The sequence below is a fragment of the Schistocerca nitens genome, chromosome 2 (genome assembly GCF_023898315.1).
Source record: "Schistocerca nitens isolate TAMUIC-IGC-003100 chromosome 2, iqSchNite1.1, whole genome shotgun sequence".
In the NCBI taxonomy this organism is placed as follows: Eukaryota; Metazoa; Arthropoda; class Insecta; order Orthoptera; family Acrididae; genus Schistocerca; species Schistocerca nitens.
This window is the reverse complement of record NC_064615.1, coordinates 583,866,143-584,010,321: the sequence shown is the minus strand read 5'-3', so window position 1 is coordinate 584,010,321 and position 144,179 is coordinate 583,866,143.

Sequence of the window (144,179 nt, the reverse complement as noted above, 5' to 3'; positions counted from 1 at the left end):
ACACATTGCACATTACTTCAGCCTTTTAATAAATGGTTTTCAGTCCTACCTTTTTATTCCATTTGTTGTTAAACTTTATCTGCATTAGAGATCAGAAACCTGTCCTCTCCGCTGCTACCTTACGATTAGTATGAAGTTATTTCGTGAAATATAAAATAATCGTATGCTTCGTTGTATAGGGTGTTTCACAGTTCGTGGTGCAGGCTATTAGGGGTTGTGAGAGGATTCAGTAGATAAAACGGAGACAGTTAAAAATAGTTCAAATGGCTCTGAGCACTATGGAACTAAACATCTGAGGTCACCAGTCCCCTAGAAGTTAGAACTACTTAAACCTAGCTAACCTAAGGACATCACGCACATCCATGCCCGAGACAGAATTCGAGCCTGCGACCGTAGTGGTCGCGCGGTTCCAGACAAGCGCCTAGAACCGCGCGGCCTCACCGACCGGCGGAGACACTTAGCTCTGAGGTGTGTGCTCTACAGGAACCCATTGCATGTACAGTGTTTCCAGTACCAGTCGTCAGGTTCTCTTCTATGTGACGAAGGTGTCCTCTTCAAAGTCGACCGCGTGGCGCCTCTGTGGAACAGCACAGCCAGCCGTCGTAACTTCAAACTTACCAGCATCTCGCAGCCGTTACCGTAGTCGGAAGAAATTGGTATCCGATGTAATGATTAGAGTAGAGATAGACGCCAGCGCCTTCTTTTCTGTTTGTGTGCGTATCGTGGAGCGGCTTGAAAGTGATCCGACCTTCAAACTTGTTTCACATCCAAATGGCACATTTCCGGACACGGGCCCTACTTAATCACTTTACCTATAAGTACACGCTACAATTCCCAGAAGTCTGTAATACGAATTGGAAAACATCCTGTATACAAGTAAGGAGCGGCAGTCCTACCCGGGAGTGCAAGGGGTGCAAGTGCAAGGGGTGCACCGCGGTAGGAGGCCGGCTCTAGGGAAGAAGGGGCGGGAGTAGGCCGCTGGTTGGAAATTCGGAAATTTGTAGTACGTTCCTACGGGACCAAACAACTGATGTCATCGGTCCCTAGGTTTACACGCTACTTAATCCAACTTAAACTAACTTACGCTAAGGACAACACACACACCCATGCCGGAGGGAGGACTCAAATGTGCGACTGGGGGAGCGCGTGACCGTGGCAAGGCGCCCTTTGACCAAGCTGCTACCCCGCGCTGTGGGCGATGGTTGAGCTCGCGACTTACCACCGAGCTTATTATTAAAGTTTACTCAAAGTTACTGCTTTACTGATTTAATTTTACGGATAAACGCAGACAACACATCCATTTTATATGAGCGACAGGCATATACACTGTGCCGTCCATTAAGTGGAATTCAAATTATTGTAAGTGCCAAGAATTTCACGAAAATTAAATCTCGGAGAGTTTTTATTGTTTTTCCAATTGAATTTTTTTGTGTTCTGTATGTGTTAATAAATGAAGATTGCATAATATGTTTCGTATAAATTCTAAATTAAGATTAATATTCCAGTAAATTTTTTAATACTGCTGACGGATTAGGAAGTCAGCCTGTCTTCTAGATCAGCTGTGAGCTCCGACATGTAAACAGACAGAATACGGCGGTGTGATCGGCAACGCCAATACAAGACAACAAGTGTCTGACGCAGTTGTTAGATCGGTTATTGCAGCTACAATGGCAGGTCTTCAAGATTTAAGGAGAATTTGAACGTGATGCTATAATCGGCGAACGAGCGATGGGATACATCATCTCCGAGGTAGCGAAGAATTGGGGATTTTCCCGTACGACCATTTAACAAGTGTACCATGAATATCAGGAATACGGTAAGACATCAAATCTCCGACATCGCCGCGGCCGGAAAAAGATCTTGCAAGAACGGGACAAACGACGACTGAAGTGAATCGTTCAACGTGACGGAAGTGCAACCCTTCCCCAAGCTGCTGCAAATTTCAATGGCGGGCCATCAACAAGTGTCAGCGTCGAACCATTCAACGGAACATCATGGACATGGGCTTTCGGAGCTGAAGGCCCACTGGTGTACCCTTGATGACTGCAGGACACAAAGCTTTACGCGTCGCCTGGGCTCGTCAACACCGACACTGGACTGTTGATGACTGGAAACACGTTGCCTGGCCGAACTAGTCTCGTTTCAAATTGTATCGAGCCGATAGACGTATGGGTATGCAAACAGCCTCATGAATGCATGGACCCCGCATGCCAGCAGGGGACTGTCGAAGGTGGTGGGTCGTGTGCAGTTGGAGTGATATGGGACCCATGAGATGTCTAGATACGACTCTGACAGGTGACACGTACGTAACCATCTTGTCTGATCACCTGCATCCATTCATGTCGATTGTGCATTCCCACGGACTTGGGCAATTCCAGCAGGACAATGCGACACCCCACACGTCCACAATTGCTACAGACTGGCTCTAGGAACACTCTTCTGAGTTTAAACACTTCCACTGCCCACCAAACACTGCAGACATGAATATTATTGAGCCTATGTGGGATGCCTTTTAACGTGCTTTTCAGAAGAGATCTCCACCCCCTCGTACTCTTACGGATTTATGGTGTCAGTTCTCTCCAGCATTACTTCAGACATTAGTTGAGTCAATGCCACGTCGCGTTGCGACACTTCTGCGTGCTCGCGGAGGCCCTACACGAAAACAGGGAGGTGTAGCAGTTTCTATATCCTCTTCAATGTATGATAGTCTACGATATCCTACATAGTTTTACAAGTCTATGTATTGTACTGCCATATCAGTTCTGTTTACAACTCACATTGCGAAAAGGTAATCAAAGATCACACCACAAATTAGCATGCGATGTTTACACAGAATCACTTCAGGTATTACTGGTAACCACAAAGTCGCAATTATCTCGCTTCTGGAATCGTGTACTTGCAACTGTATGCGTTTACGCCATTATTTATGATACGCCCTGTGTTAAAACTAATTCTTAGTGTCGAATATGAGGGCACGCTGTACTGAACTGCTGGAAAGGAAACAAATTCTTGGCGTGCATGTACGCTACTTGCGGAAGGCCGCTTATCCCAGGAAGAGCGCCAGGCTCCACAAAAATGCCACTCTACAGAAATTGTCATTCCGCAATATCGTTCCAACCCCGAAAACAGTATGTTTTGTTTCCTTCCACTACCGTTCAGTGTATCGACAGCAGCATACGGCGAGTAGGGGGCGGTGCGGCCGGGTGGAATGAGCAGCTGGCAGCGCACCAAGGCGTGGGCGCCGCCGTCGCCTCGCTAACGACCGCTCCAACTCGACGTGGCGACTGCCCGCACCGCGCGTCTCGGTAATACAGGATCTCCCTGAACATTTCCTTCGCACTTACTTCCCGGAGAAGGGGACTGTGCTGTCGTCGCAGTCATTCTGAATGGCGCCGTCCCATTGTAACCTTTGGGTGTTGGTGGATGTAACTGTAGCAGATTAGCGAAGGAACTACGACTATCATTGTTCCCTAGCAGATCACTCACCTGGTGATATTCTGTCCCCATGTGTGGGAATCCGTTGCTTACATCAGGTGTTTCATCCCCTAGTAAGGAGCTGATTAACAAAAGGGACAGTAGGGGAGCTGCAGAGAGTGAAAGACGTGGTAATCTGGAGAAACGTATGTTCAAAAGTGAACACATACACTGTGGAGCCAAATAAACTGGTACACCTGCCTAATATCGTGTAGGGCCCCCGCGAAGATGTAGAAGTGGCACAACACGACGTGGCACGAACTCGGCTAATGTCTGAAGTAGTGCGGGAGGGTATTGCCACCATGAATCCTGCAGGTCTGTCTATAAATCCGTAAGAGTACGAGGAGCTGGAGATGTCTTCTGAACAGCACGTCGCAAGGCATCCCAGATATCCTCAATTATGTTCTTGTCTGGAGAGTTTGGTAGCCAGTGAAAGTGTTTAAACTCAGAATCCTGAAGCTACTCTGTAGCGATTGTGGACGAGTGGGGAGTCGCATTGTATTGCTGAAATTGTCCGTCGGAATTCACAATGGACGTGAATGGATGCAGATGATCAGATAGGATGCTTACGTACGTGTCACCTGTCAGATTCGTATCTAGACACACCAGGGGTCCCGTATCACTCCAGCTGCACAAACCCCTCAAGTTGGGTGACCTGAACTATCACAAATTCTCAGAACGTCGGAAAACTGTACGTGCCTTCGCCACCGCGAGGCTTCAACGACGTTTCGAAATAACGACCAAACAACGGAGCTAGATTTCGCCATCTTGGGTGTTTTATATACTAATTAAACGGGGAATGTTAAATATGTACTGCGCCTTCAAATCGATGGTTGTCTATGTACACAACACCTCGGTAGTTTCTGTGTACTTGGGAAAATATATTTATTAGTATCGATTTAGTAATTTATTTTGATGAATTGTTAATTAATTAATCGGCTGGTCCGAGTTAGGCATCACTTTACTCGGAATTTTATTTGGAGTTTGTATCTGTGATCAGCCGGCCCCTGTGGTCGAGCGATTCTAGGCGCTTCAGTCCGGAACCACGCGGTTGCTACGCTCGCAGGTTCGAATCCTGCCTCGGGCATGGATGTGTGTGATGTCCTTAGGTTAGTTAGGTTTACGTAATTCTAGTTCTAGGGGACTGATGACCTCAGATGTTAAGTCCCATAGTGCTTAGAACCATTTGAACCATTTTGAATCTGTGATCAGAATTACTTTATTTCTCTTCCTTTGTGGTGAGGACTGGTTTGGAGGATGCTGTCACCGTACGTCCTTTTCTTGCTTGACAAAGTCATTGCGTTACACCTATAACTCAAGAATTTCTACGCCATTCTACCACATTCAAGTCTCTTGTATGCTCCTTGTACCATGTCCCGTAAGCACCAGCCAAAAAGGCGTGAATTGCGTACCAGCTGACATAAACACCTCACAGCAGTAAGAAGAGTGCCAGCGAGCTGCAGCAAGTAACTGCTTTGGTCGTCCATTCCGTATCGTCTCTTCTAAGCTTATGTGCAATGGCATCTAGCAGCCTGAAGTGCAGCGCCACCGGACACTGAAAAACGCATCTTAACGATGGCTACTCTCTCTCTTTTATTGTAAGGGCCTACTCTGTTCTAAATAGATATTACTATTTTAACGACCTGTATTTACTTTCGTATTTGATGAATAACTGAAATATTATGGTAATAATTGTCATATTTTATGCTTCTTACGATTAAAGATTTTCATATAGACGACATGCGCATCCACTTCTGATTTTGTGTTTAGTTAACAATGCATGAATACTTGTTCATCATATGCCGTCCATAGGTGTGAACCATATCCATGTTAATAAATGGCTCTGAGCACTATGGGACTTAACTGCTGTGGTCATCAGTCCCCTAGAACTTAGAACTACTTAAACCTAACTAACCTAAGGACATCACACATATCCATGCCCGAGGCAGGATTCAAACCTGCGACCGTAGCGGTCGCGTGGTTCCAGACTGTAGCGCCTAGAACCGCTCGGTATCCATGTTAATAGCACTTTACTAATCTCACAAGTAGATCTGGTGAAACTAATTGCACTTTTTTCAAGCCTTAATTTAAACTTTTTTGTTCTCTGTTGTAGGGTCTGAAGACGGCCTTTGAAGGCCGAAAGAGGTTATTTTTGTGTCATTAAAAAATGATCAAGTCAGAAATAAAAAAATATATTACCCTAAAATAATTGCAGGCCATCAAACTTGCAATACCAGGTAGGATAGCAAATAACGAAATTTTACTAATTGTGCGAATATAGTATACAGGGAACAAGTATTACTGAATTAGTAGGTGTTATGGGAGTAAAGTTTACATAAAGTCAAGGAGACCTCGGAGATGAGGCGCAGCCAGCGGCGTTAACACTTTAGAAATGTGATGACTGCTGTCCAAATTAATCGACTATGCGAACCAATGGTGATCTTGTTTCCAGAATGAGATTTTCACTCTGCAGCGGAGTGTGCGCTGACATGATCTTGTTGTTTACTCAATGATACCCCATACCGTCACTCCAGACACTTACCGAACGAAGACGATGAATGCAATATGGCAATATTAGTATAAAAACTTGTTACGTCACGATTTCCTAGTTACTGCAATATTCATATTACCGGTTCTGGCAATTTATTGCTATCTTCAGATGTGGTAATTAATGCACAAACTGTTTCATCATGATATACACGCTGTAAAAAAACGACGAATACAGAATTTTGAACTGCTTAGAGGAGATAAAAAGAAAAACGTTTTTCCGTGACAAAAATTTCACAGGTGCGTCGTTTCCTTGTTGGCAAGCGATGAAGGTTTCAACTCAAGAGTTGTTCAGAGACGGTGTCACAGACTGCCGTGTCATGAATATTCTTTCCGAGATACTGCTGACCTCCTATGGTTGAGTTTCTGTGGGAGAGAGATGAAGCGTTTGGTGTACGAGACACAGATGGACACTTCACGACAGTTTGCTGCCCGTTTGGCTGAAGCCATAGCCATTATTCCTGAAATGCCCGGTTGTTTGAGAGTGTTAAGCAGTCATTAACGCGGAGATGTCAGTTGTGCGTTGATGTGAACGGACGACATTTTCAGTCACATTTCTAAAACAGTATTCATCCCAAGACAATTTGAACACCGTCTCTGAACACCACTGGCATCAAACGATTCATGGACCTCTAGTGGGCAATCGGTACACCTCGACATTTTTGTCGCACCAAAAATCTTTATCTCCTGTACACACCATAAAATTCAGTACATCAAGATTTTTTATGCTCTTTATATCACGGGTGGGCAACTGGCGCGCGGCCCGCAGTTGGTTTAAGTGGGAACCTCGAGAGAAATTTGTGGGAGGGAGAGTGTACACGTACTAGAACTCTGCTTGTTGCCACAGCAGGTAATTTATAATGAATTAGCTGCAAACAGTTACTTTTGTATGCGTTTGTTTCTCCATTACGAGATTTCAAAACGTCTGGCATCCAATCTTCTGTTATTTACAATTATTTGCTTGTTGTGAACACTATTTTCTTCGCTAACGGCGTGGCAGAATACTGCAATAGAAGTTTTTAAAAATTTGGAAATTTATGGTTAGGTCTTATGGGACCAAACTGCTGAGGTCATCGGTCCCTAAGCTTACACACTACTTAATCTAGCTTACACTAACTTACGCTAAGGGCGACACACACACCCATGCCCGAGGCAGGACTCGAACCTCCGACGAGGGGAGCCGCGTGAACCGCGGCAAGGCGCCGGAAATCGCGTGGCTACCCCGCGCGGTGGAAGTTTTTAAGACAATTATTGTAAAACGTCGCAGATGATGAAACAATGCCCACGACACATACACTATGTGATCAAAAGTACCCCCCCCCCCAAAAAAAAAAACATACATTCTTTATATCAGGTTCATTGTGCTGCCACCTACTCTCAGGTACTCCATACCAGCGACCTTAATAATCTTCAGACATCGTGAGAGTGCAGAATGGGGCGCTCCGCGGAACTCACGGACTTCGAATGTCGTCAGATGACTGGATGTCGCTTGTGTCATACGTCTGTACACGAGATATCCACACTCCTAAATATCTCTAGGTCCACTGTTTCCGACGTGATAGTGAAGTGGGACATATGCAGCACAAAAGTGTACAGGCCGACCTCGTCTGTTGACTGACTGAGACCGCCGACAGTTGAAGAGGGTCGTAATGTGTAATAGGCAGACATCTATCCAGATCATCACACAGGAATTTCAAATCGCATCAGGATCCACTGCAAGTACGATGACAGCTAGGCGGGAGGTGAGAAAACTTGGATTTCATGGTCGAGCGGCTGCTCATAAGCCAGACATCACGCTGGTAAATGCCAAACGACGCCTCGCTTGGTGTAAGGAGCAGAAACATTGGACGATTGAACAGTGGAAAAACGTTGTCTGGAATGAAGAATCACGGTACACAATGTGGCGATCCGATGGCAGGGTGTGGGTATGGTGAATGCCCGGTGAATGTCGTCTGCCAGCGTGTGTAGTGCAAACAGTAAAATTCGGAGTTGGTGATGTTATGGCGCGGTCATGTTTTCTTGTTTTGCGTGGCACTATCACAGTACAAGCTACATTGGCGTTTTAAGCACCTTCTTGCTTCCCACTGTTGAAGAGAAATTCGGAGATGGCGATTGCGTGTTTCAACACGATCGAGCACCTGTTCATAATGCACGACCTGTGGCGGGGGTGGTTACACGACAATAACATCCCTGTAATGAACTGGCCTGCACAGAGTCCTGACATGAATTCTATGGAACAGTTTTGGGATGTTTTGGGACGCCGATTTCGTGCCAGGCCTCACGGACCGACATCGATACCTGTCCTCAGTGCGCACTGACGTTCCCCAAGAAACCTTCCAGCACCTGACTGAAAGTATGCCTGCGAGAATGGAAGCTGTCATCAATGCTAAGAATGGGCCAACACCATACTGAATTCGAGCATTACCGATGGAGGGCACCACGCGCATGTAAGTCATTTTCAGCCACGTGTCCGGATACTTTTGATCACATAGTGTATTTAAAAGTAAACATCTGAAGATGGGATGAACATAAAACGAATTTACTGTCAAAAACGTATGTATTGAGGCGTAAATTGCTGGCGTTTTGTGTCGGGAAAAAGATGCCATATACAGGGTGTTACAAAAAGGTACGGCCAAACTTTCAGGAAACATTCCTCACACACAAAGAAAGAAAATACGTTATGTGGACATGTGTCCGGAAACGCTTACTTTCCATGTTACAGCTCATTTTATTACTTCTCTTCAAATCACATTAATCATGGAATGTAAGCACACAGCAACAGAACGTACCAGCGTGACTTCAAACACTTTGTTACAGGAAATGTTCAAAATGTCCTCCTTTAGCGAGGATACATGCATCCACCCTCCGTCGCATGGAATCCCTGATGGGCTGATGCAGCCCTGGAGAATGGCGTATTGTATCACAGCCGTCCACAATACGAGCACGAAGAGTCTCTACATTTGGAACCGGGGTTGCGTAGATAAGAGCTTTCAAATGCCCCCATAAATGAAAGTCAAGAGGGTTGAGGTAAGGAGAGCGTGGAGGCCATGGAATTGGTCCGCCTCTACCAATCCATCGGTCACCGAATCTGTTGTTGAGAAGCGTACGAACAAAAATGGTTCAAATGGCTCTAAGCACTATGGGGCTTAACATCTGTGGTCATCAGTCCCCTAGAACTTAGAACTACTTAAACCTAACTAACCTAAGGACATCACACACATCCATGCCCGAGGCAGGATTCGAACCTGCGACCGTAGCGGTCACGCGGTTCCAGACTGAAGCGCCTATAGCCGCACGGCCACACCGGCCGGCGCGTACGAACACTTCGACTGAAATGTACAGGAGCTCCATCGTGCATGAACCACATGTTGTGTCGTACTTGTAAAGGCACATGTTCTAGCAGCACAGGTAGAGTATCCCGTATGAAATCATGACAACATGCTCCATTGAGCGTAGGTGGAAGAACATGGGGCCCAATCAAGACATCACCAACAATGCCTGCCCAAACGTTCACAGAAAATCTATGACGTGATTGCACAACTGCGTGCGGATTCTCGTCAGCCCACACATGTTGCTTGTGAAAATTTACAATTTGATCACGTTGGAGTATATACTGACGAAACTAAAATGAGCTCTAACATGGAAATTAAGCGTTTCCGGACACATGTCCACATAACATCTTTTCTTTATTTGTGTGTGAGGAATGTTTCCTGAAAGTTTGGCCGTACCTTTTAGTAACACCCTGTATATATAGGTACGTTCTTGCGAAAACATTAACAACACCGGCGATATTGTTCTGAGTTTATTAGCTAGTAGCGGTAGGATCGTGTCACCTGATGTGGCGACCTGCGGGTTTTATTAACTGTGTGACTCAGGGCCACGGGTCACCAAAGGTTGCCCATGCATACTATATATCGTAACGAAACCTCCAGGTTTTCACAGCTAAGTTATTCTTTTAATACACCGCTTAATTGTTTCTCAGGATCAGCGCGTAATCACAGCCAGTGACGGATGATATGAAGCCCAGTACATATATATAGTACAAGTGGAGTGTAACATTCATAACTAAAATGTTACAAATTTTGCCATATGGGAAAGAAAGATGATAGACATGAATAAAGTTCATATTTGATACAATATTTCAACGCAAAGGTATATATGGAACTGTCAGTAAGGAATATTCACTCCTCGGGCACTAACACTCCTCTCTCAAGTCCGTTTGCAGTTCTTACACGGTTCGGGGAGTGAGTGTTCATTGAGAAACACGTTCGCCAAGAGCATCCCAGGCATGCTCCATAGAGTTTAGGTCCGTAGAATACGCAGGCCACTCCATGCGTTCAGTGTCTTCACTTTCCCGTGTTCCCGACAGCACAATGGTCTGTGTGGGAGGGAATTGTCGTCCATAATCAGAGAATCTGGACTTGCTGCGCTCCTAATCAGACGGACGTGGTCCAGAATGATCTGCCGGTACCGTAACAGTACGCCGCGCAAAGATATCCATCGGCCATTGTGCATAGCGCTTAGACCATACCGATCAACATTCTGTGGTGTGTCACGTGTTCCTCTCTCTCTGTGCTCTCTAACTGGTGGCCAGAATCACTTGCCACAGTGAAGTGGGATGCATCAGAAAATATCACTCTGGAACACTGTTGGTAACCCCAGCCAACATGCTCCCAACACCAAAAAACTCTTTCTCGATGATGGCGTGTTTGAAGTGGAAGGCATTTAACCATCTTCCGAGCATACAAACCAGCCTCATTTAATCACCATGAAATTGTGTTACCAGAGACGCGTGTACCGATAGCAGTTGCCAGATCTGCAGTAATCTGCCTAAGAGTGAGATGTTTGTTCCTTTTCACCAGTAAAGTTACGCATCGATCCGCTTGCACTGTGGTGGTCCGTCTGTGACCGAAAGCATGCTTTCGCGTAGCATTTCCACCTTCAGTGCCTTTTTTTAATCGTGAGGTGACACTTTTGGATACATCAAGTACTGTGCTCGCAGTAGTGACAATTTTACTGGCTTCGAACCGTCCAGCCGCTCGCCCACGATCGTAAACACCCAAATGATGTCTTGCTGGCACGTTTCAGTACCACGCGGAATGTTGCATTAATCCGTTCCACGACAACCTTCGTCAAACACCGTACTGCATGAATGAAATTTTTCACTCTACAGCGGAGTGTGTGCTGATATGAAACTTCCTGGCAGATTAAAACTGTGTGTCGGACCGAGACTCGAATTCGGGACCTTTGCCTTTCGCGGGCAAGTGCTCTACCAACTGAGCTACCCGCATGACTCACGCCCCGTCCTGACAGCTTCAATTCCGCCAGTACCTCGTCTCCTACCTTCCACACTTCACAGAAGCTCTCCTCTAGAAACATCCCCCAGGCTGTGGCTAAGCCATGTCTCCGCAATATCCTTTCTTCCAGGAGTGCTAATTCTGCAAGGTTCGCAGGAGAGCTTGAAAGATTGTAACTCTAATTTGCTTTGCTGAATAGCGTAAGATTGTGACTTGAATTTGGTATGCTGAAATCGAGTGCTAATTAGACCATGAAAGCGGTTACAAGCCGTTGAGCTGTCTGGGGAGAAGTTAACCGTGCGTTTACTGGGCCACTGTTTCACGACTGGGTAACTAGTCTAGGTTTACCACCTTACCAATCAGACTAACATTGATTATAATCTTTTACAGTCATACAACAACCGGTAATATATCTATATAAAAGGAGAATTTAAATAAAAAGAAAGAAATCAGTTTATATTTGCAAATTTATTTTAAAGATTGTTCATTGAAATTTCAGCATATTATACGTGAGTTATAACTGAGCTGGTGCCTTATTTACGATTGTGAGACTATGAGATTGGAATATTACGGAACACATAAAATATGGAGTCAAGATTGGGAGACTGGATACAACACTGCATTCATAAAACAACACACAAAGAACATTGAAACGCATGCAAGAGAAAGTTAATCACTACAAACAGATTCAAATTTTCACTTAAAGAAATTACTTTCGTAGCACAATCCTGCCCGTCTTGTAATTACCCTTCACGTGGTCAACTTGGTTTACAGAAAGCGTATAACTCCGCAATAATTAAGATAATAAAAATAAATTAGATCAAAAAGCAAATTACAAAACAAAAACCTCGAACTGGTTACTAACGTCTTACTATTAACCTGATGGGTCAAACAGTTATATTGAAAGGTCTCTGTTGGATTCCTTTCATGTTTAATTTCTCAAATTTGTTGTCTTTTAAGGAATAAATTCCTCTTCTAAATTTACTGTGGCGTTTCTGACTATCTGGGAGGAGACTGAGTAGTGGAACGTGTTACTTTTACACGTAAACATGAACGATCTCTCACACTACTACACTTTAAAGCACAGTTTATATGTAATTCTTATATGTAATTCATGTCACACAGTCTCATACGGAACCTACATCCGCTTTCTTTTATATACTGTGTATGATAAGATACTGTCATCCCCCTTCCCTTCTGTGTGAGAGGATGAATGATCAAATGTGTTTGTAGCTGCATGCTTGAGGGTAGCAGACAAGGCTGTCTGCTAGAGAACAGTAGGACCAACGTTGAAACAGGTAGCTACGGTTCCTAAAAGCAGAGAGGTTTCCATTCTTAGTATGGTCCGGTCCGTCCCCTGTCATGTTGGTATAGGAAGCTGCCCCTCTGGCTCCTTCCGTTGGTCTTTGTGAGCGACTCTCAGGAGCACGCTGGGTAGTTCAGTAGGAGTCTGGCAGCTGGAGAGTCGGCAGTTGGAGTCCAGTAGTAGCGCAGGGCAGTCCAGCAGTTGCAGTCTGGCGGTGCGAGCGTCTGAAGTGGTAAGATCTCCGGCCAAGCGCGTGTCTGTTAAGTCCATAGGACAATGGATTTGTTAAGTTCAGGTTAACTGAGAATTTAATCATTTTATTTCGGGTTAGCTTTAAAATAGCTGCGGTTATCTTTAATTGCAGCGGAGTGTAATTCTCGTGTCCAGTTCAGATTAATTGGCGGTAGTTGCTTTGTTATTACTTTGTGAGTAAAGTGGAACCACGTGTTGGTCAGTAACTCTAAGTAAGATCAGTCTTAAAGGCAAATGCTTGTGTGATTATAACGTATCGTCTTGAAAAGATTTTGAATATACCAACTTTTCTTTATGTTCAACCCACGTGGCGTGTACTTTGTGAGACCAGTACCACGTGCTTATATAACTGTTTGACCCATCAGGTTAGTAGTAAGACGTTAGTAACCAGTTCGAGGTTTTTCTTTTGTAATTTGCTTTTCGATCGAATGTATTTTTATTATCTAAATTATTGTGGAGTTATACGCTTTCTGTAAATCAAGTTGACCACGTGGAGCATGTGGTGTAATCACCAAAGTAGCCATCAGCTATTCTTCTTGGGAAGATTTCACAAAGATTTAATGTGAATTTAGTATACCAGTGTGTGGTAATTACATGACGGACAGGATTGTGCTTCGAACGGAAATTCTTTGGGTAAAAATTTGAATCTGTTTGTAGTGATTAACTTTCTCTTGCATGCGTTTCAATGTTCTTTGTGTGTTGTTTTATGAATGCAGTGTTGTATCCAGTCTCCCAATCTTGACTCCATATTTTATGTGTTCCGTAATATTCCAATCTCACAGTCTCACAATCGTAAATAAGGCACCAGCTCAGTTATAACTCACGTATAATATGCTGAAATTTCAATGAACAATCTTTAAAATAAATTTGCAAATATAAACTGATTTCTTTCTTTTTATTTAAATTCTCCTTTTTATATAGATATATTACCGGTTGTTGTATGACTGTAAAAGATTATAATCAATGATAGTCTGATTGGTAATGTGGTAAACCTAGACTAGTTACCCAGTCGTGAAACAGTGGCCCAGTAAACGCACGGTTAACCTCACAAGACAGCTCACAGTTTTAAACCGCTTTCATGGTCTAATTAGCACCCGATTTCAGCATACCAAATTCAAGTCACAATCTTACGCTATTCAGCAAAGCAAATTAGAGTTACAATCTTTCACATGGCGACCCTGTTCTGTGATTCCGCTAGACTCTGGAATCTCTGAGACGTTAGATTGCAAGCGTTGTATAATCTTAATTTTTTTTCCCTACAGCGCTCAAACAACTTTTGCGTTGTTTCTGAGCAGACGTTCAAAAGATTCACGGCGTTGTTGAGCGGCGTTGTGTTGTTTGTCTTGTTTTGTTTTCTATATTTGTTTGTTCTATATATGTGTGTTTTTTTTTCTTCTCTCGCTTGTAAATTCCACTGTTTCGATCAAACATAAAAATTTGTTTTGCGTGTGAAAAAGTGCGTACTAGGTTGGGTATCTTTCTTGTGACTGTCGTAATTTTTTGGGGGATACATTTACTGTGATTAGTGTGTTGCGTACTGGGTGTAAATTGCACTAATGCTGACACGTAACCAAGCTAAAAGTAAGCGGTCCGACGACTTAAGCAACATGGACCAAGGGGATAATTTGATTTCCAATATTAACGCGTCGGGCGGTTCCGAAAATGCAATGGGGAATACTTCAGACGAAATGCAAAACAGCACGAACGGACTCACATCAGAGCCAGAAATTAATTCGCCTCCAACTAACCAAATTGATTTGGCGGAACTCATGAAAGCCTTATTGCAACAAAATAAAGAATCATTTGAAAAATCGTTCCGAGAACAAAAAGAATCATCAGAAAAATTGTTCCGAGAACAAAAAGAATCATCCGAAAAATCGATCCGCGAGCTAAACGAACAAATAGACAAAAAACTAATCCAGCAGACAAATAAAGTTGACAAGTCGATGCAGAGAGTGTCCGATGATATCTCACAAAGAATAAACAATCTGGCAAGTGAAATAAAAAGTGACATTATGAAAGAATTAGGCCGTACATTTGAACAAATCGACGACCGTCTGCAAGCCCTAGAACAGAGCAAGCGGTGTGGCGAGGCCGAATCTAAAGAAAGCGAAGAACGGCTACTTAAGAATTTCCAAGAGCTGAGAGAACAATGCCAAAGAGATCGTCAGCAGGTACTCTCGAGGGTCCAAGATGCTGAAACGCATTGTCCCACGGCCGTTAGCAACACAATAGCGGACAACAGTTTAGCGATCCACGCGTTGGAACTGCAGGTCGAACAATTGAAGCAGACTGGGGCGGAGGACAAGAGACAAATAGATGAGAAGATCGCGGCATTAGTGGACATTGTAGGCAGGATAAAGCTGACGGAAAACGAGAACAATATCACACAGGTAGCGGCCGCAGAGACCGAAGAAGTGCGTTCGCTTCTTAAATTCCAGAAGGGACAGTTTGAAGTGAACAGACAGCACAAAGCTGTAACAGGCGATTTACAAGAACGCGTGGCGCATCTGGAAAACCGCATGGCGTGTGATTCCGAACTCGCCAATAGCAATAAAAATAGCCGTACGAACAGTGCAGAGAGGGACTCCGGCCACGAGGGAGATTTTGACGACAGGGAAGAATGTAATTTAAGGGGCAGACATGAGACAAATAGAAACATTCAAGGGCCTCGCCAGGAGGAAATGCGGGGATTTGATTTCAAACATTTCCTTATGGTAAGAAAATTTGAGATATTCCGAAATTCTCAAAAAGGCATACATCCACGAGCATGGCTCGAGCAATTTGAGTTCTGTCTTCCTCCCGACTGGGCAAGTTCACATAAAATAGAGTATATGTGTGGCTATTTGGAAGGCGAACCGGCGAGTCGTATGAGGTCGGCAGCGCGTCACTGCAACTCCACTCGGGAGTTTCGACAAGCCTTTCTCTCCGCCTATTGGTCGGAAGCGGCACAAGATAGGGTCAAACATGGCATAATTATGCTGCCAAATTTGAACCAGTCTGGTTTCGACAGCCCTGCACGCCTATTCGACCACATGCTGCAGGCAAATCAATTTTTATACGACCCATACGGACCTGCGGAACTAATTAGGATATGCATCACCAAATTGCCGATGCACTTGCGGCACGTCATTCTTGCGGGACGATGCAAAGAGGACGTGGAAACGTTTAAAACGCTTCTCCAAGAGTTGGAATACAATACACCAGAATGCCCGCCTAATCAGGCACAAAGTTATTACGGGGCTCAGCAGCGCGATCGCAGTCGTGGCCGTATTACTAATCAACGGCGTGACTGGTCGTCGCGACGCGAACGAAACAATAATCGAGACAGGCCGTATAGAAACTGGGGTAACAGTCGCGAACACAGATGGAGCAACAGAAATGATAGAGGATGGGGACAAGATCGTGAACGCAACAGGTACGGCAACCAGCATCGTTACTACGATGAACACGGTGGGAGTAGAATTGTAGGCGGAGCCCCACATGATGTCGAAATTCGGCCGGCCAACCCCAGACATAATCCAACAAATGGGAATGAACGAAACCGGCAATGACAAATGATCAGCCCAGAAGGCGCCAATCGGAACAAATGAGCGACATGGCAAATGAGTACATAGGATTTATAGAGAGGAGAATGAATTGATTAGTTTAAATTTGTGGCGTATGAATTTTGAATAATATGTTAGTAAAAATAATGATAAAGATATTTTTATGTGATTGATTGAAGTGATGTTGTTAATTTGTTTTCTTTCCTTGTGCAATTAGGATTTAGTTTGATTCAAACGTAAAGATAAAAGGTTTCCTTGTGAACAAGTGAAATGCTTTTTTTTGTGTCAATTGAAAAGAGTCGCTCCTGAGAGAAGCAAGATCGTTGCTGAAATTGCAAAAACTCAGGGGAATATCCGATCTGTGGGTATTATGGGTCTGGCAAACCCAGGTCCCCAGCTGTTAGTAGCCTTGTTTCCGATTTTCTGCTTTCAGTGCTACTATCTATCTATTACTATTCTATATCTGTCAGTATAAATGAGGATCTCTTACTATAGTATGCGTGCTGTATGAAAATTTTAAGTTACGAGAACTCTGAGAAAGGAATGAGTAAGTTTGGAATCTTGAAAACAGGATGTGATAATACGATTGTTTAACCATTGGCTTCCCAATATACGATGATTTGTTAATATTGGTGATATATGTCTTTTTTGTTCTTTATAGCTGAGTACGTAAAGTGATGTCTGTGGATTTCGTAAGTAGATTGATTCCCTTCAAGGTGAAAGAAGAATTGTGGTTTGTATAATTTACGTGGCTCTGAAATATTATTGTGGTAGTCAAATACGAGCAGTTTTCCAGCAAATGGATCCTTTTTGTAGTCTTGATTGATGTTGAGCCAAAGCCTGAAAAATTATTCTGCGTTAATACTTGTCCTAGAAAAGCGACGTTTATGTGTTTTGCTGATGCTGTGAGCATTACAGCCTACTGTTTTCGCTGGTGCGGGATGCACTGCAGCTTATATGATTTGTACTGAGGAAGTTTCCCTCTTGAAGGTAGAGGATGATTAAATAATTTTGATTATGGGAACGAAGGAAAGCTTGGTTTAAGGTAATAAGGATGAAGCAAAACATTTGTCACTTAAACCACAGGAGGATTCGGATCTTTTGTGTCTGTTGTAAGTTCAAATATGTAAAGATGAAACTGTTTTACAGAATACAGGTGACCACAATTTTGCCATTCATGAGAAATGAGTCCAGAATAACCACCACAGGCGAAATAAATGATTTGGAAGCGAAAGGTAACGTAAAGAAGGAACGAAATCGAAGCAAAATGGGTAAGAAAAGTAGTATAACCTGTATAATGCAAATAATTTAACCTTCTCAGAGCCATCTGTGTGATTAATTCTTGTGATAATGTAATTTTTAGATGAAATTTTCTTACTGTTTGATGTGTGAATATATGAGTATGATAAATGTATAATTGCGAGTCTCTTTTCAGGTGTGTGAACTGGTATAAATGTTTTTGCGTGTAAATAACCATTGTTCTTTTTACTGTGTATGTTTAAGGAAAGTTTCTACATATTTATCATGTGACAAGACGTATGCCGCGAGCGTCAAGAAGAGTACGAAGTATAAAAAATGTTGTAGTGGTATAAACACTTTGTTGAAGTAGCATTGAAGTGGCTTGTGGGATTAATTAGTAGTGGATAGAAGTAGAATTTTGAGTAATGCATGTTTATGGGTAGTTAGTTTGTAGAATAGACAACAGGTGTGCATGTGTGTGTGTAAATAACATGTGAACCCCATGCTCTCCTAACCTATACTTGCGCAAGGCATAACCCTATTCATTTTAGTGAATTAATAAGTGGCATTTGATTTATTAAAACACAAGTGAACCACATTAGTGATGTGGATTTAAATATTGTATTGTCAATTCATTTAATTTTTATTTTTACATTGTAAAGTCATTTGACTTTTATTTTTTTATATTGTCAAGTCATTTAACTTTTAATTTTATATTGTCGATTCATCTAACTTTGTTCTTAAAAATTGTGAAAGACAATACTAAGTGATATTATGTATGACATTGTGTAATCACATAAGGATGATGAAAAATTTCTGTGAATGCAGTTGAGAACGTGAAAGCGAACCGGCAAAACTCTTAAGAGACAGCGGGAGCAGCCAGCTAGTTGTAAACTGGCGGGTTTCCCAGCGGGACACGCTGTCAGCCAGGCCACTTCGGGAGCGCGGCCGACAACAAAAGACCCTACGCCGCAAACACTTTCCCGTATACCTGCAGCTAATGGAGGGCCGCCCGCGCGACCCTAGCTGAAGGGAATGACCTGACATGGGCGAGCGGTCCACCGCGCGGAAATCCATCTCCTGGCAACGCACCTCACGCACGCGACCGTGACGAGACGGCCGCGGTGTAACAACACAAAGGGCGTGGAGCCTTTTGACAGGTACTGTCCTAAGAAACTTGCAGACGTCAACGACGCCTATCGACATTTCCTGACGGATGCCTACTGTCAAGCGACAGTAATTCATGGTTCGATGTTCTCTGGTCGCTAAGGGTGACACAAAAGAAGAGCCATTGAAGTGTCATCCTTGCCCAAGAATATCAACCTGGCATGTCAATAGAGGATACCACACGAATTTGACAATACAAACATGGAACAAAATCGAGATGTACGTGACACAAGAGAAACTTCATGAGAGGGCAGAGACGGCGGGATCGCACGCAACAGATGGACAAAAATCCCTACTGACAGCTGCGGCGACGAACCCCCTCCCCCTCCACTTATATTGTGCCGCGGAACAGTGGAACTAGTGAGTGTATTAGTGAACAGTGATTATACGGTTCTTAGTTCAATGCATATACGTGTGTTTCTGTCACAGAAACTTTGACTCGTGTGTTTTGCAGGGACTCGATTTATTGGTCTTTATTAAACTTCGACTCATGTATTTTGCAGGTGTTCTATATTTTTTTTAAAAACTTTGACTATTGTATTTTGCAGGTGTTTTATTTATCGGTGTTTTGTTTTAGATGTTGACTATTGTACTGTTTTATTGATCAATGTTTGTTCTTGTGTTAGGTATTGGATCTGTGATATTTTGTTTCGAAAATTCATTGCTGTGGCACTGCTTCCTTTATGAGTCAGATAGCTATTCATTCTCATTGGACTGTGATCGATTAGCCTTTGCATGGGGCATATTTATTGTGAGGAACCCCTTAAGGGTAACAATCACACAATTATTGTAGTTTCAGTATAATGACACAGTGCTCATTGTTTGCTAACCAACTGAAATATTGTAGAGTGATTAAATTAGTGCCACATAGTTAGGTTAATTCTACATATTATTAGTTTTATAAGATATAGAATTTTTTTTGCGATAACCACTTTGTAAAACATGTTTTTTCTCTTATATTTTTTTTGCTTTTGCGAATTGTGCATTGTTAAGTTCTGCTTTATAAGACTGATGTTATTTCATGTTCTTTTTTTTAATTGCTGTGGCACCTTTGCTATTTTCATAAATTTTGCTTGTTAATAAACAGTCATAAATTTGCCTGTGATCAGTTGGCTCTTGCAAGGAGCAAATACTGGTGAACTCCATAAGGGTAACAACCAGAAATTGTTTTCATATCAATGACACAGGAACCATTGTTTTTACTTGCTGACCGATTTAGGTCTACATGATCTTTTAAATAGGTGTCACAGATTGTGTGTTTTTATTTTTCTCTCTTTGAAATTGGTAGATTGTAAAGATGTTTGAAATTATTGTGTTTTAGCAAGTAGCTGGTGACCTTTTGCCTTTTTCTTTACACTTTTGGTTTAAGTAGGGTGTGAGAAGCCTGCTTGGGAATGTCCTAGCATGGCCAGAAAATTCCCTGCACAGTCTTTTCCCGGAGCGTTGGGGTTATGAAAGGTCTCTGTTGGATTCCTTTCATGTTTAATTTCTCAAATTTGTTGTCTTTTAAGGAATAAATTCCTCTTCTAAATTTACTGTGGCGTTTCTGACTATCTGGGAGGAGACTGAGTAGTGGAACGTGTTACTTTTACACGTAAACATGAACGATCTCTCACACTACTACACTTTAAAGCACAGTTTATATGTAATTCTTATATGTAATTCATGTCACACAGTCTCATACGGAACCTACATCCGCTTTCTTTTATATACTGTGTATGATAAGATACTGTCATCCCCCTTCCCTTCTGTGTGAGAGGATGAATGATCAAATGTGTTTGTAGCTGCATGCTTGAGGGTAGCAGACAAGGCTGTCTGCTAGAGAACAGTAGGACCAACGTTGAAACAGGTAGCTACGGTTCCTAAAAGCAGAGAGGTTTCCATTCTTAGTATGGTCCGGTCCGTCCCCTGTCATGTTGGTATAGGAAGCTGCCCCTCTGGCTCCTTCCGTTGGTCTTTGTGAGCGACTCTCAGGAGCACGCTGGGTAGTTCAGTAGGAGTCTGGCAGCTGGAGAGTCGGCAGTTGGAGTCCAGTAGTAGCGCAGGGCAGTCCAGCAGTTGCAGTCTGGCGGTGCGAGCGTCTGAAGTGGTAAGATCTCCGGCCAAGCGCGTGTCTGTTAAGTCCATAGGACAATGGATTTGTTAAGTTCAGGTTAACTGAGAATTTAATCATTTTATTTCGGGTTAGCTTTAAAATAGCTAAGGTTATCTTTAATTGCAGCGGAGTGTAATTCTCGTGTCCAGTTCAGATTAATTGGCGGTAGTTGCTTTGTTATTACTTTGTGAGTAAAGTGGAACCACGTGTTGGTCAGTAACTCTAAGTAAGATCAGTCTTAAAGGCAAATGCTTGTGTGATTATAACGTATCGTCTTGAAAAGATTTTGAATATACCAACTTTTCTTTATGTTCAACCCACGTGGCGTGTACTTTGTGAGACCAGTACCACGTGCTTATATAACTGTTTGACCCATCAGGTTAGTAGTAAGACGTTAGTAACCAGTTCGAGGTTTTTCTTTTGTAATTTGCTTTTCGATCGAATGTATTTTTATTATCTAAATTATTGTGGAGTTATACGCTTTCTGTAAATCAAGTTGACCACGTGGAGCATGTGGTGTAATCACCAAAGTAGCCATCAGCTATTCTTCTTGGGAAGATTTCACAAAGATTTAATGTGAATTTAGTATACCAGTGTGTGGTAATTACATGACGGACAGGATTGTGCTTCGAACGGAAATTCTTTGGGTAAAAATTTGAATCTGTTTGTAGTGATTAACTTTCTCTTGCATGCGTTTCAATGTTCTTTGTGTGTTGTTTTATGAATGCAGTGTTGTATCCAGTCTCCCAATCTTGACTCCATATTTTATGTGTTCCGTAATATTCCAATCTCACAGTCTCACAATCGTAAATAAGGCACCAGCTCAGTTATAACTCACGTATAATATGCTGAAATTTCAATGAACAATCTTTAAAATAAATTTGCAAATATAAACTGATTTCTTTCTTTTTATTTAAATTCTCCTTTTTATATAGATATATTACCGGTTGTTGTATGACTGTAAAAGATTATAATCAATGATAGTCTGATTGGTAATGTGGTAAACCTAGACTAGTTACCCAGTCGTGAAACAGTGGCCCAGTAAACGCACGGTTAACCTCACAAGACAGCTCACAGTTTTAAACCGCTTTCATGGTCTAATTAGCACCCGATTTCAGCATACCAAATTCAAGTCACAATCTTACGCTATTCAGCAAAGCAAATTAGAGTTACAATCTTTCAATATAAGCACGTGGTACTGGTCTCACAAAGTACACGCCACGTGGGTTGAACATAAAGAAAAGTTGGTATATTCAAAATCTTTTCAAGACGACACGTTATAATCACACAAGCATTTGCATTTAAGATTGATCTTACTTAGAGTTACTGACCAACACGTGGTTCCACTTTACTCACAAAGTAGTAACAAAGCAACTACCGCAAATTAATCTGAACTGGACACGAGAATCACACTCCGCTGCAATTAAAGATAACCTTAGCTATTTTAAAGCTAACCCGAAATAAAATGATTAAATTCTCAGTTAAGCTGAACTTAACAAATCCATTGTCCTATGGACTTAACAGACACGCGCTTAGCCGGAGATCTTACCATTTCAGACGCTCGCTACCGCCAGACTGCTACTGCTGGACTGCCCTGCGCTACCACTGGACTCCAACTGCCGACTGCTCGGCTGCAACTCTCCAACTGCTGACTACTACTGAACTACCCAGCGTGCTCCTGAGAGTCGCTCACAAAGACAAACGGAAGGCGCCAGAGGGGCAGCTTCCTATACCAACATGACAGGGGACGGACCGGACCATACTAAGAACGGAAACCTCTCTGCTTTTAGGAACCGTAGCTACCTGTTTCAACGTTGGTCCTACTGTTCTCTAGCAGACAGCCTTGTCTGCTACCCTCAAGCATGCAGCTACAAACACATTTGATCATTCATCCTCTCACACAGAAGGGAAGGGGGATGACAGTATCTTATCATACACAGTATATAAAAGAAAGCGGATGTAGGTTCCGTATGAGACTGTGTGACATGAATTACATATAAGAATTACATATAAACTGTGCTTTAAAGTGTAGTAGTGTGAGAGATCGTTCTTGTTTACGTGTAAAAGTAACACGTTCCACTACTCAGTCTCCTCCCAGATAGTCAGAAACGCCACAGTAAATTTAGAAGAGGAATTTATTCCATAAAAGACAACAATTTTGAGAAATTAAACATGAAAGGAATCCAACAGAGACCTTTCATAACCCCAACGCTCCGGGAAAAGACTGTGCAGGGAATTTTCTGGCCATGCTAGGACATTCCCAAGCAGGCTTCTCACACCCTACTTAAACCAAAAGTGTAAAGAAAAAGGCAAAAGGTCACCAGCTACTTGCTAAAACACAATAATTTCAAACATCTTTACAATCTACCAATTTCAAAGAGAGAAAAAAAAAACACACAATCTGTGACACCTATTTAAAAGATCATGTAGACCTAAATCGGTCAGCAAGTAAAAACAATGGTTCCTGTGTCATTAATATGAAAACAATTTCTGGTTGTTACCCTTATGGAGTTCACCAGTATTTGCTCATTGCAAGAGCCAACTGATCACAGGCAAATTTATGACTGTTTATTAACAGGCAAAATTTATGAAAATAGCAAAGGTGCCACAGCAATTAAAAAAAGAACATCAAATAACATCAGTATCATAAAGTAGAACATTACAATGCACAATTCGCAAAAGCAAAAAATCGACAAAAAAAAACATGTTTTACTAAGTGGTTATCGCAAAAAAAATTCTATATCTTACAAAACTAATAATCTGTAGAATTAACCTAACTATGTGGCACTAATTTAATCACTCTACAATATTTCAGTTAGTTAGCAACAATGAGCACTGTGTCATTATACTGAAACTACAATAATTGTGTGATTGTTACCCTTAAGGGGTTCCTCACAATAAATATGCCCCATGCAAAGGCTAATCGATCACAGCCCAATGAGAATGAATAGCAATCTGACTGATAAAGGAAGCAGTGCCACAGTAATGAATTTATGAAACAAAATATCACAAATCTAATACCTAACACAAGAACAAACATTGATCAATAAAACAGTACAATAGTCAACATCTAAAACAAAACACCAATAAATAAAACACCTGCAAAATACAATAGTCAAAGTTTAAAAAAATATAGAACACCTGCAAAATACAAGAGTCAGGGTTTAATAAACACCAATAAATCGAGTCCCTGCAAAACACACGAGTCAAAGTTTCTGTGACAGAAACACACGTATATGCATTGAACTAAGAACCGTATAATCACTGTTCACTGATACACTCACTAGTTCCACTGTTCCGTGGCACAATATAAGGGGAGGGGGAGGGGGTTCGTCGCCGCAGCTGTCAGTAGGGATTTTTGTCCATCTGTTGCGTGCGATCCCGCCGTCTCTGCCCTCTCATGAAGTTTCTCTTGTGTCACGAACATCTCGATTTTGTTCCATGTTTGTATTGTCAAATTCGTGCAGTATCCTCGATTGACATGCCAGGTTGATATTCCTGGGCAAGGATGACACTTCAATGGCTCTTCTTCGTGTCACCCTTAGCGACCAGAGAACATCTAACCATGAATTACTGTCGCTTGACAGTAGGCATCCGTCAGGAAATGTCGATAGGCGTCGTTGACGTCTGCAAGTTTCTTTGGACAGTACCTGTCAAAAGGCTCCACGCCCCTTGTTTTGTTTCACCGCGGCCGTCTCGTCACGGTCGCGTGCGTGAGGTGCGTTGCCAGGAGATGGATTTCCGCGCGGTGGACCGCTCGCCCATCTCAGGTCATTCCCTTCAGGGGGGTCGCACGGGGCGGCCGCCCATTAGCTGCAGGTATGAGGGAAAGTGTTTGCGGCGTCCCATCCTTCTTTTGTTGTCGGCCGCGCTCCCGAAGTGGCCTGGCTGACAGCGTGTCCTGCTGGGAAACCCGCCAGTTTACAACTAGCTGGCTGCTCCCGCTGTCTCTTAAGAGTTTTGCCGGTTCGCTTTCACGTTCTCAACTGCATTCACAGAAATTTTTCATCATTCTTATGTGATTACACAATGTCATACATAATACCACTTAGTATTGTCTTTCACAATTTTTAACACAATTTTTAAGAACAAAGTTAGATGAATCGACAATATAAAATTAAAAGTTAAATGACTTGACAATATAAAAAATAAAAGTGAAATGACTTTACAATGTAAAAATAAAAATTAAATGAACTGACAATATAATATTTAAATCCACATCACTAATGTGGTTCACTTGTGTTTTAATAAATCAGATGCCACTTATTAATTCACTACAATGAATAGGGTTATGCCTTGCGCAAGTATAGGTCAGGACAGCATAGGGTTCGCATGTTATTTACACACACACACACACACATGCACACCTGTTGTCTATTCTACAAACTAACTACCCGTAAACATGCATTACTCTAAATTCTACTTCTATCCACTACTAATTAATCCCACAAGCCACTTCAATGCTACTTCAACGAAGTGTTTACACCACTACCACATTGTTCTATTTCGTCCTCTTCTTGACGCTCGCCGCATATGTCTTGTCATATAATGAATATGGAGACTTTCCTTAAACATACACATTAAAAAGAACAATGGTTATTTACACGCAAAAACATTTATACCAGTTCACACACCTGAAAAGAGACTCGCAATTATACATTTATCATACCCATATATTCACACATAAAACAGTAAGACAATTTCATCTAAAATTACGTTATCACTAGAATTAATCACACAGATGGCTCTGAGAAGGTTAAAATGTCTGCACTATACAGGTTATACTACATTTTCTTACCCATTTTGCTGCGATTTCGTTCCTTCTTTAAGTTACCTTTCGCTTTCAAATCAGTTATTTCGCCTGTGGTGGTTATTCTGGACTCATTTCTCATGAATGGCAAAATTGTGGTCACCTCTATTCTGTAAAACAGTATCATCTTAACATATTGAACTTACAACAGACACAAAAGATCCGAATCCTCCTGTAGTTTAAATGACAAATATTTTGCTTCATCCTTATTACCTTAAACCAAGCTTTCCTTCGTTCCCATAATCAAAATTATTTAATCATCCTCTACCTTCAAGAGGGAAACTTCCTTAGTACAAACCATATAAGCTGCAGTGCATCCCGCACCAGCGAAAACAGTAAGCTGCAATGCTCACAGCATCAGCAAAACACATAAACGTCGCTTTTCTAGGACAAGTATTAACGCAGAATAATTTTTCAGGCTTTGGCTCAACATCAATCAAGATTACAAAAAGGATCCATATTTCCGTTCCATTCTCCATTTGCTGAAAAAAAAAACTTCTCATATTTGACTACCACAATAATATTTTAGAACCACGTAAATTACACAAACCACAATTCTTCTTTCACGTTGAAGGGAATCAATATACTTACGAAATCCACAGACAGCACTTTACGTACTCAGCTATAAAGAACAAAAAAAACATATATCATCAATATTAACATATCATCGCATATTGGGAAGCCATTGGTTAAACAATCGTATTATCACATCCTGTTTTCAAGATTCCAAACTTACTCATTCCTTTCTCAGAGTTCTCCTATCTTAAAATATTCATACAGCACGCATACTATAGTAAGAGATCCTCATTTATACTGACAGATATAGGATAGTAATAGGTAGATAGTAGCACTGAAAACAGAAAATCGGAAACAAGGCTACTAACAGCTGGGGACCTGGGTTTGCCAGACCCATAATATCCACAGATCGGATATTCCCCTGAGTTTTTGCAATTTCAGCAACGATCTTGCTTCTCTCAGGAGCGACTCTTTTCAATTGACACAAAAAAAGCATTTCACTTGTTCACAAGGAAACCTTTTATCTTTACGTTTGAATCAAACTAAATCCTAATTGCACAAGGAAAGAAAACAAATTAACAACATCACTTCAATCAATCACATAAAAATATCTTTATCATTATTTTTACTAACATATTATTCAAAATTCATACGCCACAAATTGAAACTAATCAATTCATTCTCCTCTCTATAAATCCTATGTACTCATTTGCCATGTCGCTCATTTGTTCCGATTGGCGCCTTCTGGGCTGATCATTTGTCATTGCCGGTTTCGCTCATTCCCATTTGTTGGATTATGTCTGGGGTTGCCGGCCGAATTTCGACATCATGTGGGGCTCCGCCTACAATTCTACTCCCACCGTGTTCATCGTAGTAACGATGCTGGTTGCCGTACCTGTTGCGTTCACGATCTTGTCCCCATCCTCTATCATTTCTGTTGCTCCATCTGTGTTCGCGACTGTTACCCCAGTTTCTATACGGCCTGTCTCGATTATTGTTTCGTTCGCGTCGCGACGACCAGTCACGCCGTTGATTAGTAATACGGCCACGACTGCGATCGCGCTGCTGAGCCCCGTAATAACTTTGTGCCTGATTAGGCGGGCATTCTGGTGTATTGTATTCCAACTCTTGGAGAAGCGTTTTAAACGTTTCCACGTCCTCTTTGCATCGTCCCGCAAGAATGACGTGCCGCAAGTGCATCGGCAATTTGGTGATGCATATCCTAATTAGTTCCGCAGGTCCGTATGGGTCGTATAAAAATTGATTTGCCTGCAGCATGTGGTCGAATAGGCGTGCAGGGCTGCCGAAACCAGACTGGTTCAAATTTGGCAGCATAATTATGCCATGTTTGACCCTATCTTGTGCCGCTTCCGACCAATAGGCGGACAGAAAGGCTTGTCGAAACTCCCGAGTGGAGTTGCAGTGACGCGCTGCCGACCTCATACGACTCGCCGGTTCGCCTTCCAAATAGCCACACATATACTCTATTTTATGTGAACTTGCCCAGTCGGGAGGAAGACAGAACTCAAATTGCTCGAGCCATGCTCGTGGATGTATGCCTTTTTGAGAATTACGGAATATCTCAAATTTTCTTACCGTAAGGAAATGTTTGAAATCAAATCCCCGCATTTCCTCCTGGCGAGGCCCTTGAATGTTTCTATTTGTCTCATGTCTGCCCCTTAAATTACATTCTTCCCTGTCGTCACAATCTCCCTCGTGGCCGGAGTCCCTCTCTGCACTGTTCGTACGGCTATTTTTATTGCTATTGGCGAGTTCGGAATCACACGCCATGCGGTTTTCCAGATGCGCCACGCGTTCTTGTAAATCGCCTGTTACAGCTTTGTGCTGTCTGTTTACTTCAAACTGTCCCTTCTGGAATTTAAGAAGCGAACGCACTTCTTCGGTCTCTGCGGCCGCTACCTGTGTGATATTGTTCTCGCTTTCCGTCAGCTTCATCGTGCCTACAATGTCCGCTAATGCCGCGATCTTCTCATCTATTTGTCTCTTGTCCTCCGCCCCAGTCTGCTTCAGTTGTTCGACCTGCAGTTCCAACGCGTGGATCGCTAAACTGTTGTCCGCTATTGTGTTGCTAACGGCCGTGGGACAATGCGTTTCAGCCTCTTGGACCCTCGAGAGTACCTGCTGATGATCTCTTTGGCATTGTTCTCTCAGCTCTTGGAAATTCCTAAGTAGCCGTTCTTCGCTTTCTTTAGATTCGGCCGCGCCACACCGCTTGCTCTGTTCTAGGGCTTGCAGACGGTCGTCGATTTGTTCAAATGTACGGCCTAATTCTTTCATAATGTCACATTTTACTTCACTTGCCAGATTGTTTATTCTTTGTGAGATATCATCGGACACTCTCTGCATCGACTTGTCAACTTTATTTGTCTGCTGGATTAGTTTTTTGTCTATTTGTTCGTTTAGCTCGCGGATCGATTTTTCGGATGATTCTTTTTGTTCTCGGAACAATTTTTCTGATGATTCTTTTTGTTCTCGGAACGATTTTTCAAATGATTCTTTATTTTGTTGCAATAAGGCTTTCATGAGTTCCGCCAAATCAATTTGGTTAGTTGGAGGCGAATTAATTTCTGGCTCTGATGTGAGCCCGTTCGTGCTGTTTTGCATTTCGTCTGAAGTATTCCCCATTGCATTTTCGGAACCGCCCGACGCGTTAATATTGGAAATCAAATTATCCCCTTGGTCCATGTTGCTTAAGTTGTCGGACCGCTTACTTTTAGCTTGGTTACGTGTCAGCATTAGTGCAATTTACACCCAGTACGCAACACACTAATCACAGTAAATGTATCCCCCAAAAAATTACGACAGTCACAAGAAAGATACCCAACCTAGTACGCACTTTTTCACACGCAAAACAAATTTTTATGTTTGATCGAAACAGTGGAATTTACAAGCGAGAGAAGAAAAAAAAACACACATATATAGAACAAACAAATATAGAAAACAAAACGAGACAAACAACACAACGCCGCTCAACAACGCCGTGAATCTTTTGAACGTCTGCTCAGAAACAACGCAAAAGTTGTTTGAGCGCTGTAGGGAAAAAAAATTAAGATTATATAACGCTTGCAATCTAACGTCTCAGAGATTCCAGAGTCTAGCGGAATCACAGAACAGGGTCGCCATGTGAAAGATTGTAATATGAATTTTGGTATGCTGGAAGCGTTACTGCTAATCAATAAAAGTGAAAGCTGGTTACAAGCCGTTGAGCTGTCTGGGGAGAAGTTAACCGTGCGTTTACTGGGCCACTGTTTCACGACTGGGTAACTAGTCTAGGTTTACCACCTTACCAATCAGACTAACATTGATTATAATCTTTTACAGTCATACAACAACCGGTAATATATCTATATAAAAGGAGAATTTAAATAAAAAGAAAGAAATCAGTTTATATTTGCAAATTTATTTTAAAGATTGTTCATTGAAATTTCAGCATATTATACGTGAGTTATAACTGAGCTGGTGCCTTATTTACGATTGTGAGACTATGAGATTGGAATATTACGGAACACATAAAATATGGAGTCAAGATTGGGAGACTGGATACAACACTGCATTCATAAAACAACACACAAAGAACATTGAAACGCATGCAAGAGAAAGTTAATCACTACAAACAGATTCAAATTTTCACTTAAAGAAATTACTTTCGTAGCACAATCCTGTCCGTCTTGTAATTACCCTTCACGTGGTCAACTTGGTTTACAGAAAGCGTATAACTCCGCAATAATTAAGATAATAAAAATAAATTAGATCAAAAAGCAAATTACAAAACAAAAACCTCGAACTGGTTACTAACGTCTTACTATTAACCTGATGGGTCAAACAGTTATATAAGCACGTGGTACTGGTCTCACAAAGTACACGCCACGTGGGTTGAACATAAAGAAAAGTTGGTATATTCAAAATCTTTTCAAGACGACACGTTATAATCACACAAGCATTTGCATTTAAGATTGATCTTACTTAGAGTTACTGACCAACACGTGGTTCCACTTTACTCACAAAGTAGTAACAAAGCAACTACCGCAAATTAATCTGAACTGGACACGAGAATCACACTCCGCTGCAATTAAAGATAACCTTAGCTATTTTAAAGCTAACCCGAAATAAAATGATTAAATTCTCAGTTAAGCTGAACTTAACAAATCCATTGTCCTATGGACTTAACAGACACGCGCTTAGCCGGAGATCTTACCATTTCAGACGCTCGCTACCGCCAGACTGCTACTGCTGGACTGCCCTGCGCTACCACTGGACTCCAACTGCCGACTGCTCGGCTGCAACTCTCCAACTGCTGACTACTACTGAACTACCCAGCGTGCTCCTGAGAGTCGCTCACAAAGACAAACGGAAGGCGCCAGAGGGGCAGCTTCCTATACCAACATGACAGGGGACGGACCGGACCATACTAAGAACGGAAACCTCTCTGCTTTTAGGAACCGTAGCTACCTGTTTCAACGTTGGTCCTACTGTTCTCTAGCAGACAGCCTTGTCTGCTACCCTCAAGCATGCAGCTACAAACACATTTGATCATTCATCCTCTCACACAGAAGGGAAGGGGGATGACAGTATCTTATCATACACAGTATATAAAAGAAAGCGGATGTAGGTTCCGTATGAGACTGTGTGACATGAATTACATATAAGAATTACATATAAACTGTGCTTTAAAGTGTAGTAGTGTGAGAGATCGTTCTTGTTTACGTGTAAAAGTAACACGTTCCACTACTCAGTCTCCTCCCAGATAGTCAGAAACGCCACAGTAAATTTAGAAGAGGAATTTATTCCATAAAAGACAACAATTTTGAGAAATTAAACATGAAAGGAATCCAACAGAGACCTTTCAAGCTTCTGTGGAATTTGGAAGGTAGGAGACAAGGTACTGGCGGAATTAAAGCTGTGAGGACGGGGTGTGAGTCGTGCTTGGGTAGCTCAGTTGGTAGAGCACTTGCCCGCGAAAGGCAAAGGTCCCGAGTTCGAGTCTCGGTCCGGCACACAGTTTTAATCTGCCAGGAATTTTCACCGTACTGCATGAACTGTTGAATGCATACAGAGCGTTCCTGCACAGGCTTCGCTGCAGTTAACACGTCCCTCCCCTCTACATTTCCTTTTACTATCATTGGTCGGGTGTTGAGTAGCAGTTGTCAGTTATCGCTTAGCAGTTGTTTTGCAGTGTAATCTTTGAACTTATTATTGGAGCGTCTGCGTCAAAAGACTGATTCGAAGCGAACACAGAATGAAAGAATACGGCTTATGCAACTAAAAGAGTTACAACAAACAATCAGTCCAGATGGCAAGTGATGTTTATTTTTATGGTGTGGTAACCGGTTTAAGTCCAACATAGACCATCTTGGGACCAGTTGGTGGCGTGTGGAGTCGATGGGTGGAACCATTCAAAGTCCAAGAGGCACCTGTGATCACCTGAGCAGCTGACAACAGGTGCCTTTTGCTCTGACAGCGGGAAGTGCATCGACTCCACTCGTCACCAAATTCAAATTCAAATGGCTCTAAGCACTATGGGACTTAACATCTCAAGTCATCAGGGCAGACTTAGAACTACTTAAACCTAACTAACCTAAGGACATCACACACATCCATGCCTGAGGCAGGATTCGAACCTGCGACCGTAGCGGCAGTGCGGTTCCAGGCTGAAGCGCCCAGGGGCGCTCGGTCACAGCGGCCGGCCCACTCGTCACCAATGGGGATGTTACTGGTCTGAGGATGGACTACGTACGACTGCAACTGGTTATCATACCATAAAAATAAACACCATTTGCCATCTGGGCTGATTGTTTGTTGTAACTCTTTTAGTTGCGTCAGTCGTATTCTTTCATTCCGTGCTCGCTTTGAATCAATCAACAGACGTATGGAGATATGTAGCTGCTGGGGAATCCTTTTTTGAGCGCTTTACGTCGTTTCCAATCCAAGTTTTGATGAGTCAGGATCCGAGTTCCTGGTTCGTGGTGACGACACCAGCGAGGTGCTGGCCATCCATTCCCTGCCGCTGTCATGCGACGCCTCCTCGTCCACGCCACTGTGCGATGCCGGCTGCTGCCCTCGGCTCGCCGGCCCAGGGCGGGTTATTTACGGGCCTGACGCCGCGCTGGCCTAAGCGGCGGGAGGCGAAAACAGACGGCGTGGCGTAGGAAGGCCCGCCGCTCCGCTCCGGAAACCGCCGTTATTTACGTCTCTGCGCCCCATTTGCGAATTCTGCTCCGCGGCGGAACGCCTACCTCGCTAATCAAGATTCCACCTCAACTCTGCGTAATCAATTCATCACGCAGAAAGTTTGCAATAACCTTCTTTTTTTATTTCTCGTCTTCTAATAAAGGGCGTTAAAAAATGAAGTTCTCGCGACAGTGCGAACTGTCCTGAACGTGACAGTTTTTTATTTATTTATTTTTTTTTTTTAAATACGCAACACTCCAAGTGGAAATCACGCCTGCCTTCCCCTGAACCGAGAACTGTTCGGCCACCTCGTTATAGTGCGATTTCCTGCTTAATTATAAAACTTGATTTTTTCCACGAATGACATCTTGAAAGCCACCGTAAAATGCCGTTTCAGATGGTTTTATTTTAATGTTAATTTTCTGTAGGTGACCGCCATCTGGCAATATAAACAGCAGCAACAAAAAATGTTCAAATGTGTGTCAAATCTTATGGGACTTAACTGCTAAGGTTATCAATCCCTAAGCCTGCACACTACAACGACAAACAGATACACCCATGCCCGAGGGAGGACTCGAACCTCCGCTGGGACCTACCGCACAGGCCATGCCTGCAGCACCTTAGACAGCTCGGCTAATCCCTTGCGGCTAGACAGCAGCATGTCATTTAGCTTTTTCCCCAAGGCTGCATCTAGACAACTAGGACCGACCACCTGATAAGCTCTGCACAGGCCGTTGTGTTCCATTCAGTCCAGTTAGCCGGTACCCACGCCCCCCCCCCCCCCCCCACCTCACAACGAAGTATGACTACGCTGCCGAGGCCGCGGGCACGGTTATCCATGCAGCACCATGTGGAGGTCGGGATGTGTGGAGGTCTTTTGTCTTTTTTGTTTAAGACACCGCTGTGATTACTGTTGAAATTGCAATGCGCGAAATTTCGAAATGGAAAATTAGAAAACTTTAATTTCTAAGAAGAGAAAAAAAGAAGCTTAGTGCTGGGGATAGTTGTTCCTTCACCGGCGCTGCTCGAGGAGGTGGCCTAGGAACGTCTCATCGATCTCGACGTCCCTGAGCAGGGCATCCCATTATTAGTTAATTACGAGAGGTAATTAAAGTCTCGGTCGTCACGAGTCGATCCATCTCTCGCATAACTGTTCTAATATCTACGTTTCGTTAGCGCTTTTATACTGTATGTACTTTGATTAGCTTCATTACTTGTGTTACAGTCCTATATTAATGTAATTTAACTGCAAAGTTAACATGGTGCCTGATCTATCAACCGGCCACGATCTATCGTACTTATTCTACTAACAGTTTCCTATTGCACTTAATCTACTTATTACTATTCCTTTATTTAGTGTTTTTCGTTGTGTATGGTGCCTGTTATTTTTGTCTCGCCTTGTACGTGTCTTAATTAGCAGTTTTTCTATGTTAATGTAGTCAAAAAGAATGGCGTGGCAGCCTCAGAGAAGAAAGTAGAACGTTCCCGGAGGCAACCAGAACAACGCAGAGCCTAGACGTGGATATTCCTGACGCCACTGAACTCGAGGACCATACCTATGAGGTGAGGGAGATATGCAACTGTATCAGCGAGGATACCGCCACGTAAGAGGATCGCCACCCCACTACCAATTCGGGAAAGATGGCAGACTTGTGCCGTAAAGTCTCCTGAAGGAGGTAAAAGTCAACGTCCGCAGCATGCAGCATTTCACGGAGTAATGCCAGTTTATGTAATGAGAATGGTATTGACACTGACTGTTGCTATGCGATAAGTTTGAAAAGCTGGCAACAGCAGAAGGGCGGGCGATGCAAACACTGCGACCTCCCAATTAGGCCCCTGTAGTGGGTCACATCACTGTGACACGGAGGAAGCCGACCCCACCAAGGCGGTTCCATCACTCTGTACACCTCCAGAACTTCCAGCCTCAGCTTCGATGTCGTTCGCTCAGGGGACAGACGTCTCACTTGGCCGTTACAGTGGAATATATCAGAGGTGCGCCCACTGGTAGCGTCAGACACAGAAAGTGGGGGGGGGGGGGGGGGGGAACCGCCTCAGACGCAGGCGGGGGAAGGTCGACGGTGTTCATAACTGGATACTGACAGGACATAAGAGTTACCCAAGTACGACTCACGACCCGTCCTCAAAGCTTCAATTCTGCCAGTACCTCGTCTCCTACCTTCCAAACTTCACAGAAGCTCTTCCGCGAACCTTGCAGAACTAGCACTCCTGGAAGAAAGGATATTGCGGAGACATGGCTTAACCACAGCCTGAGGGATGTTTCCAGAATGAGATTTTCACTCTGCAGCGGAATGTGAGCTGACACTAAACTTCCTGGCAGATTAAAACTGTGTCCCGGACCGAGAATCGAACTCGAGACCTTTGCCTTTCGCAGGCAAGTGCTCTACCATATCCTTCCTTCCTAGAGTGCTGCAAGGTTCGCAGAAGACCTTCTGTGAAGTTTGGAAGGTAGGAGACGAGGTACTGGCAGAACTAAAGCTGTGTCGTGAATCGTGCTTGGGTAGCTCAGATGGTAAAGCACTTGCCCGCGAAAGGCAAAGGTCCCGAGCTCGATTCTCGGTCCGGCACACAGTTTTAATCTGCCAGGAAGTTTCGTATCAGCACACACTCCACTGCAGAGTGAAAATCTCATTCTGGATGACACAAGAGGTGTGGCGCTGTCTCTTCCGTCACCTCCTCCAAACATGTTGTTCCGTGTCGGATGGCGGTCAGCAGAAAAGCGAAGGTCGGTAGAGCTCCATAACCAACAACTACGGTAGAGAGAGACGGCTTGCGTCTGCTGACGGCCATCGTCCGTTGGTATTGCCTCTGGCGGCAGTATAGGAGAGACAGGCAAAACGTCTATCGCGTCGTGGAGTCGGCGCCGGTGCCGATTGATTCAGAGAGTTCGCAGAAGGCAGCTCCACTGCAGACGCGTAATGTAGAGGTGGCACAGCGGACGCCACTGCAAGAGCGACGTCTCCGATAGGCGTCTGAACTAGTCTACAACGGAGACATTGAGAATGGACATGGCCTTCCTGGCCACAGCCTGAACAATTGCTCGGCTGGCCATCGTACATGACGACAGTCCTGCAGCCAGCAGTTACCAAGTAAGAGGGCACGTGGTCCACGGGTCAGTTTTTATTTGACGAACACCATCGAGGACACGGTAGGTTTCGAATATCTTCCACGTTTCAGCAACGTGACAGACGACGTTTCCGTAAAGTTTAAAGGCGACCACCACAGCGTCCGACAGCACCTCAAACGGGAGTTAGAAAACGTTTAACGTTCGTAGGCCAGAAGCAGAGTGATCAACCACGACAGCACCTATATGGATGTCCGAGTATCGGAACTCGATATCTTTAGCATGGCACAGCGAAAGTTGGGCGCAGAGGCTTCATTTGCTAGCTTTCTGTACACAGTGGTACTAAGGATCGAAAAATGAATTCCGAGATTATCTTGTGGCAAGAGAATCATTTCGTCCCGTACAAACTGTTCTGCTTCATACGCCTTTGGTCGGTTATGGTCCAAAAGCAAAGTTAATTTAATCGTGGCTTGGTGATAGGAAAAGGTTGTGATGGTAGAAGAATTTGGACACGAAGACAAGGTGCTAGGCGAAAGTAAAGAAACGCGCGCTCGCTCGCAAGCAGTGCAACATGTGAGACGCAAACCAGGAGCGCTCGGCTCACCACTGCCGAAGGCAGACTGATCGACTATTCAGCTACGTACGAGTGAAATTGTTCGGTGTGTATGATGTACACAGGACTGAATAAATCTAAGTTTGACCCACTTTGACAGACCACAAATTAGAATTAAGTCAACTTAACACAGGACGTATGTCTTAATTCAATTACGAAATAGCTAATTAATCTAAGTAGCAATTATTCATGTTAAACAATTAAATATTCAGTCATACTGTTAAACATCACTGGTTACCGTTGTCCTTTAAAGGCGAATTATGAAACAAATAATTCTTGAATAAGAAATAAGGCTCGTCGGCACAGTGTTAGGTTCTTAGATTTACTTTTGGAGGAGGCAGAGTTGATATGGAACACGTTAGATCACTTTACTGTAACTTGAACAAGAGTAAATACTTAACTTTCCCCACAGGAATGCCGTGAGCATTGATTACAGTCACTGAACACTAGCGTATCACTTCATACAGTACAAGATAATAGTCTCTTCTCTGAAAGTGCAATTGGCTATAAACTTTGCTAGGTGGTTCTGCCTAATACAACTCTAGCAACGCTGGCTCTATGGTGGGACGACGCTGTCGTCTTCGGCGGTAATTGCAGTCCGGGCTGGGCGGCACTCCGCTCTGACGTCAGTCTTCAGCAGCGGCGGCGTGTGGAAACTCTTGAGGGCGTTTGTGCGCCGATGTCTCTCATCGTCGCTGCGTCTGGCAGCGACTGTGCTTACTTGTGGTTCAGTCGTGAGGGACCAACTTTGTCCTGGTATCCCGTTCTTCTGGTGAAACCATAATTTTAACGAAATCTTTTTACCCGTAATTATTGTCAATACTTGGTTTACAATAACATTGATAAGCGAGACGTAAAACTGTTAAAAGAAATATGCAGAAAACTCACGTAAAGTGAGTGATAGTGGAAAAAAATTCCGTGCGATACACGTAAATACCATGAAACTGTCACAAATAATTTAGAGCACAGTGAACTAGACAAGAATTCCCTTATCTCGAGTGGATTACGGTAACTGCTGCGGAGATGAAGGGAGACTTGCAGGAAACCGACGCTTGGTGCAGGGAGTAGCAGCTGATCCTCAGCGTAAACAAATGTGACGTATTGTTTATAAATAGACAGAAAGAGCCACTGTTGTATGATTGCCGGCCGGAGTGGCCGAGCGGTTCTAGGCGCTGCAGTCTGGAGCCACGCCACCGCTACGGTCGCAGGTTCGTATCCTGCCTCGGCCATGAATATGTGAGATGTCCTTAGGTTAGTTAGGTTTAAGTAGTTCTAACTTCTAGGGGACTGATGACCTCAGAAGTTAACGCCCATAGTTCTCAGAGCCATTTGATTTGTTGTATGATTATACGATTGCAGTACAATCACAAGAAGCGGTTCCACAAAATATCCAGGAGCATGCGTACAGAGCGATTTAAAGTGGAACAACCACATAAAACAAGTCACGGGAGGGGCAGACGCTAGACTGAGATTCATTGGAAGAATCCTGAGGCAATGTAGTTCACTAGTTCTACGAATAACTGAATATTGTTCGTCAATATGTGAGACGCATCAGATAGAATCGATAGAGGAAATAGAGACTATCCTAAGACAAGCATTACGTTTCATTGCAGGCTCATAGAGTAGGCACGAAAGCGTCACGTAAATCATCAAGCAACTCCAGTGGCAGGCGCTGCAAGAGAGGCTTTCTGCATCACAGTCTGTTTCAACGTATAAGTTCCGAGAGCGTACGTTCCTAGAACAGTCAACTAATACGAGTATATTGCTTCCTCCTACGTATATCTCGCGAAAATACCTTCAACATAAAATTAGAGAGACTAGAGCCTCCACGGCGGCTTACCTGCAGTCGTTCTTACTGAGAACCATACGCGACTGAAACAGGAAAAGGGGCAAGGGACAACGGTACACAAAGAACACTCCGCCACATACCGCAGGGGGCTTGCGCAGTATAGATGTGGGTGTAGAACGTTACGTCTCTAACGAATGTCTACACTGAAACCTCATTGCACATTATAAGTAAAGAAGGCCTAAAGCAGAACATTTCATTGTGTCATTCTACATGAATGATAGCATACTCTCGAGATATATCTCAAAAATATTTTATGCAAAATCATTTGAAAGGCAATATTTACATCTCGATTATGTTTTGAGTGTTATCAGCAGTGTTGGTCATTGCAAAGAAGTGGATAAGTCAAAGTACAAGTGCATCTTAGACACAACCTTTCATCTCGTATAGGCTAAAATTTTTAAACGTGTGAGCTGTTGGAAACAATACCAGTTATTTGTGTCATGGAAATTTTGAAGGAGATACAACTTTTCTATTGCAACGCAGATGCTCGTATGCCACACTTAATAACTACCAGCTGGAGCAGTAAGCATTTCGTCCTCTACAAGGAGTGTTAAAAAGACGAGAAATTTTGCCGAAAGTTTTCTGTAGTCAGAGAACACATGGATGAATTACACTGCCTATACATTCTTGCAACGAATTTCAGTCTCTTATTTTCTTTCTCCAAGGATGCAATTATGTAGCCCTTTCACTGTAGAACGCTCTACACAGAAACTACAGGAAAATTGACGATTGAGACAGATTCCAGGGACATACCGGCAAACACGCAAGCAAATGATATCAGGTCTTTTCGCCAAATTAAGCTCACTCAGTACACGTATTTACTTATATTATATGCCAACTAGCTCCGCAGATGACGAAGAGATTGAAGAAATGTATGATGAGACAAAAGAAATTATTCAGATAGTGAAGGGGGACGAAAATTTAGTCATGGTGGACTGGAATTCGGAAAAAGAAAAGAAAGAGAAGGAGAAGTAGTAGGTGAATATGGAATGGGGATAAGGAATGAAAGAGGAAGCCACCTGACAGAATTTTGCACAGAGAATAACTTAATCATGGCTAATACTTGGTTTAATAATCATAAAAGAAGGTTGTATAGGTGGAAGAGGCCTGGAAGCACTGGAGGTTTTTAAACAGATTATGTGATGGTAAGACAGAGATTTAGGAACTAGGTTTTAAATTGTAAGGCATTTCCGAGGGCAGATGTGGGTTCTCACCACAATCTATTGGTTATGAACTGTAGATTAAAACTGAAGAAACTGGGTGGGAATTTAAAGAGATGGAATTTAAAGAGATGGGACCTGGACAAATTGAAAGAACCAGAGGTTGTAGAGAGTTTCAGACAGAGAATTACGGAACGATTGACAAGAACGGGGGAAAGAAATACAGTAGAAGAAGAGTGGGTAGCTTTGAGAGATGAAATGATGAAGGCAGCAGAGGAACAAGTAGGTAAAAAGACGAGGGCTAGTAGAAGTCCTTCGGTAACAGAAGATATATGGAATTTAATTGATAAAAAAAGGAAAATATAGAAATGCAGTAAATGAAGTAGGCAAAAAGGAATACAAATGTCTCAAAAATGAGATCGACAGGAAGTGCAAAATGGCTAATCAGGGATGGCTACAGGACAAATGTAAAGCTGTAGAGGCATATAGCACTAGGGATAAGATAGATACTACCTACAGATAGATACTATCTACAGGAAAATTTAAGAGACCTTGGGAGAAAAGAGAACGACTTGTATGAATATCAATTGCCCAGATGGAGAACCGGTTCTAAGCAAAGAAGGGAAAGCAGAAATGTGGAAGGAGTATGTAGAGGGTCTATAGAAGGACGATGTACTTGAGGGCAATATTATGGAAATGGAAGAAGACTTAGATGAAGAGGAAGTGATAGATATGATACTGCGTGAAGAATTTAACAGAGCACTGAAAGATCTGAGGCGGAACAAGGCCCCGGGAGTAGACAACATTCCATTAGAGCTACTGAAAGCCTTGGGAGAGCCAGCCCTGACAAAACTCTGCCATCTGGTGAGCAAGATGTATGAGACAGGTGAAATACCCTCAGACTTCAAGAACGATATAATAATTCCAATCCCAAAGAAAGCAGGTGTTGACAGGTGTGAAAATTACCGAACTATCAGTTTAATAAGTCACTGCTGCAAAATACTAACACAAATTCTTTACAGACGAATGGAAAAACTGGTAGAAGCCGACCTCGGGGAAGATCAGTTTGGATTCTGTAGAAATGTTGGAACACGTGAGGCAATACTGAGGCTACAAATTACCTTAGAAGGTAGATGAAATGGAAATGAGCGTTTGGCGTCATTGGCCGGGAGGCCCCTTACGGGTGCAGGTCTTATTACATTCGACGCCACATTGGGTGACCTGTGCGGCGTATAGGGATGAAATGATGATGAAGGCAACACAACATCCAATCCCTTAGCGGAGAAAATTCCCGACCCAGCCTACGTTTCTAGCATGTGTCGACTTAGAGAATGGTTTTGACATTGGTGACTGGAATACTCTCTTTCAGATTTTGAACGTGGCAGGGGTAAAATACAGGGAGCGAAAGGCTACTTACAATTTGTACAGAAACCAGATGACACTTATAAGAGTCGAGGGTCATGAAATGGAAGCAGTGGTTGGGAAGGGAGTGAGGCAGGGTTGTAGCCAATCCCCGACGTTATTCAATCTGTTTATTGAGCAAGCAGTAAAGGAAACAAAAGAAAAATTTGGAGTAGTAATTAAAATCCATGGAGAAGAAATAATAACTTTGAGGTTGGCCGATGATATTGTAATTCTGTCGTAGACAGCAAAGGATCTGAAAGAGCAGTTGAACGGAATGGACAGTGTCTTGAAAGGACGATATAAGATGAACATCAACAAAAGCAAAACGCGGATAATGGAAAGTAGTCAAATTAAATCAGCTGATGCTGAGGGAATTAGATTAGGAAATGAGACACTTAAAGTAGTAGATGAGTTTTGCTATTTGGGAAGCAAATGGTCGAAGTAAAGACGATATACAATGCAGACTGGCAATGGAAAGGAAAGCGTTTTTGAAGAAGATAAGTTTGTTAACATCGAGTACAGATTTAAGTGCTAGGAAGTCTTTTCTGAAAGAATTTGTATGGAGTGTAGCTATGTATGGAAGTGAAACAAGGACGATAAATAGTTTAGACAAGAAGAGAATAGAAGCTTTCGAAATGTGGTGCTACAGAAGAACGCTGAAGATTAGACGGGTAGATCAAGTAACTAATTTGTGTCACAAGTTTACTAAAAGAAGAGATCGGTTGTTAGAACATGTTCTGAGGCATCAATGGATCACCAGTTCAGTGCCGGAGGCCAGCGTGAAGGGTAAAAATCTTAGGAGGAGACCAGGAGATGGATACACAAAGCACGTTCAGAAAGATGAAGGTTGCAGTAGTTACTTGGATATGAAGAAAATTGCTCAGGATAGAGCAGCATCGCGAGCTACATATTCTATAAATATAGAATAGGAAAAATAGTTAACACTCTCGATTTAGGTAGTCTATGTGTTAAACATATTAAAAAATAACAGAAATATACAGATTAAATTAATAAAAGATAGATGAAATTTCCCATGTTGTCGAATATACGTACACTAACATGTAGGGGTAAAGCTTCCTTTTCATTAGTAAACCTTCACTACCAGGTAATTACAGATTTTGTAGCTATCCTTGACGAAATGCATTGTCTTATTCTTTTTTCCGAATCATAGTTGGAGGAAGCATTATGTATGCCACTGCCCGAAGCCGCTGAATGTTTAATAAATAGAATTAAGCGCTTCCTTTTTCGTACTTGAAACAGTGGATGGGGTTTAGTGTTCTTCGTGGATTGTAAAAATGATTGTACTACCTGCAGTGCATATTTGACATTCACGTCTGCAGGATCAAGAGTAAATTACATGCGTCAAGATAGTGATTACACCGTGTCTTGAGCAGTGAAATTAACAGGAAAGGCGGAGCGATTAATATCGGCAGTAAATGCGCAACCCCGCGCAATAGAGACGTCCGTGAGGGAGGCAGGCAGAGATAAATTTGTCGGCTTCAGTTGGCGCCCATTAGGTGAGAACACTTCCGCGCCAATAGCCGAGGTCATCCGTTACGGCAGCGCCCACGACTGACGACACAGCAGGCAGACGCAAAACAAGTGACTCAGCAGCCAGGCAGGCGGGCGGCTTTATTGCCGGGCAACGGTTGCCGGCCTTGAGGAGAGCCGTCGAGATAAAGCAGACAGATGGCGCGAGAGCCCGCCGCGAGGCCTGCCGGCGAGCTCCAACGCGGAAACCCAGCCGATGACTCAGGAACTGCAGCTTGGAACAAGACGCTCGCCCAGATATCATCGTACTGCGCCGCAGCTGAGCGAACGGGAGAGGTGAAATAACTGCCAGCGGAAACTTGCCCGTTATCACCCCCACCTATCTAGCATAACAGTTTCGTTATTACTTTAAATGTAGCATGATTCTAGACAGATAAATTACTTAATTATTACACATTTTTGCCCTTAATACAGTCTTTGAACATCAATGTTACGTGTTTATTCAATTTTCTCTTGTTTTCATCTTCATTTTCTCTTCCCATAATCTGTTCAGCCTCTGATTGCGTTCCTGTTTCCTGTGTTCTGTCCATATTTTCCCTGTTTTCTTCCTTTCTTTTACTTCTAATTGCGTGTTCATAATCCTGTTTCTGAATCTGTGTCTTTCAGTTATCGACTCCCTGTTGACTCCTGCTTGTTATAGGTCTTCTGTTTCTTGAAGTCGTTTGGTTTCTTTATTGAACTGTTTACTACATTCAAAAATTCTCTTTGTGAGTCTGTTGTTGCTCGTTCAGTGTATATCTTCATAGACTGTTAATCGGTATTTACTGCTCATATCTGTGCGTGTGTATGTGTGTTCGTATACGAGGAAGATCTGGAAAGTAACGCCTCCGAATTTTTCATTCTGTTCTCAATACCGGGTTTAGTATTTCATGTCATGCATACTACTTGATCGATATTCCTGCTACGCTGACGCAAGTTGCAACCGTCTGCCGCTGGAGTGCTCCGAATTATGGTGTGTAACATGGCGGTAACACAACTATGTCGGTGCGTAAGAAACAGCGTGTTGTAATCGAATTTCTAATGAAACGTGATTCCGACTGAAATCTATAAATCTATAGAAGAATGAAAGCTTTGTATGGTGATGATTGTATCGACATCAGTAATGTGCGAAGTTGGGCTGTAAGTGCCCATAATGAAGGAAACTATGGTGCTAACCTCACCATGTTTGACCGAACTCGGTATGGACGCAAGTACGGCAACCGACGAGACTCATCGGAATCGGGTTGAAGATCTCGACAGAGAAAATCGTCAAATGACACATACAGGTAAGCGTGACGTATAACGAGAGCGTGGACAGTGCAGAAAACTGTGTGCATGGTTGGTGACTCGAATGGTCACTCCTGTCATGAAATAGAGAAGATAGACATTTGTCAATGATATTCTTCGCGTTTCCAGAGTTGACCCCGAAAAAAGGCGCAGCATCTATGGAGTCTCTTCGAGAACTGCTCTTTCGTAGTGATCAGGAAGTGCAAGCAGAAACGAAGTTGTGGCTCTTATCAACAAAGTCGAGCCGGCCGCGGTGGCCGTGCGGTTCTGGCGCTGCAGTCCGGAACCGCGGGACTGCTACGGTCGCAGGTTCGAATCCTGCCTCGGGCATGGGTGTGTGTGATGTCCTTAGGTTAGTTAGATTTAAGTAGTTCTAAGTTCTAGGGGACTTATGACCTAAGATGTTGAGTCCCATAGTGCTCAGAGCCATTTGAACCATTTTTTGAACAAAGTCGAACATGCTACAGTGACGATATCAACAAACTCGTCTCTCGTTGTGAGAAATGGGCTCGTCGCCAGGGTGATTATGTTGAGAAATAAATCTGTAGACGTGACGAATAAAGATGTCAATTTTGACATAAAAATTCGGAGGCATTAGTTTTCAGCACGCCCTCGTGATTCTTTGGTAAGCCTCTTAACCCATATACCACATCAACCTGGGGATATATATATATATATATATATATATATATATATATATATATATATATATATATATATGTTGAAAGAAATGATTTAAAATTTACAAGAATAATTCGTCGCCCGTACCACCATACGTAATTAGGAAGCTGACGGAGTGAGAGACTGGAGGGCAATATTGAAAAATAATAGGCACTAACATAATATTCATACAGACGCAGGTGTGCCAATTTGAAGCTCATAGTTTAAAGTTTACTGTTGCTGTACAGCCGTTGTCCTCTGCGTGAGAGTTGTCGCAGATATTCGCACGAAAGCTCGGTGAGTGAGTCACGAGGAAGCACGTTATCTGCGGCTCCGTATTTGCGGTTTCCTTCGCACTCGCGGAAGTCTGAAGTGCAGTTACTACAGTGTTAAAGCAAACGAATTCCCACAAATCTGAAGGCGACAAATAAGTGACGAAACAACACGACAGTGGTTTCCTGGTACTGCGGTTCTTTACATGGTTATCTGTCGTTTGCATTGAACACATAAACCAGCACCGTTTTAAATCCACCTCTGTACTTGTCAAGCCATTGTACTGTGTGTTGCGGAGGAGTCATAGAGTACTAGTCTCGTTGGTCCTCTTCCCTCGATCTCCTGCTCGGAACGAGTTACTATACACTTGAACCTATCTAATTTCACAGCTTTTGTTGTGCAAGATATTCTCAGAATTATTTCGATGCCATCCATTGGAACTTTGTGGAACTACTGTGACGCTCTCGAGTTGACAAAGTAAAGAGATACTGGGATGACGAAAGTCATGAGATAGTGATAAGCACATCTACGGATGGCGGTGGTATTAAGAACACGAAGTACGAAAGGGCAACGTACTGGCGGAGCTGTCGTGTTCAGGTGGGCGGAGCTGTCGTGTTCAGGTGGGCGGAGCTGTCGTGTTCAGGTGATTCGTGCGAAAAAGTTTCCGCTGTGATTATGGCCGCACGACGGGAATTAACAGACTTTGAACGCGCAGTGGTAGTTGGAACTAGACGCATGAGACATTGCACTTCGGAAATCGTTAGGGAATTCAGTATTCTGAGATCCAGTGTCAAGGTTATGGCTAGATTTCAGGCATTGCCTCTCACCGCGGACAGCGCTGTAGCCGACGGCTTTCACTTGATCAGCGAGTGCAGCTGCGTTTGCGTAGAGATGTCAGTGCTAACGAACAAGCAACACTGCGTGAACCGAGGAAATCAATGTGGGACGTACGACGAAAGTATCCGTTAGGACAGTGCGGCGAAATTTATCGTTAATCTGCTATAACAACAGACGATGGACGTGAATACCTTTGCCAACAGCACGACATCTCCTGCAACGCCTCTCCTGGAGTCATGCCCATATCGCCGGCCGCTGGTGGCCGAGCGGTTCTGGCGCTACAGTCTGGAACCGCGCGACCGCTACGGTCGCAGGTCCGAATCCTGCCTCGGGCATGGATGTTTGTGTTGTCCTTAGGTTAGTTAGGTTTAAGTAGTTATAAGTTCTAGGGGACTTATGACCTCAGCAGTTAAGTCCCATAGTGCTCAGAACCATTTGAACCATGGCCATATCGGTTGGACCCTAGACGACTAAAAAATCATGATCTGATCAGATGATTCCGGATTCCAATTGGTAAGAGCTAATGTTAGGGTTCGAGTGTCGCGCAGATCCCACGAATCCATGGGTTGTCAACAAGCCACTGCGCAAGCTGGCCGTGGCTTCAAAAGCTGTAGGCTGTGTTTTCATGGAATAGACTAGGTCCTCTGTTCCAACTCGACCGATCATTGACTGGAAATGGTTATATTCGGCCACTTGGAGCCTACTTTCAGTAATTTATGACGACAATGCGTCATGTCACTTCGCCGCGGATGTTCGCGGTTGCTTTGAAGAACATTCTGGGCAATTCGAGCGAATGATCTGCTCACCCAGATCGCCCGATATGAACCATATCAACCATCTATGGGACATAATCGAGAGCTCAGTTGGTGCGACCCTTTTACTGTTATGGAATGCTATAGAGGCAGCTTGGCTCAGTAGTTCTGCAAGAGACTTCCTACGACTTGTTCAGTACATGCCACGTCGAGCTGCTGCACTACGCCGGGCAAAAAGAAGGTGCGACGGGATATCAGAAGGTATGCTATGACTTTTGTCACCTCAGTGTATGTGGAAGGGTTAGGTGACGCTCTCGGGCTGACATGGCAAACTTATGAAGAAACGAGCAGCTATTCTGTTTATCCTCTGTATGTGTTCTGTTGATAGAATTGCGTAAAGATACTACTCCGTGGGTAGACAGCACTTCCTAAGGATCTCCCAAAGAATTCAAGTCAGACATTTGTTTTATCCACAACTTAATTCTTGTAGTCTTTTTTTCATTGATTAGTCTGGATGTAAACCATTACGTTTACGGTTTGCAGTGATTCTAGAGATTAATCAGTGACGGTGTAGTTAAACCTGCTCGTGTAACGTAAGGCGGAATGCGCCAGCTTACTGGCTTGCGAGGTCAGCTACGCCCGGACGGAATCTGCGTGGCGTTTAAGTCTGCGGATTGTGGTACATCAGCCAGCGTGAATGTAGTTTTTATGCCTTTTCCCATTCTGGTTGAGAAAAATACTGGGTTGTTCCCTAGATTCCTCCTCAGAGAATACGATACACAAACAATTACAATACTGTAAGATACGCGACGAAGCTGACACGATTTCACACCAGATTGCGCACATGGCCTCCTTCCAGTTGCTTAACTGGGACTGCGATGTGTGTGTTTGTGTATGGGGGGGAATGGGGTTTTGGTAGACGAGTAGGGAAAACAATCGCGTAATGTTCGATTACAACATTAGTAACGTGCTGCTTGACACAGCTACCTCGATTTATATCTAGGCGTAACGTTGCAAAGCGATATAAAAAGGAACGAGTATTTAAGGGTCGACTTTCGCTTATTGGGAAAATTTAAGGAAATTATGTTTCATCTGTAAGGCCGACCGTGTATAGAGTACTAGGGCGACCCACTCTCGAGTACCGCTCGAGTGTTTGGGATCCCCAACAGGGCGGATTAACCCTCGCAGTACAAAGGGAAGGGAGGAGGCAGAATACTTTATGCCTATCTCTTGCAAATATACCTTATTTTAAAATTTTAATATTTTCAGGTTCATGAGCCTGCTTACACATCTATATATTTTAAAAATATATGTTGTGAATAAGATTCAATGATAATTAAAAATCTGTATTCCATGAAATTTTGTGGTGGTCATAAAATGTTCTTCCTCTCTGGGTATGCTTTACGGATAATGCGTTGGTATTGCTAAGAGGTCGGTAAAAGATATTTTCAGGTTCTGGACCCTACTTATAGATACGTACCTACTTAAAACGGATGTTTATAATAAAAGATAACAACAATTAACGAATTTTTTAAATATCTATATTTTTGTGGTGGGGATAAAGTAGCACCCCGTGGTAGTTCGCGTTATGGAAAATGCGATGGTACTGTTAGGGTTGAAGGAAGCATCGAAGCAATTCAGAGGCCGACCGCTAGATTTGTTACCGGTAGCTTTGAATAACACGCAAATGGAGGCGTTTCGGGAACTTAAATGGGAATTGCTGGAGGGAACGCGGCGTTCTTTTCGACGAGCACTGTTGAGAAAATTTAGAGAATTGGCAATTGAGGCTGACTTCAGAACGATTCTGCTGCCGCAAAGATAAATTTCGCGCAAGGACCACGAAGATAAAATCAGAGAGATTAGGGCACTTTTGGAGGCATATAGATAGTGGTTTTCCTCTCGCTCTATTTGCGAGTGGCACAGGAAAAGAAATGATTAGTAGTGGTACAAAGTACTCTGTGCCACGCATCATACGGTGGGCTGCGGAGTACAAATATGGATGTAGATATAGATGTAAAAGGGCATTCGGCCAAGATGTTAAATAACGAAAATAAAATTTACCAAATCCTAAAAACGACGATCTGGTACTGTAGCGTATAAGTGATAGGGGGAACAAGATGGCATCATTAAACAGTATGCAAGCGGCTGAAACGTCACCGTTCGTCTTTTACTATGCGCCTAAATCCAAGCGTTGCCGCTATACGAATTGTGTAGTTGAACCTAACTGTCTGCACACTGATTCCCACACATACTATTCAACATCTGGGCGTTCAGCTTCACACACCTAGTAATGTTTCCAATGCACAGGCATTTGCTACGTTACATTTGTTTGCGTTGAGAGTTAGCTGTCCCTCTTTGCATTAAACTTCCCTCCCGCATTCACAACCATTTTTAAAGATGCGACTTCCGAAACATCGAACTAATTAGTGCTACACGTATACCGAGAAACGTATCGTAAAATCATCTGGTTATTCTCAGGTAATCAGAATTCGCTTGAGAATTTCTTGGTAAGGAGAATGCAGCTTGTTGTCTTGGATGGGGACTCATCGAGATAGACAGAAATAACATCAGGTCTGCCTGAGGGAAGTGTGTTGGGATCCTTGCTATTCAAGTTGTGTCCAAATGACCTGACAAACATTTTAAGATTATGCAGTGATATATAATTTAGTACGATCTAAAAAAAGTAGCACGAATGTCCAGTCAAATTTTGATACGATTTCGAAGTGGTGTAACGATAGGAAAATTGTTTTAAATGGACAGAAATGTAACTCTGTGAATTCACAAAACGCACAGAAGTAGTGTCCTATGATTACAGTATCAGTGAGTCACAACTGGAATCATTGAACTCATGCAAATATCTAGGTGTTACAGTTTGGAGCCCAGGTAGTAAAATGGTCACAGAAACTCAGTGGTCGGTCTAGCAGGTGGCACACTTCGGTTAATTGCTAGTACACTGGGAAAGTGCTCAGTCTCCTTAGCATATTGTTTAGAAAACACTTGTGCATGCTATCTTAGAATTTTGCCCAAATGTGTGAAGCCACATCAAAGAGGTTAGTTTCGCACAAGGGATAGCAAAACCAAACATTCAACACAAACCAAGAGAAATTTTACCAACAATAGATAACACACACATTAAAATAGACAATCCACCAAACATAACAGACATGGAACACTTCTGGAGCAACATATGGTCAAACCCGGTACAACATAACAGGCATGCACGGTGGATACATGCAGAAACAGACACATACGAGATGATACCACAAATGCCTGAAGTGATAATTTTGCAACATGAAGTCACCCAAGCAATTAATTCTACTCACAATTGGAAAGCCCCTGGAAAAGATTAAATAGCAAATTTCTGGCTAAAGAAGTTCACCTCAACACATTCACATCTAACTAAATTATTTAACAGTTACATTGCAGACCCATACACATTCCCTGATACGCTTACACATGGAATAACTTATCTGAAACCTAAAGATCAAGCAGACACAGCAAACCCAGCAAAATATCGCCCCATAACATGCCTACCAACAATATACAAAATATTAACTTCAGTCATTACACAGAAATTAATGACACATACAACACAGAACAAAATTATAAATGAAGAACAAAAAGGCTGTTGCAAAGGAGCACGAGGATGTAAAGAGGAACTGATAATAGATGCAGAGGTGACATATCAAGCTAAAACTAAACAAAGGTCGCTACACTACGCATATATTGATTACCAAAAAGCTTTTGATAGCGTACCCCACTCATGGTTACTACAAATATTGGAAATATACAAAGTAGATCCTAAATTGATACAGTTCCTAAACATAGTAATGAAAAATTGGAAAACCACACTCAATATCCAAACAAATTCAAATAATATCTCATCACAGCCAATACAAAGAGACCCATTAAGTCCGTTCTGGTTCTGCCTTGCTCTGAACCCACTATCCAACATGCTAAATAATACAAATTATGGATATAATATTATTGGAACATACCCACACAGATCACACATTTGCTATACATGGAAGATCTAAAACTACTGGCAGCAACAAATCAACAACTCAACCAATTACTAAAGGTAACAGAAGTATTCAGCAATGATATAAATATGGCTTTTGGGACAGACAAATGTAAGAAAAATAGCATAGTCAAGGGAAAACACACTAAACAAGAAGATTACATATTGGATAACCACAGCGACTGCATAGAAGCGATGGAAAAAACAGATGCCTATAAATATCTAGGATACATACAAAAAATAGGAATAGATAATACAAATATTAAAGAAGAACTAAAAGAAAAATATAGACAAAGACTAACAAAAATACTGAAAACAGAATTGACAGCAAGAAACAAGACAAAAGCTATAAATACTTATGCTATACCAATATTGACCTACTCATTTGGAGTAGTGAAATGGAGTAACACAGACCTAGAGGCACTCAATACACTTACACGATCATAATGCCACAAATATAGAATACATCACATACATTCAGCAACAGAAAGATTCACATTAAGCAGGAAGGAAGGAGGAAGGGGATTTATCGACATAAAAAACCTACATTATGGACAGGTAGACAATTTAAGAAAATTCTTTATAGAACGAGCAGAAACTAGCAAAATACACAAAGCAATCACTCATATAAATACATCGGCTACACCACTGAAATTTCATAACCACTTCTACAATCCTTTAGATCACACAACATCAACAGATACGAAGAAAGTAAATTGGAAAAAGAAAACACTACACGGCAAGCACCTGTATCATCTAACACATGGCTAAGAAAAGGCAATATATACAGTGAGACGGAAGGATTCATGATTGCAATACAGGATCAAACAATAAACACCGGATATTACAGCAAGCATATTATTAAAGATCCCAATGCCACAACAGATAAATGCAGAATTTGCAAACAACAAATAGAAATAGTAGATCACATCACAAGCAGATGTACAATACTAGCAAATACAGAATACCCCAGAAGACATGACAATGTAGCAAAAATAATACATCAACAACTTGCCATACAACATAAACTAATAAAACAACACGTTCCCACATACAAGTATGCACCATAAAATGTACTGGAGAATGATGAATACAAATTATACTGGAACAGAACCATTATAACAGATAAAACAACACCACATAACAAACCTGACATCATACTCACCAATAAAAAGAAGAAATTAACACAACTAATCGAAATATCCATACCCAATACAACAAATATACAGAAGAAAACAGGAGAAAAAATTGAAAAATACATCCAACTGGCTGAGGAAGTCAAGGACATGTGGCATCAGGATAAAGTTGACATTATACCAAAAGCCATATTTATATCATTGCTGAATACTTCTGTTATCTTGAGTAATTGGTTGAGTTGTTGATTTGTTGCTGCCAGTAGTTTTAGATCATCCATGTATAGTAAATGTGTGATTTTGTGTGGGTATGTTCCAGCAATATTGTATCCATAATTTGTATTATTTAGCATATTGGATAGTGGGTTCAGAGCAAGGCAGAACAAGAAAGGGCTTAATGAGTCTCCTTGGTATATTCCACACTTAATCTGTATTGGCTGTGATGTGATATTATTTGAATTTGTTTGGATATTAAGTGTGGTTTTCCAATTTTTCATTACTATGTTTAGGAACTGTATCAATTTAGGATCTACTTTGTATATTTCCAACATTTGTAGTAACCATGAGTGGGGTACACTATCAAAAGCTTTTTGGTAATCAATGTATGCGTAGTGTAGCGACCTTTGTTTAGTTTTAGCTTGATATGTCACCTCTGCATCTATTATCAGTTCCTCTTTACATCCTCGTGCTCCTTTGCAACAGCCTTTTTGTTCTTCATTTATAATTTTGTTCTGTGTTGTATGTGTCATTAATTTCTGTGTAATGACTGAAGTTAATATTTTGTATATTGTTGGTAGGCATGTTATGGGGCGATATTTTGCTGGGTTTGCTGTGTCTGCTTGATCTTTAGGTTTCAGATAAGTTATTCCATGTGTAAGCGTATCAGGGAATGTGTATGGGTCTGCAATGTAACTGTTAAATAATTTAGTTAGATGTGAATGTGTTGAGGTGAACTTCTTTAGCCAGAAATTTGCTATTTAATCTTTTCCAGGGGCTTTCCAATTGTGAGTAGAATTAATTGCTTGGGTGACTTCATGTTGCAAAATTATCACTTCAGGCATTTGTGGTATCATCTTGTATGTGTCTGTTTCTGCATGTATCCACCGTGCATGCCTGTTATGTTGTACCGGGTTTGACCATATGTTGCTCCAGAAGTATTCCATGTCTGTTATGTTTGGTGGATTGTCTATTTTAATGTGTGTGTTATCTATTGTTGGTAAAATTTCTCTTGGTTTGTGTTGAGTGTTTGGTTTTGTTTCCTTCCATTTCCACTTTTTTGTATCTTCTAAGTCGTTTGGCCAATGCTTGTAATTTCTGATTCTTTTCATCTAATTGCTCTATCGCTTCTTGTTGTGAGATTTTACCTAACCTTTTTCGTTTTTTTTCTGACATTTCGTTTCTTATAAATTGTGTTAGCTGTCCGATGTCCTTTCTCAGTTTTTCTATTCTGATCTGTAGCCTGTGTTGCCATGCTGGTTTTGTGGGTTTCTTCTGTGTGTTGGTTGGTTCTGATCTCTGCCTAGTGTGTATATTTAATGTAGTGAGTGCTCCTATATAAACCAGTAGTTCTAACTCTTCCATAGTTGTGTTTTCATTTATTTTGTTGTGTATGATTGTGTTGATAGTTTTTATTGTTGTTTCGACTTGTGGGTTATTTGGCGGTCTATGCAAGAATGGTCTAATGTCTGTATTTGTGTCTTTATATTCTATATATGTCAGCTGAAATTTTTCTTCTATATCTAACATGTGTGTCACTTCGTGTTCTATTTGTGCTTGTTCTGGTGGCTGTCTTAAGATTTAGTTTTCCTCTGATTGTGTAATTGATGTGTGCTGTTCTTTGTTTGTTTGCTCTGGGATGTTTGAGTCCACTACTGTATTTTCTTCTTCTTCTGATTGCACATTATTTTGTTCCAGTATTTGTTGTACTTGTTGTTTGATGTTTTCTAATTCTGACTGGGGTATCCTGTATTTTTGATTATTACTCGGATCTGATCAGCTAGTCGTTGTTCTGTTAAAAATTTTAATTCTGGGTATCCGGTAATAAATGTTGTGTATACTTGTGATCTGTATCCAGTTGTGTTGGTTCCTAGGTTTGTTGCTTGGTAATAACAGAACATGAGGTGTCGATTAACTTCATCTGACCATCTCATCCTCTGCCTGTTTTCCTTCTAGGGTGGTTGCAGGAAGCATATCCTGCAAAACACCTCTATTTGGATTTAAATAATTTTCCAGTTGGCCAGAAGTGTCGTTACCATTGTGGGCGGGCATAGGATTCAAGCGTCGTCCCCGACCATGACGGCGCTTGTCCGAGGCTTCTTTAGTTCTGTCCTGAACCAACTAATCACACTAAAAGGGGGGTTAGCCCTATAAGTGGTTTGTTCTTTTCGTCGCCTTTTACGACTGGCAGAACATACCGGAGGCCTATTCTTTTCCCGGGCCTCCACGGAGTTTATTAATATTATTATCATTATTATTATTAATTACCTGGCCGCACTACAATAAGACAGACATATCAAGGCAGTCCAAACCCAGGCACTACAACACAGTTGTACTACTAAAAGAACCCTCCGCTTAAGTAAAGGCCACAATCGAAGCATCAAATATCAAGATGCAGGAAATATGGTCAGTAAAACCCACAGTAAAATTTTTGAAGCTATATATAGAGTTGGAGGTAGCACTGTTGATATTTTTAAAAATATTGGGAATCCAATATATCGATATTTAAAAGATATCATTATCGTTCCTCGATATATAGAAGAAATGTATGCATATACCAGTGGATAAAATAGCGACATACTGGCCTATATAAATAATCGGCTGAACATTGAAAATATGCTGCCAGTTTTAGAACTGTTTATTTAAATATTGACTTAATATTAGATATTCTGTACATCAATAAGCTAGCAGCCCGCCTATCCCCCTCAGAGCAACGCACGTTTACGCTTGGCCGTAACCATTTTGCTAACAATGGTAGCTGCATTTAAATGTGTCTGGTGGCTCCATCGCTCAGTTTCGTCACCTATCGGATTTGTCCGGAACATTTCATGTCGACCTTGTCGAGTTGCTTGTTTTTTTTTTTTTTTTTTTTTTTTTTCCTGCCAACGCCAGCGACCTAGCAGTTTTAGTGTCAAAAGTGCATGGTGAAGCTAAAAACTACAGTTTCTGTGCCGATTACGTCAGTATTTCCTCTCAAACGTCTCCGCCCACCGCAAAGACTTGGATTTTTGTTCGTAATTTTCAGCAACTGTTTTGATGAATGCGATGTGAAGAAATAGCACACTAGTTGCGTTAAAATTGTTTTTTAACATTAATCATTTACATAAAATGCTTTCAACTCCATTTGTCTGGAACTCCATCATGCATACTGCTTATGATCTGTGTTAACATTAATGAATGTATTATTTTTTAGTAGTCCCACTCTTGGAACTATCCTTAGATATAGTTTTTGTTTTAGTTTTGTAACAAAAATTCATTTATGGAATAGGAAGAGTTATTCATGAGAAATGATTTAAGTTAAACTTAAAAGATACTTTGCTTTCTGCCAGGCATGTATGTTATCAGGCAAATAATGAAAAGTTTTTGCTTCTGCATGAAGAGTCCCTTTCTGAGCGAGTAAGACATTTGATAATGGGTGATAAAGGTCTTTTTTCCTTTAGTGTTGCAAGTATGCGCATCACTATTCTTCTCAAATTGTGACCGATTTTTGACGAATTCTTTAGCGAATACACGTATTGTAGAGGTGCAGTTGAAATGTGCAGACGCGCGGGATTAGCCGAGCGGTCTAAGGCGCTGCAGTCATGGACCTCTGCGGCTGGTCCCAGCGGAGGTTCGAGTCCTCCCTCGGACATGGGTGTGTGTGTTTGTCCTCAGGATAATTTAGGTTAAGTAGTGTGTAAGTTTAGGGACTGATGACCTTCACAGTTAAATCCCATAAGATTTCACACACATTTGAACATTTTTTGAAATACATAACGACCGTGGGTGGCCACATCTTATTCTTACTGCTTGGTTTTGGCTAATCAATACTGTCTTTCTAAATGGTGAGTCAACTCAGGCAATTGTTCCGCATTACTGAGCGGAAATATGGGAAGTATATCGGAAGGTTCATTCGTTGGTCTCAAGACCAGCAATTAGACGAAGTGCAAAAGCAGCTGAACTTAATTTCTTGATCAGTGCAGTAATATGCTTCTTCTATTTCAAGTTTACATCGATATGTATTCAAAAATCTGGAGCATTCTCCTCTGTTTATTGAGTCTGGTTCATATGCTACATCAGTCGTTCGTATGTCACCATTTGTTGTTCAGAACTGAGTATGCAGTAGCATGTTTCCTCAAAATTTAGGGAGAGTCCATTTTCAGAGAAAAACTTAATAATTCTTTGAAGAATGTTGTTAAAAATACCTTATGTTGCTTTCTCTGTAATGAGACTTAGTATAACACTAGTAACGTCTGCAGCAAAAAGTACCAGTTCTGTTTACTGAATGTCTAGTGGAAGGTCATTCACGTGTATAAGGAATAGGAGTGGACTCAAAATTGAACCCTGTGGGACGTCTTTCGTGATTTCTCTGCATTTACTACAATGTTCTACCCTTCCTACAGTGAGCAGAGTAAAAAGGATGACATTTCGGCGTGAGGTCAGTAACAACACTGTCCACTTTTTTACGGGGCCATTCCGTGAATACGGGGGGAAAAGGAGCGGAGAAGCCTCTCGAGTGCACACGGAGACAACGGCCGCGGTGCGCGGAGTTCTTCCGCCGTATTGTGCCGGGAGCTCGGAGTGTAACGACGTGCCGTCTGCCGGCTGCTGGCTGCTGGCCGCATCCGCGCCTTTCGTGCGAGAAGTGAGCGCGACGACTGCTCTCGCACTGCCGGCAGCGAATTACTGGCGGCGCCGGAAACCAGGCCTGGCCTGGTTTCCAGGCCACCAGATCCTCCCTCTGGGAGCGCTGCCTCGTCTGCTGGCCAAGCTGTTACATTGGCCGCCGCTACGAACGCCTCACCGCGTGCGTTTTACACTGATGAGCCAAGACATTATGACCGCTGCCCGCCGCGGAATTCAGTAGCGGCTGGAGGCGCTGCAAGCAGGTGACGGGGTAAGGAAAATATATAAGCGTGGCAGAGACGTTTAGCACACATCTCCGTTGTTACTGCTCTCTAAGAAAAGACAAAATTGTTGTCCCCTGTAGCAATGCTTAGTAGTCTGCCAGCCAGACATAGGGACGGATATTTAGGGTGTACTGCAGGCCAGGGCCCTGTCCGAAGACAGTCAGCCCACGTTTGCCGAGGCTAAGGCACAGAGTTTAGGGCCAGACCTAGAGAATGATTCGCAGGCTACTGAGTCATCCCATCTCCACCATGCAAAATCAATGATCTACACGGCAAAAGAAAAATCTGACAAGACGCAACAAATCTAACACACCTACACCGGGTGAATCTCAGAAGTTATCAGTCGATCCCCAACAACCTCGGCAACCTGAAAAATCTCAGTCTGACCCCCCTCCGGGTACTCATTATCAAACCAACAATTCATGAAACGGAATCTCTTGATATACACTACTGGCCATTAAAATTGCTACACTAATAAGAAATGCAGATGATAAACGAATATTCATTGGACAAGTACATTATACTGGAACTCACATGTGATTACATTTTCACGCAATTTGGGTGCATGGATCCTGAGAAATCAGTACCCAGAAGAACTACCTCTGGCCTTAATAAAGGCCTTGATACGCCTGGGCATTGAGTCAAACAGAGCTTGGATGGCGTGTAGAGGTACAGCTGCCCAAGCAGCTTCATCACGATACCACAGTTCATCAAGAGTAGTGACTGGCGTATTGTGACGAGCCAGTTGCTCGGCCATCATTGACCAGACGTTTTCAGTTGGTGAGAGATCTGGAGAATGTGCTAGCCACAGCACTCGAACATTTTCTGTATCCAGAAAGGCCCCTACAGGACCTGCAACATGCGGTCGTGCATTATCCTACTAAAATGTAGGGCTTCGTAGAGATCGGATGAAGGATACGATAAACCGCAATCGCGATAGGCGACAATCCGACCTGTATCAAAGTCGGAAACATGATGGTACGCATTTCTCCTCCTTACACGAGGCATTACAACAACATTTCACCAGGCAACGCCGGTCAACTGCTGTTTGTGTATGAGAAATCGGTTCGAAACTTTCCTCATGTCAACACGTTGTAGGTGTCGCCACCGGCGCCAACCGTGTCAATGCTCTGAAAAGCTAATCATTTGCATATCACAACATCTTCTTCCTGTCGGTTAAATTTCACGTTTGTAGCACGTCATTTTCGTGGTGTAGCAATTTTAGTGGCCAGTAGTGTATATAAGCGTGGCAGAGACATTTAGCACACATCTCCGTTGTTACTGCTCTCTAAGAAAAAACAAAATTGTCGTCCTCTCTATTAGGGCGAGTTGTAGCTATGCTTAATAGTCTGGCCAGTCAGACTTAGGGACGGATATTTAGGGTATACTGCAGGCCAGGGCCCTGTCCGAGGACAGTCAGCCCACGTCTGCCGAGGCTAAGGCACAGAGCTTAGGGCGAGACCTAGGAAACACGGCAAAAGAAAAACCTGACAACACGCAACAAATCTGACACAACTACACCGGGTGAATCTCAAAAGTTATCAGTCGATCCCCAACAACCTCAGGAACCTGAACGATCTCAGTCTGACCCACACCCTGACACTCATTGTCAAACCAACGATTCATGAAACGGAATCTGTTGACATACATGACGACGTAGGTTTTCGAAAGGTACGCTCCAGGCGCAACTTGAACTCCACTGCGTCCACAGAATCCGGTGAGAATCCAGTAAAGTTTGATCTTTACATTCAACCTAGAATTGCTACCATTGAAAATTTCGACCCCAAGGAAACCGCTAAGTTTTTTCATACAGCACTAAAACAACTCAATCTTGCGCAATTTGTGATTAACACGATTTTTAGAAGGAACAGTGTCGAACTCACCACCTACCAGACTGAAAGCAGACTAAAAAGAAATTGTCACCACTTACAAACCGGCAGCAACCATCTAAACAATAAACTCACACAATAAACCACAACCTTATTAGAAACTAAATGGACTCTTCCTAATTGTCGTCATCACTAATGTCGATCACTAAGTCACCAATGAGGAAATCGAAGACGAACTAAAAATACAGGGATAGCAATTCCAAAAACCATTGCGCATCTACTCGCGACTCACAAAACGACCCATCAGAAAAATACATGTCATCTCTGAGCAGAAGAAAACCGTACACAAACTTCTTGCACATCACTTCAGGACGCACTGCATACTATAAAAGGTTGAACCATCCAGCCTACGACCTCCGCAACCTACAAAACACAAAAAATGCAGTAGTTTTCAGCATACCTCAGAAAACTGTCGTAACGAACCTATATGCGGAAAATACAGCGAAGCTCATCTAATTTTCAACTGCAAATTAAGTTCTAAAAATGCGGCGAGTACAATGATGCTCACCTCGCTACCGACCCAAACTGCTCAGGAAGGCGGAAGCAACCCATCTCCGCCGACAGAACAAAGATCAAGTTCATTCATGAATCGACTTAGCCTGTACAGGACCGCTCACAATCTGAAAACTTTCTTCGTGCGTTCACGACTGCACTACTCAACATTCTTCCGGAATCTAAATCCCTCATTACTGACATGATAAAAACGGTTTCCAAAAAGTACCTTCGGCGGGATATGGAAGTGACGTACGCCTGGAACAACATACACTTCTACATCAGCAACCCGCCAGATTCATTTGTCCAAGTCTAACATATTGCTAGAGTGTACAAATTTGGTAATCTTTCCACATTCACGTCCAGAAAAGACATTGTAACTATATGCTTTGTCAACGCAAATGGTTTCTGTGCTAAAAACGAGCTCCTAGAAAAACTGGATCGAGAACAAAACATTACAGTTTCTGGAACTGCCGAAACCAACATACTTCGGCAAAGACACAAGCCTTCTCGATTATGTATGCCACTGGTTAGACAAAACCAAAACGGAAAGAGGAAGACGTTTACAAGGATGTGTAGCCATCTTTCATATAAAACGAATTGCCGCTATAAGACTTGATTTACCACAAAAACTGAGTACCCACCAAACTATTTTCCTCGAAATAATAGGAAAATATTGCAAACCGATCTTATTCGCAACTGTACTTATACCTTCCACCGAGGATCTTCTTATAGATTTCTTTGATTACATCTCCACACTTGGTCCGACAATCACGACAGGAGTCCACAATGTCAGATCTACTGTACCTGGCGACAAAACGAACAACAAAAATGGCGATATCTTCATTGTAGCTCTAAACGACAATCTGATCCACTTAAAAGATAATTCACCTGCTTTCATAAATAACACTGGAACCTCCATAGTTTATCACTTCATCTGCACACCACAAATTGCTAGTAACTGCAGTGAAGTGGAAATAGGTGATAGCATTTCCAGCGACCATCTCCCCATCATCATAAAAGCAATGGCTGTTACACGCGTCAAAAATGACTATCACAATAGGAAAGCTTTCATCGACTCCGCAAACTTTAATGTCGAAAACTATAGAACAAAATTTTTAAACAAAAAGCCCAACGACATCCACTACTACGGAAGACCTTGACAACTATAACCAGCAAATCGTCCAAACGATACAATCAGCTATCACTAACACCGTACCAGAGAAAACCGTCATTGAACGACAGAACAGGCTTTCTTCACATATTCTTAACCGAATCAAATAAAAAAGAAAATTATACAGACAAAATAAACAACAACCTAATGAAAGGGAAAAAAAACAGATCCGATTCGCCAACTCAGAGCAAATAGACGGGAACGTAAGTCACAAGGCTTGACCCAAGTAACCCGCACTCTCTTTTGAAATAAATTCAAGAGAGTCATGGGCAAAACCATCACCGGACAACCGGCCCTACTAACCGATGATCGCACACGGCGGATGGAAGGTAGTAGGCTGAAATGTTCCGCGATTCATTCGAAAAAAGACACGATCATCCACGTGACCCCAAATTCGACGACAACCACAAGGAAATTATTACTAGGGAACATCATTCACTTGTATACAAAAATACCACGCCAGCCGATGATCCACTATTGAAAGAAATAACGGAATATGAGACAGTCTCCGCCATAATAAGCGGGAAAAATGCAGCTTCTGGAAATGACGGCGTCGGTCGATTTCATCTCAGACTACTTCTACCACGGCGACTTGCCCAAAGACTAGAAGCTTTATTTAATGGTGCCTTAAATAAAAAAACCGCACCATCTCAATGGAAAAATGTGCATATTAGAATGATTCCGAAACCTTGGAAATCCAAAACCAATCCTAAATCATACAGACCTATGAAATTACTTCCAATAATTGGGAAAACCTTTGAAGCAACAATTAACAACACACTACAACAATTTGCAGAAGACAACAACACCGAGCGGGGTGGCGCAGTGGTTAGACACTGGACTCGCATTCGGGAGGACGACGGTTCAATCCCGCGTCCGGCCATCCTGATTTAGGTTTTCCGTGATTTCCCTAAATCACTCCAGGCAAATGCCGGGATGGTTCCTCTGAAAGGGCACGGCCGACTTCCTTCCCAATCCTTCCCTAATCCGATGAGACCGATGACCACGCTGTCTGGTCTCCTTCCCCAAACCAACCAACCAACCAGAAGACAACATCATTATACCATATGAACAACCTGGTTTCAGAAACAGTCACAGTACCTCTGATCCATTATTAAGACTAACTAGCAAAGTTATTCAGGCTATGGGTATCATCGTAGCTAAGTAATCAAAGTTTTGAATAAAAATCATTAGCAATGGCGGCCGAAGACTTCCGGCATGAAAAGTCACCCTCAGAAAGCCAACGGCTTTGTCAAAGACGGCGGAGAAGCGAATAGAGGTTCAGGGCACCCTCTTGCCCTTGGGGTGCGAAACTGCCCCTAAAGGCGGAAGAATCGGTAATGATCAACGGCATGAGGATGCAGAATGCAGTGTAAACAACCGCATTGAAGACATCAATTGTATTCACAGGATATGTGGCCAGTAACTGAAAAAGTATCATGGTGATTTCCCCATTGGCGAAAGATTCCGGAATAGTCCCCCATTCGCATCCCCGGGAGGAGACTGCCTAGGGAAGGTGACTATGAGAAAAAGAATGAGTAACCAACGAAAGGATAACGTTCTACGATTTGAGGCCTGGAGTGCCAGAAGTCTGAACGTTGTAGGGAAGCTAGAAAACCTGAAAATGCAAATGCTAAGCCTCAGTATAAATATAGTGGGGGTCAGTGAAGTGAAATGGAAGGTAGATAAGGATTATTCGTGAGATGAGTATAGGGTAATATCAACAACAGCAGAAAATGGTTTAGCGGGAGTGTTTAATATTATGAATTGGAAGATAGGGCAGAGAGTGATTTATTTTAAACAGTTCATTGGCAGATTTGTTCTCATCAGAATCGACATGAAACCAACACCAACAATGACAGTTCATGTACACTCCTGGAAATTGAAATAAGAACACCGTGAATTCATTGTCCCAGGAAGGGGAAACTTTATTGACACATTCCTGGGGTCAGATACATCACATGATCACACCGACAGAACCACAGGCACATAGACACAGGCAACAGAGCATGCACAATGTCGGCACTAGTACAGTGTATATCCACCTTTCGCAGCAATGCAGGCTGCTATTCTCCCATGGAGACGATCGTAGAGATGCTGGATGTAGTCCTGTGGAACGGCTTGCCATGCCATTTCCACCTGGCGCCTCAGTTGGACCAGCGTTCGTGCTGGACGTGCAGACCGCGTGAGACGACGCTTCATCCAGTCCCAAACATGCTCAATGGGGGACAGATCCGGAGATCTTGCTGGCCAGGGTAGTTGACTTACACCTTCTAGAGCACGTTGGGTGGCACGGGATACATGCGGACGTGCATTGTCCTGTTGGAACAGCAAGTTCCCTTGCCGGTCTAGGAATGGTAGAACGATGGGTTCGATGACGGTTTGGATGTACCGTGCACTATTCAGTGTCCCCTCGACGATCACCAGTGGTGTACGGCCAGTGCAGGAGATCGCTCCCCACACCATGATGCCGGGTGTTGGCCCTGTGTGCCTCGGTCGTATGCAGTCCTGATTGTGGCGCTCACCTGCACGGCGCCAAACACGCATACGACCATCATTGACACCAAGGCAGAAGCGACTCTCATCGCTGAAGACGACACGTCTCCATTCGTCCCTCCATTCACGCCTGTCGCGACACCACTGGAGGCGGGCTGCACGATGTTGGGGCGTGAGCGGAAGACGGCCTAACGGTGTGCGGGACCGTAGCCCAGCTTCATGGAGACGGTTGCGAATGGTCCTCGCCGATACCCCAGGAGCAACAGTGTCCCTAATTTGCTGGGAAGTGGCGGTGCGGTCCCCTACGGCACTGCGTGGGATCCTACGGTCTTGGCGTGCATCCGTGCGTCGCTGCGGTCCGGTCCCAGGTCGACGGGCACGTGCACCTTCCGCCGACCACTGGCGACAACATCGATGTACTGTGGAGACCTCACGCCCCACGTGTTGAGCAATTCGGCGGTACGTCCACCCGGCCTCCCGCATGCCCACTATACGCCCTCGCTCAAAGTCCGTCAACTGCACATACGGTTCACGTCCACGCTGTCGCGGCATGCTACCAGTGTTAAAGACTGCGATGGAGCTCCGTATGCCACGGCAAACTGGCTGACACTGACGGCGGCGGTGCACAAATGCTGCGCAGCTAGCGCCATTCGACGGCCAACACCGCGGTTCCTGGTGTGTCCGCTGTGCCGTGCGTGTGATCATTGCTTGTACAGCCCTCTCGCAGTGTCCGGAGCAAGTATGGTGGGTCTGACACACCGGTGTCAATGTGTTCTTTTTTCCATTTCCAGGAGTGTATAAATGCCAACGTCGCAAGCCGAAGTTGAAGAGATAGAAAATATATATGAGGATATAAAACGGGTAATTCAGTACATAAAGGGAGCTGAAAATCTAGTAGTCATGGAGGATTGGAATGCGATTATAGGAGAAGGAGTAGAAGAAAGGGTTACGAGACAATAAGGACTCGGTACTAGGAATGAGAGAGGAGAAAGACTAATTTAGTTCTGCAATAAATTTCAGCGAATATTCTTTTAAAGAATCACAAGAGGAGGAGGTACACTTTGAAAAGGCCGGAAGATACGGGAAGATTTCAGTTTTCATGGTCAGGAAGATATACCGAAATCGGATACCGGATTGTAAGGTGTACCCAGGAGCAGATATAGATACAGATCACCATTTATTAATAATGGAGAGAAGGCTAAAGTTTAACGGAGTAGTCAGGAAGAATCAGTGCTCAAAGAAGTGGGATACGAAAATACTAAGAAACGGAGTGATACGTTTGAGGTTCACTGAGGCTATAGATACTGCGATAATGAGTAGCTCACTAGGCAACACAGTTGAAGAGGGCCGGACATCTCGAAAGAGGGCAGTTACTGAAATTGGAAAGAAAACTGTAGGCACAAGGAAGACAGCTGCTAAGAAACTATGGATAACAGATTAAATACTTCAACTGATCGATGGTAGAAGGCAGTACAAAAATGTTCAGGGAAATTCAGGAATACAGAAATACAAGTCACTTAGGAACGACATAAATAGGAAGTGCTGGGAAGCTAAGGCAAAACGGCTGCATGAAAAATGTGAAGAAATCGCAAAAGAAATGATTATGGGAAGGACGGATTCAGCATGAAGGAAAGTCAAAACAACCGTCGCTAAAATTAAAAGCAGATGCGGTAACATTAAGAGTTCAATGGGAATTCCTCTGTTAAATGCAGAGGAGAGAGTGGATAGGTGGAAAGAGTACATTGAAGGCCTCTACGAGGGGAGGAGGGGGGGGGGGACTTGTCTGATGTGATAAAAGAAGAGACAGGAGTCGACAGAGAAAAGAGAAGGCATCCAGTATCAGAACCAGAACTTGAAAGTTCTTTGGAAAAGTTAAGAACAAATAATACAGAAGGGATGGACACAATTCCACCGGAATTTCTAAAATCATCACTGGGAGAAATGGCAACAAAACACTATTCACGTTCGTGTGTCGAATATATGCAACTGGCAATATACCATCAGACTTTCGGAAATACATCATCCACACAGTTCCAAAGATAGCAAGAGCCAAAAAGTGCGAGAATCATCGCACAACCAACTTAACAGCTCATGCATCCATGTTGCTGACAAGAATAATGCTGTATATAGAAGAAAGGAAAAGAAAATTGAAAATGTGTCAGATGACGAACAGTTGATAATGGAAGCAAGACAGAAGAGATATCAAGACACATTCATAGGATTTGTCGATCTGAAAATGTTTGACAACGGAAAACGGTGCAAGTTGTTTGAAATACTGAGAAAAAGAGGGGTAAGGTATAAGAAATGGCGGATAGTATACAAAATGTACAAGAACCAATAGTAAACAATAAGACTGGAAGACCAAGAAGGAAGTGTTCGGATTAAAAAGTAATACAGGGATGTAGTGTTGAGCCTCAACTGTTCAATCTGTACATCGAAGAAGCAATAAGGGAACTAAAAAATGGTTCAGGAGTGGAATTAAAATCCAAGGTGAAAGGATATCAGTGATAAGATTCGCTGATTAGATTAATATTCTGAGTGAAAGTGAAGGAGGATAGCACGATGTGCTGAATGGAATGAACTGTCAAATGAGTACCGAATATGGATCGAGGTTAGTGAACAGCAGCATAAATGAGAACAGCAAGAGGCCGGCCGCGGTGGTCTCGCGGTTCTAGGCGCGCAGTCCGGAACCGTGCGATTGCTACGGTCGCAGGTTCGAATCCTGCCTCGGGCATGGATGTTTGTGATGTCCTTAGGTTAGTTAGGTTTAAGTAGTTCTAAGTTCTAGGGGACTAATGACCACAGCAGTTGAGTCCCATAGTGCTCAGAGCCATTTTTGAGAACAGCAAGAAGCTTAACATTACAAATAGGAATAGCGAAGTAGACAAAGTTAAGGGATTCTGCCACCTAGGCAGCAGAATAACCTATCACGGACGGAGGAAGGGGGACGCCAAAAGCGGACTAGCACCTAAAATGTGATACGTGGCCAAGAGAAGTCTGCTATTATTAAACATAGGCCTTAACTTGAGCAAGGAATTTCTGAGAATATACGTTTGGAGCACAGTATTGTATGGTAGTGGTACATGGACTGTGGGAAAACCTAAACAGAAAATAATGGGTTTGAGATGTGGTGCTACAGTAGAATATTGAAAATTAGGTGCTCTGTGGGAAACACAGACAAGAAGAGGGGACAGAATGATACATCTGTTAAGGCATCATGGGATAACGTCCATGATACTAGAGAGAGGTGTAGAGGGTATAAACTGTAGAGGAAGACTGAGATTGAAATTCATCCAGAAAATAATAGAGGGCTGGATGCAATTGCTAATCTGAGAGGAAAAGGATGGCACAGGAGAGGAACTTGTGGCGGTCTGCATCAAACCAGTCAGATGACTGATGAGTAAAAAGAAATTATTTATACTTTGTGTACGCAGCATACGACATTTACGCAATGGAAGGGAAAATAGCTGGATTATTTAATTTTGAGTGCTGTCTGAAGGTGAATTTCGTATAATTCTTGATTTAGTGTATGTAGTGAATTATTTTCGTGTTTCAGCCAGGCATTTTTAGCGGTCGATCTGACAAGTTTTGCTGCTTTCCAAGTGTTTTTTATCTTTATAGTTATGTACTTTGGCATGAGATCATTACGTTTACAGTGGTTACTAAATCTGATAGTCAGCTGTTTTATACAGATTAAAATGAATCTTCTTAAACTGTAATAGAGGCCAACTGGAAATGCTTGACAGGGCGTCATGATATCCTTTTTTTGTGTGGCCATATTGTGCGTAGTTGCTTTACAATTATTGAGGGTCTTTTCGTTCTGTCGTTGCAACTACAATAAAGGCGTATTTTTTTCACCATAAGCGCCTCGCTTTATTGAGATAGATAAAGCGTCATCAGTGATGGTGATTTGCGCTTGATTTCTCGCCTACATCGGGAAATGCCGTCTACTAGCACATAGTTGACGTTTTCTTCTTTAGATGGTGATATTTTAGTCTAATTTTTAGTTGCTCTGTAGAACTATGCTTTTCTATGTTTTACACAGCACACTTCTTCGAACACCTTTGTTTTCTGTGTGCTTTTATACTTCTAAGTATGTATTGTGGTTTGTGTTTTGTAGTGTCGCCAGCATAGCATTGCCACTGGTTTGTCTTTGACCTATTCTTTTTTTTAGGTTGTTGTGTGTGTGTAAATCTATTTAATTATGGTGCTGTGTATTTATATACTGCGTAGAATTAGTGAAAGAACACTGATGGAATTTTTTTGGGGGAAGGGACAAGCCATGATGAGTGGACGTAAGTGTATGTAGTAGTGTGATGGAGTCTGTTTTGGAGAAGGTGAGGAGCAAGAAGTGAAATGAAATTGGGAGGGGTGAGGGTTGAGCGAGAGTGGTAAAGGGTGAAGGATGAAAAAAATCTCTTTTCTTTTTCATAGAATTTCATCAATTATTTTATATAGTCTGGTTTCCAACATCTATTCGGTCGTTGAGCAACTGATTTTTTTGTGTTAATGTTTTTTGAATGTCGAAATAGTCGCGGAAAGGGAGGAGGCGATTGTCTTTGCTGATTCGTATGATGTTCATACCTTTTTCAATATTGCTTGGTCTATGGTGTTTTTGTTTTAGATTATCTGTAAATACTGTATGGTTTGTACCATATTTAAATGCTCTGATCTGTTCTTCATATCTTGTGTCGAATGTTCTGCCAGTCATTCCAATGGATATCTTTCCACAACCTCCACAACTGAGCTGATGGATACCAGATTGTTGGTATCTATCTGGGTTTTATTTCAGTTTTGGAACGCGCTTTTGTGTTGAATTGTTTGTTTTATAAGCAATGTTTATGTCTTGTTATCTGATTATGTTACCTATTTAATGTGTGAATTTGTTTCAGCAGGTAATTACAGATTCCCAGATTCCGAATAAATTGTCACTATAGAAGAAAAAAATGACAACAGTAATGTAAACACAGAGCTAACTAGGGAGTTAATAAAAGAAAAAATCAAAAAGATAGCAACATAAATTAAAAAATTAAACAACAAATTCAAAAATAATTGCGATGAAACAAAACTTGAACGTCTAAATAAAAACCTGCAAGCAGAAAACATCATTTTAACAAAACCTGACAAATGTAGTAGTGCCGTCCTCATGAAAACAAAATAATACATAGGAAAAACAGAAGAATTCATCAGCAAAAATGACATAAAAAAGTTGAAATCAAACCCAACTAACAGATTCCAAACACATGTTAAAAATACTTAAAAACATGGAGTATACATTTACAGGGAGAGAGAAAAAGATACTTGTACAAAAATATCCTCAACCACCCCCCCCCCCCTCCAACATGAGATATCAAACAAACGTCCATAAAGAAAATTATATAGTCTGTCCAATAGTGAATATCATAACAGCTCCAACATATCTACTAGCAAAACAAACGCGGTAACTGCTCACCTAGTACTATAAACTAGAAAACGATTGAACAATAAAAAATACTTTTCAACTATTAGAACATATAAGAGACATTAAAATCCCTGGAACAGCAACACTACTCTCCTTTGATGTAGACAGTATGTATCCCTGTTAACGAAACCATAAAAGTAATTGAAGAAAACCTGAAAACACACAACCAGCTACCTCATGAACAGGCAGATGAGACAATAAAGTTATTACAATTAATAACCAACAAAATTATTTTCAATTCGATCAAGAATACTATATACAAGAACAAAGTTTACCTCTGGATTCACCTATTTCAGAACATTAACCAACATTTTCATGAATAATACAGAAAAATTAATATCTGAAGACGTAATAACCAAGTAATGCTACAGCTTCATCTACTGGTACAGTACATGGATGACATAATATGCATGGCAGATAAACCTAAAACTATACAAATACAGCAACTATACAAATACATAAATACTGTACACAAATACAAAGTTCACAATAGAAGAAGAACAAGAAAACTTACTCAATTTTCTAGACATAACATAAAAGGACAATAACAAACACGCATTTGACATATACAAAAAACCCACAACTGACACTACCTTAAATGCAACCTCAAACCACCTGCAGAAATACAAGCAGGCTGCAATCAGATACATGTTACACAGACTAAAAAGGATTCCCCTGAACATTTTTAATAACCAGAAAGAGCTATCCATATAAAACAATGAACACAAAGAAACGATGGTAGACAAACTAAACATAAAAATGAGGAAAAAGCTAACCAAACCACACCAACCCATACAGTCTGCAGTACTACAAAAAATGGTGAACAAAGACACATCAGAACAAATTCACACAAAAAATAGTTAACACATTCAGAAACCAAGGCATAAAGATTACTTGCAAAAAAACTCAATGCAAAGTCACAGCCCAAAACTGAAATCAAATCGATACAGATACCACCAATCTGGTATCTATCAGCTGTGTTACAGAGATTGAGAAAAGATATACACTGGAATGAGTGGCAGGACATTCGACAGAAAATATGAACAACACGTCATATCATTTAGATATGGTACAAACCATTTAACATTATAGACCCAGCAATATTGAAAAAGATATGATCATCATAAAAATCAATAAAGACAGTCACCTCTTCCCTTTCGAAGAAAATTTCCATGTACACAATGCATTAATATAAGATGAACAGTTGCCCAACGGCCAAATAAATATGTGAAACCAGACTCTATATAAAACGATTGATTAAATTACATGAAAAACAAAAGAGCCTTTCCCACCCTTCACCCTCTCCCACTCGCCAACCTGACCCCCTCCCCGCTCACTCCCGCTCCTCTCCCAATTTCATTTCACTTCTTGCTCCTCACCTTCTCCAACACACTCCATCACACTGCTATATACACCTACGTCTACTAATAATGGTTCTCCCTCTTCCACAAAAAAAAACCTCCATCACTGTTCCTTCACAACTCTTACACAGTATAGAAATACACAGCAACTTAATTAAATAGAATTACACACATAAGGAGAAAGGTTTTTGGGAGGAAATAAACACCATTCCAGTTGTTTACACTTTGTTGCCTAACAAAAAGCGAAAAACATATGGACATTTTTTTAAAAGCTATTAAAACTAACGTGCTTGAATGGAACGCTGCGCCTCCCCAAAATTCATCTCCCTTGTCTGATTTCGGACTGTTTGCCCTACTAAATTCACCGCCGATCGCGCTCTTCCGCTCCGACTTCGGGCTAAGCGGCTCGCTAGTATTTTCGGACCCACACAAACTGGCCGACTGCTTAATATTAGCGACGTCTGTTATTGTCGGTTTAACTACAGAATCATACATAATCTCGCTATCAGCGCAGGTACTTGGCTTTGTCACGCTGGATCCTTCTGCCATCGTATTGCTGCCGATGTTGCAGTTGAAGCCGACGCTGAAGATCTCGTAGCCTCTGTTGTGGTACTGCAACGGTGGCTGCGGATAAATCGCCCTTGAAGATGCCGCTGCTGGCTGGAACCCCGTGCTTTCGATGTCGCCTCTTCTTCCGCGTTACTTTTTTATCACTCCTAACCACTACTAAAACTCGGTGCTCACAACTGTTGCAAAATTCGTAGCTCAGAGCCCCCACGCAAACTACATAAACTGCCACAGACTTGAGACCTAGGTCAAAGAATGTCATTAACTGTGAGGATTACAGTTGTAATTTCACAACTATTAAAGAACCCTAATATTTAGTCCTGAACCGATCTCACATTTCACTTTTACGAGAGGTCCTGCCTAGCGCAGTTCAGCTAATACTTTTGGAAACACTTTGCAGAATTCAAATCCAATTCTAAACTTTCCAGAGTTCATATTCCGCAACTAACACTTGCCAAAACCCAACCCTGTTCCAACACTTTGCAAGATTCTTATCCCTCAACTAACACTTTCCAAATTCCTATCCCGGACGGGCCCCAATTGCGAACTAACATCTCAAAGGTGTTTGGGCTCAAATGCGGTTCCTCTTCGTCGAAATGTCTTGGCTCGAATTCGTCTACGGGTTGAACCGCCCTTGTCGCATTACACGCCCTAAAGTAGACACTTGTGACCCTTTGGTTAAATTGTCTCGCTGAAGGCAAGTTCGCGAAATACAAAATTAATATAACATACAATAACAGTAATAATAATATCAGCAAGTAATTAACGACCCATAAATGATGTAGGCCACAGAGTTTCTATTTGGTCTGAATAATGTTTATACAGAAAGTTAATTAATAGCGAAAGTGGTCATATTTACAGTTACTGTTACACTCGAGCATATATCCATTTGATATAGTTCGATCATTCAAAATCTTATCACTAAACACAAGTCCAATAATAATTTTTTCATAATGTGGGGCCATAGTCATAATATACTTCTTTAAAGACAGTACCGCCATTAGACTGTTTTTTATTTGCAGTGTTACATTACACGATCGTGATTTCTACTTTAAAGGGCCATTATCAAGTGTTTTAATGTTATATGGTGCCTAAGATGGTATTTAAAATACACTATTAGACACATTGTCTAAGGTTCAATATTTCTGGTAAAAGCCTACTGCTTTGTTTTATACTCCGCCTCCTTAACTACGCGAAAAGTTAAGAGTTCACACCAGACGCGCGGCTGCTCACAGCTCAGAGACAAAGTCCCGCGATACCACACAACGCGACGTTTTATAAGTCGTTTCACTTCCTAGCTGGCTAAAGACCGACTGTCCGCTTTCGCGTCTCAATCCGAACTGTACCCTTTGGTGTCTAGACCATAACCGTCCGTTTTCGCATCTGCTCCAGCACTGTCCCTCTGCCCGTCCCCGACCGGGTTTCCTGCGCGCCGAATATCACTCAACTGACTACCGCAGTCCCCTTTCCTGAAGCCGTCCATCTAATTGGCTACAGCTTATTCTATATTATTTTTACATTTTAACATATTTAAATAATCAAAGCTTCACCACTTTCGCGTTCTAAATTAACTATAATATCCATAACATAATAAACGGTATATTCTTTTACATAAAACTAATACAATTTCCTTCTTAACTTTGAATGTCACGGCCAGTAACCTTGCACCAATGCGCTTTCTTATAAATAAAGAACAAAAGTAAGTATTATGCACTAAACGTTACAACAAATATTCTATTACGTAATGATTCAATAAGGTGTCATGTTGTTATCGTTCAATGTGTTTTGTGTGGAGGAAATGATGATCTGATACTTAACTGAAAATACTGATAATTTAAATTTACTTTATCTTTTACACAAACGAAGTTACAGAGTTGATATTTACAACATTTGTCATTTTAATGATGCGCTTCTATACGAAATGTCGATCATTAAGATCGACCGAAGTGTTCAGCTTTTAGCTTTCAGGTCTTTGTTACAAAACTTGTTAATTTCACTTTAACAGTAAATCCTTAACTATTATAGATATGATCAATATTCAAGTTTTATTGGGATCACCATGAAGACTTATGGAGGATGGCAAATTAAAATTACAGTGGCTTGATTCCCTACATTACAACTACAGAATTAAATAGTTTTCATGGATGTTTCCTTTTATGGCCGATCTTAGGTTCGCCATATTTAACACTGCTACGTCTCCTTGGCCACACATGGCTTCTACTGGGGTTCCCTGTGACATAGGTTATTGTCTGTCTCAGTTGCACACAACAGCGCTTAGGCCTCAATAGACAATAGACGCCTGTGAGTTTCCCCATCTCGTGGTGAATCTGCGCCCTTTGTGGCATCCGGTCGTGGACGACAGGGCTCGTTTCACAATTGCTGAAGGCTGACTCTTTCGGCCATATACTTAAATGGGAGCGAAATGCTCTTTAACTCACATAAGATGGGTGGTTACGTAACCAAGGTAGCCGATGTATCTGGTGTTTCAAGAGGCCCTTTATCGAAGATTTATATGGCATACGGGGAAAGCGAAAACAAAGCATCATCCAGTAAGTCACAACGCAGACGAAACTGTGCACTGAGTGACAGTGACGGATAGTTGTTGAAGGGGATTGTTGAAACTTCCTGACAAATTAAAACCGTGTGCTGGACCGAGACTCGAACTCGGGACCTTTGCATTTTGCGGGCAGGTGCTCTACCATCTGAGCTATCCAAGCACGACTCACGACCCGTCCTCACAGCTTCAGTTCTGCCAGTACCTAATCTCCTACTTTCTCAACTTCACAGAACCTCTTCTCGAACCTTGCGGAACTAGCACTCTTGGAAGAAAGGATACTGCGGAGACATGGCTTAGCCATAGCCTAGGGATTGCTTCCAGAATGAGATTTTCACTCTGCCGCGGAGTGTGCGCTGACAAGAAACTTCCTGTCAGATTAAAACTGTGTGCCGGACCGAGACTCAAACTCGGGACCTTTGCCTTTCGCGGGCAAGTGCTCTACCAACTCCGCTGCAGAGTGAAAATCTCATTCTGGAAACATTTCCTAGGCTGTGGCTAAGCCATATCTCCGCAATATTCTTTCTTACAGGAGTGCTAGTTCTGCAAGGTTCGCAGAAGAGCTTCTGTGAATTTTGAAAGGTAGGAGACGAGGTACTAGCAGAATTTAAGCTGTGAGGACCGGTCCTGAGAAGTGCTTGGGTAGCTCAGTTGGTAGAGCACTTGCCCGCGAAAGGCAAAGGTCCCGAGTTCGAGTCTCGGTCCGGCACACAGTTTTAATCTGCCAGGAAGTTTCACATCAGCGCACACTCCGCTGCAGAATGAAAATCTCATTCTGGAAGGGGATTGTTGCTAAAAATGTGAGGACAACAGCTGCACAAGTCACTGCAGAACTGACTGTCCAACTCGCGAACACCGTCAGCACCAAAGCAACACAAAGCAAGCTCCATAAGCAGGGAATTGTTGTGCGGCCTGGGATTCCAAACCCACTTATCAGTGATACAAATGCCAGCAGTAGGAAAACATGGTGCCGAAGCCATAAACCCTAACTGTGAAGCAATGGAAGAATGTAGTTTCGTAGGATGAGTCTTATTTCACTCTGTTTACAACTTCTGGCCCGAGTTTACGTCTGGCGTACGTCGTCCCGAACCTACGATGCAGACTGCCTACTGCAAATTCATCGACACTGATCGCAGTACAGCCTCGTATTCCACGACGCATCATGTCTTTAGCAGTCGTGGATGTTCATTTTTAAAATCATATTTCATTTTGTTCACACACAGAAGCCCAGAGGAGTGAATTCAGTGAGCGTGTAGAACATATTGTTTCCCAAACAATCTATCAAACTAAATCCAAATCCAATGATAGTAAGATCTGTAACTATGCATGCAGAATGGGCCACACATTCCTCATGTTGGGGTCACATGGGTTAACTGAAGTCCAATGCACTGACCACCAATAACTGCGAAAGTATACCTGTCAGTGAGGTTCCAGTTGTCGCTTATTACACACCAGCTGAGCGGCAAATAACGTATTTAAGTTTTTCTGTTTTTTCTGCATAGTTTGATTCCTAAATTCAGTGCATGTTTCTCTATTGAAGAGGTATAATCTCACATTCTTGTGGCTGTAAAGCGTAAATTCAGGCGTCTGTAGCACAGTCTCTGAAGAGCCAGCAACCGGTCGTTTCAGCCTAGTCGGTCAGTCAGGTTCCAGCTGTCGCCTGTTACACACCATCCGAGCAGCCAGATAACGTATTTACCTGCTTCTGTGTTTCTTCGTATTTTAATTCTTCAATTCCTTGGATATTTTTATATTTAAGAGGTATAATATCGTGGTTTGGTAACTGTAAATGGTAGATTCAGATAGTCTGTTACAGAGCTGCCGCTTCTTCTGAACATCCAGCTACACAGCGTGAAAGGAGTTTACTGGGGCACAATTCTATGTGGCAGCAGAATAAGATAAGAATATTAATAAATTAAAATGAAACTAGTATACTATAAAAGATGAATAGGCTTGATAATGCGGATCGCTGACTGTGCGCGACCGCAAAGCCAAAGATATTGTACTGCTTGTGCTGGAGCAAGAAAGCACTGGGCTCTCAGTTGTAGGTGTCTGTCTGTGAGGGAAAGACGGTGGAGTAGGCAGTTTCTGTGGTCTGATGTGTGAAGCCACCAAGAGTTAAATTAATGTAGGTATGTCTATACTGTTGAACCCGGAAGCAGGTCAGCAGGCAAATAAGGTAACGGTTTAAATAATTATGCGAACATTTTAGGTTAGGCTTTACCGTGACTGTTTGTTGTTGTTGCGGTCTTCAGTCCTGAGACAGGTTTCATGCAGCTCTCCATGCTACTCTATCCTGTGCAAGCCACTTCGTCTCACAGTATCTACTGCAGCCTACATCCTTCTGAATCTGCTTAGTGTATTCATCTCTCGGTCTCCCTCTACGATCTTTACCCTCCATGATGCCCTCCAGTACTAAATTGGTAATCCCTTGATGCCTCAGAACGTGTCCTACCAACCGATCTCTTCTTCTAGTCAAGTTGTGCCACAAACTCCTCTTCTCCCCAATTCTAATCAATACCTCCTCATTAGTTATGTGATCTACCCATCTAATCTTCAGTATTCTTCTGTAGCACCACATTTCGAAAGCTTCTATTCTCTTCTTGCCCAAACTATTTATCGTCCACGTTTCACTTCCGTACATGGCTACACTCCATACAAATACTTTCAGAAACAGCTTCCTGACACTTAAATCTATACTCGATGTTAACAAATTTCTCTTCTTCAGAAACGCTTTCCTTGCCATTGCCAGTCTACATTTTATATCCTCTCTACTTCGACCGTCATCAATTACTTTGCTCCCCAAATAGCAAAACTCCTTTACTACTTTAAGTGCCTCGTTTCCTAATCTAATTCCCGCAGCATCACCCGACTTAATTCGACTACATTCCATTATCCTCGTTTTGCTTTTGTTGATGTTCATCTTATACCCTCCTTTCAAGACACTGTCCATTCCGTTCAACTGCTCTTCCAAGTCCTTTGCTGTCTCTGACAGAATTACAATGTCATCGGCGAACCTCAAAGTTTTTATTTCTTCTCCATCGATTTTAAAACCTACTCCGAACTTTTCTTTCGTTTCCTTTACTGCTTGCTCAATATACAGATTGAATAGCATCAGGGAGAGGCTACAACCCTGTCTCACTCCCTTCCCATCCACTGCTTCCCTTTCATGTCCCTCGACTCTTATAACTGCCATCTGGTTTCTGTGAAATTGTAAATAGCCTTTCGCTTCCTGTATTTTACCCCTACCACCTTCAGAATTTGAAAGAGAGTATACCGTGACTGTTATTGACATTAAATGAAAGAACACGTTTACTGTTACCAGTCGCTGTAAACCTATCTACATGTTTTAAAGCATTAACGAATGCTTTACCCCAATCTTTAGGCAGCTTACATATGTCACATGTAATCTTGAGACCCCTTGTTATGTAAATTTTTTCTCACATAGAATCACTCTTTCCACCCCCCCTCTCTCTCTCTCTCTTTTTCTCTCCTTCTGCCTCCAGCCTCTCACATCTGTCTATTAATCCCAATGAAATATTGTCATCCACGTATAATTTTACTGCTGTAGCCAATATGATTATTGCACTGAAAGTCTGTAACATTTCACCTGATTGTTATAAGCAAGTATGAAGTTTAAGCAATTTTAACATTTCGCCTGACTGCATAAACGAGCACGAATGTTAAGCTGTTTTAACTTGTCAAAATTGGATTTATATGCCACCCGAAGTACACACACATATATTCGACACCTCAAAACAAACACCTCCAAATCCTTTAAATAATTATTCTGTAATAATGTTGTTACGATGTATATTCTTTGTACTTTGCGATTATGTCTTCTCTTCTGTTATACGAACCTTGCACCTAGCAGATTCCAGACGCCATATTTGTTTACAAATGTGACAGTATACATGTGATGTGTTACGACAGTGAAAGGAACCTGTGACCACTGGAGGTACTCTATTTTACTTATTTTATGTTTACCATTAGATATCAGTTTAATTTTTTGTCAGAAGAAATCCAAAACTATGTTGTGAAATAGTATCTTGTTTCTCCACTAGGCAGTGCCACAAGTTCCTCCAACACAACACACACACAAATTCCATACTAACTAATGTAAATCCACCCGATGATGGAGGTTTAAACCTGTGATACGCGTCGTGGAAATAAATAAAACGGTGACTGGTAACAGTAAACTTGTTGTTTCATTTAATTAAATAATTATGATTTCTGTTTTGGCAGCGCGTTAGTGTAGATGAGTTGGCTGATCATTTATAAGCGTTGAGTAACCCCAGAATGTACTAAACTGTTTTAAAAAAAGGACTAGATAGATGTTCATTTTTGTAATGATTTTAAGATTTGTTAACAGAGCTGTATGTAATTTGATGGTTTACATTTATGTTGGATTAATGAAGTTAGTTGGTACTTTCTGTTTAAATCTCATTGTTTGTAAATCAATTGTGAGTAACGTAGCTTCAGTTGTCAGATGTTTTTGAGAAGACAAACTTAATTTGGAATATAATTTTGCTAAGAAAACTCAGTGTTATTAATACACCATAATCAGTACCGTCCCCAGTCCAAGTCATATTTTTTAAAGAAGTTGAATTTTCTTAAATGTTCTGGTTTATTAGCCAAAAGAATTTCAAGTGCATTTCAAGTATTGTGCCCAGCATTGCACACTACTGAGCCTGTAGTTAACATTTTCATGTTTTTTTATGAGAGGCCAGAATAAATCGCGTTACTCCGTTGCTGCTCTAGAGGTAAGACAATTTAATTTATTTGTTATGTGAACAGGGCCTTGGGACTCAGTGCTTAAGGGGCTGAATGTATTTTGCAGTGACTGTATTTCTTTATTGGTATTGGGAGTTGCATTGCCCAATCGATTCCTGTAAAGTTTTGCTAACAGTAACACAGAATAGGCGCACTGTAACACTACGCTACTGCGCACGATACTTATTAAAGCCTGTACTATAGTAAGTTGACGGGATTCACCTTATAAGAAAGGATTTTGGTATATATGTTGACCGCATGTACCTGAATGGAGGCAAATCAGACTTTCACCCACTCAGTAACAACAATGATACGTCAAGCAAGTCTGAAGTGCAACTACACGTTAGGACGGACAAGAAACAACACCGCAGATGCTACCAAATTGTTAATAATACGGTCGCCAGCCTAATTAGGCATTAACTGAATTTCTTCCCAGTACAAGTTGAAGTACGTTCATACAAAACAACACGTAACTACAGTGCATAATATGGTAAATTTTAGAACCAGAAAATCTACTGAACTAATAATTTCACTTTCTGTACTAATATGGACAAGCCAAAAATACACAACAATACACTATAATGTTTACTACAAACTTCGTACTGTCTATTGATCTGATTAAAATCGGGCATAGGTTACCCTAGAAACAGCACTTTCGAACCACACATACAATGTCAATTTTGAAAAAGGTAAAACACTAATAAATTTTGATTTTTATATTGACTTTGATTTTGCTGGTCAAATCAGTTCAGTACACTTCAGAATTTAAATGAATAGAAAAGAAAAGGGTGGAAGGGGGAGGGGGGGTGGCCTGAAACTGTTATGATCACTGTACTGAAATTTTGGTTATTTAAATCATTATGCACTCAAGATTTCCAATATATGATTTACTACTCTTTTTGTCTTATTTCTTGCTCATTTAACTACCATTATTTTTGTCTCAAATTAATTAGCCTTCGTTACTGAACCAATTTCAACATTATCTTCCAACTCTGTCAGACCTATATTATTAGCTTATATATTCTTTAACAACAAAGTTCTTTAAACAATTTTCTAACATAGATAGGTCTGCAGGTAATTATTATTAACATAAACTTTAAATCTTCATCTCGGGACACTCGGATTGCACAACATGTAGAAAGGACCCTGTCTAGGTTAGTGATGAGGATAGTTAAATGATAGGACAGTTCTGGTAAAAGTTAAGTTGTTATTAAACAGTCAGGAACAAAAGTAACACTGGTCCACACGAATACAGTACTAAAAGTTTCAACCTGTTCGTATCGATGCGGCGGTTGGCGGGCGGCGAGATGGCGAGGCGCAGAGCACACATACAAGCACAGCTATGGCTCTTGATGTATCGGCACTTTACTTCTTCATAGTGTCGCAATATTTTTCCATTTAGTGCCTATGGAATTTTGCCATGCTGTCTAGTCGTCGGAAACGGCACATCCGAGGCTCAATGTAATCACGTTTCCCAGGAGAGCCTCCTCGATCCAGAACATGTTGCTCAGATCAAAGCCCAACTCCGACTACTACTGCTGAGCCCGTTATGCCGTGCCGCGCCCGTGTGTGTTTTCCCGCGCTCGCCTGCCATCCACCTTTTATCGCTCCCCTACAGACAGGGTATTCACCAAAGGTTTTGCATTCCACATATCCTAATACATTGCCTACGTATGAACCAGACGCACAAGTACAATTTTAACATCTTACAAAAGTTTCAACATTTCTTACATTTCCATTTTGTTATAACATTGCTTGAAATTTGACATAAATATTAATATTCACATCGAAAGTTGTTTATAGTTTCCTCAACACAATGACATAAAAAGAAAAAAGAAATGAAATCAGAACATCGCTTACACTAATTTATCGAAAATCAGAAGAAAAAATTATTATATGTACAATAGTATAGCGTTGGTGTTGTTACAGCACCACTTGCAGATACAATTCGCTGCATTGTAATTCGAGTTTAGTATCCATTCATTCACTCAATAATTTACCTAAAGAAAGTTATTTATTTGTTATGTGCACAAATGTTCAAATGGCTCTGAGCACTATGGGACTTAACTTCTGAGGTCGTCAGTCCCCTAGAACTTAGAACTACTTAAACCTAACTAACCTATGGACATCACACACATCCATGCCCGAGGCAGGATTCGAACCTGCGACCGCCGCGGTCGCGCGGTTCCAGACTGTAGCGCCTAGAACCGAGCGGCCACTCCGGCCGGCGTTATGTGCACAGTTCGTTCAACGTAATCTGAAGTAGTATTTTTCATAAAGAAAGTTACAAGCTCTGTAAGGCGTCAGCCTTCGTTGATGACACGTCAGCACAGATGCAAGCTGCCCTTGTGGGTTTCTCTGTGTCCTTTCGTACTTTACTCCTGAAATTAACCGTACTGGCGTGGTTAGGATACAAGTATGCTCTGTGAGGCACGGGAGTACCTGGCACCTATCGTAAACAACTGAAGGAGATTTTGGCTGCAGTCCGCTGTCTTCAGGCTGTTGCCTCGTGCTGTAGCGGTGACAGAAAAATCTGGCACGTCATATGGGACACCTCAGGTGTCGATTTTTTCGACCACGAGCTCTGCTGCCGAAACACCTTACAGTGTACCCGATGCAGTGGATCAGCCTTCACCACACGGTGAATGGTGAGTGAAAATGCGTTCGCGTCGCTCTAGGTGGATGGCCAATGTGCCTTGCCCATTCACGCTGTTAGTGGACAGGAGACCGTTCTTTCAGCAAGGTGCGAGCAGGCAAATAGGGGTGGGGTTTGCTAGTTGAGCTCCAATATTAGGTGTGTTATGGAGCTCCTTAAGGGAATAACTTTCAGGATCTGAAAGAAAGCCTCAGCATGTCTGCTGGAGGGCCGCATCTGAGATGTGGAGGAGGCTTTGCCTGCGCCTATCGAGCGCGCAGCGTGAGGACGTCTTCAAGTTCTTGCTCACATTGACACCGTTGACTCCTGTCACTTGAGTTCTGAGGCCATCCTCGGTTCATACTGTCGACTGGAGGAAGTGGTGAAGACTGCTGGCCTTGCACATCGGTTGCAAGCAGATCTGGCAATTTTCAGCATCGTTCCCAGAGTTAATCGGGGTACATCTACATCTACATGGATACTCTGCAAATCACATTTAAGGGCCTGGCAGAGGGTCCTTCGAACCACCTTCACAATTCTCTATTATCCCAGTCTTGTATAGCGCTCAGAAAGGATGAACACCTATATCTTTCCGTACGAGTTCTAATTTCCCTTATTTTATCGTGGTGATCGTTCCTCCCTATGTAGGTCGGTGTCAACAAAATATTTTCGCATTCGGAGGAGAAAGTTGGTGATTGTAATTTCGCGAAAAGATTCCGTCGCAGCGAAAAACGCCTTTCTTTTAATGATTTCCAGCCCAAATCCTGTATCATTTCTGTGACTCTCTCTCCCATATTACGCGATAATACAAAACGTGCTGCCTTTCTTTGTACTTTTTCGATGTACTCCGTCAGTCCTATCTGGTAAGGATCCCACACCGCGCAGCAGTATTCTAAAAGAGGACGGACAAGCGTAGTGTAGGCAGTCTCCTTAGTAGGTCTGTTACATTTTCTAAATGTCCTGCCAATAAAACGCAGTCTTTGGATAGCCTTCCCCACAACATCTTCTATGTGTTCCTTCCAATTTAAGTTGTTCGTAATTATAATACCTAGGTATTTAGTTGAATTTACGGCTTTAGATTCGACTGATTCATCGCGTAACCGAAGTTCAACGAGATGCTTTTAGCACTCATGTGGATGACCTCACACTTTTCGTTATTTAGGGTCAATTGTCAAATGGCTCTGAGCACTGTGCGACTTAACTTCTGAGGTAATCAGTCGCCTAGAACTTAGAACTAATTAAACCTAACTAACCTAAGGACATCACACACATCCATGCCCGAGGCAGGATTCGAACCTGCGACCGTAGCGGTCACGCGGTTCCAGACTGAAGCGCCTTTAACCGCACGGCCACACCGGCCGGCGGTCAATTGTCAATTTTCGCACCACGCAGATATCTTTTTTAAATCGTTTTGCAGTTTATTTTGATCTTCTGATGACTTTATTTGTCGATAAACGATAGCGTCCTCTACAAACAAGACAGTTGCTCAGATTGTCTCCCAAATCGTTTATATAGATAAGAAACAGCAAAAGGCCTATAACACTATCTTGGGGAACGCCAGAAATCACTTCTGTTTTACTCGATGACTTTCCGTCAAGTACTTTGGTTTGGAGTCAAGTGGAGGGTCTCAACCAAACGCTTCTCCTATTCTGTGTCTGTCCTGACTGAAGATTTCTAGACCTGCATTATCGCCCCACCTCTCTGACAGGTCAGGAGTGTACTACGTAAAGGATGCAGATACTCGGGTTGCAGAGTACTCGTATGTACGCAATGAACATGAGATGTTTTAGGCAAGGCTGTGATTTGAGGTCCTCTGTAGAACACTCGCCAGTCAGTACACAGACAGCGAAATCAGACCACATTCAGAGTAAAGACACTTCGACCACCAAAATTTTATCAGTAACTTGTCGAAGTATTCGTAACGAAGTTCCCAAATTTCCGCACTCCAAGAAGTTTGTTGCACTCAGATTATTCTCGGGAACAAAAGCTGGCTGAAACGTGAAATAGAAACCTCTAAAATATTTTGGAGAAAACAGATCAGACGCTATAGGACGGGGATTGTGTTCACTGCTCTCGACAAAAATATTGCCTGTATTGAGACAGAATTCTAGCGTGACAGTGAAGTTATCTGGATGAGTAAAGCAGGTGTTGGTCAAATTAAGTTAATTGTTGAATGTTGCCGGCCGCTGTGATCTAGCGGATCTAGGCGCTGCTGCTACGGTCGCAGGTTCGAATCCTGCCTCGGGCATGGATGTGTGCGATGTCCTTAGGTTAGTTAGGTTTAAGTAGTTCTAAGTCTAGGGGACTGATGACCTCAGATGTTAAGTCCCATAGTGCTTAGAGCCATTTGAACCATCCTGGGGAGTTTGGTGACCAGAAGAAGTGTTTAAACTTAGTAGAGTGTTCCTGGAGCGACTCTGTAGCAATTCTCAACGTATGGGACGTCGCACTGACCTGCTGGAATTGCCCAAGTCCGTCGGAAAGCACAATGGACATGAATGCATGCAGGTTACCAGACAGGATGATTTCGTACGTGTCACCTGTCAGAGTATCTAGACGTATGAGGGATCCCATATCACTACAACTGCAAATGCCCACACAATGACAGAGCCTCCAGCAGCTTGAACAGTCCCCTTATGACATGGAGGATCCATGGATTTATGAGGTTGTCTCCATACTCTTGCACGTCCAACCGCTCGATACAATTTGAAACGAGACTCGTCTGAGCAGGCTACATGTTTCCAGTCATCAACAGACCAATGTCGGTGTTGACGGGCCCATACGAGGCGTAAAACTTTGTGTCGTGCAGTCATCGACGGTACACGAGTGGGCCTTCGGCTCCAAAAGCCATATCGATGATGTTTTGTTTAATGGTTCACATGCTGACACTTGCTGATGACCGAGCACTGAAATATGCAACAATTTGGGAAAGGATTGCATTTCTATCACGTTGAACGGTTCTCTTCAGTCGTCGTTGGTCCCGTTCTTGCAGGATCTTTTTCCGGCCGCAGCGATGTCTGATGTTCACAGTTGTTGTTATGGTCTTCAGTCCCGAGACTGGTTTGATGCAGCTCTCCATGCTACCCTATCCTGTGCAAGTTTCTTCATCTCCCAGTACCTACTGCTACATACATCCTTCTGAATCTGCTTAGTATATTCATCTCTTGGTCTCCCTCTACGATTTTTACCCTCCACGCTGCCCTCCAATACTAAACTGGTGATCCCTTGATGCCTCAGAACATGTCCTACCAACCGGTCCCTTCTTCTCGTCAAGTTGTGCCACAAATTCCTCTTCTCCCCAATTCTATTCAATACCTCCTTATTAGTTATGTGATCTACCCATCTCATCTTCAGCATTCTTCTGTAGCACCACAATTCGAAAGCTTCTATTAACTTTCTGTCCAAACTATTTATCGTCCATGTTTCACTTCCGTACATGGCTACACTTAATACAAATACTTTCAGAAACGACTTCCTGTCACTTAAATCTATACCCGATGTTAACAAATTTCTCTCCTTCAGAAACGCTTTCCTTGCCATTGCCACTCTACATTTTATATCTTCTCTACTTTGAGCATCATCAGTTATTTTGCTCCCCAAATAGCAAAACTCCTTTACTACTTTAAGTGTCTCATATCCTAATCTAATTCCCTCAGCATCACCCGACTTAATTCGACTACATTCCATTATCCTCGTTTTGCTTTTGTTGATGTTCATCTTATATCCTCCTTTCAAGACGGTATCCATTCCATTCAACTGCTCTTCCAAGTCCTTTGCTGTTTCTGACAGAATGACAATGTCATCGCGAACCTCAAAGTTTTTATTTCTTCTCCATCGATTTTAATACCTACTCCGAATTTTTCTTTTGTTTCCTTTACTGCTTGCTCAATATACAGATTGAATAACATTGGGGAGAGGCTACAACCCTGTCTCACTCCCTTCCCAACCACTGCTTCCTTTTCATGCCCCTCGACTCTTATAACTGCCATTTGCTTTCTGTACAAATTGTAAATAGCCTTTCGCTCCCTGTATTTTACCCCTGCCACATTTAGAATTTGAAAGAGAGTATTCCAGTCAACATTGTCAAAAGCTTTCTCTAAGTCAACAAATGCCAAAAACGTAGGTTTGCCTTTCCTTAATCTTTCTTCTAAGATAAGTCGTAAGGTCAGTATTGCCTCACGTGTTCCAATATTTCTACGGAATCCAAACTGATCTTTCCCGAGGTCGGCTTCTACCACCTTTTCCATTCGTCTGTAAAGAATTCGCGTTAGTATTTTGCAGCTGTGACTTATTAAACTGATAGTTTGGTAATTTTCACTTCTGTCAACACCTGCTTTCTTTGGGATTGGAATTATTATATTCTTCTTGAAGTCTGAGAGTACTTGGTCTGTGTCATACATCTTGCTCACCAGCTGGTACAGTTTTGTCAGGACTGGCTCTCCCAAGGCCGTCAGTAGTTCTAATGGAGTGTTGTCTACTCCCGGGGTCTTGTTTCGGCTCAGGTCTTTCAGTGCTCTGTCAAACTGTTCACGCAGTATCGTATCTCCCATTTCATATTCATCTACATTCTCTTCCATTTCTATAATATTGTCCTCAAGTACATCGCCCTTGTATAGACCCTCTATATACTCATTCCACCTTTCTGCTTTCCCTTCTTTGGTTAGGACTGGGTTTCCATCTGAGCTCTTGATGTTCATACAAGTGGTTCTCTTTTCTCCAAAGGTCTCTTTAATTTTCCTGTAGGCAGTATCTATCTTACCCCTAGTGAGATAAGCCTCTACATCCTTACATTTGTCCTCTAGCCATCCCTGCTTAGCCATTTTGCACTTCCTGTCGATCTCATTTTTGAGACGTTTGTATTCCTTTTTGCCTGCTTCATTTACTGCATTTTTATGTTTCCCCCTTTCGTCAATTAAATCAATATTTCCTCTGTTACCCAAGGATTTCTAGTATCCCTCATCTTTTTACCTACTTGATCCTCTGCTGCCTTCACTACTTCATCCCTCTGAGCTACCCATTCTTCTTCTACGGTACTTCTTTCCCCCACTGCTGTCAATTGTTCCCTTATGCTCTCCCTGAAACTCTGTACAACCTCTGGTTCTTTCAGTTTATCCAGGTCCCATCTCCTTAAGTTCCCACCTTTTTGCAGTTTCTTCAGTTTTAATCTGCAGTTCATAACCAATAGATTGTGGTCAGAGTCCACATCTGCCCCTGGAAATGTCTTACAATTTAAAACCTGGTTCCTAAATCTCTGTCTTACCATTATATAATCTATCTGATACCTTTTAGTATCTCCGGGATTCTTCCATGTATACAACCTTCTTTAATGATTCTTGAACCAAGTGTTAGCTATGATTAAGTTTAGCTGTGTGCATAATTCTAACAGACAGCTTTCTCTTTCATTTCTTACCCCCAGTCCATATTCACCTACTATGTTTCCTTCTCTCCCTTTTCCTACACTTGAATTCCAGTCACCCATGACTATTAAATTTTCGTCTCCCTTCACTATCTGAATAATTTCTTTTATCTCATCATACATTTCATCAATTTCTTCATCATCTGCAGAGCTAGTTGGCATATAAACTTGTACTACTGTAGTAGGCGTAGGCTTCGTGTCTATCTTGGACACAATAATGCGTTCACTATACTGTTTGTAGTAGCTTACCCGCACTCCTATTTTTTTATTCATTATTAAACCTACTCCTGCATTACCCCTATTTGATTTTGTATTTATAACCCTGTATTCACCTGTTCCTCCTGCCACCGAACTTCACTAATTCCCACTATATCTAACTTTAACCTATCCGTTTCCCTTTTTAAATTTTCTAACCTACCTGCTCGATTAAGGGATCTGACATTCCACGCTCCGATCCGTAGAACGCCAGTTTTCTTTCTCCTGATAACAACGTCCCCTTGAGTAGTCCCCGCCCGGAGATCCGAATGGGGGACTATTTTACCTCCGGAATATCTTACCCATGAGGACGCCATCATCATTTAACCATACAGTAAAGCTGCATGCCCTCGGGAAAAATTACGTCTGTAGTTTCCCCTTGCTTTCAGGCGTTCGCAGTACCAGCACAGCAAGGCCGTTTTGGTTATTGTTACAAGGCCAGATCAGTCAATCATCCAGACTGTTGCCCCTGCAACTACTGAAAAGGCTGCTGCCCCTCTTCAGGAACCACACGTTTGTCTGGCCTCTCAACAGATACCCCTCCGCTGTGGTTACACCTACCGTACGGCTATCTGTATCGCTGAGGCACGCAAGCCTCCCCACCAGCGGCAAGGTCCATGGTTAAGGGGGGGGGGGGGGGGAGGATGTTCACAGTACACTCGTGAAAAGGTCGTACTGGAAATTCCCCACTTCATCGCTACCTCGGAGATGCTGTGTCCCATCGCTCGTGCGCCGACTATAACACCACATGCATACTCACTTAAACCTTGATAACCTGCTATTGTAGCTGTAGTCACCGATCTAACAACTGCGCCAGACATTTATTGTCTTATATAGGCAGGTTAGAGTCCTCCCTCGGGTAATTGTGTGTGTGTGTGTGTGTGTGTGCGTGTGTGTGTATGTTGTCCTTAGCGCAAGTTAGTTTAAGTTAGATTAGGTAGCGTGTAAGCCTAGGGACCGATGACCTCAGCAGTTTGGTCCCATAGGAACTTACTACAAATTTCTAAATTTACTGTGTAAATTTAGTTTTCAAACAAACACTGAAAAATCAGAATGGAGGTGAAGGAGTAGAAAATCGCCATCAATATGGGGTTAAGGCTGTGGCAGAAATAGATCTGAATGTTTTCAGTAAACAACCTCGTACGTGGAGCAACCACAGCTGCGAGTAGTCATCATTGGTATTAATACCCGCTTCAGCTGTACTTAGTCCTTTATGATTGGACAACCACCGGTTTCGTGGCACTAAAAGCCACATCAGGTGAATATATGACCAAAAAATTAGCGCAGAAAAACTCGAAATCTTATTCTTTGTCTGTCAGAACGGAACACCGCTAAAAGACGCTATGTCACAGAACAAAAACAGCCAGATTACAATAAGAAATCAAAAAGTTGGAAATCAAACGTTTTAGCACTGTGGCTACAGCAAATTTATATGCCGATTTTTATACACGGTTATTTGCAAAAATGAAAAAAGACTTTTATAACCGAGAGCAAACAACTACTAAAAAATATCGGTTATTCGAAACTAAAATACTGGTATCGGTTTTGATGGCAGGCTTTTTCCATCCCTAGTACGCTCTGCTCACTCCTTAGGTTCTATGATCACGGGGAGACTCAAAAAGAGAACAAACAAGCGCTAATGCTAAATGGGTAGGTCGAAAACCGGACCCGGTAAATGAGGTGTTTATACGGTTGCGTTCTTGTTATTCTTTCCAATCCTTTTACGATCCTGAGCATTGTGCCCCCTGGTTAAATGCCTACGAAGGGCGTATCCGCCTGAAAAGTAAACAGGGATTGTGAAACGTAGGGACTGCGTGTTCAGTAAACGCGACAGTCTCGCAGTGAGGGACAGCCCGCAGTAAGTGCAAGGAGTCCACCCGCTGCGTGCAGAGGGAGCAGCGACGATAATGACGTAGAGGCGCATTGTCCCCCGAGGATGCCGGCCGCCGGCAACGCGTCTAATTGCGTCCGCGCAACGGCCCCAATGGGGGCCTGTTAATAATGTCGATGTGCGGCCGGCGACGCATTGTCCAGCAGCGCGCAGTGAAAGGTTTGTTACCGAACGCGCGACAATGCCGCTGGAGGAGGGTAGGCACTACTGCTAGGGGTAACTGTACTCAGAGGTCGGATGAATGATAGGGGTATCGAGCGAGTTGATCCAGCCGTTAAGGCGCTCTGCCTTCCACGAAGTGGCTCAGACCCCGTCCTGACTCTGCTGACTTACGTTTTCTGGGAATGCTAAAGTGACAGATATTGAAATAACCGATCGCGGAACCGCAAAGCAACTACAATCGCCTAGTAGTGGAAAGGCGGGCGACCACATGAAATCCCTGTAAGATTCTACAAAGATTATGCAAAAGAACTGACTCCTCTTCGGGCAGCAGTTTATCGCTCGCGGAGCAGCTGAGAGTACCTAGCGACTGGATAAAAGGCACAAGTCATTTCTGTTTTCAAAAATGGCCCTAGGACAGATGCACGTAATTAAATAACTATATCGTTGACAACAATTTATTGTGGAATTATGAAACATGTTTTATGTTCAAGAATTATGACGGTTTTGGAAAACAAAAAATGTTGTTGTTGTTGTTGTTGTAGTCTTCAGTCCTGAGACTGGTTTGATGCAGCTCTCCATGCTACTCTATCCTGTGCAAGCTTCTTCATCTCCCAGTAACTACTACAACCTGCATCCTTCTGAATCTGCTTAGTGTATTCATCTCTTGGTCTCCCTCTACGATTTTTACCCTCCACGCTGCCCTCCAGTACTAAATTGGTGATCCCTTGATGCCTCAGAACATGTCCTACCAACCGATCCCTTCTTCTAGTCAAGTTGTGCCACAAATTTCTCTTCTCCCCAATCCTATTCAATACCTCCTTATTACTTATGTGATCTACCCATCTAATCTTCAGCATTCTTCTGTAGCACCACATTTCAAAAGCTTCTATTCTCTTCTTGTCCAAACTATTTATCGTCCATGATTCACTTCCATACATGGCTACACTCCATACAAATACTTTCAGAAACGACTTCCTGTCACTTAAATCTACACTCGATGTTACCAAATTTCTCTTCTTCAGAAACGCTTTCCTTGCCATTGCCAGTCTACATTTCATATCCTCTCTACTTCGACCATCATCAGTTATTTTGCTCCCCAAATAGCAAAACTCCTTTACTACTTTAAGTGTCTCATTTCCTAATCTAATTCCCGCAGCATCACCCGATTTAATTCGACTACATTCCATTATCCTCGTTTTGCTTTTGTTGATGTTCATCTTATATCCTCCTTTCAAGACACTATCCATTCCGTTCAACTGCTCTTCCAAGTCCTTTGCTGTCTCTGACAGAATTACAATGTCACCGGCAAACCTCAAAGTTTTTATTTCTTCTCCATGGATTTCTCCTCTATAAAAATCAACATGAATTCAGCAAACAGGGATCATTCGAAACTGAGGTCGCTCTGTTGTCGTGGGAGATCATAGCGCTGTGGACAACGGCGCTCAGGTTGATGCCGCGTTACTTGACTTCAGAAAGGCATCTGACATGGTCAAGCACTGCCGATTAGTGAAAAAATACTAGCGAATCGAGTATCGGACCAATTTTGCGATTGGATTCAAGATTTCCTTACAGGCAGAAGCCAGCACGTCGCTCTTATTGGAACAATATCGATAGAAGTACAGGTGACTCCCGGAGAACTCCAAAGACGGGTGATAGGACCGTTATTGTTTACAATGTATATAAATGATCTAGCAGAAAGCTTCGGAAGCTCTTTAAGACTGTTTGCAGATGATGAGATTGTCTGTAAGGAAGTAGCAACACCAGAAGACAGCATCGATTTGTAAAATGACCTCCAGAAGGTTGATGAATACTCCAGTGCTTGTTAGTTGACCCTGAACGTAAATAAATGTAACACATTGCGCATATATAGGAAAAAAGTCCACTATTGTACAACTGCATTGTTAATGACAAATTTCTAGAAACAGTATATTCCGTAAAATAAAAATTCTATGCAGAGCGACGTTAGAAGGAACGACAACATACAATTTAGTAGGGAAATCAAATTCCAGACTGAGATTTATAGGAAGAATCTTAAGGAAATGTAATTCATCAGCCAAGGATGTAGCTTGCAAGGCGCTTGTTTGACCGTTCTTGAGTACTGTTCATAAATATGGGATCCTTACCAAGTATGACCGATAGAAAAAATAGAGAAGATACAACGTAGAGTGATCCATTTAATAGGGAATCATTTAATCTTCGCGAGATCGTTACAGAGGTGTTCAACAAACTCCAGTGGCAGATGCTACAAGAGAGCCGTCGTGCATCATGCAGAGGTTTAATTTTGAAATTTCGAGAGAGTACTTTCAGGGAAGAGTAGGACTATGTATTACTTCCTCCCATATACATCTCGCCAAATGACCACGGTAAGGAAATTCGAGAAATTAAAGCTAATACAGAGGCTTACCGACACTCATTATTCCTACACTCCATTCGCGAGTGGAAAAGGAGAGTTGGCATCTGTTAGTGATACCCGAATCGCTCTCCACCACAAATCATCAGATGGTTTGCGAAGTACTGATGTAGATGATTTAGAAGAGCTTCGTCTTTAATGAATTCCATGTGGACGGAACGTTGTATGCATTACCCTACTTTCTTTCCTTAGCACCCAACATAGAGGGCCAGTTTGGAAGGAAGAGAGAATCCGCTATTTATTGGAGATGTCGTACATCGAGAAAAAAATGTTTCGACTATTTTATTATCAGTCAGATCGATAATTAAACACATCAATATCCACATTCCTCAGACTACCTAGTGTATGGTACTTCTGGTACCACTGCTACTTCCGTCCTGTCCTTCCCCGTTCCACAATAGTACGCAGGAAGAACGACTGACTGTAGGCCTTCGAATGAACTCTAATTTCTCTCATATTCCTGTCATTTCGCGAGGTGTGTACTGACTGCCACTTCCTGGGGCGTACGCTCTCAGACGTCTAATGCTAAAACTTTCCAGCAAACACAACGCCACTCTTCTAGCATCAAAATGGATGTAGATTTACCACTGTACTGGTTGCGAGGAATGGTGAGAACCTGCGTCACATGGTGTGCCGGAAAGTGACACTCACCGACCGACAATTGGAAATAATCACCTGAGACAGAAAAGTGAAATGATTAATACTCTCATAAATGGGGAAAACTGACCGTTGCTTGTAAACGGACAGAAGGTAGTGGCGGTTGGAGATGAGCACGTGTGGGGCACCTCCGACTCGATTACAGGGCAGAGGCTCGACCAGTCGAGGCCTGGCCACAGAGTCCCCAACACCACCAACCATCCGGAAGTCGTCTAAACGGACAGTCAAGGAAGGACATACTCAGATGTAATCATGTAATTCCATCATGCCTCGCAGCCGTGGCAGGTAGGGGAGAGGGGAAATGGAAAACAAAGACAATGCAGTAGCAGGTGCTACGCCCACCAGGGGCTTAAAGTAATGCGAGAAGGTGAAGAAGTGCCCCCCAGCAGCTGTCAGTCCAACCGTGCCAGGCACATACTAGCTGAACAGCGGAGAACGCCACAAAGATAACTGGAGAATTAGGCGCGTTAGCGTGATCGTCGTTCAGCCACCCCATGTGCATTCTGTAGGAGGATCCAAAGTCTGACCCGTAGTTTGACATTGTCTCCATGAAGGTATCCGAGGGTCCATCCTTGCATCTTGATTGCAGGGAAGCACACATCTTCCGCTGAATGAAAATGTACAGTTCGATCACAGATGGAGGGGCGTGGAGGAAAATGCGACCATTTGCCATTCCAGCGTCCAGACTTCACGAAGACCAGCGCAGGTCAGATGATAGGTGTCATCGCCCACCGGGTGACAAGCAGAGCTTAAAGGAGTGTCCATCAAAGCAGTAGCATGTATACACTGGTTAGGGCGAATTTTCTGCAGTCGACATAATATTATATTGCTTGGAGTGAAACCGGGGCGTAGGGCTGATGAAGGTTGCGCTCTGCCACAGTCTACTTCGTTAATGGATACTTGATCTCAGCATTGCTGCAAGTTATGCCACGCAGTAACTAAACATAGACATCGTTCGGGCGTCGGTGGCGTCAACATTGGAGGTCGGAATGTACAGAGCTAAGGTCCACAGGGAACAGATACATGTGTGATTACAAGGACAACACGTCCTACTGGTAACAGCGAGTAGACGAAGCCTGCCATGTAAATGTCTAAGAGTTGTCATGTGAGTGCATTCTCTGTGCACAACTACTGTTTATTCATGGTGTTCAACTATAAGGCCATGGCGTGGCACAAGATGTTGGTGAAACCTAGATCCCCAGGCTTCCAGAGTTGGGTGACTGTGTCACATTTGACCTTAAAAATCTTACCATGCGTCACTAAGTAGCCTAGCGCGGCTTATAGGATGCTATCAACGCCAGCGACATCTGAAGGAGCTGTGCTATGTGTACCACCATGGAAAGTACATGGACATTCAAATATTCTATACGCTGCAGTGCTCAAGGCAGCAGAGGCAATTCTGCTGAAAGGTCACATGAGTGACAGTGGGCACTGCAGAAGGTGACCGCTGTGGTGCTGGAGGTGGTGGACATAAAGATGATGACAAGGCACTAGAAGCTCTGGACGCATGGTAAGGTGCCAGTTCTTCTTGTGTATCCGCCATGTCCCCATATGTGTAGGTCAGATCGAGTAATCAAGTGTGTGTAATCTCTTCCTGTGGCCATGACAGCAGCAACGGGTAGTCTGCATAGGCACGACATTGGAACTTGTTTTTCCACGGCATTAATACTAACGAGTGTGACAGGAGGCTCCCTATACAGGAGGCTCCCGATAAGTGCCACCAAGGCGAGCGTGTAAACGAGCATCAATAACCAGTAACCCGTGAAGACTATTTACTCCGCCGGGAAAGCTTGAAGAGTCACATACAAATGTGCCTAAAAAAAGTCTTGTGTCTCTAAAATGTCATGTGCCTCACTGATGCTCACACTGGTTATATGTTTAATGCATATGTTTACACAGGAAGGGATTCAGATGGACAAAACTTAAGTTTAGTACATTACTCGCCATGAAAATTGCTACACCACGTAGATGACGTGCTACAGACGCGAAATTTAACCGACAGGAAGAAGATATTGTGATATGCAAATGATTAGCTTTTCAGAGCATTCACACAAGGTTGACGCCGGTGGCGACACCTACAATGTCCTGCCATGAGGAAAGTTTCCAACCGATTTTTCATACACAAACAACAGTTGGCAGGCGTTGCCTGGTGAAACGTTGTTGTGATGCCTCGTGTAAGGAGGAGAAATGCGTACCATCACGTTTCCGACTTTGATGAAGGTCGGATTGTACCCTATCGCGATTGCGGTATATCGTATAGCGACATTGCTGCTCGCGTTGGTCGAGATCCAATGACTGTTAGCAGAATATGGAATCAGTGGGTTCAGGAGGATAATACGGAACGGCGTGTTGGATCCCAACGGTCTCGTATCACTAGCAGTCGAGATGACGGGCATCTTATCCGCATGGCTCTAGCGGATCGTGCAGCCACGTCTCGATCCCTGAGTCAACAGATGGAGACGTTTGCAAGACAACAACCATCTGCACGAACAGTTCGACGACGTTTGCAGCAGCATGAACTATCAGCTCGGAGACCATGGCTACGGTTACCCTTGACGCTGCATCACAGACAGAAGCGCCTGCGATGGTGTACTCAACGACGAACCTGGGTGCACGAATGGCAAAGCTGTCGTTTTTCGGATGAATCCAGGTTCCGTTTTCAGCATCATGATGGTCACATCCGTGTTTGGCGACACCGCGGTGAACGTACATTGGAAGCGTGTATTCGTCATCGCCATACTGGCGCATCACACGGCGTGATGGTATGGGGTGCCATTGGTTACACGTCTCGGTCACCTCTTGTTCGCATTGACGGCACTTTGAACAGTGGACGTTACATTTCAGATGTGTTACGACCCGGGGCTCTACCCTTCACCGATCCCTGCGAAACCCTACATTTCAGCAGGATAATGCACGACCGCATGTTGCAGGTCCTGTACGGGCCTTTCTGGACACAGAAAATGTTCGACTGCTGCCCTGGCCAGCACATTCTCCAAATCTCTCATCAATTGAAAACGTCTGGTCAATGGTGGCCGAGCAACTGGCTCGTCACAATACGCCAGTCACTACTCTTGATGAACTGTGGTATCGTGTTGAAGCTGCATGGGCAGCTGTACCTGTACATGCCATCCAAGCTCTGTTTGACTCAATGCCCAGGCGTATCAAGGCCGTTATTACAGCCAGAGGTGGTTGTTCTGGGCAGTGATTTCTCAGGATCTATGCACCCAAATTGCGTGAAAATGTAATCACATGTCAGTTCTAGTATAATATATTTGTCCAATGAATACCTGTTCACCATCTGCATTTCTTCTTGGGGTAGCAATGTTAATGGCCAGTAGTGTAGAAAAACTTTTCAAAAACCAACTCAGGCTGTGATTAGACCAGCTAAACCAACTGAACGGACTAACCGCAATATTACCATAGACAACTGCAACAGTTCAGTCTCATTATCAACTCGTCTCTAGTCAAGGGTATTAATGTTCACGGGAATCTTGAAAAAATAATAAAAGAAGAATCCCAAAAGAATACTTACATGTGAGAAGCAAGGAAGTTGGACCTGCAATACATCCAGTCACGCATGATCTAAGTCTAGTTTCATTTATGCCAAGTAGAGGCTAGTGTCGTGATTAAAATTTCGTCTATGCACCATAAAGTACGTAAAGATGATAGTATAGATAAACCAGAAATAATTTCTTACTGTATAACACTAAATGTGGAGTTCATGCCCTAGATGAAAAGTGTGTTAAGTATTCAACTGCGCGACGTACCCAACGGCCAACGCCATTGTTTTTGCTGCCATCATTTTTTGGAGGCGCTTACAAAGGAGCTTGCAAAATCTTTGGTGACACCACAGATGGAAAAGCGAATCAACCACTCTCACGTACCCCACGAACTTAGTGTGTCCATTCTCCGTGTTTTGAGGGTAGCAGAACCAAGGGCAGAAGTCGTTGTAGAACAATCGAAAAATGCAAAACATGCTCCACCAGTGATCTAAAAAAAAGAGGAAGACGATTTATGTTTCACATTATTGCAGGAAGCCAATCAGTCTTGGATAGTCTACAAAAATTGGCAGCGAGTGGCAGGAAGACGTCTGAGAAGGTCATTAAAAATCTACGAAGTAATCGTTTTATTTTTGAAATGTTTTATGGGAATTTCTTATGTCTTCGCTACTGTATGTATAATAGTAAAAATATTGCAGACCGTAAAATTTAGAGCGGAGCGTTTTTGAGTTTTTATAGCAATAACGTTATCGTATAACGTTACGTTCGCGTTGTACAGTTTTCCGTTTAAATGCGTAAATTTTTTTTGAAAAAATACGTTTTAAAATTTATTTGAATATATTTGTAAACTTTTACATAAAAACTTAACTGTTTCATTGAAATTGCTGAACGCAATTTTATAGCTATTTAAAAATGTTCAAATGTGTGTGGAATATTATGGGACTTAACTGCTAAGGTCATCATTCCCTAAGCTTACACACTACTTAACCTAAATTACCCTAGGGACAAAGACACACACCCATGCCCGAGGGAGGACTCGAACCTCCTCCGGGATCAACCGCACAGTCCATGACTGCAGCGCCTTAGAGCTATTTAAATAGATCAGCCTTTCAGACTGGGCCTGTGACAGTAAAAAGTATCCTCTTTCATTCACTTCCTAGTACTTCACAAAACCGATAGGGCAACGTCGGCTATAGTGGCCAGTACGAGTAAAGTGACCACTTAGTTTTATTCTCTTGAAAATTGCTGCAGCCTAGTGGCAAACATTTCAAAGGTTCGAGGAGACTTCCTTGGTTTTATCAGCGAGTTTCGTCGTGTAGTTGCGTGTTTTCCCCTGGAGTGAAATATTTTGTATTTTCCTACAACTGATGTAAGGCAAGTGACAAATTCGTCACTATGTGTTAAAAATATACCGGGTGTAACGGGAATAAGTGTATTGAACTGGGGACCTAGAAATGACGGAGATGCTTCGCCCCGCCGTAGCCCTCAGTGGTTCATAACCCCACAACAGGCCACAGCGGTCTACCCACCCCACCGCCGCCCCACACCGAATGTGCGGTTTGGCCCCCAGTAGACCCCCCCCCCCTCCCCGGAACATCTCACACCAGACGAGTATAACCCCACATGTTTGCGTGGTAGAGTAATTATGGTGTACGCATACATGGAGACTGTGTTTGGCAGCAATCGCCGACATAGTATATCTGAGGCGGAATGAGGGGAATCAGCCCGCATTCGCCGAGGCAGATGGAAAACCGCCTTAAAAACCATCCACAGGCTGGCCGGCACACCGGACCTCGACAATAATCCGCCGGGCAGATTCGTGTCGGAGACCGGCACGCATTCCTGCTCGGGAAAAGCGCGTTAAACCGCGCGGGTAGCAGGGCGGGCTACACTTTCAAGTACATATGGCGAGACTTTATTTTCCTGTCCGCCCCTGGTAGCTGAGTGGTTAGTTCGGAGCTAGCGGCCGTGCGAAGCGGAGGTCCGATACTTCCGCCTGTGCAGCGTGTGCGAGTGTTTGTTTACTTGTGGACTTAGTCTGCGCCCGGGCTAGTAACAACGATCATGGCGAACAAGTACAGGAAAACTACATTACGATTCAATTTCTGCAAAGACTACGAACGACCAAAGGCTTTAGCAGTGGAACGATTCATTCGAGAGGATGTCAAGATACCGCCAAACGATATTGTCGGTGTTCACCTGTCCATCATTAGTCCCACGGTGTACGTTAGGATGGTAAATGACGCGGCGTGTGAGAGATTTCTACAGGCGACAAAAGCAGGTCTCCGATTTTGCCATGGTGACGAGAATGTCGGCACGGTTACTGTAGAACATGCTGGTCTGGGTGTACGGACAATACGTGTTTTTGAACTGCCATTTGAGCTCCCGGCTGATGAAGTTATCGAGGCTTTTAAGCCATACGGCACGGTACATGGTCACACAGCAGAACGCTGGACACAATTCGCCACGTACCCAGTTCTTAACTGAGAGCGACAGATCACTATGGATCTTCAGAAGCATGTACCGTCCTATTTGACAATTGGTGGTTGTCGGGCGGTGGTGATTTACGATGGTCAACCATGTACATGTTCTGGCTGTGGCCAGGAGGGACACCTCAGGTCGAACTGTATGCAACGGCGGATTACGCAAATGCCTTCAGATGTGCGGGAGCCGTCGCCGGCGATGACAGTACTACCGAGCACCTATGCCAAAGCCCTCACTGCGTCCGCTGATGATGGTTCAAATGGCTCTGAGTACTATGGGACTTAACATCTTAGGTCATCAGTCCCCTAGAACTTACAACTACTTAAACCTAACTAACCTAAGGACATCACACACATCCATGCCCGAAGCAGGATTCGTACCTGCGACCGTAGCAGTCGCGCGGTTCCGGATTAAAGCGCCTAGAACCGCTTGGTCGGCTGATGACCGAAAGGACACAGCTCCGATGGAAGATCAAGATGGCACTCTCCGAAACCTTGTAGCAGACGTCGGGATGACAGAGGATGCTGCTCCATCGAGCATACAATCTACGGCGACAACATCAGTTGAGACCGAACTCCCACCAAGCACAACGATAGTACACGAAGCAGTTCAAGCTACTACGGATGCTGTTCCGTCTGGAACGCACTCTGTGACGACATCATCAGTTTCGACCGAACTACCGCCAAGTACAACAATGGGACTCGAAACACTTCCAGTTCCTACGGATGCTTTTCTGCCGGGCAGACGTGATTCCCTACAGTCTGAGGACACGGAAGGAAGGTCACGCAAACAACGTTCCCCGAAAAGGAGGAAACGGCGGCATCACACGGCATCTCCTTGGGATGACTCCCCTTGCCCCGACGACGGTGTGCCTGTGGACCAAGATGACACAACAGCCTCTACGCAACAGGATGAGGCAATGGAAACTGTCCGATCAGACTGGCAGCGGTCTGTCACATTAACCGTACAGGGACGTGGTGATGCTGAAGAGGAATCACAGCCAGTTGGCTCTCAAGACGCAGATGCTGTGGCTATGGACACGAATATATCACTGCCTGAAAAGACGTGGTATGACGATATTGAGGAGGCGCCGGACGTCATACAGAGGCAGCCGGCACTCACGAAGACGGCCTAATAATTGGTGAAGGTGAAGGGAGAGGGGCGGGCGAACGTCTTCTAACTCAGCCCCCAGCGCCGATGCAGGGAGATGTTGCGCCTCGACACATTGGGATTCAACGCCATGCGAACCGTATTGAGACATTAAATATAAATGACGTGCGTTCACCGGCCAAAATACACCTACTGAAGGAAACGATTTGGGCATCTGATGTGGACTGTGCTTTGCTGCAGGAAGTCCACATATCTGCTGCACTCCCACACATCGCAGGTTACCAATCCTATTCGTCACATGGAGATCACAATGGGAGTTTACCTGCGAGATGGATTCCCAGTGGAAAACGTGTGTTATCTTCCGTCAGCCAGGGGAAAGGCTTTCAAGACGTCTGGGACACGCATCATCAATCTTTATGCACCGTCGGGAAATAATCGGAGGCGGGAAAGGGCGCGATTTTATGCAGAAGACATTGCCCCACTATTCCATGGACGTTATGAATGTGTAATAATTGGTGGAGATTTCAACTGTGTTCTCAGCCAGAAAGACCAATGGCCGCAAGTAAACATCATCCAGGAGTTGCGAATCGTTGTCAACGACCTTGTACTTAGTGACACGTGGGAATTACGACATGCAGATGACCGGGATACACCCATGTGACAAGTCATTCGGCGAGCAGATTAGATCGCATTTATATCTCACGGGCTCATGAAAATGATGTCCAGGACGCGGAACGATGGCTATTGGAATTTTCAGATCACAGCGCTTACATCTGTACGGTGCTTCTTCCGCGTAGAGAGATGTGGAACAGTAAGGCCCCGTGGAAACTAAACATTCAACATCTACATGATCCTGAATGCCGTCACCGTATCCTTGAGACATGGACGATGTGCGAGCGAAGGGTTGGAAGGTATGCGACAAAGCTTGATTGGTGGCTGACTTGTGCTAAACCGGCGCTTCGCCGTACTTTCATCTCATATAGCAGGGAGATGGCAGAATGGCGCCGCCGTACGACCGACTTTTATTTTGCAGCGCTGCGCGACCTGGATGATGGTCCGCCGGGACAGGACTTCTGGATCGAACGCAAAAGTGGCTTTAGCTAGGAAACATATTCAGGGAACCATGGTGTGCGCCAGATGTCACGATACGATAAGGCACGAGATTCCTTCCATGCACCACGTCGTGAATGAACGAAAGCACCGACGACGCGTTTTGGTACGGGAATTAATTACCCGCGAAGACCGAAGAGTGACGCGTCAAGCGGACATTGTCTCAGCATTTGTCGACCATTACCAACACATCTATCAGGAAGAAGCAGCCGCTGTCGATGACCTCGTCCGTATAACCACACACGTCTCCCGTACATTGACGATGGAAGCCGCGGGAACCTTACTGGAAGCCATTAGCTGCGAGGAAGTACATGATGCTATCGCAAAGGGTGCGTTGAATCGGTCCCCAGGCATTGATGGACTTCCTGCTGAATTTTATCGAGAATTTCGCAACGAAATGGCACCACAATGGACGGAAATGTACAAGATGTTAAATTCCGATGCGCCTATTCCACCGGCTTTTATGAAAGGCCTCTTGGTGCCAGTACGTAAACCGAAGCCAGGGATTACGGTCACACGTTATCGCCCCATCACCCTGCTTAATGCCGACTATCAGATCTTCGCACGGTTGCTAGCGTTCCGATGTCGTATGTTAATTCGTAGCGTTCTCTCTCCAGAACAGACTACACCGGGTGGATCGGTGAATGTGCAAACAGCTACTGGCGAATGCCGTGATGTGATAGCGCTGGCGGAGGAGTGCCGGCTTAAAGCAGCGATGGTGGTGGTTGATATTGACAGTGCTTTTGATAAGGTGCACCACAACTATCTGTACGCTATAATGGAACAAATGGAATTTCCAGACCGTTTTACTGGTCTCATTAGAAGGATTTATGGGGGCGCACAATCCTTGGTTCAGGCTAAGGGGTGTATAGCAGGGCCCATTCAAATTCGACGATCCATTCGCCAGGGCTGCCCTCTTTCGATGCTGCTTTTCGCGATGGCGTTGGAACCATTAATTGGGAGGCTAACAAATTCTCTTTCTGGGATGGAACTACGGGGCTACACCTTCAAATGTCGTGCCTATACGGACGACCTCCTACTGCTCGTTCGTTCTGAGGAAGAGGTGAAGACGGTCCTTAAACTGTGATTGGACCACAGTGTGACGGCGGGTAGTGCAGTGAACATGAACAAATCGGCGGCAATGCCGGTTGAAAGGGGCCTTACGCCGGACGAAATCAGTCCTTTTCCTTATGTGCAACGATTCCGCTATCTCGGCATAGACTTTACCTCATCTGTAAAACATACTGCGGCAGTTAACTACCGACGTATTTTATAGACAACACGTACCATGGTCCGACAACATCTCCTACGGAGCCCTGATCCTTTGCCGCGGGTCGAGTATCTGAACACTTATGCGGTTTCTCGAATGGTGCATATTTCGCAGACCCTGCCCCTACCACTCACGCTCGGACGTCGACTTGAATCAGCACTAGGCTGTTTTGTGATGATTGGATCGCCCCTCAAGGTGCGACACGCAACGCTCACGCTCCCTACGGACAAGGGGGGACTCGGACTTACGAATGTTCACTGCCGAGCGACGGCACTCCTTCTAGCCACGATGTGCAAGCAATGAGTAGCGGAGGTCATTCCCTTACATCCCGCCTACTGGATTTCCTGGTTCCATCGTCCCTCACACCTCCGGTGGCAGTGGGCAACATTTCACCACATTTTGCGCATGTATCAACATTTATCGTGGAACTTAGTTATATCAGAGACGAGCTTCCACGCACGAGACCGCCATGCGTGAAGGATTTTTATGTTTGGCTGCTACGACGGATAAGTCGTAATGTCATTGAACTCAAACACTCCAGGTTGCATTGGCCGAAGATTTGGAGACATGTGCACCAAAAATTCCTTCCTACCTTCGTTCGGGCACTGTGGTTCTCTGTCGCTTGTGGCAAGTTCAACAGCAACCAACGGCTCCATGCAGTTGGACTAACGGACACTCTACTATGCCCGAAATGTCGCCAAGTGGATGACGACCATTACCGCTTAACTTGTATTGCGGTGGAGGACGTCTGGCTCCTAGGAAGACAGATGGTAGCTTGCTACTTCCGCGTGACCCCGCAACATATTACACCTGCTTCCTTCTTACATCCGGAGAGTGACTACTTTCCGGCGACTAAATCACAGTCGATCATCTGGGTCAAAGGTTGGACGATCGCGTACCTCTATGGGGATGCTGCCAAGTCGCGACTTGACTTATGATATTTCTTGCAGCAAGCCCACAATGAGGTTCATAGATGGTCACACTATCGGAAAACGTTTGCCAACTATCTTCAAGCAGTCTTCCTCGACCCATCACGCAGTTGGGATGTGCCGGGTGTAGTCGGTGTGCACATTTGACAGCTGATAATGAACCTCACATCTTCTCTCACCACTCAATATGTAAAGCACATACTATACCATGAAATGATCTACATGTTCCTTTTAACAGAGTGATCATTATTGGAAAAAACCGTCCCTGTTCCTTTAAATTTGTGATTGTCACTAAGGAAAAAAAGCGGTAAAAAAAGTCAGCGTGACGGATTGCCGTTCTACGGGCCCAGGTTCGATTCCCGGCTAGGTAAAAAAAAAAAGAGTGGTCAGCACGACAGCGTGTCATTCCTAACGGCCCGGGTTCGATTCCCAGCTGGGTCGGAGATTTTTTCTGCTCAGGGACTGAGTGTTGTGTTGTCCTTATCATCATCATTTCATTCCCATCGACCCACAAGTCGCCGAAGTGGCGTCAACGCGAAAGACTTGCACCACGCGAACGGTCTACCCAACGGGAGGCCCTATCCACGCGGCATTTCCTTTTACCTTATTTTCCTCTGAGTATCACCTCAGGTGTTGAAGTGTCGACGCATGAACGCAAAACGCTTAGTCTACACTCGAGGCGTAGTCCACTTAGTAGCGCAGTTACGGCCGTGCAGAAAGCATCAGATAGCAAATTATGTGTTCATGGGAAGACTGTTTAATGCAGAGGAAAAATAACGAGCACACCGGTTTGTGTGTACGTTAACGTACTAGTGTAGTACGTTAACGTATACACAAACCGGTGTGCTCGTTATATCTACATTTACACTCGTTACACCGTGTGTATTGTGATAGTTACTTGCTCTAATGCTGGTAAAACGTTGCATTTTAGCCTTCGAAATCAAGTCTTTATGAATTGCACAGGTTACGTAATTTCCTACTCAGATAAAATTTAGCGTAATGGCTCCAGTTGAGCGTAGCCGCCATTCCCCTGATGATGCAAAATACCCACTTTGTAACGCACTTAACTTCTTTCGAGATAACGGAACTGATAGTTAGATGGTTCAAATGGCTCTGAGCACTATGGGACTCAACTGCTGAGGTCATTAGTCCCCTAGAACTTAGAACTAGTTAAACCTAACTAACCTAAGGACATCACAAACATCCATGCCCGAGGCAGGATTCGAACCTGCGACCGTAGCGGTCTTGCGGTTCCAGACTGCAGCGCCTTTAACCGCACGGCCACTTCGGCCGGCTTGATAGTTAGAGAACAGTATTTTATGTTATTAGTATACTGAAGCATTAGTGTATTAACCACTTGGTGGAAAACTATGTACTCTTACTATAGGTCTATGTTAAGATATCATCAAATTATTTATGAAAATCACTATATAAATCATGGGATTAGCACGCTTTGCAACAGACATTGGATGGGGCAAGCAAAGGGAAGATGCCGTTTGCTACGTAGCCAAGCTATTCATGTCTCAAGAACATATTTAAAAGAAGATTTCTTAAGAAAACCATACTATTACTGAAGATAAGGACATTCTTGGTAACAGCAAGAGGGAGAATTCCTTCACGACATTTTACATGGAACGAAGATACTATGGGATATCAGTACCTGTTTACGTCACTTGGCCTTCCAGATTGCTGAGCGGAATTATCTGCCATTTTCATTCACCAAAAAGATAAAAATATGGCAGGCAAGGACTGGGTGACAGTTTAGGAAGACACCCAAACATAAACCTCCGAAAACCAGATTCCCCTTCATCTGGGGTCTTAGTGTTCTGCCTCTCAGTCTCTGGCCAATTTGCCCTGCCTACCGTGCAAAGTGGCCATTTTGCAGAATTTCACTTCAGTTTTCTGCTGCAAAACGAGGATCTGAGTAATAATACAATTCTTTTATTGTTACAGAATGTATACAATTTTTACAGATAAATACTGTGTTATATGCTTAACTATGAGATGATTTCAGAGAAATACATCTTCTTTAGGCTGGAGGATGGCCACTTTACCCATTTTTCAACTATGTACATGTAGGAAGACATGTCCTGTAACTCAAATATTGTGCTGTAATACCGGTAATTACAGCTCTATCTCTGTGCAACGATATTTTCTTGTCAAATCTGCTCTCTCTCTCTCGCTCTGTCTCTCTGTCTGTCTGTCTGTCTCTATCTCTCTACAGTTGACGTCACCGAGTTTTGTCCGCTTCTTTCTGGGGCCGCACAATCCTTTTTTTGGTCCCGACAGCTGATAATGACATTACAGAGTGGGCTGGCCGGAGCGGGTATTGACGAATGACAGCTGATCATATTTGGAGACCGCTCCAGCTGTAATAGCAGTTCCGATCTCATACAAATATACATAGGGACAGAGGAGATAGAGGGGGGCGAGCAGGAAGGGAAGTGGAGAGGAGAGAGAGAGAGCGAGAGAGAGAGAGAGAGTAGACAACGCTAACACTGCAGTGCCGAAAGAGCTGACTACTCTGCCCTCTGAAAGGACGACTGTTTTTAACTAAAGAGCTGATGAAGAAGGGTTAATTGTCCCCCCTTTTTTCAATTAGGCGCGCATATAACACGCGCTATTAAAACGAAAATGAAGCCGGAATTGGAAATTGTTGTTTGCCGGTGGCCACGTCACGGGGCGCTCCACTCCGCCTCGAATTCATCGAATTCACGCTCGACCGCGCCCACACATAGGCCGCATTCAGTCGTCACAAGCAGCCCCCCGCACGCACTTTCCGCAACTCCCCTTCACCTACCCCCCCTACCACCCACCACCACCCCATCCACGAATGCCGCTCGGATATTCCGCACCAGTGTTCCTCGACCCTGCAGATGAATACACGGCCAACGATAAAATTCGGACCCAAAAATTGCGCCCTTGCGGGCGCCGAATACCCATGCCTCATTCAGCGGATCTGATGTAACGCGTTCCGTTCTTATTAGCGCGTGCGAGCTCCGCCACAGGATCCTGCGGCCACAGGCCGAACGCGAATCGTGAAGCCGCATCGTGCAGGAGGTCAGCTGGCAAGCCGGAGACGGTCAGGTATTGTTTGGTTCAAATGGCTCTGAGCACTATGGGACTCAACTGCTGTGGTCATAAGTCCCCTAGAACTACTTAAACCTAACTAACCTAAGGACAGCACACAACACCCAGCCATCACGAGGCAGAGAAAATCCCTGACCCCGCCGGGAATCGAACCCGGGAACCCGGGCATGGGAAGCGAGAACGCTACCGCACGACCACGAGATGCGGGCAGGTATTGTTTGCTGCGCACTTGGCCGAGCTGCTTTCGCGGTAACGCTTCAGTGCCTATGAGCACGAGATTATTGTGGAACTGACTCCTAAAGACAGGGGACAGGCTTCCGCAGTCCACCTCATTGGTCTGTGGCGGAGGGTACTCCGTGTACCACGGACACTTCTGTCTTTCCTGCTCCAGTCTCGAATAGTCCGAGGGAAGAATGATCGATGGTTAGCCTTCGTGCAGGCTCGAATCTCGCTGATTTTACACTCATGGCCTTTTCGGAAAGTATGGGATGTAACGGGGATAAGTGCAGATATTTTTATTGGTGAATGAGGACGGTGTACTGAACGACGTAAAATCAATATTCGTGTTATTTGCCGACTAATTACACTAGTCAACATCTATTTTTCATCTGGTATGTCATACATGAATTACACTACTGTACATTAAAATTGCTACATCAAGAAGAAATGTAGATGATAAACAGGTATTCATCGGACAAATATATTATACTAGAACTGACATATGATTACATTTCCAAGCAATTTGGGTGCATAGATCCTGAGAAATCAGTACCCAGAACAACCACCTCTGCCCGTAATAACGGCCTTGATACGCCTGGGCATTGAGTCAAACAGAGCTTGGATGGCGTGTACAGGTACAGCTGCCCATGCAGCTTCAACACGATACCACAGTTCATCAAGAGTATTGTATTGGCGTATTGTGACGAGCCAGTTGCTCGGCCACCATTGACAAGACGTTTTCAATTGGTGAGAGATCTGGAGAATGTGCTGGCCAGGGCAGCAGTCGGACATTTTCTGTGTCCAGAAAGGCCCGTACAGGACCTGGAACATGCGGTCGTGCATTATCCTGCTGAAATGTAGGGTTTCGCAGGGATCGAATGAAGGGTAGAGCCCCGGGTCGTAACACATCTGCAATGTAACGTCCACTGTTCAAAGTGCCGTCAATGCGAACAAGAGGTGATCGAGACGTGTAACCAATGGGACCCCATACCATCACGCCGGGTGATACGCCAGTATGGCGATGACGAATATACGCTTCCAATGTGCGTTCACCACGATGTCGCCAAACACGGATGCGACCATCATAATGCTGTTCATGTAGGTGGTTGTTGTCTTGCAAACGTCCCCATCTGTTGACTCAGGGATCGAGACGTGGCTGCAAGATCCGTTAAAGCCATGCGGATAAGATGCCTGCCATCTCGACGGCTAGTGATACGAGATCGTTGGGCTCCAGCACGGCGTTCCGTATTACCCTCCTGAACCCATCGATTCCATATTCTGGCCGGCCGGTGTGACCGTGTGGTTCTAGGCGCTTCAGTTTGGAACCGCGCTACCGCTACGGCACAGGTTCGAATCCTGCCTCGGGCATGGATGTGTGTGATGTCCTTAGGTTAGTTAAGTTTAAGTAGTTCTAAGTTCTAGAGGACTGAATACCTCAGATGTTGAGTCCCATAGTGCTCAGAGCCATTTGAACCATTCATATTCTGCTAACAGTCATTGGATCTCGTCCAACGCGAGCAGCTATGTCGCGACACGATAAACCGCAATCGCCATAGAGTATAATCCGACCTTTATCAAAGTCGGAAACGTGATGGTACGCATTTCTCCTCCTTACACGAGGCATCACAACAATGTTTCACCAGGCACCGCCGGTCAACTGCTGTTTTTGTATGAGAAATCGATTTGAAACTTTCCTCATGTCAGCACCTTGTAGCTGTCGCCACCGGCGCCAACCTTGTGTGAATGCTCCGAAAAGATAACCATTTGCATATCACAGCATCTTCTTCCTGTCGGTTAAATTTCGCGTCTAAAGCACGTCATCTTCGTGGTGTAGCAATTTTAATGGCCAGTAGTGTATATATGGTCGGGATACATCTTTTTTTTTTAATGTTAGTGAGTGGCTTACAAAAAATCTTCGCTTCAATTCAGATAAAATTACGAATCTCTATCTTCAGAATACGAATATACCTTTCAAAATGTTACAGCACGTACCATTTTTGCGTTTTTATAGGTTTTTTTATATTTCATATTCAGTATTTCGCTCTTTGATGTTCTTCTCTTTTGATGTTAAATTGTTCGTTTTTGATTTGCAGAGAAGAACTAGAAGATCTACAAATCGTCAGTAAATGGTTGGTGTGGTAATCCAACGATGTGAAAGAGATCCTCAGTGAATGTTTCCTGTGAAAGATAGTGCAAACTTATTGTGTTTAAAACTTAGACTAAGAAAAATGGCAACTAGTAAATCTCATAGCTGTCTAAACCACCCCGACAACTTTTGTGATGTGTGTGGGAAATTCACTCCAAAAGCCCAACGCAAACCAATCACTGATTTGGTTAAGAAGGCATATAAATTGTATTTTGACTGTCCTGTTGGTGATCAAGACAGAAATTTTGCACCTCACACTGCCTGCATAACCTGTACTACAGCCTTAACCGACTGCTTGAAAGGAAACTGCCGGGCCATGCCATTCCCTGTCCCGATGGTATGGTGTGAGCCTAATGACCATCATTCAGACTGATACTTCTGTCTTACAATTATACTCTGGACATTCAAGCAAAATTAGACATAAAATAAAGTATCCAAATCTATGTTCAGTGCATTTTCCTGTACCACATGATGAGGGCTTGCCAGTTCCTGTCTGCAACTTGAAAGCCACGAAACCAGACATCATGTCAAGTGAATCAGAAAGTATTGAACATATAGAAGAGTACTGCCCTCAATATAATGACACTTCGCCTCAGCTCTTTAATTAAAAGGAACTGAACGATTTGGTTCCCGATGTAAACCTTTCGAAACAGCAAACTGAACTCTTGGGGTCGACACTGCAACAGCGGTACCTTATAGCTCCAGGGACAAAAATTTCCTGTTTCAGATCAAGAGGTACTGGAACCTCTTGATTTTACCCTCATGACCTTTCCGGAAAATACGGGGAGTAACTGGGATAATCGCAGATATTTCTTTTGGTGAGTGAGAACGACAACATAAAATCAGTATTTATGTCATTTCCCGACTAATTATAATTATTATAGCAATTACAAGGTGTACGTTTTTAGGTTGTGTAGTACTTCCAAGTACATATGGTACAAGGAAGTCAGTAATGTTCGTTTTCCCCACAGCAGCAGGGCAGACATAGTGGTGTGGAAGCACGGATGGAAAACGGGTATCCGACCGCTGTGGCAGAGCGGTTCTAGGCGCTTCAGTCTGGAACTGCGCTGCTGCTACTGTCGCAGGTTCGAATCCTGCCTCGGGCATGGATGTGTGTGATGTCCTTAGGTTAGTAAGGTTTAAGTAGTTCTATAGGAGACTGATGACCTCAGATGTTAAGTCCCATAGTGCTTAGAGCCATTTGAACCATTTGAAAACGGGAAGTCTGTACTTCCAGGCGTCATTAACTTGGCGACCCAGGTACGCCCATGCAGGAAAGAGGTTATAAAGTTTGTCACGTGATTGCCGGAAGCAGAGGAAACACAACCAAAACACTGATGTGTGATACCTGCACTCGTTACATACTGTACATGCTGGCGGAAACGGTATGTATGTCGACTATTCTAAGAACGCACGCCGCTGACCCTATTGCAACAGTTAAGCACATCGTGGTGCACCACGTTGTCTTGTAACATCTGACATTTGAGATGGATGAGCATCTCCACGATGCTGCATCGTTTATTAAACAAAACTGTTACGCAACCTGCAGCTCATCTTGGGTCTGTTTCACCTGCCAATCCTGTATGTGAAATGCCCTAGTCGGACGGGCAATACTCAAGCGCCTGCCGAATGAGATTTTTGTAAGCTCCCGCGTTCGTACATGGATTACGCCTCCTGAAAATTCTTCCAACGAATCTCTGTCTGGCGTCTGCCTTGTGTAAGGTGCCGTTTTCGATAGCCTTACCAAATAATCAATTATAAATACCTACATATAACTGCCCTTCTGGGAGGTTCCAGCACCTAACTGTTCGCACCAACAGATGGGGAGTCGCCCCATTAGATCACACACATTCGTGATTACCGGCTTGGATCCCCAGTGTCGCAACGGTTAAGCTGATTTAAAGAAATATCGCTAAGATTTATATTTTGAGTTCAGTGAATGGAGGAAGATATTCTTTATTGAGGAAAAAGTTTCGTCTACATATTTTCAAGGAATAGGAAGTTGCTGCAGTCTGGAACCGCAAGACCGCTACGGTCGCAGGTTCGAATCCTGCCTCGGGCATGGATGTTTGTGATGTCCTTAGGTTAGTTAGGTTTAACTAGTTCTAAGTTCTAGGGGACTAATGACCTCAGCAGTTGAGTCCCATAGTGCTCAGAGCCATTTGAACCATTTTGAATAGGAAGTTACAAGAAGAAGTGAGATCTGAGAATACTTCGAGTGTTGTCGCCATTAATGCCATGGGGGCGTTTCGACATTAACAAAATGACTTGATATTGTCGGATCTTGGAAGAAGTTTTACTGTATGTCAGTAATTCAGTTTACCCCTTCAGACTGTACCTTTCAAATTAAACATTACTTTGTGGCTAGACGGAGTGAGTGCTGTGAACTTGCGTATGAGTCTAATTACAGAACATTTCCTTGTCTTCTGAAGTAATAAACTGTGTTTTCATGAAGTGACTTTTGTCATTTAGAATACCGCTAAATATAGACCCCAACAATCTTCACAGCACTCACTCCGTCTGCTGAAGGGTACCGTCTGAATGGTTAAACTGAATTACTGACATACTGTATAACTTCTTCCAAGATCGTCGTTTTGTTAATACTGAAACACCCACATGACACTAATGACGACAACTCTTCTAATATTCGTAGATCTCACCTCTTTTGTACGTAGGTTGGTTTCAGGGACATGACAGAATTCAGAAACCGCCTATGTACCTGGATGTGATCACCAATCCTCTCCTCTGACTTGACCGATAGCCTTGATAACTATTAAATAACAAGGGAACGATTGCAATTGGCTTCGATTACTTTTATGCGGTCGTTACGCTTGGAACGTCTCCTTAAGCAGCATCCCTGATAGCTTTTGGATGTGGATGCTTCTGGTGATTATTCGGCAATCGTGTAATCATATGATAACGGGTGTTTTCGCCTGTTTATGTGTAATACGCTACATTTGTTTACGTTTAGTGACAACCACCAATCCATGTAGCAATTCGTCGACCCTCTGCACCTCTTCCCCCATTTCGTTACAATCTTCTAGCGTTGCGACTTCTCTACGAACAGCCAAATTGAGCTTCCGACGTTTTGTGCAAGGTCATAAAAATATACCGTATTTTTACAGAAAGGTATTGGTTAAAAGTAGAAGAAAAGATCCTATAATGATATGTTGGAAAAACAACGTTTCACAGCCTACATTTTATATACAGACAAGATTGGCTTCGTAAGAAACAGTGTAGAAAATTGCCACAATTAGCACGCGTCGCCAGTGGCAAATCCTCGATTAATCATATGTCTGAGACATCAGGACTGCTTCAGTCAGTGTGTGGGCCGGACGTTGGTGGCCAAGCGGTTCTAGAGGCTTCAGTCTGGAACCGCGCGACCGCTACGGTCGCAGGTTCGCATCCTGCCTCGGGCATGGATGTGTGTGATGTCCATAAGTTAGTTACGTTTAAGTAGTTCTAAGTTCTGGGGGACTGATGACGTCAGATGTTAAGTCCCATAGTGCTCAGCGCCATTTGAAACATTTTTTTTTTTCATAATGTGTGCAGAAATTATCCGTGACAGACTCATAGGGCTACACACTTTACCAGATTAACAGGAGCTGTGTAACAGCAATTCTTCGCGATAAAGCACTATTGGAGAACGTTACCTTGCAGAAATCCATGGACTGCAATACATGCACAACAGGCAACTCCACATTTTCCACGCGTCGTGCGAGAGGCCTCACCTCAGCGTTTCATGGCCGATGGTCCGATCGAGATGCCACAGTAGCATGGCCTCCCCATTCACCGGAGTCGAAAACTGTAATTCGCATGAAAATGCTGTGAGATGACACGACTATTTGGATGTACTTTTAATAACTTTTCTTATGTCTTGATCACACTTTTATTTTCCCAGCAACATCCTACGCGTTTCGACCTTCTGTCATTTTCAAAGGCTACAAAATACAGCACAAAACTGGTATCTCAAGATATGAAAATATGATACTTTTCACCATTGATAAGAGACATAGTACGAGTATAATATGGCTTTCTAGCTTACCAGTGCTATGTCAGTCACATAAAATTGTTCATTAGATACATTGTATCATGTCAACATTCTCAATCACGAGACAAGTGCAAACTGCTATTTTTGAAGCCAAGAGGACTAACCGGTAGGCGGCGCTGGGTACGTGGTACGCACTGCAATTTGTTTTTGTTTACAACCATAGTTTTCAACGTTACGTCGTTTTGTGCACAAGGTGAGCGAAAGTTTAATTATCTTCTACATATTTACTGTCATTGCACGGATTGGTCATAGGCCGACCGAACATGCATAAGTGGTTGCTCAGCGCTTCACACGGGATGGCACAAGTTGAAAAGTGTTGACAACGGCGCCGCTATAGGTGTTCCACAACGCTTTCACGTTATTTTATTTAAAGTTGTCATTTTATATACATTTGGAGTCACAGTATTACAAACAGTTTTGCAGGTTTTTTTTTCCCTGAAGAGTAATATTGTATATCCTTTCAGCCCCTTCCCTTCTTCTTTAATTGCGTCATGGCGCTCTACAATGTTTGTTATTCATATAAAACAGTTTTATCGTCATAGAACCACAGAAGGTCTTGTGTACGTTACCTTAAGTCTGCCAGCCTTGACCAATTCCCTTCTGACCCTCTAGTAATCTCTACAATTTTATCTTTTGTTGCCGGCCGAAGTGGCCGTGCGGTTAAAGGCGCTGCAGTCTGGAACCGCAAGACCGCTACGTTCGCAGGTTCGAATCCTGCCTCGGGCATGGATGTTTGTGATGTCCTTAGGTTAGTTAGGTTTAACTAGTTCTAAGTTCTAGGGGACTAATGACCTCAGCAGTTGAGTCCCATAGTGCTCAGAGCCATTTGATTTTTTTATCTTTTGTTAAATATCTATAAACTTTTACTGATGACAGTAATTTATGTGCTGTAAGTTGCAAAAAAAAATAAAAGATCTGTTTGTTAAAAGACAGTTGGCCCCAGCGCCAATCAGCGCGTTGTTCCAATGTATTAGTTTCGACCACGCAAAAAAAAAAGAAAGAAAGAAAAGATGTACACATTGTTTTGTAAACTAATACCTTTTCGTAAAACATTGTAATATGATTTCCATGTTGTTTACTGATGAAATTGCTTTATACGATGTAACGATGAAAACAGTGGTTGTAAACAAAAATAAACCACAGCGTTTACCACATACCCAGCTTCCAAAATTTTCCCTTGGTATCAGTTTGCACTTGCCCCGTGATTGAGGATGTTGACGTGATATAATGTATCTAATGAACAATTTTATATGACTGACATAACATTGGTAAGCTAGGAAGCCATTCCTAGTCGTTGTACTATGTCTCTTATCAGTGGTGAAACGTATCACATTTTCATATCTTCTGATACCAGTTTTATGTTGTATTTTGTAGCCTTTGAAAATGACGGAAAGTAGAAAAGCGTAAGGTGTTATTGGAAAAATAGAAGTGTGGTCCAGACATAAAAAAGTCATTAAAAGAAGCTAAAACCATTGAATATCAGGCTGTGGGGACATTTAAAGGCATTGGTGTACGACCAACCCATGGACAATGTACATACGTTACAGCAGCGTGTGACCAAAGCTCGTGACGCATTCCTAATGGAGGCATGTATTTCTGAAAGGGTGCGTGACTCACTGCGAACAAGTGTTAAAGGATGTGTCAGCGATCAGGATGCATGGCGACCACATGCAACACTGACTGTAGTGTCTACTTCTTCGTAACAGGCAGATGGGAATGAGAGAACAGATTGACACACATCTCAAAAGATATTGTTATCCGAGCATATCATTATCGGAGCTTTTCTTCCATTTTTGACCAATACTGGCTCTTGTAGGAATATGAAACTTTTGTAAACACAATATATAGAGTAATAATTACAATTAAAGTTCCAGTTTCAAAACGCTGTTAAAAAAGAACCGCTGCGCACAACGATGTCAAATTTGAACGAAATGTTATCGAATAAAGGAGAAAAGTGATGCAAACAAAAAAAAGTAAACGAAAATTTTCCCACTGGATGGTGCTGTAAGCAACATGACATAAATGGGTTCGGCTACAAATAATAGATGAGTCGCGATACGATGGGTATAATGTGAATTGCACATTAAACCAACTGTATTGGGCAATAAGCGTGACCGCACAAGTTTGGGATTCAACACATGTGGTACTGATAGTTAGGTGAGCCCATGCACCGTGCCACGTCGTACTGCATCGGATGGGAAAAATCTGTTTTCAGCTGTCCTGAGACCAATAACTGTGTAGAAGAGACAAAGAAATCATTTGTTAACTGTCGTGAGACTGGGGCAAGACGTGTTCAGTATGCCGTCCATCTTTCTCTGCGGCAACTTGAAACCAAGAAACAGCATGTTGCACAACAGATCGGTGTGTCTCGTGAGTCGCGTTGAGAATGCGCTGAGCAATGCGTCCCTTCAATTCAGCTACGTTCGTAATTGGAGAAGTGAACACAACATATTTCAGATAATCCCGCAGCCAGAAGTCACAGAGACTAACATCAGATCATCTGAACGGCCAGGGTGTAGGGAATGACGGCTGATAAATCCACCATTTCCGAAATGCTTCTGCAGCAGGTGCTTCACTGCCTGTGCATTGCGCGGAGGAGCACCATATAGTATAAAAGTGATCCTACCCACACAACCATCGTGTTGAAATGATGGAATCACTTTGGAGCGCAGAAGTGTCTCATAGTATTTAGCTGTGACTGTCCAGGTATAACATGACTCGCTGGATCCATCGCCTCCAAATACACACACACACACACACACACACACACACACACACACACACACACACATATATATATATATATATATATATATATATATATATATATATATATATATATATATATATATATATATGACCCTACGATAAACGATACACCCACCTGCACAGTACAATTTCCTTTAAAGAATGAAGCGGCATCGATTCATATGCGAGCGTATTTTCCGTTGCCCATGTTCAGAAATTCTGTGTATTGACATATCCTCAGAGATGGAAATGGGTTTTGCTTGTCCATAGGATGCTCCATAGCCATTCAATGTCCAGTTCAATGGGATCAAGAAATTCTGGAGGAAACGTCTCTCTTATTGGCAGGTCAGCATGAGGCATCTTCTGAACATGGGTAATTTAGTATCAATAGCAGTGCAGTATGTGTCGTATTGTATGCACCGTGCTCACAGGCGTGCGCACAGCATGTTTGCTCTATCGCTTCAACAATGCTGTGGCTACTTCTTCTAAGCCGGCCGGAGTGGCCAAGCGGTTATAGGCGCTACAGTCTGGAACCGCGCGACCGCTACCGTCGCAGGTTCAAATCCTGCCTCGGGCACGGATGTGTGTGTCGTCCTTATGTTGGTTAGGGTTAAGTAGTTCTAAGTTCTAGGGGACTGATGATCACAGCAGTTAAGTCCCATAGTGCTCAGAGCCATTTGAACCATTTGAAATTCTTCTAATAACATGGGGTCAATTATGTTCCTCCCTCTGCCACAGTGCACTTCAAAAGAACCTGTATTTTCGAGTTTCGTAATCATTTCCTCAAGACTCGTGGCAGACATCGGAAAAACGCATCTTTTCGTACTCTTGAGTGCCCGAAACTTCTGGAGAGCTACTGACGCAGTCACCGTTATTGTAAAAGAGCTTTGCTAGCAGAGCGTGATTTTGCATCGAGATAGTCAGTCATATCGAGTGGGGAACAGCCGTGTACCCTATGCCCTGTAATGCGCATATTCTGCCGCTTCCAGCACCATATAATATTAAAATTTTCGTTAAATATTTTTGTTTCCCTTATATATTGTGAATAATAAGGTCCCATCACAATTCGTTACACCACGCCCGAAACGAATGGCATCACTTATTTTTAGAGTCGTATAGCTATCGATTCACTCTATTTTCATAAGCTCAGTGGCAGCCTTGTCTTTACGTTAGCCAAATGAATGCTTTATACTGCTTCTTAAACAACTTGGTTCAGTTACGTTTTTTTTTTTTTTTTTTTTTTTCTCCTCGTGGTATTACAAGTCACAATGAGAAACAAATCTGCAAGTTCGCTTCTGTTATTTTCCTGCGACAAGATTTACAAAAATGTTTCGAAATGCCGTCCAAGTAGCTAGCCGTCGTCATAGACTGCCCACAGATAAACAGGAGACAACGAAATCATTTTATAACCTGTAATATCCGCCAGTTAACTATCTACGTAATGTTAAAAATAATAAAGGTATACATAAGTGCACATACCTCAAGCGATGATGTAAGGTTTTCGCTGAGTTGACAGTACAAAACAGGCAACAGTAGGTAGAGGGCAACGTTTTGTAGGGAGAATATAATCCTCTCTTTGTCTATTCAGTAAGTTTTTTTTTCGGGTTTGGTTCCAGATTTTTGAAAAGATGATGTATATTATGTTTACACAGGAAGTAACCGAACTCATCGACAAAATGTCGTTGGTTTATCAGTTATGTTCTCTGAGCGCTTTGATATAAAGGACGCGTGGTTTCTCACGGCACATTACAGAGCAGTCATCTAATTACGGTTTATTTGGTTTGTTACCCCTATTAACCTTGTTTATGTAAAGATACGAGGTTGTAACAAACAATCACCAAAACGTACAAGCACAAAACACAAACGCGTACGTTTTGAAGAAAAAGTGCTGTGACGTTGTCGTTGCTGCTGGAACTACTCAGCACAGACTCGTTGCGCCGACCTTCCACTGTATACAGTGTAGCCAAATACGAGGTATACATGGGCCAACTCTTCACCACTAAACCTATCCCTGGTACCACTGTGCATCACTGTTAACGCACAAGGAACACTTTCGGAAAAACAAAGACTACAAACTCCAGGTGGGGGGAGCAGTACAGAATGCAAGCTTGAGAACAACAAAAAGTGGACTTTATTGTTAACAACAAGAGCCGTGAATGAAAGGAATAGGTTTGTTTCGAAACATAGGGACCGTATGTCGTCGCCATTCGCATTGTTGTGCAGATATTTTCAGTCAAAAACAAATATGAATACAAATAGGACCAAAGTAAATTCAACTAGTCTGTAATAAGCCACTGGAGAACACGAGTCGCTTACACAAGAATACTGAGAAAATACTCCCGAACAAGCTCCAAAATTTTTCTGGTCTGATTTCGGGTTGGCCCTGTGATAGTCCCTAGGTGGGAATGACGTCTTTCGAGAAATCAGCAAATAAACGTACTTCCTTTGTTTTCATTTAACAGCGTCGAGTAGAAAACACTCTAAGGCAAATACGTAAATAAATAAATCAAAAATAAGCGACGCACCATAAAGGAATTATCGGAATGGGACGTAAATCAGTAAATGTGGTGTACAGGTACAGACCAATAAGTGATTACAGTTTCAGAAAAGTTGGATGATTTATACAAGAGAAAGTGTCACAAATTTAGAAAGTCAATAAAGCTTTGGTCTATCATTGGCCCTTATGCAAGCCGCCATTCGGCTTGGCATTCATAGATTTGTTGCGTGTCCTGAGTAATATCGTGCCAAACGCTGTATAAATGGCGTGTTAGATCGTGAAAATCTAGAGCTGGTTGGAGGGCACTGCCCATAATGCTCCAAACGTTCTCAATTGGAGAGGGATCCGGTGACCTAGCTGGCCAGTGTAGGGTTGGCAAACACGAAAACAAGCAGTAGTAACTATAACCGTATGCTTACGGGAATTATCATGCTGAAGCGTAAGCCGGAGATGGGTCGCCGTGAAGGGGAACAAAACGGGGTGTAGAATATCGTCGACGTTCCGCTGTGCCGTAGGTGTGCCAGGGATGATAACAAGTGGGCTGTGCTGTGAAAATAAATGGCACCGCAGACCCTAACTCCTGATTGTCGGGTCGAATGGCGGACGACAGTCAGGTTTTCATCCCATCGTTGTCCAGAGCGTCTCCAACCACGTCTTCGGACTGGAATCTCATTGACTAGCGTAATACTGTCTTTGTCCCACTTCGAAGTGTACCCGGATGACAAGGAAAGACGTGTATGGAGACGACCAAGAAACCAGTGGGATACCAACCTGAGTGTCGCCGACAACACGCCCCCCCCCCCCCCACCCTCACCCTCCTCCCCACCCCGAACTATCAGGTCTGGGACGCCATTTCTTTTTATAGTGGGACCCCTAAGGTCGTCATTCACTGCACGCTTATAGCACAGCTGTACGTCAACTATATTCTATGCCCCGTTCTCTTGTCTTCCATGACAAGCCGCCTGGGCTTTCATTTCAGCAAGATAATAGTCACCTGCACACGACGAGAGTTTCTTTCTTCCTACTTGTCAAACCATACCTTGGCCAGCTAAATTATCGGATCTGTGCCCAATAGAGCATTATGGTTATGGGCCTCCTACCACCTCGGGATTTTGACGATCTAACGCTTCAGTAGTACATGGTTTGGCACGATATCCCACAGGAGAGCGTCCATGAAAACTATCAATCAACTCCAAGCCAAATAACTGTTTGCATAATGCCCAGGGATGGACCAACACGTCATTGACTTAATTTGTGCAGTTCTTACTCTTGAATAAATCATCCAATTTTTCTGTAATTGTTATCATTTGCTTTTATTTTTTTATTTGTCTTAGAGTGTATAGAGTGGGATAACTTATCTTTAAGAAACTTCTCATTGCTTAGAAATACAACGTAAGATTATATATAATACTTACCTCCAGTCATCTTGTAGACAATATTTTAAGGTTTTAAGAAGGTATGTATTTCCTTTACATCGCAGTACACATTTACTGTCGTTGCATATGCAGTAGATAATCACTTAAAATTTAGAACGAGTAAGGACACCTATAACTATTAGAATGAAAAAAGTTTTAAGAAGGTATGTATTTCCTTTACATCGCAGTACACATTTACTGTCGTTGCATATGCAGTAGATAATCACTTAAAATTTAGAACGAGTAAGGACACCTATAACTATTAGAATGAAAAAGAAACTTTAAAAATTTTCATTAAAATTGAACTTCGCTCAGATATGGATGAGCTATGCCGCTACCAAAATCTCTGTTCATTTACCTAATTATATGAAATAATTCACAAGTAGCAAAGCGAAAATGCAAAACAAAAGGGAACAACTAGTTATGGGCGACTTTCATATCCAAGAGAAGAAACTGGACGGTAATCGTTTGAGAGGGTTGGATGAAACTACAGTACAGGAATCGCAAATACTCTTATATTCTGAGTAGTATAAGAGGAAGTGTTTACAGAGTGTCTCCAATAACTTCATTGATGAGTCATGGGTTTTTCCCTTCCCCACCACCACCCCTGAATGAGAAATGCCAATTTTACTATGTATAAAATGGCGGATATTCAGATTTTGGCAGGAAATTCAAATATTGGCCGGAAATTCAAAAATAGTCAAACTGTGCTAGTGTGTTTCATGTTGGAGTGCAGCTGTTGTTCTAAGTATGAACTGGTGGAAAATTCAAAATGGTGCGTTGTAATGCTGACCGCCTGGAATTTTGAGGCAGACTTAGTATGACTTCAAAACCCAAGACTTGAAATGTTGGTACAGTCTTGCTATGATGTCAGAAAATGAGATGGGGAGGCAAGATGGGCGACCTGGATAAAATATGGCTGACACGAGATGACAGCCGGCCGGTGTGGCCGAGCGGCTCTAGGCGCTTCAGTCTGGAACCGCGCGACTGCTACGGTCGCAGGTTCGAATCCTGCCTCGGGCATGGGTGTGTGTGCTGTCCTTGGGTTAGTTAGGCTTAAGTAGTTCTAAGTTCTAGGGGACTGATGGCCTCAGATGTTAAGTCCCATAGTGCTCAGAACCATTTGAACCATTTTTTGAACAAGATGACAGACGTGGAATTCTGCTGCATTAAAGACACGTAACGTGTATCCACAGGACGTGTGGCCTGCTTCACTGTCTGATTCACCTGCTCATCGTTCACAAAATGTCATCCACGAATGGCATCCTTTAAAGGCGCAAACAAGTGTAAGTCCGAGGTGGCTAGGTCAGGGCTGCGGGGTGGATGGGGTAACACTGTCCAACCCTGTTTTGCGATGTGTTCAGCATTCCTCAGACTTGTCTGGGGAAGAGCGTTACCGTGTTGCAGTAAAACATCTCCTGGGTTGCTGTGGCGCCGAAGTCGCCGGAAGCGCGTCTTGAGTTTTGTTAATGTGTTGCCATATGCTTCTGAATTAATGGTACTACCTCTTGGTATCACACCAATGAGAATCACATCTTCACAGTCCCAAAACACGGTAATCAAAATCTTACCGGCGCAAGCAGTTGCTTTGAATTTTTTCTTCTGTGGGAAGTGGGAATGGCGCCATTCCATCGACTGTCGTTTTGTTTCGGGCTCAAAATGGTGAACCCAGGTTTCATCACCTGTCACAATCCGGGAGAACAAGGCCTCCCCCTCAGCTTCAAAACATTGCAACAAATCAAGACAAATGTTTTTTCTCAGCGATATGTGATCCATCGTTAGACACCGCGGAATCCATCTTGCACACACTTTTGAGTATGCAAGTGTGCGGATAATTGCAGCCACACTTCCTTTACTGATTGACAGATGCGGCGCCAACTGACGAGTCGTAATGCGTCTGTCTTCGCGATTGACAGCATCAGCTCGGTGCAACCTGTCAGGTGTGACAGCCGTGGATGGTCTCCCCGACCGCAGCAAATCGTGGAATTCCGCCGAACCGCCTTCTGATGACCTCACCCTCCGTGCCCAGCGACTAACCGTACTTCTAAAGCAGATGCGCCATAGACTTTGCAAAAGCGTTTGTGAATATTCCCCACAGCTTCTTTCTCTGGAGTGAGTAAATTCAATGACTGCACGTTGCTTGCAACGTACATCACCTAGAGACGCTACTTCGAAACTGTCCTGCAGCTACGCTGTCTGTCGGAAGTGACGGAAACTTGGTGTGCACACTCAGAAGACTTCAAATAAAACATACACTCCAGGAAATGGAAAAAAGAACACATTGACACCGGTGTGTCAGACCCACCATACTTGCTCCGGACACTGCGAGAGGGCTGTACAAGCAATGATCACACGCACGGCACAGCGGACACACCAGGAACCGCGGTGTTGGCCGTCGAATGGCGCTAGCTGCACAGCATTTGTGCACCGCCGCCGTCAGTGTCAGCCAGTTTGCCGTGGCATACGGAGCTCCATCGCAGTCTTTAACACTGGTAGCATGCCGCGACAGCGTGGACGTAAACCGTATGTGCAGTTGACGGACTTCGAGCGAGGGCGTATAGTGGGCATGCGGGAGGCCGGGTGGACGTACCGCCGAATTGCTCAACACGTGGGGCGTGAGGTCTCCACAGTACATCGATGTTGTCGCCAGTGGTCGGCGGAAGGTGCACGTGCCCGTCGACCTGGGACCGGACCGCAGCGACGCACGGATGCACGCCAAGACCGTAGGATCCTACACAGTGCCGTAGGGGCCGCACCGCCACTTCCCAGCAAATTAGGGATACTGTTGCTCCTGGGGTATCGGCGAGGACCATTCGCAACCGTCTCCATGAAGCTGGGCTACGGTCCCACACACCGTTAGGCCGTCTTCCGCTCACGCCCCAACATCGTGCAGCCCGCCTCCAGTGGTGTCGCGACAGGCGTGAATGGAGGGACGAATGGAGACGTGTCGTTTTCAGCGATGAGAGTCGCTTCTGCCTTGGTGCCAATGATGGTCGTATGCGTGTTTGGCGCCGTGCAGGTGAGCGCCACAATCAGGACAGCATACGACCGAGGCACACAGGGCCAACGCCCGGCATCATGGTGTGGGGAGCGATCTCCTACATTGGCCGTACACCACTGGTGATCGTCGAAGGGACACTGAATAGTGCACGGTACATCCAAAGCGTCATCGAACCCATCGTTCTACCATTCCTAGACCGGCAAGGGAACTTGCTGTTCCAACAGGACAATGCACGTCCGCATGTATCCCGTGCCACCCAACGTGCTCTAGAAGGTGTAAGTCAACTACCCTGGCCAGCAAGATCTCCGGATCTGTCCCCCATTGAGCATGTTTGGGACTGGATGAAGCGTCGTCTCACGCGGTCTGCACGTCCAGCACGAACGCTGGTCCAACTGAGGCGCCAGGTGGAAATGGCATGGCAAGCCGTTCCACAGGACTACATCCAGCATCTCTACGATCGTCTCCATGGGAGAATAGCAGCCTGCATTGCTGCGAAAGGTGGACATACACTGTACTAGTGCCGACATTGTGCATGCTCTGTTGCCTGTGTCTATGTGCCTGTGGTTCTGTCAGTGTGATCATGTGATGTATCTGACCCCAGGAATGTGTCAATAAAGTTTCCCCTTCCTGGGACAATGAATTCACGCTGTTCTTATTTCAATTTCCAGGAGTGTACGTAACGTTTCGCATTCGTAGCATTGTTTTCGGATGACAAAAGAAATGCGGTGTATTACTTTCAGGGCAACCCTCGTAATATTGTTCTGAGTGCACTGCCTTGGGTTTATTAGGATAGGATTATTTATGTAAGATTTAATGGATTATAATTTCTTACGATTTGTTGTATCTCTGAGCCTTGGTTGTGGGTTTGACCTACGCCTTCGGCGCCTTGTATGTCTTTCTTATTTAGTAGATTCTGACGTTTCGTTTATGCTCCAGGTACACCCTGTAACAGTTGCCTGTTCTGAAGTTAATACTTCTTGAGGGAGTATAAATGAGACAAAGTAGATCTGATACTTGCATACCTCGCGCTGTTGGTCGGACCGACAATTGGTGGTCGAGGGGGACAACTGGCCGTCGTCCAAGGTTTCTGTAGTGTACGGCGTTCGTGTCTGTACCTGGTTGGCGCCTGGAACTCAGATATATTTATAAGATAAATATCGTTTACTGGTCCAAGATCCTCAAACTTAAGAGGAATTTCTGTGTATGTGATTATTGCCTGCCCTTCTCAGGCTTTGGCTAAGTTGTGATTCAGATGAAAGACTTGCATGTTTAAAGTTGCGAATGCATTTGCCAAGCTTGTCATTTACTATCTGTAAGTCAATTTTGTCACTGTTCAGTTTGTCTTCAGTTTAGTCCTCGAGCTACTTAACACTGAAAGCATTTTATTGTAATCGCGTTACTGTAATCCCATGAAATCTGCATCGACGTAAATTGGCTACAGTCGTTTGATCTGTAACGATTGATCCCTATTATTCTACTGTTAAGAATGGTACAGTAATCCCATGAAAGTTGCATTAGCATAAATCGGCTGCTGCCGTCTGATGTGTAACTGGTAATTACTATAACAAGCTGCTCAGGGAATTGTTATTTAATCCTAGTTTGTTGCTTTTACTTACTGTATCTGTAACAGAATTATTGTCTCAAGGGCAAAGTTATGCCTGTTTAGTTATCTGGCAAAATTATTCGTTGTAATTGTTATTTGAAGTAATTGTTTACATGAATAAAACTTTGTGTGCAATAAAAGGTGAATATTCTCCCTCCCCCAAGGTCCAGTCCTTCCACTTACTCCTTAACGGGCGTTTTTGAGGCGCCGATATATTGCCTTATCAGGAACTTTTCCTATTGGGTCTAGCCACCTGACACCCTCTACTCTTGACTCTTTCGATCATCTCCGAAGCCTACAGACAATCTCTTTGCTTAGCTTTCCTACAGGTTATACTTCGACAAAGCCCCTACACTCTACCTTTGGCTAGTCCCTCGTCTTACTATTGTTACCACAGTCAAACTTCATGCAATCACACACTCGTAGAATGATATAGACAAGATTTGGGAATTGTGACTCATTAAAATAAATAACAGATGAACTCATACTCACATTCACACGCCATATTTCATGAGTATATTGTGTGTACTTCCGTTGGATATGTCAGAAAGAACATATACATTTTGATGCCACAACCACTACAATTAAAGAACGACAAAAGGATTAATGACATTAGCTGCCAGTCGGCAGTGGTTCAAATCAAAGGGGAAAGTTTGAACTCGTGCCTAACTGGGATTCGAACCCTGGTCTCCTACTTACCCGGTACATGCGCAGACCACTGCGCCCTCCTTACACAGTAGTAGTCGCAACTGCACGGACTACCCTAGCACGATTCCTGTCAGGCCCAGATTCTCATCTTATCAACACACTACTGATGTAGTGCCGCTGCCCATTGTCCTCATTAGCCGCGGCATTTTGACGATTCCTATAAGAGTTCGAGAATGATGTGCATTTGCACTGAAGTGATTAGCTGGTCGTCGTCACCTTAATTATATATATGGTATTTGTTGTTTCAGACGTACTTAAAGAACAGACGCCACATATATACTTAAAGTAAGGACGACCAACGGATCATTTCAGTACAATTGCGCACCGCACTCGAACTCTTACGGGAATCTGTGAAATGCCGCGACTAATTATAATAATGGGCAGGGGCAGTACATCTGTAATACATGAATAAGATGAGACTCTCGGTCTGATGGGAGATGTGCTGTGGTACTCCATGTGGTTTCGCTGACTACTATGTTTGATGGCGCAGTAGTCACGGCATCTGCCGAGTAAGCAGGATACCAGGGTTCGAATCCCAGTTCGACACAAGTTTAAAATTCCACCAGTGACTTAACCCTTACAGACCAGAATTTTTTCTGATGGTGGTTTTTTAATAATTTTAAGATGCAAGATTCACACACTTTTATATATATACTGCTAGTATGCCCCATTAGACCATTTGCATGCAGTGCTTAGCTGAATCGAATATATAGCTAGTATGCTCCATTAGACCATTTGCATGCAGTGCTTAGCTGAATCGAATATATATATATATATATATATATATATATATATATATATATATATATATATATATATATATATATTTGATTCAGCTTCATTTTATGGACAAAAATAATTAATTTTGAAATATTCACTGGTGTAATAAATCAACTAAATTTCAATAATTAACATACAAAAGAACAATAGTGTCCTTTAACTATACAGTGTAATGTAATTAACCGACAGCTTCTGTGTATCCTGGCGGCCACAACAAGTGGTTGATTCGTTTGTTGATATTTTTTATAGTAATTATGGACTGGTGACGGCACTTGTGCATGACGAAGTGATTGAACAGTTATAAATATGTGCAGGATGTTTCCACTAAGGAAAAATGTTTGTTACACCTAAGAGACAGTGAAAATTAGTGTACCCAATTCTAGCGTGGGGGCCTGAAAGAGTTAAATCATTGCTCACTAACAGCTAATCTAATTAATTCCTTTGCGTCTAGAAGAAAATTTGCTACGTCACAAAGTACCATGACAATAAATCTAGTGACACTCCAAAATCACTAGCATGCAAATGGTCTAATGGAGCATACTAGCAGTACTGCTTCTAAACCTACAACTTCTGTTGTTAGAGTGACTTTCATGTTTCTAGCATAAAACGTAAACGTTTTCTACTACTATTTGAACTCATCTGCAAACGTTGAGTATGGAGCCACATTTAAATCTAGTTTAAATTGATAGCCTGTTCACGGACTCGTTCCACGTCATAGCAATGCATAGCATAAATGAATGTTTTCGTCATGACACACTAGCGCTTATCCCCAACGTCAGAAACTATTAGTTGGATATACTTCAGTCTGTCTCCCGCTATAGTTTTTACGCTCTATAGATCCCTCTCGCACCACGGTTGTTCTTCCCTGATGTGTTAACACATGTTATCATCCTGTCCCTGCTTCTTATCTGTGTTTTCCATACATCACTTTCCTCGCCGACCCTGCAGAGAACCTCCTCATTTCTTACCTCATCAGTCCACCTAACTTTCAACATCCTTCTATAGCATCACATTTCAAACGCTTCGATTTTCTTCTCTATCGATTTCCCTACAGCTCATGATTCATTTCTATCCTATGCTGTGTCCCAGACATACATTTTCAGACATTCGTGTCTCCATTTATGCTAATTTTTTATACTAGGGGATTTCTTTTGGTCGGGAATGCCCTCTTTGCCTGAGCTAATCTGCTTATTATGCTGTGCTTAGTTCGTCCGTTATACGTCATTTTTCTTCGAAGGTAGCAGAATTCCTTCTTCTATTTTGTTGTCCTCAATTGTGATGTTAAATTTACCCATAATCCCATTTCTACTACTTCTCATTACTTTCGTCTTTCGTCTATTTACTCTCAGTTTGTATTCTGGGCTCCTTAGACTGTTTATTTCATTCAGTGTGTCCTATAAATCATCCTCGCTTTCACTGAGGATAGAAAAGTCATCAGCGAATCTTGAAACCCCTTTGCCCAGAATTTTAATTCCATCCCGAACATCTCTTTTACTCCTTCATAGCTTCTTCAATGTACAGGTCGAACAGTAGGGGAGAAAGACTGCATCGTTGTCTTATACCCTCTTTAATACAAACACTTCGTTCTTGGTCTTCTATTCTCACTGTCCCTTTCTTGATTCCCATACATACTGTGCACTACCAGATTTTTCCCTATACTTATATTCCTGAAAAATTCGATCATTTTGCTCCACTTTACATCGTCAACCGCTTATTCTAGATCGACTAATCATACGAACGTGTCTTGATTTTTCGTAAGTCTAGCTTCCATTATCAATCGCAACCTCGGAACTCCCTCTCTAGCGTCTTTACCTTTTAAATCCAAACTGATTGTCAATTAAGAGAACATCAGTTTTCGTTTCCTTGCTTCTTTATATTATTCTTATCAGTTCTTCAGTGAATGACCTGTTGAACTGATTGTGTGATAATTCTCCCACTTTTTTGCCCTCGCTAACTTCAGAATTGTGTGGATGATATTTTTCGAAAAGTATGATAGTGTGTCTCCAGTCTCAAACAGTCTACAGAACAACTTGATTAAGCATTTTATTGCCATTTCCACCAACGATTTTAGATCTTCCTTAGAAATGATAACGATGCGAGGCCTCATTTCTTCCGCACTTCCTATTTATTTCATTCCTTAGTGATTTGTATCGCTATATTCCTGTCTTTGGCTTAAAATTTTCGTGCTTCATGCTTTCGTTGGTGATTTGAAGCATTCTTCTGTTACCTATAGTTTATTCGCCATGACCTTCCTTATGCCCATATTTGTCTGTGCAACTTTTTTGGGATGCCCTTCCCTCTTCAACTAAACTTCCTACTGTGGTATTCACTGTCGCAGTGTCTGCAGCTTAAGCGAACGTCAAACGTACAGTCGTGCTCAAAAGTATCTGAACGACCTGAATTGCATTTCGCCGGATTCGCATGCAACCCACATAACGCATCTGTCCAGCAGGTCCTCTAATCGCTCCTTGGTACAGTCGTTTGACTATTGAAAATGGTTCCAACAAGTCACCACTAGAAAACACTGCTCTGTATCGCAATAACTCAAGATGTAAAGTAATACTACGATACTACAAATATCAGGGAACACCTTATCACAGATAAGACTGTCCTTAAGGATTGTAAGCTCACATTTATTACAGTAAATGACATACCTGAAATGTTACCACGCTAATTATTACGTCAGATAGGTAATGCACGTAGTACGTTCGTCGTATTCATGATTTCCTATTCAAAGTAACATACCGTACTTACTATTAAACACTAAATGACATTAAAAATTTAAGTTATTCACGAGCAGCTAGTTGAGAATATGTATGAACTTCAAATGACACGACGAACCGTCTCGTTCTGCATATGGATTCAAACCCAGGTCATGCAGACTAAGCAAATATTTCGTGACTGACGGAAACTAACAGTCATTCCTGATTAGGCATACAGAGAGTGATATACCTTGATTTTAGACAGTATCAATTAGCAAATACCAGCATTAAATTACATAACGCAAACATATTTAACGGACGCGAATTCCTACCCAGCACCTATTGTCCCTGTTAACGAACTACGAGAAATCTTAAATATTGTTTCTTAACAAGTAACTTACTTGGAATGCCGTGAGGTAAAACTTTGTATTGGACAGGGATTCGAACCCAGAACCTAATAAGATAGATATCGAAGCACAATCAACTGTGACATATCGCATTTTCTCGGCAGTAGCTAGATGTTTTAACTGAAATGACGAGACGAAACATTAATTTTTTCCTTCCCAGGACTCCAACCCAGCACCTATCTCTGTTATATTCTAGAGAAAACGAACGTTAAATATGGGTTTGTTGCACCAGCAGCGACATGTGAGCATGTTTGAACTAGAAATGATATGACGAAGAGTTCAGTGCTGACTGGGAACAGAGCTCCACACATATCGTTGTTGACTACACACAAAGAGACGCCAGCTACCGAATTTTTCTCCACCAGCAGCTCGGAATAACATCTTGAACTTACAGTGATCTCGCAAATAGTTCTGTGTTTCATTGGGAGTCAAAAACGTCAAATATCGTTTGTGTGGACAACGAATGAAAATACATTAAACATCGAAATTATTATCCACCAGCAGATAGGTGTTCTCATGGTAGATCTTGATAATACATAATGAAATCTTTAGTGCCGGGCCAGTATTCGAACCCATTCACGCGCAATATGTGGAGATGTTGAGGAATCTGCAGTTTTGAACAAACAACAAATTGTAGCCGAGCTGTATTGTCACGAAGGGATCAAATTCCGCGCTAAGGGCGCTCTGAGTTGCATTCCCAGTTCAGAACCAATTTTATCGACGTACAGAAGCTCAAATAAAAGATGGAATAAGTGTCCTGTGATCCTACATAGCGTTTGTTTCGTTACTAGAAATAAATAACTAGTGTAAGAAAGGTTACTGGCGATAGAGTTTCTATATGTCGCCACTCCAGACTTTATTGTGGTTCAACCCAACGTCTACTTGGTAGAGAAGGAATATCATTTTTAAAGTGAATTTCAGACCACAATGCCATTATATGTTCTTCACTTGGTGTAGCCAGAAGAGAATGGAATCTGTCTCTCCCTGTCTAAAATCACTGACCGAAGTTGGAATTGAACCCAGATCATAGATATATGAACCTATCATCAGCCCAGCAGACCACCAAATCCTCTCCGCACTCGTTCATTTTTCTATCATATCGCCGTTGTGCCACACTGGCTGAGAATTCTGACACACAGGCTGCCTGTATCAATTTGCAGCATGTTCAGTAAATTCATTTACTTGGTTGACTGAATCACCATGAACTGGATGCCTCGGCTACAGAGTACGTACATTCAACTTTATTTTGTAAACACCGAAATAAAATCACGTATCTGCCACCTACACAGAACTGCCAGCAGTGTGGGATGCAGAAGTTTAAATAGCAAGTGTTCCTTTCCACTTGAGCTACTGAGCGCTATCTGTTTGTTGAAAACGTCGTGCAGTGCAAAAGAAAAGGTATAACTGTTTGTCTCTCATAAGTATTGACGTGGCCATATGCATTATCCCACAGCGCTGTGGAATGCAGAAGTTCTGGAGGACTTGTTCTTGAAGAGGAATAAAATGCCACTACCAGACGACAGCTAATGTAGAAAATACTTTTCCGACGTATTTTGGCACGATGCGCTCTCCCCATATATAATACAAAAGTTTCGAGATGCATCTGCTGCCTGGATGTCTATTAAACCTGAAAAGAATAAAATGTCACAGAAGTTAGCCCTTTTCCCACATGCGACTATTTTGGGTTGAGAAGTGAAGAGAATTATGTTAAAAGCTATTCTTCTTCAAACCTTGTTTGACAGCTCTAGCTCAGAACAAGTTTTCTAGATGCATGTAATCAATAAACCACATGTGCATTTTCAGACTGTTATAGATAACATCAGAGAATTCGCATATATCGTTGATTATTAATTTCTCTCTCATATTTACTATTGTTTTAACAACACTAAAGGAAACCTTAGGAAAATTGTGAGCTGTATTATAAGAAATGTAATAAAACTACCCACAATAACCTTACGACGAAAGTCTGTTTTTATAAAACTGAGTATCTGTACACGAGCGTGCCTCTAGCGACACGAATTGGTAAAATACTACTCACTTAGATTTTGATTGGGTCTGTGTTTAATTGGTATACTGTGTCACGCTCAAGAGGTATGCAAATGTGGCATTTCATAAGTAAAGTTCTGTATTCCTAGAAACCCAAAATTTGCTTGTCAGCAGCGGAAAGAGGCGTTACCTGTTGTGCAGCATTGTAAGTTTTTCACCGTTGCACTATGAGCCGAAAGTATTTTCTTGCGATTTCCTTATCGATGTTTGATCTGACTGTTTGCAGCTCTTTCACAGAAGGGATAAAACCGCTACACTCAGTGGGACTGGAACTGCAAACCATAACAGACGCTTTTTCACAGGTCAGGACGTTACCAGAGAGCTGGCGGAGAAGTACGTGACTTAGTTTCCTCTTACGAGACCTATAGTGGCTAGAACTCGTAAACCGCTATTTGAAGGACGAGATTAGTTGCGATTTCCACGTGCAACGAATTTCCTGGGCTGAAAACCGTAAATTTACAATCTTTTGTTACACCTCAAGCGATAATAACTCAGATTATTCAATGGAAAGGACAGGTAAAATCAAGTGAACTTTGAGGCTTAATTCCGTGCACACCAGAAAGTAACTCGTCGATCACAGAGTTGCCAAACATACATCGCCTTGTTGCCAAATCTCAGTTACAATACCAGCAGGAAGAAGACGAACCGATGTGATCTTATAGCGGGCTGGGAAGTGACCATAGCTGGCGTCTCCAAGTCGCGGCTGCTACGGCCTGAAATATGTAATGCGTCTGATACGCATTTCTGTAACTAGGTTTAGGGACTGGAGCTAATAATACTCAGAACTGACTGCAAAGTAAGCATCATAAATCAGTAACTCTCATAGTTGTTTTTGTATTTCTTTCGGAAGTGTACTCAAAACTAAGAAACTCATTCACAGAAGTTTTCGGGCCTCGCCGATGGTCGAGCACCACAAACAAATAAAAATAAAAAAGAAATGTGTGTGTGTGTGTGTGTGTGTGTGTGTGTGTGTGTGTGTGTGTGTGTGTGTGCGTGTGTGTGACAGAGAGAGAGAGAGAGAGTGAGAGAGAAAGAGAGAGAGATAAAAATCAAAAATAACGAGAGAGAGAGACAGAGAGAGTATAAATGTGGTGTCACCGCCCGACACCACACTTGCTAGGTGGTAGCTTTAAATCGGCCGCGGTCCATTAGTACATGTCGGACCCGCGTGTCGCCACTGTCAGTGATCGCAGACCGAGCGCCACCACACGGCAGGTCTTGAGAGACTTACTAGCACTCGCCCCAGTTGTACGGACGACGTAGCTAGCAATGCACACTGACGAAGCCTCACTCATCTGCAGAGCAGATAGTTAGAATAGCCTTCAGCTAAGTCAAGGGCTACGACCTAGCAAGGCGCTATTAGTAACATTGCATGTATCTACGGAGTCTCACTTATATCGTCAATAGCGATGTACCACAAGGATGCATTAAAGTTAAGTACTCCAGCAGCTACGTACTTTTCTTTATAGCATTCATTAAGTATCCTGTTTCAGACCTCTCTAGCCTGCGTCAGTAACGCGTGCTTTCCGGCTACTTCCGTGGCGTGGCTGTCTTGCTACGCCACAACAGTTGGCGACGGGTCAAAAAAGGGTCTTGTTCTTTCTACTTGCTTACATTTACTTGTGTCATGGCTTCGCCAGATGTACTGTCCGAATTTTATCGCTTGCAGAATCAGCAGACGCAGGCGTTATTGGATGCCCTTGGACAGCTCGTCCAGGGTCAACGTGCACTGCAAAACGATGCGGCAGCCGCCGCTCCACCGCTACTGCAACCACAACATGCAGTTGCACCCCCATTCCATAATTTTCAAGCGGACGTGGAAACATGGACGGAGTGGTCCCGCCAATTTGGATTCCATCTCGCCGCCTACAGAATTCAAGGTAACGAGCGGCAGCCTCACTTATTGTCTTGTGTCGGCGTGCAAACGTACCGTGTGACAGTGAAATTGTTTCCCCGACGCGACGTAGCAACTCTGTCCTACGAAGAAATTTTGTCGGCGTTAGATGCCTATTTCAAAGAAACAGTCAATGTCGTTGCAAAAAGCTATACGTTCTTTCGTAGAAAACGTACGGCCGGTCAGACTAATAGGGAGTGGGTTGCAACATTGCACGGCCTTACTAGGGATTGTGCTTTTGAGTGTGAATGTGGCCTCCCTTATTCAGATACAATGGTACGTGATGCAATTGCACAGAACGTTTCTGATGTTCGTAACCGGGAACAGATTTTGAAACTAGTTAATCCCTCCCTTCAACAAGTGATAGACATATTGGATAGGCAAGACACACTTGACTTTGCTCAGGAATCATTTGAAACTTCGCCAGCCGTGTGTCACATTAACCGGCCCGCCGGGCGCGCTGCACGGAACGATAAACAGCCCTCGCGCACATCCGCGCAGCTGCAGCCTAGCTCTCAAACACGTGTGCCGCGTAAGCATGCCAATGCAGTTCTAAAATCATTCCCGCAATGTGCAACTAGACATTCGCGTGACAATTGCCCGTCACGCCGAGCTATTTGCTTTTACTGTAATAGGAAAGGACATGTTCAAAGTTTTTGCCAGAAAAAGCTCAGATCGGACAATCACAACCATTCCAGGCCCTTTGCTTCGCGCCGGAATCGAACCAAGCACACTCTGGCTCGTGGCCCTTCGCCCATGGACATTCATGTAGTTAATTCCACCCCGTCCAGTGCCACTTTCTCTACCAGTGACTGTGTTCGTCCCACAACACGTGTGCGTCGACGTCGCCGGAAATCTCGTCAGGTCGCAAGTGCTTCTGTACCTGTATCAGTTCAAATTGCACGAGAAAGTCGCTCTTGTCGTCGGCAGGACAAACTTTTTGTCGACTTGGACTTTGAAGGCAAAGTGATACCATTTCAGCTCAATACCGGAGCTGCTGTTTCATTGATCAATCACGACACGTACAAACAACTGGGCACACCTCCGTTGCATGCCGCAAATGTTCAGCTCACTAGTTATTCAGGACAGCATATCCCTGTGTTAGGACAGTGCACTCTTCTTGCCACATACAAGGGACAAATGAAACTTGTGTCATTTTACGTAATTCGTTCTTCTACTGCAGTGAACTTGTTTGGTTTAGATTTATTTCAGTTGTTTAACTTGTCAATCGTAAATCAGGTCCTATCAGTGAACGAGACTGTGCCTTCAGACTGTGTTTCTCGTCTATGTGACGAATTTGCAGACATTTTTGCACCGGGCCTTGGTTGCGCTAAGAACTATGAAGCACATTTGGAACTGAAAGTCAACGCGCAACCGAAATTTTTCAGAGCGCGCAATGTTCCCCATGCATTGTGTGATGAGGTCGCAAGAACATTAAACGACTTACAATCACAAGGTGTCATTGAACGTGTGCAAGCTTCTCTCTGGGCATCACCCTTAGTCATTTTGCCAAAACCTTCCGGGAAATTGAAACTTTGTGTGGACTTCAAGGCAACAGTGAATCCACAATTAGTGATTGCAACTTATCCTTTACCCCGCCCGGAAGCTCTTTTAGACAAACTGTGCCCGGGTAAATATTTTTCAAAGTTGGACCTAGCAGATGCGTACTCGCAAATACCAGTGGACAAGGGATCCCAGCGCGTTTTGGTGATTAACACGCATCTTGGTTTGTACCGATTCAAAAGACTGCCTTTCGGGTGCGCATCCGTCCCTGCAATGTTTCGGCAGTATCTGCAAACTGTTTGTGCGTCGGTCCCTATTGCAGCGAACTATCTGGACGATATTGTGATCTCCGGAAAGACAGCAGAAGACCATTTAGCCAACCTCCGCACATTATTTCGGGTCTTGCGACAAAATGGTCTTCGCTTGCGGAAGGACAAATGTGTGTTTTTTGCTTATGACTTACCATATTTGGGACATGTAATAAATGCCCAAGGCATACATCCGAGTCCAGAGCACCTCCGTGCCATACAAGACTTGCCTTCGCCGCAGAATTTGAAGCAGCTACAGAGTGTGCTGGGTAAAATAAATTACTATCATCGCTTTCTGCGCAATGCCTCTTCCATTTCAGCTCCGCTTCATCGCTTACGCCGTAAAGGTGTTCCGTTCGTCTGGACGACGGAATGCGAACGCGCCTTTCGTCAGTTGAAATCGGCGTTGCTTTCTAATACTTGCCTTACGCCATTCGATCCCCAGAAACCACTTTTGTTGATGGTAGATGCATCGGATTTCGGGATCGGTGCTGTGCTTGCGCACAACGATGGATCGCATGATCGCCCTATTGCCTTTGCGTCAAAATTGCTCTCATCTACGCAAAGAAATTATTCAAAGATAGAGAAAGAAGCTTTGGCTCTCGTATTTGGTGTTATTAAGTTCCATGATTTCTTGTATGGTCGTCATTTTACCATCATCACAGACCACAACCCTTTGACTTCGCTTTTTCATCCGAACAAGCCGGTACCTCCACGTACAGCGCGGAAATGCTTTGCATGGCCACAAGCCACTTCCCCTTGGCAACGATTGCACATCGATTTTGCTGGTCCATTCTGGAATGCTAGATGGTTGGTTGTGGTCGATTCTTTCAGTAAATTTCCTTTTGTTGTCCGGATGTCTTCCACGACGTCTTCTGCCACCATTCAAGCGTTGTCTGCTATCTTTTGCATTGAAGGTCTTCCACAGACTATTGTTTCCGACAATGGCCCACTATTCATGTCCGCAGAATTTCAGTCATTCTGCAAGGCCAATGGTATTCAACATCTGACATCCGCACCGTTTTCGCCTCAGTCAAACGGTGCTGCTGAACGATTGGTCCGGACTTTCAAGTCACAGATGTTGAAGTTGAAAGAGTCACATTCTCGGGAGGACGCGTTGTTGCTCTTTTTGTCTTCGTATCGCTCTCAGCCCCGAGATGGTCGCTCGCCGGCTGAGTTGCTCCACGGTTGTCCTCATCGAACCTTGATGTCTTTGCTGCATCCGCCGCATCAGGTTCCTGTGCAGCGGCAGACTCCTGCTTTTGCTCCAGGCGACGTTGTATTCTATCGCAACTTTCGCGGTTCACAGCGTTGGCTTGCAGGGCGCCTTCTTCGCTGCCTCGGCCGCGCGATGTATTTGGTTTTGGGGGCCTCTGGTGAGGTGCGTCGGCATCTCAATCAGCTGCGCCTCTGTCGTCGTCTGGGTTCTGCCGCTCCCCGTCTGCTTTCAGCGACGGTGCCGTCCGGTCAGCGCGCTGGGGACCCATCTACTGGCTCGCCTCATCCCCAGGTGTTACCGACGCTGCCTTCCATTTTGCCTCATGACGACGCGCTGCCGCCGCCGCCGCCGCCTGTTCTCCCGCTGGCGCCGCCCGCAGTGGACGCGTCGCTGCAACCGCCTGGCGCCTCCCTGGGTCACGCGCCGCCGATCGCTTCCCGTGACCAGATGTCCTCAGACTTGGAACTCTTGCCGGCTCCGGACCAGATGTCGTCTTCGCGCGTCGGGTACCCCGACGCAATGGAGGTCGACCCTTCGGCCCCTCCTGTCTCTCAACGGGCGCATACGCCGCATGTTGACGTGCACCCTGGACTAGGTTTTCAGGCGTTTCCTAGCTCCCCTCGGACCGAATATCAGGGTGCGGGTGGCACAGCCTCGCCTGTTGTTAGGCTCCCCACCTCATCGCATACGTCGACATGGGGTCCTCCCCAAGCGGGCGGAAGCCTTATAACACGACCGTCCGCCTATTTGCGGGGGAGGAATGTGGTGTCACCGCCAGACACCACACTTGCTAGGTGGTAGCTTTAAATCGGCCGCGGTCCATTAGTACATGTCGGGCCCGCGTGTCGCCACTGTCAGTGATCTCAGACCGAGCGCCACCACACGGCAGGTCTTGAGAGACTTACTAGCACTCGCCCCAGTTGTACGGACGACGTAGCTAGCGATGCACACTGACGAAGCCTCGCTCATTTGCAGAGCAGATAGTTAGAATAGCCTTCAGCTAAGTCAATGGCTACGACCTAGCAAGGCGCCATTAGTAACATTGCTGGTATCTATGGAGTCTCACTTATATCGTCAATAGCGATGTACCACAAGGATGGATTAAAGTTAAGTATTCCAGCAGCTACGTACTTTTCTTTATAGCATTCATTAAGTATCCTGTTTCAGACCTCTCTAGCCTGCGTCAGTAACGTGTGCCTTCCGGCTACTTCCGTGGCGTGGCTGTCTTGCTACGCCACAACAATAAAATTGTAAAATAATTGAATCATGGTATGTAAAGAAATCATTTATTAATATGACACGTTCCACATCATTACGAAATATCGTATTCATGATCTAAAGAATTAATCTAATGTAATCTAATCTAATCATATCATATTGATGACTAGCCATGAAGAGTCATGAATTACCGAAATTTTTGCTAATAGCAGTAACCAAATCTAAACTTGAAAATACCTGTAAAAGACGCCAGCTTTTGTAATAAATCAGGACTTCTATCAAGACCCTTTCGTCCCTGTTAACTAACCACGAAAGATGTCTGATATACCTCTATTCTGAAGTAACAAAGTGTGCATGCATTTAAAGATGAAGTGCATGATGTGAAGTTCTGTGACAGATATGAACCCAACACGGTTCTTTCCCTGTCTGCGGAATCCTTTTCATATTAATATCAAACATCAGCAATTACTCGTAGATTACATTAAAACTAAAGTAATTGATGAAGACGTTACTTGATAACAAAAACGCGCTGCCTTTCTTCATTTACTTGCTCCTAGAAATGGCTATCGAGTACTGCCAAACCAAAATGCAACAGATCTTGCTGCCTTCCGATATACGTCGCTGTCAGTTCTTCCATATGATTTGGTCGACATGACCTGTTTCAAGTTGTGTATGACAGACAATGTTTTAGAAAATCAATTGTTTTCCTTTGCAATAAACAGAAAGATTTTAATTCTAAGCTATCCAAGTACAAAGTTTTCGCAATATTAGTTCAAATTTAATACCTGTATTCGCTTCTATAATGTAGGAGAGTATTTCACAGTTGCAAAACTCCCATCCGACTCATTGACCTTACACTTAGTCGCTGATCATTAATTCTAGCTCCGAGTGACACCAGATTAATTAACCTAATGTAGCGAAGACTGTTTGCCACTGCTCTTTCTCACCTGAAAATACGCAATTCACTCATTGGGCTCCATAAGTACACTGTAACAGTAATTTCTGTGTGTATGCAATGCATACGGATTAGAATTTAGTGGTGCTCTCTCTTCCACTTCTGTATACAATATGCCTGACCTAAACGGGTCCTTTATCATTACAGGCCCTGGGCAGTGCAACATCATACTGACAACAGTAATGTGCTTATACTGACAACCTGACTTCGTTTTAACTGATTTTGTAATCATTTAAATAAAACATGACCTTCCAGTGGGAGACATTTCGTCCCTCTTTTTCTTCTGTGAAATTTGTCAGTAAGATTTTTGCCGTCCAGCCAGCGAAATGCAGCAGAGTACGGCCGGTAAAAGATTCACATCTTGCCGATGCTAGAAGGAAGTTTTTGTTTGTCCATCCTTATAGCAGGAGGTCTCTGGGGCGACGGCTGTTTACTATCGTGACAAATAAAAATACCTACAGCCGTCCTTATGATTTTATTGAGTCGCTTGTGGTTGGAGGGCTGACGCATTATCTGCGTATCCCGTAATGCTGGCAACTGATGTGGTGTTATGCATGGGGATCATATCAACCGGTACCGCATCAAAAACAGCCTGAAGATGACGCACTGAAGCGTTGAATCTGGTAGTGACAAAATAAAATAAAATCGTAAGGACGGCTGTAGGCATTTTTATTTGTCGCACCAGAGGGAAGTGGTTGGCGTCCGTGTGAGAAGTGTGGACTACAATGTCAGTATGCACGCAGATGGTATATCGAAATGCATGGCTCCACTGCCGTGTGCAACATGGGACTCTCTGGAGATGTAGCAGACTCGTCGAAGTCTTAGTTTACTGTGGACGCACCAAAAGTTTTCTGAAGAAGTAAAGTGGCGTTCAATATTTGCCGCTAGCGCCAAACACTCAGATCTACAAGACAATTTGCTTCACTACAGATATGACTTATCACCAGTCGGGACCACCTAGGTACTTCACGCCTAGTGGCTATAGATTCGTCCCGTGCCACCAGAAATAATCGTATCACTTGGATATTTCGAGCTCAGCTTATTTCTAAGTCGCCTTCTGAAACCAATAACTTACTGCATCTGAACAACGCTTTTTTTGAGAATAATATTCTTTCTTTTACATTCTTCAGATTTTTAAAAATATCATTCTCTTGCAAACCGCCTCTATAGCCAGACTGTTACGTCGCTGCCTTTGGTGCGAAAGGACAGGGCAACAGTTCCCAGTATCGCGTGAGGTTTTCTGAGACAGTGAGGTCCGGAACGGTGTCTGCGCGGACTTGTGAGACGAAGCGAGGAGCTGCTTGAATAAAGAATCAGCTGCCTCATCAGGATTCGTATACTGGCTATAACGACTGGAGGGGCTACCGACATGCCGATCACATGGCCCACGTCCGTACCTCACCACTCGCACTGCCTTGCAGGTGGCAGTCAGCCAGTCGGGACAGGCCTAGGGCCTAGTCTGTGAGTCATGGTTACGTTTCTACTATTATCTTCCTTGCGTGGACCTTCTATTTTCGTTCCCCTAGACAGCACATTGTTGTTGTTGTGGTCTTCAGTCCTGAGACTGGTTTGATGCAGCTCTCCATGCTACTCTATCCTGTGCAAGCTTCTTCATCTCCCAGTACCTACTGCTACCTACATCCTTCTGAATCTGCTTAGTGTATTCATCTCTTGGTCTCCCTCTACGATTTTTACCCTCCGTGCTGCCCTCCAATGCTAAATTGGTGATCCCTTGATGCCCCAGAACATGTCCTACCAAACGATCCCTTCTTCTAGTCAAGTTGTGCCACAAGCTCCTCTTCTCCCCAATTCTATTCAATACCTCCTCATTAGTTATGTGATCTACCCATCTAATCTTCAGCATTCTTCTGTAGCACCACATTTCGAAAGCTTCTATTCTCTTCTTGTCCAAACTAGTTATCGTCCATGTTTCACTTCCATACATGGCTACACTCCATACAAATACTTTCAGAAATGACTTCCTGACATCTAAATCTATAATCGATGTTAACAAATTACTCTTCTTCAGAAACGCTTTCCTTGCCATTGCCAGTCTACATTTTATATCCTCTCTACTTCGACCATCATCAGTTATTTTGCTCCCCAAATAGCAAAACTCCTTTACTACTTTAAGTGTCTCATTTCCTAATCTAATTCCCTCAGCATCACCCGACTTAATTCGACTACATTCCATTATCCTCGTTTTGCTTTTGTTGATGTTCATCTTATATCCTCCTTTCAAGACACTGTCCATTCCGTTCAACTGCTCTTCCAAGTCCTTTGCTGTCTCTGACAGAATTACAATGTCATCGGCGAACCTCAAAGTTTTTATTTCTTCTCCATCGATTTTAATACCTACTCCGAATTTTTCTTTTGTTTCCTTTACTGCTTGCTCAATATACAGATTGAATAACATCGGGGACAGGCTACAACCCTGTCTCACTCCCTTCCCAACCACTGCTTCTCTTTCATGCCCCTCGACTCTTATAACTGCCATCTGGTTTCTGTACAAATTGTAAATAGCCTTTCCCTCCCTGTATTTTACCCCTGCCACCTTTAGAATTTGAAAGAGAGTATTCCAGTCAACATTGTCAAAAGCTTTCTCTAAGTCTACAAATGCTAGAACGTAGGTTTGCCTTTCCTTAATCTTTCTTCTAAGATAAGTTGTAAGGTCAGTATTGCCTCACGTGTCTACTTAATTTCTAATATCCTCACCGCTTCTCATTTGGAGCTATCGTTCTGATCTGCGCTCCTGTTAATTAAGTTTGTCTACTTTGTTAACGGTTAGCCAGCAAAGCAAAATGTTTCCCCTTCAGTTAACAAAGAAGTTACTACTCTTAGTTTCCCGACGTTAAAGAACAAACATTGTTTGTGGATGGCTGGACATAAAGAATAAGTCAGACAACTGTACACTTCTTCCCCATCTCATTTTCAGATGAAGCTACACATAACAACATAAAAAAGTCATTATACAACTTCTCCGGCTGCTTACCAGAGCAGAGGAAAAGACAAAAAAGAAACATCAGAGTGTAAACATTTCAGTTTCGAGTTACAGCGGCATAGTGCATGTGATGCCTTTCCTCACTCCTCCAAGCGGGATATTTTTAGTGGATAAATTAATGGTGCCCTTTGTCTCTGGCCGTGCGCCTAACGAGATTCGCTTTTTACGTGAGGCTCCTGCCTCGGGGATCGCATGTGACTCGCCGCGTGTGGTTGGCCTGACCCACATATCGGTCTGTCTGTCTTCTGCTTCTGTACAGACCAATCTCAAAATAAGGAGCGGCCGGTGAAGGGTGTCTGGGTTTCGCCAGGAGGCACACATACGCTCCACGTGACAAACCTGAAGACTGTGTATTTCCACATGTTTCAACACCAGTTCTGACACGTGTGGTGGAAAGTCTAAAAAACGAATCCACCCTTTATTACTTGTTGTCGTGGTACCTTTCTCGTCTACTTTGTTGACTATACAGCGTGTTTCAGGAGGAAAAGTAGGTGGGAGTGTAGACTAATTCGAACAAAACTTTCCATATAACAGCTATCCAATTTTTATTGGTTCCGTAGATGCAATTGGTTACAGGTATAAGTATTCATTTTGTGTGCTGGTACTCCAGTTGCTTCGGGTTTATTTATCGACTGTGCTTTTTTGTTTTGAAACTAAAGTAGTGAGTTGTTCTTGAGTTTATATAACTGAATTTTTTAATTTCAGTTGTGACTATAATTTTCCTAGTTCTACAGTATCGTTTATCCACGCTGCATATGTTTTCAAATATCTAAGGAACAAAAGTTGCTTCGGCTGCAAGGACGGCTAGGTTCTTCCAGTACGACTGGGGCTCCTGCACAACCTACGCATCAGGTACATCATCTAAAAATGGTTCAAATGGCTCTGAGCACTATGGGACTTAACTGCTGAGGTCATCAGTTCCCTAGAACTTAGAACTACTTAAACTAACCTAAGAACATCACACACATCCATGCCCGAGGCAGGATTCGAACCTGCGACAGTAGCGGTCGCGCGGTTAAAGACTGTAGCGCCTAGAACCGTTCGGTCACCCCGGCCAGTACATCATCTAAACTTAACTTTCCGCGGAAGATGTGTAGGCCGGTATGGTCCTGTATTTCGGGCACCAAGACCCCTTTACCTGATCCCTTCAGATTTTTGCCCGTGGGTATGGTTGAAAGGCGAAGTCCACGAACAAAAATTCAACTCGAGAGACAAGCTGATTGTTCGAATTACGAAGATTGTTCGAATTACGAAGATTACTGCCCCACAAAGAACCTTAAGACCTACACGTGGTGTTATCAAGATAATTCGGATGTGCATTGAAGTCGGAGATGGAGTTTATGAAAATCAGCTTTGAACTTAATCATTTGCCTTTTGTTAATATCTTCCGTAATTATTTGGGGCCGCACGGGATTAGCCGAGCGGTATAAGGCGCTGCAGTCATGGACTGTGCAGCTGGTCCCGGCGGAGGTTCGAGTCCTCCCTCGGGCATGGGTCTGTGTGTTTGTCCTTAGGATAATTTAGGATAAGTAGTGTGTAAGCTCAGAGACTGATGACCTTAGCAGTTAGACCGATAAGATTTCACACACATTTGAACATTTTTTTGAATTATTTGGGTTACTTTATAGCAGTGTCATCTTTGTAAAGAATAAAAATTGGTTGGATTGTATACGGGATGTTGTGTCCGTATTAGTGTGTAATACCACTTCTTAAAATATTTTCTGTAACTCCTTAAACACTCTGTAAATGTCTATTTTTCTTATCTAAAGTTATTGTCTTGATCTCACAATGTTTTATTAAAACTGATTACCGGCTTCGGCTTTGCAGTGACCATCAGATCCTAAAATATTTTACAAGCAGCGCGTAGTCAATACAGAACAATAGTGATACAGCAAAAACTTTCTCCCAAAAATGCATCGCTCTACATGTTATTTAACAGTATACATTATTCTGTAACCATCGTATTAAATTAGAACTATATTAATACCTTCAGCTGCTAACGGGGTTTATATATATCAACGGGGACAGGTGAAACTGTGTGCCCCGACCGGGACTCGAAACCGGGATCTCCTGCTTGACATGTCCAAAAGAACAGACACCACTGATGGCCTGCAGCTGTCTAGAATTATAATAATACCTTCAACTGCTAACGGGCGTTGATATATATCAACGGGGACAGGTGAAAATGCGTGCCTTGACCGGGACCCGGACCTGGGATCTCCTGCTTACATGGCAGACGCTCTATCCATCTGAGCCACCGAGGGCACAGAGGATAGCGCGATTGCAGGGACTCTCTCGCACACGCCTCCCGTAAGACCCACATTCTCACCTTGTATGTCCACACACTACATTCATAGTGTCCCACCACAACACACTCATTACTCGTGGAAGACATTCTTAACAAGTCCCGTAAGAGTTCGGGGAATATGTGTGCATCCGCACAGAAGAAAAAGGTCATGGCCGGTGTTGCCAGAACTATATACTTATATGGATACATACAGATCCATTTGGATATACACATTTCCGTATAAGTATATCGTATTAAATGGCTGAGTAGTCCTGAATGTAAGGAATTTACGGTTTCCTTGAGCCATATATTCCCAATATATAGATACAATAGAGATTTATGTTCGCTTCCTTTTCGATCTAATTCGGGCGTTTTGTTGCACAGTCAGCTAGCTCTATTTCCCTTGCTAAAAGAAAAAAAACGAAAAGTGTTAGTTGTTCCAGAGCACACACAGGTCGCGATCGAAATTCACTCCACAGGATTTAATTTACTTTGAGATATAATTTCGGATTTGTCTTTCGTTTGGAGTGTTAACGAGTTTCACAAGGGATCTGTGTCGTGCGTCTCGGCATCGCGAGTGCAGCATTTGTGGTTGTGGGGAGTGAAGAAGTATCGAGTATACGTGACCGCTATCACTGGCTAAGCGGCTTCGTGAATTCGAAATAGATGACCTTGTACGGCGCAATAGCTTCAACAGTGACTTCAGCTTTGACCAACTTCGCCTTACAATTCTTAACTTTGAATCCTGGCTTTTTAATACAGCCGGTCTCGGAGAAGACGAAATATGTGAAATTGACTTCGTAACTAACCCTTTCCACATCAGGGTTGTTATCAGAGTTGCAAAATCACCGTAAATGATCATAAGTAACCGTGGACTACGGTAGGTTTCTGACTAGCCTTGGTCATTTCCCCTAGAAAGCGGAAGCGACGAATCGTCTAGAAACTGAGTGAGAATATAACTTACAGAACGGACCACCTAAAACCTGCACCGGGAACACTGCGGAAATGGCAAGTGTTATTGATGTGTGGTTTCCACAGAATCGATTGGTAGTCAGGGGCTTGTACTATTGGCCAGTCAACAGACCGTAATAATACTTAGAATCTTTGGGTTAGTTAAGTTTAATTAGTTCTAAGTTCTATGCGACTGATGACCTCAGAAGTTAAGTCGCATAGTGCTCAGAGCCATTTGAACCATTTGAATACTTAGAAAGTGTATTTTTTATGCAAACATACTCCATTTTAAACGGAACAACGCCTATTGAAATTAAGAAACTAGAAGTAGGGCAAATTAAATTGTCAGACGTGTTTGTTGAAGGATTCTAGTGCGAGTCGTTTACGAGATATCTACACTCCTGGAAATTGAAATAAGAACACCGTGAATTCATTGTCCCAGGAAGGGGAAACTTTATTGACACATTCCTGGGGTCAGATACATCACATGATCACACTGACAGAACCACAGGCACATAGACACAGGCAACAGAGCATGCACAATGTCGGCACTAGTACAGTGTATATCCACCTTTCGCAGCAATGCAGGCTGCTATTCTCCCATGGAGACGATCGTAGAGATGCTGGATGTAGTCCTGTGGAACGGCTTGCCATGCCATTTCCACCTGGCGCCTCAGTTGGACCAGCGTTCGTGCTGGACGTGCAGACCGCGTGAGACGACGCTTCATCCAGTCCCAAACATGCTCAATGGGGGACAGATCCGGAGATCTTGCTGGCCAGGGTAGTTGACTTACACCTTCTAGAGCACGTTGGGTGGCATGGGATACATGCGGACGTGCATTGTCCTGTTGGAACAGCAAGTTCCCTTGCCGGTCTAGGAATGGTAGAACGATGGGTTCGATAACGGTTTGGATGTACCGTGCACTATTCAGTGTCCCCTCGACGATCACCAGTGGTGTACGGCCAGTGTAGGAGATCGCTCCCCACACCATGATGCCGGGTGTTGGCCCTGTGTGCCTCGGTCGTATGCAGTCCTGATTGTGGCGCTCACCTGCACGGCGCCAAACACGCATACGACCATCATTGGCACCAAGGCAGAAGCGACTCTCATCGCTGAAGACGACACGTCTCCATTCGTCCCTCCATTCACGCCTGTCGCGACACCACTGGAGGCGGGCTGTACGATGTTGGGGCGTGAGCGGAAGACGGCCTAACGGTGTGCGGGACCGTAGCCCAGCTTCATGGAGACGGTTGCGAATGGTCCTCGCCGATACCCCAGGAGCAACAGTGTCCCTAATTTGCTGGGAAGTGGCGGTGCGGTTCCCTACGGCACTGCGTAGGATCCTACGGTCTTGGCGTGCATCCGTGCGTCGCTGCGGTCCGGTCCCAGGTCGACGGGCACGTGCACCTTCCGCCGACCACTGGCGACAACATCGATGTACTGTGGAGACCTCACGCCCCACGTGTTGAGCAATTCGGCGGTACGTCCACCCGGCCTCCCGCATGCCCACTATACGCCCTCGCTCAAAGTCCGTCAACTGCACATACGGTTCACGTCCACGCTGTCGCGGCATGGTACCAGTGTTAAAGACTGCGATGGAGCTCCGTATGCCAGGGCAAACTGGCTGACACTGACGGCGGCGGTGCACAAATGCTGCGCAGCTAGCGCCATTCGACGGCCAACACCGCGGTTCCTGTTGTGTCCGCTGTGCCGTGCGTGTGATCATTGCTTGTACAGCCCTCTCGCAGTGTCCGGAGCAAGTATGGTGGGTCTGACACAGCGGTGTCAATGTGTTCTTTTTTCCATTTCCAGGAGTGTATTTTGAAAAGTTGACACACCGACACTGTAAAATACCTGTGGTATCACACACCAAAGAACAACACGAATGCGAACACTAGGTATGTGAAATCTGACCAGAAACGAGACACTACAGTTTGTGTTCAAAACGACCACCGGCAGCGGCAATACAAGCTTTCAGTCTGGTACAGAACGACCGCTGCACACGTACTAGCTTTCAGCGGAGATATTGAGCAGGCTGAAATAATACGTCGTTGCGTATCATCGGATATAGATGGTGTGTCGTTGCGGACAGCGTCTTTCAGCTTTCTCCAACAAAAAAACGTCTACAGGCGTCAAATTCGGGAACAGGCCGGCCAAGATAGAGGTCCTCTGCGTCCAGTCAACCGATTTTGAAACAATTCGTGAAGGCATGGTGTAGTACTTCGTGCAATATTGGCTGGACAGCCATCATGTTGATACCACAGGTTCCTCCTAGCCTGTAGACGACTGTCTTCTAGCCCTTAACTCACGAGTTGTGGTCTCTCAGACCGCGCGAAAATTTCCGAACTCGCTCTCAAAGGACAGTTGTGGAGGAATGCTTCTATACTCCCCCTACCCTCCTTAAATTGCCAAGCCTACGATATTTAGCTGTCGGTTGAGTTATTGCCTTCTGTGTTTATTGCTGACACGTGTTACTGATCTGTGTTGGAGTCTCCTAGACCGCGCCTCGTGAACTATGTACGTGTTTTCTTCAGTACGGTACCGTATAAGTCAAAATGTGTTGGCACGAATGTGTCATTTTTAAGTTTCCCGAGTTTGATAAAATTGTTAGTCGGTATTGAGGAAGGTGTCAGTTATAAAGGTCAATAAATAAACGAAAAAGACGAAGATTTTACATGAGCCAGTGA